Here is a 144,179-nt window from a genome sequence, read left to right on the forward strand (position 1 = left end):
TCTCTAAGAAACCCCAAACTTTCTTTCATCCTACTGTCTTTTAATGATCTCTAAATTATTTCAACCTATGCTGTTACCCAATTCCAAAGATGATTCCACATTTTCAGGAATCTTTATAATGATGTCACACTCCTGGTACTAATTTTCTACATTAGATCATTCCTGCACTGCTATGAAAAAATGCCTGAGACTTGGTAACTTATATTTTTTAAAGTTTTAATTGGCTCATGGTTTTGCAAGCTCTATGGGAAGAGTAGCAGCATCTGCTTCTGGGGAGGCCTCAGGAAGCTTTCAACCATGGCAAAAGGAAAGGGAGAGTAGACATGTCACATGAAAAAAGCAGGAGCAAGAGAGTGAGGAGACACTTCCAAACTCATTCTACAAGGCCAGTATTACACTGATACCCAAAACTGGACAAAAAAAAAAAAAAAAGAAGAAGAAAAGAAAACTAGAGGCCAATCACATATAGAAATATTTATGCAAAAATACTCAACAAAATACTAGCATACCAAATTAAACAATACATTAGAAAGATCATTCATCATGACCAAGTAGGATTTATCCCAGAGCATTTGATAAAATTCAACATCACTGCATGATCAGAAGCTTCAAAAAATGGAGATAGACAAAACACACCTCAACATAATAAAATCCATATAGATCAGACCCACAGTCAGTATCATACAGAATAGAGAAAAACCGAAAGCCTTTCCTCTAAATCTGGAATACAGCAAGGACAGCCACTATTACCACTGTTATTCAACATAGTACCTGAAGTCCTAGGTTGAGCCATCAGACAAGAGAAAGATATACAGGGCATCCAAACTGGAAAGGAAGAAGTCAAATTATCCTTGTTTACAGATGATATGATGTTATATTTGCAAAGAAACTAAAGACTTCACAAGAATATTATTAGAACTGATAAATATAGTAAAGTTGCAGGATACACAATCAACATACAAACATCATTAGCATTTCTACATGCCATCAGTGAACAATATAAAAAATAAATTTAAAAAGTAATCTCATTTACAATAGCCAGACATAAGATTAAATAACTAGGAATTTAAAAAAAGAAGTGAACGATCTATATAATAAAAACTATAAAGCACCGATGAAAGAAATTGAAGAGGACACCACAAAATGGAAAAATATTCCATGTGCATGGATTGGAAGAATCAATATTATTAAAATGTACATACTATTCAAAGAAATCTACAGATTCAATGCAATATCTATCAAAATACCAATGACATTCTCCACAGAAATAGAAAACAGAATCTTAAAATTTATATGGAACCACAAAAGACACAGAATAGTCAAAGCAAAGTATACTTAGTACACAAAGTATACATTGTACACAAAGTATACAAAGCTTCTGCTAAGCAAAAATAATGAAACTGGAGGAATCACATTACCTAACTTCAGATTATACTATAGAGATATAGTAACCAATACAGCATGGTACTGGCATAATACAGAGACATAGATCAATGGAACAGAATAGAAAACCCAGAAACAAATCCACACACCTTCAGTGAACTCATTTTTGACAAATGTACTATGGACATACACTGGAGAACATACAGTCTCTTCAATAAATGGTGCTGGGAAAACTGGATATCTATATGCAGAACAATGAAACCAGACCTCTATCTCTCACCATGTACAAAAATCAAATCAAAATGTATTAAAGACTTAAATCTATGACCTCAAACTATGAAACTACTATAAGAAAACATCAGGGTAATCTCCAGAACATTGGTCTGGGAAAAAATTTCTTCAGCAATATCCCAGGAGCACAGGCAACCAAAACAAATATGGACAAATGGAATCACAACAAGCTAAAAAACTTCTGCAAAGCAAAGGATACAATCGAGAAAGTGAAGAGATAACCCACAGAATGAGATAAAATATTTGCAAACTACACATCTGACAAGGGATTAATAACCAGAATATATTAGGAGCTTAAATAACTCTACAGGAATAAAATGTAATAACCTAATAAAAAATGGACAAAAAATTTAATAGACATTTCTCAAAAGAAGATACATAAATGGCAAAAAGGCATACAAAAAGGTGCCCAAAAATTGATCTTCAAAGAAATGCGAATCAAACCTACAATGAGATATCATCTCACTGCAGTCAAAATGGCTTAAATCCAAAAGGCAGGCAATTACAATTGCTAGCAAAGATGTGAAGAAAAGGAAACCTTTGTACACTGTTGGTGGGAATATAAATTAGTACAATCTCTGTGGTGAACAGTTTGGAGGTTCCTCAAAAAACTAGAAATTTAGTTTACATGTGATTCAGCAATCTCATTGCTGGGTATGTACCACAAAGAAAGGAAATCATTATATCAAAGAGATACCAATGTTTTTTGCAGCCCAGTTTACAATAGCTATGATTTGGAAGCAATGTAAATGTCCATCAAGAAGTGGATGGATTAAAAAAGTGGCAAATACCCACAATGGAGTACTACTTAGTGATAACAAAAGAATGAGATCCAGTCATTTTCAGCAACATGAATGGGACTGGCAATCATTACATTAAGTGAAATAAGCCAGGCACAGAAAGACAAATATCACATGTTCTCAGTCATTTGTGGTATCTAATAATCAAGACAGTTGAACTCAAGGACAGAGAGAGTAAAAAGGATGGTTACCAGAGCATGGTAAGGGTAGTGGGGAGTTGTGTGGTGAAGTGTGAATGGTTAATGGGTCCAAAAATAATTGTAAATAATGAATAATACCTACTATTTGATAGCACAACAGAGTGACTATGGTGAATAAAAACTTAACTGTACATTTTAAAATGACTTAGAGTATAATTGAATTGCTTGAAACTTAAAGGATAAATGCTTGAGGAGATGGATACACCATTCTCCATGATGTGCTTATTTCACATTGCATGCCTATATCAAAATATCTCATATACCCCATAAATATATATACCTACTATGTACCCATGAAAATTAAAAATTAAAATTTACCAGAAATTTGTATTCAAGAGTAGTTATCAGAGTATTTTCCATGAATCTCCTTGAAGAAAAAGCAATTTTGGACTCTGGTTGAATGCAAATACTTCTACATTATAATTAATGTAAAACAATAACTGTCTATGGATGACAATGTCCTTAAAATTGCCACAGTTAAAAATATAATGTGAATTCATTATAATCATGATGTAAATAAAAAGAAAATTTACTTAGTTTTGTGGCATAGAACATTTTAACATAATAACCAAAAGTATCTTTTTTTTTTTTTTTTTGAGACGGAGTCTCGCTCTGCTGCCCAGGCTGGAGTGCAGTGGCCGGATCTCAGCTCACTGCAAGCTCTGCCTCCCGGGTTTACGCCATTCTCCTGCCTCAGCCTCCCGAGTAGCTGGGACTACAGGCGCCCGCCACCTCGCCTGGCTAATTTTTTGTATTTTTTTTTTTAGTAAAGACGGGGTTTCACCATGTTAGCCAGGATAGTCTCGATCTCCTGACCTCGTGATCCACCCGTCTCGGCAAGTATCATTTTTTTATACTGATAGATATAATTAAATAATGATTATACATTAATTATACTGATACATTAGATTTTTAGGAATCTTATGAAATTTTGGGGAAACTCATATCAATAATATAGTCATAAATATAACTTAAGTTTTAGTATTTCTTATTTGACAATGCTTCTCATCTAAAAACCCAGATCCAATAGATGTAACAGAGAGAATAGGGAGAATAGAAAAGCCTCACAGAAAGCCAGGAAGAAGGACCAGTGAGTCAGGGAATAATCCCCATTCAGGAAAAGAGCCAGAAAGAAGAGACTACCAGTCCAAAGAGTCAGGGAATAATGTCAATACAGAACAAGGGCCCAGGTAGAAAAACTTCCAGCCCAGGACATGTTTTTCTAGGGAATCCTAGAACTCTAACCAGGTTTCAGAGAGCACATACTTACCTTAAGAATCAAAATGTGACTTTGCCAGCTTCAACAGTCATTGTTCTGGAACAATAGTTCAGAAGACTGTCTCACCAATTGATCCCCAATCCATCAGAAGTGAAGACTTCATGCTTCCAAGGCATGCACTTAGGGTTCTGGGTGGAAGTCTGAACAATTCAATGATGAATCTGACCCTATCTGAATCATGCCACCATTAATGGTAAAGAAAACAAAAAGGACTCAATGATTCTTGCTAAAGCACTGTAAAAAAAGACCCTTAAAAAGGCCCGAAAATAAATTTAGGGCTATTGTAATAAGTATAGGGACCAATCCAACAGAGTTTTGCAGTGGGGTAGAGAGATTGGGCTCAACTACAAATACAGCATGAGCGAGTGGGAATTCATAGCCAAGGAGCAGTGTGGGGGTCAGTGAATGAAAAAATTTTTTAAAGGAAACCTTTTGTTTTTTGTTTTTGTTTTTGTTTTTGTTTTTTTCCTAGACGGCTGACTAGGGAAACCAGATGTCAGTTCTCCTTAGAAGCAAGCTCAAAGTTACCAGTGAATGGACAAATTCTGAAGAGAGCCAGGACCTGTTGGAATGCCCATAGAAAGAAGCTGCAGTACAGAAAAGAAAAGCAGCGAGAGGCTGGCAGAAATTGACCAAGTATAGATGGGAGTGCTTTTCCGGTCCCATTACCTCTCTGACAATCTGCTGACTGCTAAACTGTTGGAAAGCCCCTCTTCCTTTGTGACTCAGTGCAACACTTTGGGTAGCAATTTGAGGACATCCCAAGGAAGTCCAGGTGAACTGCTTTCACAGGTGTGACTGTACTTCTCTCAGACCTGAACTGAGATGGTGGGCACCATACTGGTTGTGCACCCAAGATGGGTCACTGCCCTACCTAGGGATTATCCACCCTTGAGCCATCACATCACCTGATCTCTCACATACATAGCCGAGAACCTACTCTGACTTTGGCAAGGAAGTCCCAGGGGAGCTGTAAGAACCCTGGAGATATAGTCCTTGGCATGGGACACCCCTAAGGCATGGGGGAGTGCTGCTCACCAAAGCAGCCCTTGGTGCAAAACAAATGTGGGTGTGGCACCAACCACTGAAGCGGGCACCATTTATACCCAGGAATGGATGTGGAGAGGGAGTTACCTCCTGCATTCCCATACACTGTTGCAGGTGCAGCAGTGGTTCTTCCCACTGGGGGACAGACAGCTAGTGCAACTCAAAAAAAGTGTGTTTCGTGCCACTTGCAGTGACTCCACCTCAGCTGAATGTGAATGTGTGCCCACTCAGGCTTTCATGAAGGGTGAGGCCCAACTCCCCATCCCTACACAAAATGACAGTGCCCCAGCAACAGAGGACATACCACAGAGTTGCCTGACCTGGCCTGGGAAAAAAAATGGCTGTGCTCCAAGCCGTATTTTAGTGGTAGCCATCAGAAAAGCTTGTCAGTAGCCCACAGCCTCACTGAGGCTGGGAACCAAATGATGAAGTCTTTATAAACTGAAGGTCATGAGCCCTGAAACAGGGGCACAATAAGGAAGTGGATAATATTCCTGCTGGTTCAGAATGGGGAGCCGGTGCACCTCCTCCCAAGACCTCAGTGCAGTTCATCACAATCTCTTCCTGTAACCCACATCAGGGCAGGTGCATCCACTAATCACCAGCCTACCTGTAGGCTATTACCTTTAATCAACATATACTTGACTGCAGCCTGAAATGCACCACCAAATAAAAAACCTTCAACAAGAAGAACTTAATGCTAGTCCACAAGATAAAACTCCTGATTCTTCCACACCATCGACCCTTCCAGAGATAGTGTGTTGGCCCTTATGTTCAATATACTGCTACAACGAGCAGCAGAAAGCCATCACACAAAATATATCCACAACTAAGGAATTCATACAAAGCATTGGACCATGGAAAACACCCTGAAATTGTGCTAAACAATCATAAACAACATACACCTAGTCATATTTTTAAGGAAAAAAGAAAAAAATAATTTTAAAAGCCCCATCTGAATGATAGCAAATATCGAAATAAGAAGCGACAGCTTCTTCAAGTGAGAAGGAATCAATGCTGAAATTCAGCAATACAAAAAGTCAGTGATTCACACTGTTAAAGGGTCACATTAGCTCTCCAGCAAAGAATCTTAACCACGTCGAAATGTCTGATATAAAAGACTACAATTCAAAATATGGATTGCAAGGAAACTCAACAAGATGCAAGAGAAATTTTTAAATTAAATATAAAGAAAAGAAAAATAATCCAGGATATGAACAATGAGACAGCTACATTAAGGAAAAACCAAATAGAATTTTTGGAAATGTATAATATTTACCACAGAAAATTTAAAATACAGTTGGAAGTTTTAACAACAGATTAGACCAAGGATATGAACACTGAGATAGCTATATTAAGGAAAAACCAAATAGAATGATTTTTTTTTCTTTTTGAAGTGGAGTCTCACTCTGTCTCTAGGCTGGAACGCAGTGGCGCGATTTTGGCTCACTGCAACCTCTGACTCCCAGTTTCAAGTGATTCTCTTGCCTCAGCCTCCCAAGTAGGTGGGACTACAGGTGTGCACCACCACGCCCAGTTAATTTTTTGTATTTTTAGTAGAGACAGAGTTTCATCATGTTGGCCAGGATGGTCTTGATCTCTTGACCTTGTGATCTGCCCACCTTGGCCTTCCAAAGTGCTGGGATTACAGGCTTGAGCCACTGTGCCTGGCCCAAATAGAATTTTTAAAAAATGAACTGAGTCTTATTGAAACATGTAATTGTGTAAAGCAACTGAATCAATGATTTATTGGCACTCCTGAGAAGGAAAAACAAAAGTAAGAAACTTGGAAAACACATTTAAGGAAATAACTCAGGAAAATTTCCCAAATCTTGCTAGAGGGATTGTCATACAGATACAAGAAATTCAGAGAACTCTTACAAGATACTATACAAGACAACCATCCCCAAGACATATAGTCACCTGACTATCTAAGGTCAAAGGAAATGAAAAAAAATCTTAAAGGTGGCCAGAGAAAAGGGCCAAATTAACTATAAAGGGAATCTCATCAAATTAGCAACAAACTTCTCAGAAGAAACCTTATAAGCAAGAAGAGATAGGGGCCTACTTTTGCCATCTTAAAAAAAATCCAGCCAACAATTTTATATAGAGCCAAACTTAGCTTCATAAAGAAACGAAAAAAATATCTAGCCATGATAAGCAAACACTAAATGGTTTCATCACAAACAGACCAGCCTGCAAAAAAATAGTCAAAGAAGTTGTAAATATGGGAACAAACAAAAACAACAACAACAAAAGGTATTTACTATCTTAAAAGCACATGCAAGTACAAGCCTCACAGACCTTATAAAGCAATTACACAATTGAGACTGCAAATAAACTAGTTAACAACACTATGACAGTAAAAAACCTCACATATCAATATTACTTTGAATGTAAATGACCTAAATCCTCCATTTAATAGAAATAGAGTGGCACATTAGATTTTTTAAAAAGGACCCAACTTTCTGCTGCCTTCAAGAGACCCATCTCACATGACACCATTGTTCACAAGAGACAATCTCACATGGTGTAATGACACCCACAGGTTCAAAGTAAAGGGATGGAAAAAGATCTGTCATGCAAATATAAAACAGAAAAGAGCAGAAATTGCTATTCTTGTATCAGACAAAAGTGATTTTAAACCAACAACAGTAAAAAAAATGACAAAGAGGCATTATACAGTGATAAATGGGTCAATTCAAGAATAAGAATTAACTGTACTGAACATATATGCATGCAACATTGGAGCACCAACATTTATAAAACAAATATTACTAGATCTAGGGAAAAAGAGATATATGGACAGGCATTAATATTGGGGGAATTTAACACTCCACTGACAACATTAGAGAGGTCATTGTGGCAGAAAGCTCACAAAGATCCCTGGGCTTACATTCGTTTGTTGACAAAATGGATGTAATAATTATTCCACCCAACAACCACAGAATATGTATTCTTTGCATCCTAGCATGGAACATATTGTAAGACTGACTTCATGTTTGGTCATAAAACAAGTCTCAATAAATTTTAAAAAAATAAAATCATATCAAGCATTTTTTCAGACCACAGTGGAAAAAATTAGAAAACAATACAAAGAGTAAACCAATATTAGATATCAATACAAAGGTCTCGAACCCACACAAATACACAGAAACTAACCAACTTGATTCTGGATTCTTGATTCTTGATTTTGGATAAACAACAAAATGAAGGCAAAATCCAAAAATTATTTGAAACAAATGAAAAGAGACACAACACACCAAAACATCTGTGATACAGCAAAAGCACTGTTTTTTTTCTTTTGCTTTTTTTATTTGAGATGGTGTCTCAATCTGTCACCCAGGCTGGAGTGCAGTGGCACGACATCAGCTCACTGAAACCTCCACCTCCTGATTTCAAGTGATTCTCCTGCCTCAGCCTCCTGAGTAGCTGGAGTTACAGGCATGTGCCACCATGCCCAGCTAATTTTTGTATTTTGGGTAGAGGCGAGGTTTCACCATGTTGGCTAGGCTGGTTGTGAACTCCTGACCTCATGTGATCTGCCCCCCTTGGCCTAAAAGCACTGTTAATAGAAAAGTTCATAGCACTAAATGCCTACATCAAGTAGATAGATTGCAAATTAAAAACCTAACATCATGCCTAAAGAAACTAGAAAAATAAGAACAAACCAAAACCAAAGATAATAAAAGAAAAGAAGTGAATAATACCAGAGTGGAACTAAATGAACCTGAGATTAAAAAGTCATACATAGAATTAACAAAACAAAAAGTTGCTTAGTGGAAAGGAAAACAAGATTGACAGACCACTAGCTAGATCAAGCAAGCAAGAAAGAGAGAAGATCCAAATAAGCACAATCTAAAGTGACAACAGCTACCATAGATGTATAAAAGATTTTCAGAGACTACTATAAACAACTTTGTGCTAACAAACTAGAAAACCTAGATAAGATTAATAAATTCCTGGAAGCATGCAACTTCCCAAGATTGAACCAGGAGGAAACTGAAGTGCTGGAAAGACCAAAAAATGAGTTACAAAATTAAGTCAGTAATAAATAATCTACCAACCAAAAAAGTCAAGGAAAAATGGATTTACAGCTGAATTCTACAAGACATACAAAGAAGAGCTGGTACCAATCCTACTATAACTATTCCAAAAAGTCAAAGAGGAGAGATTCCACTGTAACTCATTCTACAAACCAGTATATCTTGATAACGAAATCTGGCAAGGACAAAACAAAAAATAAAACTACAAGCCAATATCTCTGATGAACATAGACACAAAAATCCTCAGTGAAATGCTAGCAATCTTAATCCAGCAGCACATCAAAAAGATAATTCACCACAATCAAGTGGGCTTTATTACTGGGATACAACGATGGTTCAACATACAGAAGATAATAAATGCGATTCACCACATAAATAGAATTAAAAACAAAAATCATATGATCATGTGAATAGATGCAGAAAAGGTATTCAATAAAATCCAACATCCCTTTATGATAAAAACTCACAACAAATTAGGCATTGAAGGAACATACCTGAAAATAATAAGTGATCTATGACAAACCCACAGCCAACATACTGAATGAGCAAAACTTGTAATCATGCCTGCTAAGAACTGGAACAAGACAAAGATTTCCACTCTCACACCTTTATTAAACATGGTACTGGAAGGCCTAGCCAGAACAAGCAGGCAAGAAAAAGAAATAGAAGGCATGTCAACAGGAAAAGAGGAAGTCACATTATCTCCCCTCACCGATGGCAAAATCCTACACCTAGAAAACCCTACAGATTCCTTCAAAATACACTTAGACCTGATAAATGACTTCAGTAAAGTTTGAGGATTTCAAATCAATATACACAACTAGTAGAATTTCTATATGTCAGTAAAGTTCAAGTTGAGAACCCAATCAAGAATGCAATATCATTTACAACAAAGCACCTACAAATATATTTAGCCAGGGAGTTGAACAATCTCTACAAGAAGAACCAAAAGCACTACTGAAAAGAAATCTTGAATGACACAAACAAATGGAAAAACATTCCTCGCTCGTGAATTGGAAAAATCAATATACCTAAAATAATCATTCAGTTCAAAGCAATCTACAGATTCATGCAACTCCCATCAAATTACCAATGCCATTCTTCACATAATTCTAAAAAATAATTCTCAATATGAAACCAAAAAAGAGCCCAAAGAGCGAAAGCAATCCGAAGCAAAAACAATAAAGTCAGAGACATCTTATTACCTGACTTCAAACTATACTACGAGGCTATAGTAACCAAAATCGAATGGTACAGGTACAAAAACAAATACATAGATAAATAAAACAGAATAAAGAACCCAGAAATAAAGCCACACACCCAGAGCCAACTGATCTTTGACAAAATCCACAAAAACGTACAGTAAGGAAAGGAAACCCTTTTCAAAAAATGGTGCTGGGATAACTAGCTAGCTATATACAGAAGGAAGAAACTGGACCTCTACCTTTCACCATATACAAAAATTAACTCAAGATGGACGAAAGACATAAATATGAGACCACAAACTAAAAATCCTAGAAGAAAGCCTAGGAAAATTCTCGTGGACATTGGTTTAAGCAAATAATTTATGACTAAGACCCCAAATGCAAATGCAACAAAAATAAAATTTAAGAAATGGGACCCACTTAAACTAAAGAGCTCTGCACAGAAAAAGAAACAATGAACAGAGTAATAGATAACCTATAGAATAGGAGGAAATATTTGCAAACTATCTATCTGACATAGGAATAATGCCTAGAATACATGAAGAACTTAAACAAATAAATGCAACAATAAATAACCACATTAAAAAGTGGGCAAAGGACATGGACACTTTTAAAATAAGACATATAAGTAGCCAACAAACAAAAATATGCTCAACATTACGAATGATCAGAAAATGCAAATTAAAACCACAATGAGATACCATCTTCACCAGTCAGAGTGGCTATTACTAAGAAGCCAAGAAATGACAGATGTCGGTGAGGAGGCAGAGAAAAGGGAATGCTTATACACTGTTTGGGGGAATATAAATTAGTTCAGCCCCATGGAAAACACTGTGGAGAATTCTAAGAAAAACTAAAAATAGAATTGCAGTTTGACCCAGCAATCTCACAACTGGGTATCTACCCAAGGAAAAAGAAATCATTCTATCAAAAAGGCACTTGCACTTGCATGTATATTGTAGCACTATTCACAATAGAAAAGTCATGGAATTACCATATGCAACCATCAATGGTGGACTGAATAAAGAAAATGTGGGCCGGGCGCGGTGGCTCAAGCCTGTAATCCCAGCACTTTGGGAGGCCGAGACGGGCGGATCACGAGGTCAGGAGATCGAGACCATCCTGGCTAACACGGTGAAACCCCGTCTCTACTAAAAAAATACAAAAAATTAGCCGGGCGAGGTGGCGGGCTCCTGTAGTCCCAGCTACTGGGAGGCTGAGGCAGGAGAATGGCGTGAACCCAGGAGGCGGAGCTTGCAGTGAGCCGAGATTGCGCCACCGCACTCCAGCCTGGGCGACAGAGCCAGACTCTGTCTCAAAAAAAAAAAAAAAAAAGAAAATGTGGTACCTAAAGAAAATGTGGTACATAAATGCAGTACTATGCAGCCATAACAATAACAAAATCATGTTCTTTGCAGCAACATGGATGCAACTGGAGGCCATTATCTTGAGAGAAATAACACAGAAACGCAAAAATAAAATACCACATGTACTAAGTTATAAATGGGATCTAAATAATGGATACACATGAACACAAAGGTGGAAATAATAGACACTGGGACTCCAAAGTTGGGAAGAAGAGAGTGGGTAAAGGGTTGAAAAACTACCTAGAGGGTACTAAGTTCACTACTTAGGTGGTGGGTTCAGTAGAAGCCTAAACCCTACTATTATGCAATATACCTTCACATGTACTCCCTGAATCAAATATAATAAGCAAAAAAGAAAAAAAAGGAAACATCAGGGGTAAAAGATATACTGGCTAAACTGATCTAACAGGATCCCTGCTGAAGACAGGCCAGAGTGGTAAAACATCACTCGGGGGACAGTGGAGAAAGATGAACCCGATCAGATATCAAGGATGATCAGATATCAACAATAGGGGTTCTTGACTTAGCAGGAATCACCCTTAAAAGTGAATTTTACAGGGAAGTGCTCAGGTGGGCTTAGCAGAAGTTTCAGAAGTCTGACCAAAGCTTGGCCAATCAAATAAATTTTGTCAGTACAAGAAGTTCATTGTGGGATGATGCCTGAGAAAGATACAATGGCAGAGGGAACAGGATTGGGTGGAGAGGGGCTTAGTTCAAAATTCAGATCTGACAGTCTCAGCCTACCCAGAGAGGAACTGAAGAGCTAGATTGCTTGTTAGAGTACCCATGCATTGGGCAGAAGTGCCAGGCCTTAGTAACCCCATGTTGCACAGTCATTGACTGAAGACTGTCCAAGAAGAGCATGGCATCAGCTGGAAAACTGTAGTAGATCTTGAAGGTCGTGCAGCTGGACGCTGTCAGCCAATTGTACCCCTTGAAGCTGAAGAGTGAGTTTTGTTTTGAAATGAGATCTAAACTGCACATATCCCTGGCTTCCATAACTGTGCATTCAACTTTGTATTCATAGTTTTTCTTTTAACTGTACAAGTGTGATAATTTTTTTTGTGGTGCTTCATTATATACTCAACAACCACTTCTATATAGACAAACATCTGGATACCCAGGATGCTCAACTGTTCAGAAGAGCCAATTTAGTACAAATGGAGCAGGAATCACTGTAGAACTTGGCCAGATTCTGTGTCACATTTCAGTTTCATTTTGATAAAAAATGAAGTGTGAATTCCCTGGCAAAGAGTACTATCTTTTATTCTTATTTCTATATTTTCTTTATTTTTGTGAGACAGTCTCACTCTATCAGCCAGGCTGGAGTGCAGTGGCATGACCTCGGCTCACTGCAATCTTTGCTTCATGGGTTCAAGCTATTCGCATGCCTCAGCCTCCCAAGGAGCTGGAATTACAAGCATGTGCCACCATGCTTGGCTAATTTTTGTATTTTTAGTAGAGATGGGGTTTTGCTGTGTTGGCCAGGCTTGCCTTGAACTCCTGGCCTCAAGTGATCTGCCCACCTCGGCCTTGCAAAGTGTTGGGATTATAGGTGTGAGCCACTTTGTCCAGCTATTTATATATTTTCATTGTCATCTCACCCCACACACACAAAATTCAGAGTCTAGCGTAGCACCTGCTGCCAAGGAGGATCACAGTAAATGTATGTAATAGAATGACTAATTATCCAGAGGTTTACCTTTTCCCCCTCACTTCATGTCAATATATAGAGCTTTTGTATCACTTGATTTGCTGATGGATCTGGCTCTGGTTTTGAAATCAATTAATTTGTCTATTTTTTATGAAAGAAAGAATACAGTTCCTATTGGTAAAGGATAATACAAATAAAACAAAATTGAGAAGAAGAAATGTTACCTTAATACAAAAAAATAGATTGAATGACCATTTTCTGGGATTTGCCTCACCAGTGACATCTCCAGAAAGATAACCTGCTTTTCAGCACAACACAGCAAAAGCTGGGAGCAAGATGTCTTACAGATGGATGGAACCAAGTATTTGTGTGTCAAGAAAAGCTAGAAGGAAGGAGGGAAGGAAGGAAGGGAGGAAGGAAAAGAAGGAAGGAGGGAAAAAAGGAGGGAAGGAAGGAATGAGGGAAGGAATGAAGGAAGGAAGGAAGGAAGGAAGGAAGGAAGGAAGGAAGGAAGGAAAGAAGGAAGGAAGGGAGGGAGGGAGGGAGGGAAGGAGGGAGGGAGGGAGGGAGGGGAAAATAATTGTTCACAAAAATATGAGGGCTGGGAAGCCCGCATGTGTAAATTTAATAACTACTTTCACTTGTCAGTCAATTGAGGGTAACTTTATGATTGTGAGAAGCTCGTTTGCAGAATCTGGACACCTAAACAGACCAGGAAGTTCCAGTTGGTAGCTAGAATGAAACATGAATGTCAGAAACCCTTAGCACTTGCAAAGGAAGTACCTGTCCTTTGCAAGCTTTGGAAAAGAGAGGAAATGCTCACTGTCAGTCTGTAGCATGCCCTGGTGGTAACCCAAAGGGTAAGTCTGGCAAGTCAGAAGGCTGAAAGTAAACGTAGAAAGGTGAATAAGAACCAGTTCTTTTATAGGATGTGACTTCATTTGCAAAGCCTTTCACTGATAGATGCCTTTCAGTGCTAGGCGCCAAGCCTCTTAACTCCTGACTTTCGGAAGCTCTCTGGGAGAGCTGCAAATGTAGAAGTTAAAAACAAAGCAGCATGGGGGATTCCTGGAAGGCTCTTTTGTACAACTGATGATGATGTTCTTCTGGATAATTTACTTGTTTCAAGTGCATAATTAATGGAATTATTATTCATAATTAAGAAGTGCCCAGAGAGCAAAGAACGCAAACAATGTTCTGACTGGCTGTCAGTAATTTTCAGGCTCACACTAATAATGCTCAGGAAATTAAAAGGCTCTGGCATTTTCCTTCAATAGTAGTTAGAAATGTCAGTTCTTAACAGCAATTTAATGCTGTGGGCAGTGCATATCCTGTAGATTATGTCACCTCGAAGCGCCATGCCTCATGGCATCCCTCGCAGAGTACTTTTGTAAATGGTATCTGCCTCTTCTCTTGCTCCTCCTCATGTCTTCCTGTAATCACCTGTGCTGGTGGTCCCTTAAGGTGATACACTATGTTGGAGGAACTGAGTTCTATTAGCTACCAGCTTGGCCTCTAATGAAATGTTTTATAAAGCCCGTCAACTAAGTTTTCATGGCATAGCCTCTCTTCTTGTAGTGGTGTGGGAAATGGCTTAGCAGTCTTTTTGAGTTTTTCCATCATTATTTTGTTTTATTTGCTACAACTAAGCACGACACTGTCGTGCTCACCAGCACAGTGTTGCACAGTATGCTCTAGAAAGACCCCAATCAGAGTGAAGACTATTTGTACACGCAGTTGCCTCTCCAGCCTAGTTGGTTTGTTGTTGTTGTTGTCGTTGTTGTTGTCGTTTTCAGAATAGAGCAATCAAAAAGCCTGGGCTTCCCTGTACGAGCGTCCAAACAAATTAAACTGAAATGGGAGAAAGGCAGGTAACAGACCTCAAACACAACTTGCAGTTTGCTTCTCCATTTGTGCGTGTATGCTAGATTTTCCAAAAAGTGTGTGGCCTGGGGTGCTGGGTAAGATGTTTGAGTTGTTTGTGAATCTGGGAGCAGGAAAGGGAGGAGGTGGAAAGCCATGGGTGTTGACCAGTTCAAAGCAAGTTACATGCAAAAAGCTAAATGTGGCAATTTGGGCCACAGGCAGAGCTAGCCCAAACTCTCTGCAAAGCTCACAAAAAAAGTATTATATTTGGTTCTGCCTCAGAGCACCTAAATCTATAGCAGAACTGTATAGTTTCATCTCAAAATGGGTCACTTTTGCTCATGCCAAGCTAAACACAGAATGGAAAGGGATACAGGTTGAGCTAGTCCGTTCCTGTCAGGGCTTTGACCAGAATACATCTGTCCACTCAGGGTATCTAGCCCCTTGCTTGTTGAAGTGTGGTGCATGGCCCAGCATCCCCTAGGAACTTATTAGAAATGCAGAATTTCCATCCCATACCAGATCCATTGAATCAGAATCTACAAGTTAACAAAATAAGGAGGAGATTTGTATAGATGTTACAGTTTAGAAATCCTTTGTTTAGGGCACTTGAAGTTATCTCTGTAGTTTAAATGGGATGAAGAGACATATTTGGCTTCAAATAATCAATCTATTTAGTATGTTAGGACTAGACTTTCTTTTCAGAAAGACTTGATTCCCAAACTTTTGAAAAGAAAGATTGAGAAATACCATGGGAATGACAAGAGTCACATTTTTCCGGCGCTGGGGAATAATTTTAGCTAGCAGTGGTCTATTTTCAGAGAAAACTTTATATTATTAGCCCCGAAGTTACATGAAATATTATAAATGATAGGATTCTATTTCTGTTTTTTTGAGACAGCAAACAGACAAATTCAGGGGTGTTATTCACTTTCTGTCCCAGGATTCTGAAAATTATTTTTATCAAATTAAGGAGAAATAATCTGTAACATAAAGCAGGTTTCCTTTCTAAAAATGAGAGTATGGTTTGTGGGGTTCCATTGGGGGAAACACAAACTCTCCAGGGGTCAAATGTTAAGGAAATGAGCTACTGTGACTTTAGAAAGAAGAGGACTTGATGATTCCAAGTCTTGGGTCCTGGAATTAGATAATTTTCTCTAAATATCTGTTTGGGCTAGTTTTTGATCTCAGAGCCACAGGTGGCCTCTTTGCCCAGAGTCCTCTCTGCACAGTAGGGGCCCATTCCTTCCTGCCACTGAGAAGAAAGTCACAGCTGGCTACAGGAGGAGTGAAATACAAAGAGATTCGAAGAATAGATAAATCTTCCATGCAGAATTCCAAATTATTTATGTAGACACTCCATCCTCAAAGAGGTAGAATGTAACTTTCTATTTCTTAAGTGTGGCTTGCCCCTATTGACTTCCTTTGAAGAGTACAGTATGGGAAGGGGGACAAAAGGGTAACTTTACAGTGAAGAATCCTGACAAATATTACTTCAATCAAGTGATCCAAATTAACTTTAACAATATGATCTAGCAATCACACTACTGGGCATATAACCAAAAGAAATGAAGTCAGCATGTAAAAAAGATATCTGCACTCCCATGTTTATTGCAGCATTGTTCACAATAGCCAAGATATAGAATAAGACTAGGTGTCCATCAATAGATGAACAGATAAAGAAAATGTGGTACATATATTTACAATGGAATACTCTTCAGCCTTAAAAAAGAAGGAATCCTGTCATTCTTGACAACACAGGACATTAAAGGCCAGGTACAGAAAGGTAAATGTTGTATGATTTCACTTACGTATGGAATCGAACAAAGTTGAACTCATGGAAGTAAAGGGTAGATGGTGGTTACTAGGGGCTGGGGTGGAGCAGATTTTGAGATGTTAGTCAAAGTACACAAAATTTCACTTATACAGGAGGCATAGGTTCAAGAGTTCCTTTGTGAAACATGGGGACTGTAGTTGATAACAATGCATTGTATTCTTGAAAATCACTAAGAGGGATCTTAAATGTTCTCACCACAAAATATAGTAAGTATGTGAGGTAATGTATGTGTGACTTAGTTATTTCACAATGTATGCATATTTTAAAATATCATATTATACACAATAAATACATACAATAAAAGAAACAAGGGAAACATAGTAATATCAATAATCATAACAGTTGTTGATCTGATGTGATAAAAATGAAAATTTACCTTTGTGATTTTCCTCTCCCAAACCCATAATTCCAGTCTAATTGTGAGGCAAACAAAACACATTGATATGGTTTAGATTTGTGTCCCCGCCCAAATCTCATGTCAAATTGTAATCCCCAATGTTGGAGGAGGGGCCTGGTAGGAAGTGATTAGATCATGGGAGCAGATTTGCTCTTGTTGTTTTCATGATAATAAAGGAGTTCTCATGAGATCTTGTTGTTTAAAAGTTTGTAGCACCTCCCCTTTCACTCTCTTCCTCCTGCTCCAGACACGCCTTGCTTCCCCTTCACCTGCTGCCATGACTGTATGTTTCCTGAGTCCTCCTCAGCCACGTTCCCCATACAGCCTTTGGAACTGTGAGCCCATTAAACCTCCCTTCTTTATTAATTACCCAGTCTCAGTAGTTCTTTATAGCAATGAGAAAATGGATTGAAACCTACATGTTCCAATTGAGAGGCACATGATATTGGTAATTGTATGAAACACTGGTATGGAAAAAGACATTAGACAAAGAACACTAAAAATGCAAAATAAAAAAACACAATTACAAAATGGACAGAAATATTAACAAATACTTCAACAGGCTTTACATATTCACACTGTTATCTACCACACCGCTCTTTACAGTTTCATAGAAAGGTATACAGTTCAGAATCAGAATATTTATGTATTCATTTTTTGTTGGTTGGCTGGCTTATGTTGGCTTACTTTTTAAGGAGAAAGCATCCGCAAGTCTTTCAGGTCTTTTCTGCTGTGTAGGAATCAGACATCTAATGTCACCAGTGAATTCAGTTGGCATCAAACCATTCAAAAGATTAGGAATCACACATTGGTTGAGGGTAGAAGGTTCTAATATAGTCCTCTCTGTGCATCTGATTATTGAATAAAATATACATAGACTGTCACTTAGTGCATGACCAAGTCAGTTGAATAACCACTGTAGCTACTTTATGAGGCACATCCCAATTTTAACATAACCACTGACTGAAGGATACCTGTGTTTTTTTCACATTTCATCTTTCACGTGAGACCAGAATAGTATACCCATTCTAAGCACTGGAAAGTATCTTATTTTGGAAACTCTTATGAGAAAACTGTCTTTATATTACAGAAAAAGTAATAAATTTTAATTTAGAAAACAGAAATAACCTTCCAAGGTTTGGGGTTTATGTTCCCTGATCTCTATATGCATTAATTCATCTTATATATTTTAGATTCTCCCTCCCCAAGTATGTATTTGTGTTTCTACATAAAATGGCCCTAATCAGAATGTTCTGTATTTGTGAAAAAAATGGCTTTTAAATAGTAATTATGTTTATTTGACAGTAAAGAATGTAATAAAAATAGTTTATTTTTAGCAATTTCAATTTGTTTCCTAAGATAAACAACTGAATAATGTTTACAAGTTAACACCTTTACAATGGAATTAATCCTGCTACAATAAATGAGACATCTAGCCAATGAATATGTTTTTTGTTTTCTTTAATATTCAGGTGTCACATATTGTGTTTATATTTATACTCTTTGTTTGCTTAACAATAGTAAAATAACATCTTCAATTACTCACACTGTGTATCTCAGAGGCATATGTCACTGACATAGTTTTTCAAGAGATAGAATATAATGGTTTACAAATAAAATCAAGTTTCTTTGTAACCTGAGGCATCTCATGCTGAAAATCAGCAGCAAAGTAATATTGTTGAAAAAAAAATATGTCTTACACCAAAATTATGATTCCCATTATTCTTATATGGTAGGTGAAACATGTTTGGGGTGGAGAAAAATAAGACTAAAAATTATTAATTAATCCCACCAAATTGAGGTGACCACAAAGGAATCAAACCTTATTTATGAACCCAGTTTGAGGTGGAGATATGGGTACAATAGTAATATCTGAATAAGGAAAAGTGTAGACAGGTTACCCTATTCATAAAACTTTACAGAAGACTTTAGGAAGGCAATGCAGAGATTTTTCATTTATTAATGAAGTCTGATTGTCCTACTAAAATATATATTTCCTTCTAAAGTGCTAGCAATGTTCAACGTATGGGGTAAGTTCACTCTGCCCTGTTTTTGTAAATAAAATTTTATAAAAACAAATACAGATGATTGTTTCACATAATGTTCATGATTACTTTTGCACTATAATGCAGAGTTAGTTGAATAGTTGCAACAGAGTCCCCATGGCATGCTAAGCCTGAGATATTACCTACCCCCTTTTAATAAAAGGCTACTGTGCCCTGCTGTAAAGTGACAAATGATTACTTATATCTAAAGATATACAGAACATAAAATGTACTTCATTTATTATAGAATGTCACAGATAATAACACTATATTTTAACTAAGAATGCTGAAAACAAACAGGTTGAACATTTTTTAAAAAGTCCTTAAATCTCTAAACTCTGAAATATTAATTATCGTGTATAACATCATGCTTACAACTGAAATTAAATCCCCCACACAACTAACTGTTGTTTAAGGGGAAGTAGTCAGAAAAAAACAAATAATGTGATCTGTAAAATATTTTCTTATGTTCATATGTGCTCTGGACAATTGTAGTTTAAGGGATACTATTAAATTTAAGACATTTTAAATACAAAGAGTAGTATCAGCACCTTGACCCGTGAAACTCTGTGACTGTATATTGGCAGTGCCAATTGTAAAATAACTCCACAGAGAACTTTAAGAGCACAAATGTTGTTTCATGATATTAAAACTGAACATTACCCAATGCTAATATATTGTCAAGCAACTTTTTGATGATAATCAGGATTACTTCACCTATCTCTGGGCCTCAGATCGCTCAGATCGAAAGTGAAGATGGCTGCTGTGAATGCCCAAATGAAAACTGGCACTAAACACCAACAACCATCAGGTTGAGAGCTAAATCAATTATGCAATCTCTTTCACAATAGCCACAAAATAAATAAAATACCTGGAAAAAAAAACTAACCAGGAGATTAATTATCTCTATGATGAGAATTACAAAACATTGCTCAAAAAAATCAGAGTTGACAGAAATGGAATAATATTCCATGCTTATGAATAGGATAATCAATATTTTTAAATGGCCATACTGCCCAAAGAAATTTACAGATTCAGTGCTGTTTCTATAAAACTACTAACGACATTCTACACAGAATTAGAAATAAAATGTTTTAAAATTCATATGGAACCAGAAAAGAGTTTGAATAGACAAGAAATCCTAAGCAAAATGAACAAAATTAGAGGCATTACATTACCCCACCTCAAACTATACCACAAGGCTACAGTAACCAAAAAAGCATGGTACTGGTACAAAAACAGACAACTGGATGAATGGAACAGAATAAAGAGCCCAGAAATAACACTGCACACCTACAACCATCTGATCTTCAACAAAGTCGACAATAACAAGCAACAGGGAAAGGACTCCCTATTCAATAAGTGGTGCTGTGATAATTGGCTAGCCATATATAGAAGATTGAAACTGGACCCCTTACTTACAACATATACAGAAATCAAATCAACATGGGCTAAATACTTAATTATAAAACCTAAAGCTATAAAATCCCTGTAAGATAATCTATGAAATACCATTCTGGACATAAGACCTGGCAAAGATTTCATGATGAAGATGCCAAAAGCAATTTCAAGGAAAACAAAAATTGATAAATGGGAACTAATTAAAGAAACTATCAATAGAGTAAACAGATAACTGACAGAAAGGGAGAAAATATGTGCAAACTACCATCCAACAAATATCTAATATCAAGAATCTATTTTGAAACAGAAACGAATTTGCAAGCAAAAAACAACCCCATTAAAATGTGGGCAAAGGACATTAACAGACATTTTTCAAAGGAAGACATACATGTGGCCAACATGCACATGATAAAATGCCCAACATCACTACTCTTAGAGGAATGTGAATCAAAACCACAATGATATACTATCTCACACTAGTCAGAATGGCTATTACTAAAAAGTAAACAAATAAGAGATGTTGCTGATGTTGTGGAGAAAAGGCAATACTTATACATTCCTGGTGGAAATCAAATTAGCTCAGCCACTGTGGAAAGCATTTTACTAATTTCTCAAAGAACTTAATACAGAATTACAATTTGTCTCTGATATCCCATCATTGAGTATATACACAAAGAAATATAATTTGTTTTTACTATAAAGACCTTTGTACACATATGTTTATTGCAGCACTATTCACAACAGCAAAGACAAGGAATCAACATATATGTCCATCAATGGTAGATTGGGTACAGAAAATGTGGTACATATTCACCATGGAATGCTATGCAGTCATTAAAAAAGAATGACATTGTATCCTCCACAACAACATGGATAGAGCTGGAGGCCATTATCCTGAGCAAACTAACACAGGAACAGAAAACCAAATACTACTTATTCTCACTTACAAGTGGGACTAAACATTGAGCACATATGGACACAAAGAAGGGATAAACAGACACCAGAATCTACTTGAGGGTAGACGGTAGGAAGAAGGTGAGGGTCAAAAAACTATCAGGTACTTTGGGAGGCCAAGGCGGGTGGATCACGAGGTCAGGAGATCGAAACCATCCTGGCTGACACGGTGAAACTCCATCTCTACTAAAAATACAAAAAATTAGCCAGGCATGGTGGCGGGTGCCTGTAGTCCCAGCTACCCTGGAGACTAAGGCAAGAGAATGGCGTGAACCCGGGAGGTGGAGCTTGCAGTGAGCCGAGATAGCGCCACTACACTCCAGCCTGAGCGACAGAGCAAGACTCCATCTCAAAACAAAACAAACAAAACAACAACAACAAAAAACAAAACAACAACAACAACAAAAAACAACTATCAGGTACTCTCCTGACTACCTGGTGATGAAATAATCTGTACACCAAACCCCCATAACTTGCAATTTACCTACATAACAAACCTGCACATACGCTCCTGAACCTAAAATAAAAATGAAACAAACAAGGAATCAATAAAAAAAAGTGAAGACATCGGATAGCATTTTATCTACAGTTTGTCTTTCAGTCATGACTTTTTGTGATTTTATTATTTTTCATTCACCACCAGTGTTTCTTATGTTTAGCAATTCTATCATATAATCACACTGCTGTGTTCAAAGGCAACATTATGGACTACTTTTGTAAGAGAGAATTTCAGTCTTTTTTTTTCCATTCAAAGGGAATAACGGGAATCTTGAACTAACTGCTGACACCATGTCTTATTTTTAAATGCAAAGCAGCTGGATACATTATTTAATATACTAGGACTATGACTAGCATTATTTAAAAATTATAATGTATCCCTTAAACAAAATGGGACTATTTTTTTTTCTTGCTGATTTCTTTGAGTTCCTTGTAGATTCTAGATACTAGTCCTTTGTTGGATGGGTAGTTTGCAAATATTTTCTCCCATTCTGTAGGTTGTCTATTTATTCTGATTATTATTTCTTTTGTTGTGCAAAAGCTTTTTCACTTATCCAGGTCCCATTTACTTATTTTTGTTTTTGTTGCATTTGCTTTTGAAGTTTTATTCATTAATTCTTTGCCGAGGCCAATGTCCAGAAGAGTTGAACAGTTTTTCCTAAGTTATCTTCTAGAATTTTTATGGTTTCAGGTCTGAGATTTAGGTCTTTGATCCATCTTGAGTTGATTTTTGTGTAAGGTGAGAGATAGGGATGCAGTTTTACTCTTCTACATGTGGCTTGCCAGTTTTCCTAGCACCGTTTATTGAATAAGGTACCCTTTCCCCAGTTTGTGTTTTCTTATGGTTTGCCAAAGGCCAGTTGACTGTAAGTATTTGGCTTTATTTCTGGGTTCTCAATTTTGTTCCATTGGTCTAAATGTCTATTTTTGTACCATTACCATGTTGTTATGTAACTATATCCTTGTATTATAACTTGAAGTCTGGTAATCTGATGCATCCAGATTTGTTTTTGCAATTCGTTCTTTTTGCTTAGGATTGCTTTGGCTATTTGGGCTGTATTTTGGTTCCATGTTTTAGGATTGGATTGGTTCCCAATTTTAGGATTGTTTTTTCTAGTTCTGTGAAAAATGATTTTGGTATTTTGGTGAAAATTGCACTGAGTCTCTAGATTGCTTTGGGAAGTATGGCCATTTTCACATTATTAATACTTCCCATACATGACCATGGGATGTGTTTCCTTTGTTTGTGTCATTTATGGTTACTTAATAAAAAATATATTGTAATTACCATTTTTACTAAAATTTAAGAAATAAAACATAAAACAGGTAAGCAAAACAATCAATTAAAAAGTATAATGTTTTCTTATAATGCATAAGAAAACATATCAAAAAACAATCATACATGCTACAGAATGGCAATGAAGAGAACAAATCTTTTCTATTGCTACATTCTACCTCAGCCTTCAAAATTATCCCCTTAACCTTTGTTCAAAATAAGTTAGCCTCTGGCCTCATAGGATAGAAATGAGGCCAGTGTAGTTCTCTAGATTTTCAGTATAGTAGTGTGCGGTGGATATCCCTTGCTAGGTTTCCCTAATTTCCCTGCAGACCTACTAACCCCATTTTATTCTTTCCCCTAAAAGGCCAGGAAGACTTAACATTTATGATGCTTTTTATTGTTCAAAAAATGAACATATGAACTCTTAAGTAAAAATAGTTTTTAAAAGGCTATGAAGAGTCAGATGGTAAAATTTAAAGAAACGTTAATCCTTGCTTACACTTTTCATTTCTGGTGGTTCAATAAATATGTACCATTTGCCACGTAGTTAAATAATGGTGATACTTTAAACCAAAATTACAGAAGGAATGTTATTACTAAAATTCCATTAAAGATATAAATTCTATAGAGAAATGGCTATGGAAAACTCTAGTGACAGGTGATAAACAGATAATAGTGAGCTAATACTTTCTAAGTAGAAAATTGCCTACCCCCACAACCATTACTCTCTTTCATGCTTTGGTCCAAAATATCATTAATGAGAAGTAAACATTTCCATTTCGTACTTAAGAATAACTCAGACACTCTTACAAGACCTAATGCAACACATTGATAAATAATTGAAGTCAAGATATTTCCTAAGAGTAGGTCTAAATAAGAGCACAGTAGGAAAGCAAGACTGTACTTGAATGAGAGGGCCATGAGTTGTGAAAGACATTGGATAGGAATATCACAGACTTCAGCACACAGAGCATTTATTTTTCTATTCCAGAATTTTGTTTAGGATTGCCTGGCTACCAAGAGAAGCTGAGGATATTTCTCAGGTGGATAAAATTAAAAATTGTGACAAAATTTCCCATGAAATTTTCCCCTCAAAACACCAACCCAAATGTAAAAGACTTGTGGTTCATCAGGGCAATGACAATTGGTGGAAAGAGGTATGACTTAAATCCTAAGGAAAGAAAACATTAGGAAGGTTGACTTCCCTATTTCTGTAACTCAAATCTGTATTTCTTCCTTTTTTCTTGACTCATCCCCTTTCCCTGAATATGCAACTCCCAACTTTTCAAGGGAAACCATTCAAAGGTTATCTTAAGGTTTAAAAAATGTTAGCTGGCAAAAATCCTGTCTTTTTCCAAGTTTGTTGATGAATTAGGTAAAGCAATGACTCAGGGAGTACAGATGCAAGGGTCAAGAAATTGAATAAAACTTTTCTATAAGTGGTACTTAAAATATGTGAGCTCACCTATGTAAACAAGTATTGCATGTAATAAAATGTGGAGTCCATTCTGCCAGCAGGCCAAAGCGGGCAAAATCTCTTCCTTTCAAATAAGCTGAATGCTCATCTTGTGAGACCTTTTCTCCTTAAAGGGCATAATTCATGTTTACTAAAGAAAGTCACCATGAAAAGTTATATATGATTAACTTTGGGCCAGATGGCCTACAGGGATATTCCTTCCATCCCTTGAGGTTTTAAAAATACCTCAATGGTAGTATGTGTTGTGGGGGCCCCAAAAAGGCAGAACCTGAGTCAAGTATTTTCTTTGGATATTATTCCCTGGAAACTCATGAGGGGATAGGGAAGTAAGACAAGGAAGGGAGGAAGCCATACATAGTATATTATAAGGTAATTTCTACTTCAAGCAATTGGAGCTGAGCCCCATTAGGGACTTATGGCCTGCCCATTATTGATTGAAAACTGCTTCTTGAGGTACTGACTCTCTTGGCCACTTTGTCCTGCCCACTACAGAGACTGAGCTAGCTCCAGACAAAGCCTTCAGGCAGAGAGTAGCAAGTGCTTGCAGTAAGTGGCCTTTAGTGTGCTAAGGTGAATGCTAAGTGTAGAAGGGCATGGCACCAACAGCATCAGTTAAGAATCCCAGACCAAAGGTAGTTGAGAGCACAAAATTTCCATTTTTCACCGGGGCCAATCCTGAGTGCCATGATAGGAATCTTTGAAAGCCTATGTTCTTCTGCAAGGCCATTCAGCATGCCAATTAGGTCTCCCTGTGGCGAGTATCACATGGAATGGAGACAGAGGTCAAGTATTCTCTTTGGCTGAACGTCCTGACATTTCTACACTGTATGACAGGCATATACCTATTTAGAAAATGTGCTACTTGTTAAGTTTCCCACTGACATCTCTTGATCTCACTGGGAATTTTCAGTTCATGGCAATTTCTGAGCTGTGCACTTAGAAGGTTATTGCTCCATATTATGGTCCACTGCTTAACACAATCTGCCAACAGCCAGAAGAATGGTTTTCTTTCCCACTGAGTCTCTCAGATGAGATACTTTCTCAACATTATTGTTATTGTCTCTGTAAGCTGATTTTCCATCAGAGCTAGAACTTTGGAGAAAACAGGTTTTAGCTTTTTTCTAAGAAATGGATCTCCGTGGTGATATTAACAAGTTCAACTCAGATTAAATGCTTTGTTCTTATTGCTGTAAATATGTTGCAGTATCTGTAAATTCATTTTCTGTGTAGTTTGAAGACTAATTTTTTGAACCACACACATTTTTACAATAGATTTACTGATATTTCAGTTGCTTAAAACATGAATTTAGTTTTAGCATTGTTTTATGAATAAGGAACAGTTAATTATTATGCCATGACAGGAGCACTAATCCTTTATCATTTGCAAATCTTATAAAAGACTAAACTCTGGTGATAATTTTTGCTTATTTGTGTAATTTTAAGACTTTTTAATTGTGTCAGTAAGTATTACCTATTAAAATAAAATATCTCCCACTGCCACTTCCCGCTTGGATTTTCTAAGAATAAGCATATTTTATTGCACAACTATAGGCAGTTATCAACTTCACATAAAAAAACAGACACATAAAAATATTAAATAAATTGTTCAAGGTCACAAAGTTTCTCAACTGCAAAAAGGGGATGATAGTAAAATTTCATAAGTCTGTCAACAATGTTAATGAGTTAATATTTATGAAGCACTGGTAGAGTAAGAGCTCTATAATTTTTTATTCAATAACAAATTTCTAACTGGAACAGATTTGTCCTTCCTTCCTTCCTTCCTTCCTTCCTTCCTTCCTTCCTTCCTTCCTTCCTGCCCTCCTTCCTTCCCTTTTTCTTTTGTTTTTTTCCTCATATTCATTAGAAACAAAAGGAACTACCAATTCTTCCACAAAAATGTTGTATAAGCTAAATAACATTCAATTTTATATAAGCTGTATGCTTTGTGACATCATTAAAACCTCTCTTGGTAACAATTTTGAGGTATTGGATGATGTGTTAAATTGAATTGTCAACATTGCCTTTATCCACATAGCAAGTTATATGAACTGTAGCATTCTAGACTGTGATTTACATTTTCTACCTTTAAACGCAGCCAGGTGCTTTAATGTAAAATAAATGACCTTAAGTTAGTACCATTCATTTATTTCTTAGCTTTGGACATCAAAAATTTCCTTTTCCTGTTAATTTCTGCAAACCTTTAAGAACTCTGTAAAATAACTATTAAGTGAACTGGTAAGTTCACAAAGATCCCTTTTATTTCTAATATTCTAGGCTTAATGTACCTGTTAAGTTTTTGTGTTCATTTTGGTCTCTGTATTAGTCACCTCATGATGCTATAACAAAATACCATAGAGACTTAAGCAACATGGATTTATTTCTCACAGTTCTGGTGGCTAATCTAATATCAAGGTGCCTACAAGGTAGGTTTCATTCTGATGCCTCTTCTCTTGGCTTTTGCTAATAAGACCTCCTTTTTGTTCACTTGGGGAGAGGGAGAAAACTCTCTGGTGTTTCTTCTTATAATGGCACTAATACCACCATGAGGGCCTCACCCTTATGACCTTATCTAACCCTAATTATCTCCCAAAGGCCTTACCTCCAAACATCACATTAAGGGTGAGGGCTTCAACATGAATTTTGCAGGAACGTAAGCATTTAGTACATAACAATCTCTTACATGATTTATTCTGAACCCAGCTTAGAAGCCTCTTCCCCCTTTTCCCCTTTTAAAACTCAGTTCAAATTTATAACTCAATGGACTTGATAGCAGTTGCTTTATTGTGAGTATCTGTGGTCTCTTAGCTACCTGGCATCAAGTTGCTCAGTATTTATAAGGGTTCAGTAGCATGCCAGGAGCCATCTTTTTTTAAATTTTGCTAAAAATAAGAATAACTCTTCATTGTGTAGACCACAGCTTATTCTCAGAGTTCCAGGGCTCTGTTATACAACTCTCCTATTGGGCTTTGCCAGAGACTCCACACAGAATTATTCACATATCAGATATCTCTAGCATTATCAGATCTAAGTCATTTGATTCAAGTGATAGTGCAACATATAACACAAACTAGACATGCTAAAGAGCCCTCTCTCAAAATGAGCTAAACTCAAAGCAAATTCATGAGTCATCAAATACATGGATAGCAGCACTATATGAGTCATCAAATACATGGGTAGTAGGAGTCTCAAGTGCAGTATAGGCACTAAATCAACAGGTGATATATGGTCCTTTGTATTTAACATCTAGAATGCACATAATGTAGGCTATGTCCATTTCACCTTCAGTTTTACTGACCCACTTATGGAATCTTTAGCTGCCACAGATTAAATGTCTTAGGTCTCAGACAGGGAATAACCTGACAGGTGCACATTATGGAACTGAACTGGAAGATGCAAGCACCACTTATCAATTTTGGACTCCTTAAAGGAGTGAGAAAGTAAGCAAAGTGTTACTAGACTGGGAGATGGAATATAATTTGATTATTATGAAAAGCAAGTATGTTGTGGCACAATGGGGGCAGAGGAAAGTTCATCTTTCAGCCAGAGATTCCACTGAGTCATACATTGATGCTTCCTACCTAAGAGATTAGGGTAGGAATGGGCTACCTAATCTTGTTACAAGAATGGGCAATTCTTGTAACACCAGGTTAACAGGGGAAATGCTAAATAGGGATTAAACTCCTAGGGAATGAAGCTCTAGTTCACCCTACCATTCAAAAGACCCATGTGAAACTAAATGTTTGTTTATGATGATGGAAATCAGAAGTTCTGGTAAAATAAAAAATGATGAATATCTATTACAACCTCAAGACCAGTAAAAGCAACAGTTATACAAATATTTAGAACTTTAGGAGATTTCAACTGGCAAAGATTGAATCATCACCTTCAATCTCAGGGTGCAAGTAGATTGGGGGAGTACAATTGGTTAACCCAGTTTATGTACTCCCCTACTCCCCCAGATTCTCTTGTACCTATATGCCTCTCTGTAACCACCTAAAGATTTGACCAGCTTCTTAATGAAGAGACTGATCTCTCTCTCTCTCTCTATATATATATACACACACACATATATATACACACACACACACACACACACATATATATATACGTTTTTGAGATGGAGTCTTGCTCTGTCACCCAGGCTGGAGTGCAGTGGCGTGACACGATCTCGGCTCACTGCAACCTCCACCTCCCAGGTTCAAACGATTCTCCTGCCTCAGCCTCCCGAGTAGCTGGGACTACAGGCATGTGCCACCACACCCAGCTAATTTTTTTCTTATTTTTAGCAGAATCGGGGTTTCACCATGTCAGCCAGAATGGTCTCAATCTCCTGACCTCATGATCCACCCGCCTTGGCCTCCCAAACTCATCCATCATTTTAATGGACACATCTCCTAACACTTCCAGCTCTCTCTGCCTTCAAGGATGATACTGGGCTTCCACATGGTCTGAGAGCAGTAGTCATCACAGCTCAGATACTCAAGTCCTACAACCTACAGAAGCTATTGCAAACCACACCACTTCTTGGTTTAGAAGATGTCTTGTATCATGGATGGGGGATCTAGTGGTTACCTGAAGAAGGTAAGTAACACAACCTAGAGGTTTGGGGAGATAATGTTTTGTGTTCAAGCTAGGACCAGCGTGATGCAGTAAACAAGAAGTTTCTGTTAGATAAATCCTGTTCACTTTCTTCTTTCCACATATTCTTCTGAGGTACAATGACTCCATGTAGCCTCTCAGGGAATGACCAATGTGATGAATTAAGCAGCTACCTTTTCTTATGATAAGCTTGATAGTACTATTTCTTTACATTGACTTTACTTTCCTTCTTGTATTTTTTTCCCTCAGTTCCTTCTCTCTCTAGTCCCTTACTTTCCTGGGATTTCGCACCCACTCTCCTCAATAAAACAGATGTTAAGGTTTGCTGCAAGGTCTGTTTTGTTTTGTTTTTAATGAACTAGTACTAAGATAACGATGTTTAATAATTTTGTGCATGCATGTCGTAGGTTGTCTATATGTGAGAATCCTGAGAAGATGAGGGAAATTTCTTGTCATGAAGATGAACAGGAGGTCAATTATAAGAAAAATCACAGAGAGAAATGAGGTTATGTGAGATGCATAAAACAGAAGATGAAGAAAAGAGAAATGTGAGCAGCATGAAGAAGGGCAATTACTCACCAGAGTTAAGCTTTAAGCTTCCCTTGAGATATTTCTTAGGGGCAAGAAAGGGTAATGAATTTGGAATAATAAATGTAGAGAGTTGTTGACAGAAAGAGAACACATACAGACTCCCAGAAAAGAGTAGGCTGTCAAGAAGCTGTCTTCCTTCTTGCCTTCGTAATTTTTTTATTGATTTTTAGAATTGCATGCAGATATTCATGTCAAGACCAACACGAAACAAAAACATAAGTGTGACCTTGGCCATTTACTTACAAAGTAAACAAGAAGTGAAGACTAGAACGGAAGTCAAAGTATCTTAAAAGAATTGTGCAGGTCTTGTGGTCCTGGCTGAGCTCCCTAAAGGGATTTTCTTTATAAGTCTGTATTGATTCTGGTTCAGGGACAGCAATAGATAGACTGAACTACAAAGTATTATTTAGGGCCTAATCAAACTAAAAAGTTCTCTGGGTCAGATCACAAATATAAATGTCTGTATCTTATATATCAGTGGTTATTAAACTTCAGTATATATCCGAATTATGGGTTTATTAAAACATAGCTTGCTGGACCCCAGATTCAAGGTTTCTAATTTAGTAGTTCTGAGACAGTGTTGAGAATTTGAAATTCTAAAAAGTTTCCAGTAGATACAAATGTTGCCAGGCGACAAAAGGTTGAAGGAGTGATATATCTGAGACAAAGATATAATTTTAAGATCTATGACTACAAGGAAAAAAGTAAAAAAAAAAATCCTGCTACTGAATATTCATAGGAGACTGTTGGAAGAACAAATTTGAAGTGTAGAGTTAGGATGGTCCCATGGAGATGGAAATTGCAGTGCTAAAAATTATTTCTCACTTAGTTTCTTTAACATATGAAAGTTAATTTTTAAAATAGTTGTTTCATAAATAGCTAGCAGTGGCATTATTATTTTGTATGTAAATGAGTCCATTCTATAGCAATTTTTCTGCTACCTGGGCACAAATTAATTTATTCTAGAGAACTATCTGGATGAATTAACTCAGCTATCTTTTGACTTTCTTATATTCTGTAGAAGGGAAAAAGTGCTGAAGCATGTATGTACTTCTTTTTTTTTTTCTTAAGACAAATCTGATGCTGTCAAGCGTTTCTATGAATACTTGTTTTAAAAAATTCAAAAAGTCATTGAAAATTTGTTGTTTGAAATTATCAAATCAAATCAGCAATACCATAGGGTAGAGTTTGTCTTAAAATACAGGCTACAAAGGTTATGGTGTGAACAGTGCTTTTTCTACTTCGTTCAAGGAAGTTGGGTAAAAAGGGACTAGATCAGTGATTTGTGTGTCGGCTTTACATTAGAGCATTTTAATACTCAAATATTCTAGACTCACCCAACATCAATTAATCAATTGAACTGAAGTGTGGTTTTAAAAGCTCTAGTGTGCAGCTTGGATGGAAGTCTGAGGTGGGACTTAGACGTCAGTGTTTCTAAGGCTCCCCAGGTGATTCCTAGAAGCACACAGATTGAGAATCAGTGATCTAAAAAAAAAAAAAAGCCGTTCTGCCACAGATAGTGTTATACAGTCTGTTTCCAGCAGCACCAGAGTGACATTTTGCATGAAGTAAGGTAATCTTTGACCCTTTCTGAAAAGAAAATTTGTTTTCTTAAATTGAAACAGTTTCATTACACTTATAGAGACACTTGAAAATGCTGAATATTTATTTTCATATTCATAATGGCATTGGTGATAGAATAGAATCAAAGACAACAGGCATTTATTTGTCCATTTCAAAATGAAGAATAAATAGATTCAAACATTAATCTTTGCATTTTAAAAGCTGGTAGTCTTAGAGAATGGAAGGTTATGTTTGAGAGATTGGAATTTGAAAATGTTACGAGGATCTGTATTTAGGCTTGTAGAAATTCCTACAGATCAACAGATACGAGCGTAATGGAAGAAAAGTAATAAAAACAAAGAGATCGGTAGAGTCTTAGAGGAGCAGGAAGGCCCTCGAACAGCCTGTCCAGTTAGAAGTGAATGACAGTGCAGCAAATGGCCACAATTTGCACTATTTAATTGCACAGAAATGTCACTGGAGTTGCCATTACCACCCACTGCCCAGCCCTCACTTGCAAGGCACCTTGTATTGCCTGGGCCCTGGCACTGAACAAGCATCTGCGGATGGCTCCCTTTCACATCAGCCATCACTTCGCCCAAAGACTTCCAAATAAAAGTGATTTACATTCATGCCCTCAGCCAAATTCCTTGCTACTGTTACTCTCATACTCCTATTGAAACCTGTCAGAAATATATTATTACCAGGAAGATAAAACTTAACTCATTAAACCGGAAACTGTGGTGATGAAAAAGAGTGCACAGTACCTATACTTCAAAGCCAAGTATGGTGTATGAAGGCAACCTGAGAATCCCCTAAAACCTGGCAAAATCAAAGCACTATTCTTATTACTTACCTTTTGCAACCCCTCCACCTTCCAAAGAAAACAGATCTGAGGTAAATTATTGGTTAGATGCTATATGGGAGATTCCCTGATTGACATGATATAAATTCAAGAATCTTAATTTATGATAAAAGTTAGACTCCCCTGCAGAAAAAGAAGTACAAGGGAAGGTCAGTTTTGAGAGATCCAGGATGGAGACATGGCTGGAGCTGGTGTGGCTGGTGAGGCTGTGTAGATCAAACTGTCGTGCCCTAGGGTTGGTGATGTCGCTGGCTTCCAGAAAGGAATATTGTACCAGAAACAGAGATGTTTAAGTATATAAAGGACACAATTTCCTGGGTGTCCTATGATTTTAGACAGTGTTGAGCTTTTCCTTCTTTTTCTTCATAGCAAAGCCTGATTTCCATGAAGAACTTCATCAGCCATTCGTACTTGATGGATATTGAATCTCAAAATGTTGTTTTTCTAAAGAGTATATGCGTTTCCAAGGCTATCCTAAAATTACAAAAGGAATGCTTCATCCATTTTAAAGCAATATAAATTGCCAGTATGCATTATGAATTAATTTTAAGAGGAGAGAAAAGTTCACAAATTATATCACTTAGGAACTTGTATGCTTTACTTTAAAAGGTACATTATTGTTGTGCAAAGAAGACCCTTAACCCCGAAAGTATATGTAGAAAAGATTTTTAAAAAGATGAAAAAGAGGGCAAATAGAAGAGTAATCCATAAGAATAGGTCGGGTCAATTAAATCAATAATTAATGGAGGCTTGAAAAGAAGGCGAATGACAAAAAGTTCACCCCCGAATTGTATTTGCAATAAGTAACATAAGCAAAGAGAGAGGGTGATGTTATAAAAGGTCACAGAAAGAAAAAAATCCCTCATTGGACGCTATTTAGTTTTCCCCATTCAGTAGAATCATTTTTTAAAAGAAAATTAAAGAACAAACGTATTTGTTACAGAGAAATTCTAGGCTGTAAGTTGGTGAAGTGTTTCAAGAACAGTTCCTAGTTGAGATAATTGTTTTTATAGCTTGATTATATTCTTTTCAAATACAATCTCTTTGATGTGAAGTAAAATCTGGGCAGATAGCCTGCCTTTTTCTCTCCCAGTGTTCTAAGCCAAGCTGTCAGATTTTAAAAGTATATGCGGAAGACAGTGTGGCAATTCTTCAAGGATCTAGAACCAGAAATACTATTTGACCCAGCAATCCCATTACTGGGTATATATCCAAAGGATTATAAATCATTCTACTATAAAGACACATGCACCTGTATGTTTATTGCAGCACTATTCACAATAGCAAAGACTTGGAACTAACCCAAATGCCCATCAATGATAGAGTGGATAAAGAAAATGTGGCACATATATACCATAGAATACTACGCAGCCATAAAAAAGGATGAGTTCATGTCCTTTGCAGATACATGGATGAAGCTGGAAACCATCATTCTCAAAAAACTAACACAGGAACAGAAAACCAAACACCACACATTCTCACTCATAAGTGGGAGTTGAACAATGAGAACACATGGACACAGGGAGGGGAACATGACACTCTGGGGCCTGTCAGGGGGTGAGGGGCTAGGGGAGGGATAGCACTAGGAGAAATACCTAATGTAGATGATGGATTGATGAGTGCAGCAAACCACCATGGCACGTGTATACCTATGTAACAAACCTGCATGTTCTGCACATGTACCCCAGAACTTAAAGTATAATAAGAAAAGTATACATGGATTTGAAAATGTGGGAATTATTTTCAAAATGAAATTTATTTATTAAAAAATTTACCTTGTAGAGTAATAATATATAATGAGGTTATCAAAAATGTTATTAAAAAAACAAAAAGATATGAAAATTTGCCAGTAGGTTGGATATGCATACATACATCTTATATTTTCCATTTTGGAAAGAGAATAAATTATACACTATGCAGTGCCATTATAATGATATCATTAGGAAGCCTGCAATTATTATGGACTATTAATAAGATTTTTAATATTGTACGTTTAAAATGAAATTTAATTATGAGGATCTTGCACAGGTTCACAAAACATAAATTACGAAAAGTCAAATTTATTTGCTTCTTGAAAAAAATAATTAGACTAACACCATGCAGAATATATAACATATCTAGATTTCAAGAAAAATTAGGATGTCCTATTATCCTCCTAGGACAAAAAGAATAAGAAATCTGTAGCTAAATGATCATATACTTAGACGATTTTGTAACTGGCTCACTTATCATAACATAGACGCTGCTTAAAAATGAGTTACATGGCCAAGGTAGAAATGCCATAGGGGCATTTTCACAGGCCACTGTCTTCATCCCTCCCTTCCTTCCTTCCTTCCTTCCTTCCTCCCTCCCTCCCTCCCTCCCTCCCTTCCTTCCTTCCTTTTTTTGATGGATCTCGCTCTCTCTCACACAGGCTGGAGTGCAATGGCACGGTCTCAGCTCACTGCAACCTCTGCCTCCCAGATTCAAGTGATTCTTCCGCCTCAGCCTCCCGAGCAGCTGGAATTACAGGCACCCAAACTCATGAAAGTTTCTTGCTTCTGTGTTATAGATCACAATAATTGGTGTGATATAGACTATATTTGATGGCAGAATAGAAATACAAAAAGACCTTGGTAGTTGGAAAGATGAAATGGGTCTGGTAGAGTCATTTTTAAATTTTTGTTTAATGCTACAGGGAAAGAGGTTATATTCATGACAAGAATTGTGTAAGAATTAATTATACATTTTATGCCTGTATCAAAACATTACATGTATTCCATAAATATGTACAAATATTAGGTATCCATAATAATTCAAACTTTAAAAATAAAACATAGATTTCCAAGGGAAAAATTGTATAAGAATAAAACGAACGGCCCCAAGAAGTAGTGAATTAGTTATCTTGCATTTGTTGGAGTGTCATTTGATTAAACCCAGATAATGGTTACAAAGAAAAGTCAGGGACTAACCATAGGGCTTAAATAATAGACTTTAAGATATCTTCTAACTCTGAGGGTATTCAGTGTTTCTGAAGTGCTTACCAAACTTATTTGGTAGATGATTATTTCTAGCCCTGTAGCCGATTCAAGCTAGCATAGAGCTTTGGCTTTTAAATACCTCCTGATTAAGCTGTTCTATCAACATATCTTGTCAGATCTTATCTTCTACTGACACTTAATACTGACCTTCCTCTTTCATTTTTTTTCCTTCAGCAACTAATCACTACCTAACATACTACTTATACAGTACTATTTTTAATCTTAATTATGTTTCTCCCCCACCAACAGGTAGGCTCCACATTTTTTATCTGTTTTGTTTTTTGCTGCATTCCCAGTGCTTAGAACCGTGCCTGGCACAGAGGTGACAACAAATACATGTTTGTCGAAAAAATGGAAGAAATTATAAAAGTGCATGTATTAGTCTGGTTTCATTCTGCTGATAAAGACATACTCAAGACCGGGTAATGAATAAAGAAAAAGAGGTTTAATGGACTCACAGTTCCACATGGCTGGGGAAGCCTCACAAACATGGTAGAAGGCAAACGGCATGCCATACATGGCGCAGGCAAGAGAGAATGAGAACCAAGCAAAAGGAGCTTCTCCATCAGATCCCTTGAGACTTATTCATTACCATGAGAACAGTATGGGGGAAACTGCCCCCATGATTTAATTATCTCCCACTGGGTCCCTCCCGTAACACATGGGGATGATGGGAGCTATAATTTAAGATTTGGGTAGGAACACCGCCAAACCATGTCACTCCTCTCCAAGTTTTTCAAAGTGTTTGCAAAGAATTATTTATTTTTCTTGAAGTGATAGAATTCACCAGTGCAGACCTCTGGTTAATGACTATTTTTGGTTGGATGTTTTGATTACTGCTTTAACCTTTTACTAGTAATAGTTCTATTCAATTTTTTAATTTCTTCATAATTCTGTGTTGGTAGATTGTGTGTTTCTTAGAATTTGTCCATTTTATCTAAGTTATCCAACATTTCGCATAAAACAGTTAACATTATTGTGTTATAATGCTTTATATTTCTGTAATATTGATAGCTATAGTCCCACTTTTATGTCTGATCTTGGTTACTGGAGTCTAATTTTTAATCATTAGCCAATGTAACTAGAGGTTTCTTAATTTTATTGATGTTATTAAATAACAAATTTTTATTTTCACTGATTTTCTCTATTGTTTTTCTATTCTCTATTTATCTCTACTTTAATCACTATTATTTCTTTTCTTATGCTAGCTTTTCATTCAGATTTCTTTGCTTTTACTAATTCTTTATGGTGTAAGATTAGTTATTGTTTTGAGACCTTTCTTCTATTATGTGTTTATAGCTACATCTTTTCCTACTGGTTTCATTGCATCTCATATTTTTATTGTATGTTGTGTTTTCATTTTCATTTGCCTCAAAGTATTTTCTAACTTCTCTTACTTTTTTAATCAATTGGCTGATTAAGAGTGTGTTGTTAAATTTTCATGTATCTATAAATTTTCCAATTTTCTTTTGGGTCTTCATTTCTAGTTTGATTTTATTGTGATAAGAAAACATGTATTGTATAATTTCATACTTTCAAAATTTGTTGAAGTTAATTTTGTGTCCTAACATATGGTCTGTCCTGGATAATGTCCTATGCCTACTAAGGAAAAATTTGCATTCTATTTTGGAGCAGAGTGGTCTATATATATTAGTCATAAAAGTTTAAACCTTCAAAATTCAAAGTTTTATTTCTGATAACTATTTTTCTCTTGGGTGTCTCTTCTTTCCCTTCTGTATGGTAAATTTCTATGTTATGGTTCTCCTGACCTGTATTCTTAATCTCATAGAATGTTAGACCACATTTCCTCTTACCAAACTCATAAAATGAGGTTTGCATGGTATGGTTTAAAAATATCTGATGGGACTACTTTAGAGCAAGCATAAATTTTTCCTGAGGGTTTTCATCAATGGCAAATCTTTTTTTTTTTTTTTTTTTTTTTTTTGGCATGTAGCTCATTTCTCAGCATTCTGGATGCTAGAGGTTTTTCTCTGTAGCAGCTAAGTGTCATCAGTGAAGACACATGTTTTCACAAAAGTCGAGAAAAAGAACCTTTTTCCATGATGGTTGTCATGATCTTGAGGGAAAAAGGAGCCTACAGTTGAGGTGCAATTAAAACACAACTACAAGGTTTTTCTAGCTCAGTAACTGAAGCAGAAGACTTGTTCTTCTCAGAGTATCAGCTGGCATCACAGTGTCAACCATGCCATGGTATTTCCTAGGTGCATGGATGATGTGATTAGCTGTGCCCTGGCATCTGGGGAAGGGAAATAATAAAAAATATGAACAGCACGATCCTCTGAATTACAGAAGGGGATGTGTTTCATACCGTGTTTATAAATTGAAGTCTAATGAGTTATACATAATTAAACTTCAGCCTTTATAAAGAAAGGAAGTATTGGCTTTCTATCATCAGCAGATGCGTAATTAACCTGCCATGATGAAGTCCCTAATGGCTATTTTTATGTATTTTTTTGATTACTTTTTACTATGGTACTTTTGCCCCATATATAGAATTGCCAACCACATGTTTTTATTTGTAGAACACAGCTGTTTTTTCAGGTAGCCCGTATTTTTTCACACTTAATACAACTAAACTAGTATTTTACTTAGACTTGCGAGGAAAATCTACTAGACATATAAAAAGTAATAGGTCTACAAAGGATTTGGAACATGAGGGAGAAACCAGATATTTGGGAGTCAGTCTGTACTTTGCAGGTGTCTGATCTTGGTAAATTCTTCAGTCTTGGTTAATTTAGGTCCTCCTCTTTAAAATACCAGTTGTAAAATCAACCACATAGAATCTCTATGAATTTATATTAGGAAAATACACATAAAGCATACAACACCGTCCAAAAATTATGCATTTAATAAACTCAGTAATTTTTTTAAATGGTAATTCCTTAATACCACTTCTAAAATAACTGAGACATGGCCTAGAAATTTGCATTTAACAAACTCCCTGAGCAAGTCTAATTATAGATCATAAGTGATACATGTCACTCCACGGGGACAGAAATTAACAACAAAAATAATAATATGGTTCCAAGATGGCCAAATAGGAAGAGCTCCAGTCTACAGTTCCCAGCATGAGCAATGCAGAAGATGCATTTCCAACTGAGGTACCGGGATCATCTCACTGGGCTTGTCAGAGAGTGGGTGCAGGACAGTGGGTGCAGCCCAACCGGCGTGAGCTGAAGTGGGCCAAGGCATCACCTCACCCAGGAAGTGCAAGGGGTCAGGAAACTCCCTTTCCTAGCCAAGGGAAGGTGTGACAGACGGCACCTGGAAAATTGGGTCATTCCCGCCCTAATACTGCACTTTTCCAAGGGTTTTAGCACACCAGGGGATTATGTCCCGCGCCTGGCTCGGAGGGTCCCATGCCCACGAAGCCTCGCTCATTGCTAGCACAGCAGTATGAGAGCAAACTGTAAGGCAGCAGCGAGGCCGGGGGAGGGGTGCCCGCCATTACTGAGGCTGGAGTAGGTAAACAAAATGGCAGGGAAACTCAAACTGGGTGGAGCCCACCTCATCTCAAGGAGGCCTGCCTGCCTCTGTAGATTCCACCTCTGGGGTAAGGGCATAGCCGAACAAAAGGCAGCAGAAACAAAATAAATTTCCAAAACTCCACTCGAACAATCTCACATTGCTTTGAAACATCTGGTGCTCAAACATTATTTAAACATAGGCGTTATAATGATTAGAAAGCAATCTAACCACCCAATGGTCGTTTTAAAATTAAAGAGTATTTACAGTCAGATACGAATTCCCTTTTATGTCTGAAAAATTTATTGTAATTCTTATCCATTCATTTTTCATACTATTCTTTTTCTCACACAGAAGTGGATTCCTCAAGACAGTTTCTTTTCTTTTTTTTTGCCTACACAGGTAAATCCGAACAATCTATTGCACCACCTAGTTGTAACCTCTGTTAGGACTCAGCTTGTAAAAGTCTTATTCACAATTCTACCCCAATAGCAAAAGTGGCATATAGTGGATACTCAATAAATATTATTTGTAATAAATTATCAAATTTTATTAATTCTAAAAATTAAATCCAAGTGCTTTTTCTACTAGTCTGTTTTTGCATTGTTATAAAGGAATACCTGAGACAGGGTAATTAATAAAGAAAAAGATTTAATTGGCTTATGATTCCACAGGCTGTATAGGAAGCATGATGATAGCATATACTTGGCTTCTGGGTAGGCCTCAGGAAACTTACAATCATGGAGGAAAGCAAATGGGGAGTGAGTACTTCACATGGCCAAAGCAGGAGGAAGAGAAAGAGAGGGGAGGTGCCACACAATTTTAAAGAACCAGATCTCACAAGAACTGATTATTGTGACAACAGCACCAAGGGGGATGGTGTTAAACCATGAGAAACAGCTCCTATAATTCAATTATCTCCCACCAGACCTCACCTCTAGCACCAGAAATTACATTTCAACATAAGATTTGGGCAGAGACACAGATCCAAACCATATCATTCCACCCCTGGCACCTATCAAATCTCATGTCCTTCTCACATATCAAAATACTATCATTCCTTCCCAACAGTCCCCCAAAATCTTACCTCATTTCAGCATCAACTAAGAAGTCCACAGTCCAAAGTCTCATCTGAGACAAGGCTGGTCCCTTCCACCTATGAGCCTGGAAAATTTAAAACAAAAACAAAAACAAACAACAAAAAAACAGGTTAGTTACCTCCAAGGTTCAAAAGGTTATAGGCATTGGGTAAATACTCTTGTTTCAAAAGGGAGAAATCAGCCAAAAGAAAGGGGCTACAGGCACTATGCAAATTCAAAATCTAGCTGATCAGTCATTAAATCTTAAAGTTTCAAAGTAATCTCCTTTGACTACATGTCATACATCCAGGGTACCTTGATGCAAGTGGTGGTCTCCCAAAGCCTTGGAGAGCTCTGCTCCTGTGGCTTTCCAGAGTTCAAACCTTGAAGCTGCTGTCATGGGCTGGTGTTCAGTGTTTGTGGCTTTTCCAGGTGCAGAGTGCAAGCTGTTGATGGATCTACCATTCTGGGGTCAGGAGGATGGCGGCCCTCTTCTCACAGCTTCACTAGGCAGTGTCCTAGTGGGGACTCTGTGGAGGGGTTCCAACCCAAATTTTCCCTCTTCTCTGCCCTAGTAGAGGTTCTCAGTGAGGCCTCCACCCCTGCAGCAAGCTTCAGCCTGGACATCCAGGCTTTTCCATACATCCTCTGAAATCTAAGTGAAGGATCCCAAGCCTCAACTCTTGCATTCTGTGCACCCACAGGCTTTAAACCACATGGACGCTACCAAGGCTATGACTTGCATTCTCTGAAGGAATGGCCAGAGCTGTACCTGGGCCCCTTTTAGTCATGGCTGGAACTGGAGCACATGTGATGCAAGGAGCAGTGTCCCAAGGCTGTGCAGTGCTGCAGGGCCCTGAGTCTGGCCCAGGAAATCATTCAGTCTTCCTAGCCCTCTGGGCCTGTGATGGGAAGGGCTGGTGCAAAGGTCTCTGAAATGTCTTTGACTCCTTCTCCTTATAATCTTACCTATTGACACTTGGCTCCTTTTTACTCTTGCAAATTTCTGCAGCCTGTTTGAATTCCTCCTCTGAAATTTGCCTCTTTTTTTCTGCCATATAGACAGGCTGCAAATTTTCTAAACTTTTATGCTCTGTTTCCCTTTTAAACATAAGCTACAGTTTTATGTCATTTCTTTGCTCATACAACATGAGATTTGGACATGGACACAGATCAAAACCATATCACTAGCATTAGGTTTATATTAAAAAGTTAGAACACTATAGATATGGCATAATATTGATACTATGAAGATAACTAGGTAGAAAGTGTCAAGATGATCTAAATATTTTAATTACCTCTACTCCACCTGTGGACTATTATGTCAATTATAAACAATTATCCTTTGCAACTGCATTAAAAAAATCTCTTCACTTTTATCAAAGGCAGGCTTATCTGCATTAACAAATAAAATAACATAACATTAACTTTAGTTTGCTCTGCTCGTTTTACCATAAAACCCAGCTCATCATAACCTGTCAGAGGAAATATTCACTCCCATTTTTTGAAAGTTATTTTATAGTTATGTTTTCATGTTTACTGAGGAGTAATTAAACTTTTAGATACTATAACTACATTACACATTAGAAAACATGAGTTGGGCAAATTATGAGATATACCAATATCATTTTTAAATCCTTAAGGAAATTTTAGTTTTACTATCCCCCTTAAAAACTGTTGTCTTAAATTTAAAAAAAATTATTTCTTAATGATGAACAAAATTTAAATAAATTAAATGCTATTTATTTTCACCAATCGACTCAAGATTTTTCTTGTCAGTTTTTCAGACCACAGCATGTTTATTTGCTAAGTAATATGAACTCATTGGGATTGGAGTCTGAGGCTAACTTTCAAAACCTCCTTATAGGAGACAAGTTCAATCAGTCTAAAAAGCACAACGAGGCATGAAATCATTATGTTGCATTATGCAGTAATAAAATTTTTTTCTTGAAACACCTAAAAATGAATGAGCACATTTTAGAGGCATGCGAACATATATTCTACAGGGTAGGCTGAGATTAATTCAGCATGAAAAAGTTTCAAAATCCTACTGGGATGTATGTTTAGATAGTTTGGGTGTAAAGTTTATGATGACATGGAGGAATAAAGTATACTATGCAGAAGGTAACCAAAACAGAATTCCAAAAGGAAGGAGATGAGAATTAAAATTAATTACCTCTGTTGCACTCTGTCTCTCATATGAGCAGATCAATGAGATTACCATTTTATATTTAATAATCCATATTTTCAAATTGTGGAGAGTTAAAAAATTTGATTTCTTATTCTTCCTGGTTTCCTTACACTACTCTCCAGATCCTTTACTAAAGGAGCAAAAATAAGACAAAGATAATTCACTTTTGGTACTGAAGGGGGCAGAACATATACTATGGAGTGCAGTTTTAGGTCTCAAGGAGATCATGTTGGCATAGATAAAGCTCATTAAAATGAGAAGGAGGGAGAAAAATGGTGATGAGAAGTACCCATTTCAGAAAGCATTGAAAGTGAGCTCTAGTGCCTTGATTTTGTCTAATACAATGTCCTGAGTGTTGGTGTCACCAAGAGGCCCATGGAAGATGTGCAATAAGAAGTAGTAGATTCATACTGTATGTGTTGCTGATTTAAGAATAAACTAGAAATGAGGTAAATACAGCTGAGTGTGATTAGTCTACAACAGCAATTGAAAATGTGTAAATTCAAAGATAGCATGCCAAATCAGTTTCTCCATAGGACATAACACAGAGACTAATGGGATTCATTCCAACTAAAGCCTTTTGAAACATGTCTTGAAGCCAAATCTTATGTCTAAACAAGTTTTACAGTTCTATCTTTCCCTGTGGAAATATTTCCACTAAATTAAAACACAATCATGTTTGATGTTGTGTCAAGATTAAACCACAATTTTAGCCTCTTGCTGGACAGCTGTTTTTATTTCTCACACACTTATTTGAATTGGCAAGTCCAACAAACAACTGAGTTGAAGAGACCTGACTGCAAAATTCATGAGGGAGCCTTCTGAAGTTTGTTCTTCACTTTTCAGTAACAAATCAAATTGTTTTCATGGGAAAATGAGGTTTATTTAGGGCATCAAAATATGCAATAGGAGGGGTTTATATCTTGCCCCAGGGAAAATAGTCAGTTATATCAGATCACCTTATTTGTCCTTATTTCAACCTACTGTCCTGATAATAATCGTTCCTCTGTAAGTTAGAATTACCTTTTACTCTCACAAAGTATTTTTCACAACATTTTAATAGAGGCATTTTAAATCATGTATTCAGGTAGCCTACAGCTTAGGAATTCATAGCATCATTAATGTTTAAAAGTCTAGCATGAGTCTCTTGATGATCCTAAATGATTTTTCTTTGGTTTTCATTCTCTTGCAAAAATAATAAAACCTGCTCAAAATAATAATTTCACCAAATATGAAAATATTAATTAAATATATAGTGAGATAACTTATATGAAAGCATATTATATATATATAAGTATGATATATTTAGTATATATACATGTATGCACACGCTATACATATATATGAAAGCCCCACTATGTGAAAAATCCATTTCTAGGTGTCTTAAATAAAATTAAAACACATGATAAAGGCTGCCTGTTTCTCAAAGAAGTTTAAAATTTACGTCAAATGTACATAAACACTTAAATTGATAATTATGTGCAAGGGCAGTATGAATGTTAACAGTAATATATTAACAGAAGAGTTCACATGCTTTTCTTTATCTACTGTCTTTGCTTATTTCTACTGCCATGAAAATATTGGTAACAAACACCCTTTCCTTAGAGAAATGCAATGCCGTGAATATCTTGTAAGTCATTTCTCATTTTATTTAACAAGAACAAAAAAAGCAAAATAAAATAAAGGCATATTTTATTTTACATCCTAACTAATGTAAAACCTTCTCAATGACCCCATAATTTGGGTAAAAATAGGCAGTCTGCTCCTTTACAGAAGTTTTAATTACTATGGCAAGTCCTAATCTTTATTTTTAAATCTCAAAACTCACAAAGGACTCTCTAAAAAGAGAGAGTCTTGCATCCTGTCAGATGACTTAGTATGTAGGTTTCTATAAACTCCTACAAGAAGTCAGCATGAATGACAAGAGAAGAAACATTTCTTGATGAAGTATGTTGATTCTAAGAAAAGCCAATCATAAAGATGACTGGGGACACAGACTTAGAGGAAAAGAGCCATCCATGAGGGAACAAGTCATTAAGACTGTTCTTATTACTTGGGCAGTTCAGGGATTGTGCATCCAAATTGGCCATCAGGTGGGTGAAGACTTGTTCACTAATTAGACCCTAATTTGTGGGGCATTGATCTGAGGAAGCATAAATGAATCATCAACAAATATTTTTGCCACACTTGTGTGCTTTATCCTCACAAAGAACAGGTAAATTTCCCAAAGTAAAATATAATATTGTTAGAGAAGGGATGAAAAAGGAAATCAAATAGAATAATACCACTCGATATATGTATAGCACACAACATGTAGTTACTTTTGGATGCCTTTTTTTTCCTAAATGAAAAGTTACTCTGAGAACTATCAAACTTATAAAACCAAGGTCTCTAATATACTTTTTTTTCAGAGGAAAATCTAGTTTTCAATTTATTAAAGGGAAAAAAAAGTACTTGTAAGTGGAGAAGGGGATGTAATTGCTGTAAATAAATTGGGAGCTCATTGAGGGAAGGCATACTGAACTGACACTGTCCTGAGTCAACTGGTTGTAGTAAAGGCCAAGGACCAGGAAGAAGAATGTGAGGGCAGGAGGCTGTGGCTGTGTCACCTGGTGTAACCTGATCTGTCTTAACAACAACAGCAACAGCAAAAACAGTGACCAGAAGTAACCACTGAAAGTACAAATTATGGAGGGAATTCAGAATGTACCTTAATCCAATATGACTAATATCTTTATAAACATGAAAGTTTGGAGATAGAGTTGCATAGGGGGAGAAAATCATGCGAAGATAAAGTCAGAGATCAAGATGATACTTTCACATGCCATAGAATTCCAAGTATTGCCAATCAATTACCAGAAGAGAGAAGAGGATGATGGATTAGAAACTTCCTCACAGTCCTCACAACGAACCATTCTTGCCAGAACCTTCACCTCAGACTCTAGCATCCAGGATTGTGAGAAAATAAATTTTGTGGTTTAATCCACCCAGGTTGTGGAAAACTAATAGAGAGCCCTAGACTTTTTGGATCTTTAAATTAAAAAGACTTGCTCCAGTTTCCCACTCATCAAACTCAACTATAGGGTAGGATAGTTTTCCTAAAATACATTTTTATTTTTATATTTCATTTAAACTGTATTGCAAATGAGAGCATTTGTTCAACAAAGATTGATGAGCGCTTTCTAGTGACAGATTCTGTTTCAGGCAATGTTACCAAATATGGTTGGAAATAAGACGGGCAAGTGTTCACACTTTGGAGCTTACAGAATATTTGGAACAAATGAACAAATATGATAAAATAAAGTAAACTAGAAATTAGAGAGCAACAACAGAATGGGAACTATTTCTGTAATTTGTACAGAGAAATTCTTTGTGAGAAGTAGTCATTTGAGAGAACTGAGTGAAACAGGAAGTAAGAAAAGCTACTGTCTAGATGAGCAGAAGGGATAAACACATAACCTCAAGTGTATCATTATCTTGTCTTGGGGAGTGAGTGCATGGTGAGGTGATAGAAAGTGGCTATTGAAAGTATAGTTTTATAAATACTTATCTGGATGAATTAGCACACCAAGAGGTTCTTTTATTCAATTATTGTCTGTAATAGATCAGAGTGCTTGTACTAATCAGAATGAAAGTACAAGGAGGCCTAAAAAAATAAATTGCCTGAATTAAAAGAAAAAAATGTATCATAGATAAATGATGTTATTCAGAGTATTGTCAATATTTTGTAAAGTATTGGAGTTCATTAGAATTTAGACAAAATAGCAGACCTAAACTAGTGAATGCGTAACTAGAAGAAATACATAAAATCCAGAGATGAGCAAGATGAAGGAGCAGGATGCCCCACAATTATATATGGGCCAAAATACTTTTGTGAGAACTCAGTAATCTGTTTAAGAAGTTTTAGTACTCTAGTTGAGCACATAACTAAAATCAGCCACAACTGAGAACAAACATTGGTAAGAATAACAATTTCATTTTACCAGAGCCAGCTCCTCTCGTAACTCTGCACAGTTTAGCACCTAGAGACATTGCCTCAGCCCACAACTTTTCCCTTGGGAGAAAAGAGACAGTTGGTCATGGGTACAACATCTCAGCCTTTTAGTTCACTGTCAGAGGGGTCAGTTTATAGCTTGCCTCATACAGAGCACAGACAGAATTGGCATAGTTTGGATGCTTAGAAGTAGCTAAGAACAAAGAAAATTGAGCTGGTGGTTTCCTGCATCCAGCAAAGTTCCTGAGACTGAGAGAAGACACAGAAGTTCAGGCTTCTCCCTCAGGAGAGAAAAAGTGGAGTGGAACATATCTTTAATGCATCAAACTTCCAGTGTGGTAAGGGACCAGATTTTACTTTGTCTCACTCAGAGGGCTGATGGAATGGGCGTAAATTGTGGGAACAGGTAAGAGCAATGAAAAAGGGGTGGGCACCTTGCTGCAGCCACTATGGCTCAGCAAGAGTGGGAAAAGAGAAATAACTTGATGCTTCTCCACAGAGAAGGGGGTGAAAGGAGAGGCATGTGCTTCCAACATTCCAGAACACCGTACAGAAGTCAGACTCCAGAGGAAGAAGGAGAGTACGGGCTCCTGACAAAAGGAAAACTGAACAATTCATCGAATTAGAAATCTGCATAAAAAATTCCAGAGCTAACACATATGTAGAAAAGGTTTGAGATGCTTCCAGAATCTCTATATAGCTAATGGATGAATTACTTTTCCTGTTAAAATCAGTTTGTAATGACTGAAGGAAGTGGTTGTTTATTCAAATTGACAAACATAAAAGCAAAATTATAAAAACATGGAGAATTGGAAAAACAGAACACAGTAAAAGGTACAAAATAAATCTCCCAAAACAGACTTAAAAAAATAGAGACCTATGAATCGTCTCATGATAAATTCAAAATAATCATCTTAAAGAGGCTCAGTGTGTCACAAGATAACACAGATAACTAAATAAAATCAGAAAAAAAATAAATAAACAAATTCAGAATATTGAGAAAGAGATAGCAACTGTGAAAATACTGAACAAATTATGGAGCTAAAGAATAAAATAACTGAACCAAAAAAAACTCATTAGAAAGCTTTAACAGCAGACTTAATCCAACATAACAAAGGATTAGCAAAGTTGAAGGTAGGTCACTTGAAATTATTTATTAGGAGGAGGAAAATTTTAAAAATAAAGTATTTAAAAGGGTCATGAAATCCTTCTGGACGTATAGGATACTATTAAGTTAACCAGTATAGGCATTATGGGAGTTAAAGAGGAGAAGAGAAAGAGAAAAGGGTAGAAAATTTATATAAAGAAATAATTGCCAAAAAATTTACAAATCTGGAGATAGAAATGGCAATACAGACTCATGAAGCCCAAAGAATCCCAGAAAGAATGAACACAAAGCAGTGTAGACTGAGAAACTTTATAGTCAAATTTTCAAAAGTCAAAAGCAGGCAGAAATATGAAAATTACAAGAGAAAAGTGATCCATCATATACAAGGGAATGATTATAAGACTATTAGTGGATTTCACAACAGAAGCTTTGGAAGCCAGAAAGGACTGAGATGATATATGCAAATAGCTTAAATTTTAAAAATGACAGAACAATTATATACTCTAAAAAAAGTCCTTAAAAATGAGAGATAAGTACTTTCCAAAATGGATGAAAACTAAGAAATTTATAACCTCTATCTCAAAAAATGCTAAAGAGAGCTCTTTAAGTGGAAACAAAAGAATTTAAAAATGCAAGATGAAAGTTAGTGTAATAACTCATGGTAAATGTAAATATATAAACAAATATGGAATACTGCAATACTGTTATGTCTAGTTGTGAAACAGTTTTCATTCTAGTATAAAAGTTAAAACACAAAATGTTAAGGATAAATATAACTGTGAAACATATGTTAACGAATAAACAATATGGAAAGATGTAAAGTATGACATAAATAACATAAAATTAGTGTGGGGGACAAAAGTGTAGTTATATGTGGTTGAAGTTGTTACCATCTTAAAATAGACTTACAACTAAAAGATGCTTTATATAATTGTAATGGTAACTGCAAAGAAAATATCTATAGAAGATACACAAAAAAGAAAGAAATCAAAGCATATTGGAACAAAAAATAAATTACAAACGAAGCACAAGAGAAAAATAGGACAAAGCACTGAAAAGACAAACAGAAAACAATTAACAAAATGAGTTTTTACCTATCAATAAGTTCTTTAAACAGCCCTGTTTACAATGACTAAGATTTGAAAGCAAGCGAAGTATCCTATCCATCAACAGAGGGATGAATAAATAAAATGTGCTTCATGTACACAATGGAGTACTGTTCTGCCATAAAAGGACGAGAGCCAGTCATTTGCAATGACATGGAACTGGACATCGTTATATTAAGTGAAATAAGCCAGGCACAGAAAAACAAACTTCACATGTTCTCTCTCATTTGTAGGATCTAAAAATCAAAACAATTAAACTCATGGACATAGAGAGTAGAAAGATGGTTACCAGAAGCTGGCAAGTATAGTGTGGGGCTGGAGGGGAGGTGGGGATAATTAATGTGTATAAAAGAATACTTGGAAAAAATGAATAAGACCTACTATATGACAGCACAGCAGTGTGACTATAGTTAAAGATAACTGTACATTTTAAAATAACTTAAAGAGTGTAATTAGATTGCAATTGAATGGATAAATGCTTGAGTGGATAGATAACCCATTCTTCATGATGTGCTTACTTCACATTGCACGCCTGTATCAGAATATCTCATGCACACCATGAATGTGTACACCTATTTGTACTATCAACATTTTTTAAAAATTTTTTTAAATAAAAATAAAAACAGATGCATTATTTTAAAAAGGCTAGTCATTCAGTCATCATTCGAGGGGACAAAATTAGGGCCTAGGTTAGAGTAGAGAGAGGACAGGAGGAAGGAATGGATTAAAGTGATTTTTAGATAGAATGTAGTGTACTTGTTGACTGATGGAACATAAGCTATGAGGGAGGAATGACTGAAAGTGTTCCAACATAAGTGTCTAAATAGATGGGGATGTTGTAAATCAGAGCAGAGGCAGAGGGTATGAGCAGGTCTGCAATAAAGTACGTAAGGGAAAATGAGTACTTGGTTGTATTTGTGTTGAATTGGAAGTGACTATGGGCCATATAGGTCATGAGATGGCCTAGTCTTGGTCAGACATATATGATAGTCAGGGCCCAGCAACAGCAATCCTCAAGTAGACTATGGGCCAAGTGGTCTTGAAATATGGGCCTGAAACTCTTGCTGCCTTTTGAAACCCTGCTTTTTTTTTTTTTTTTTTTTGACAGAGTCTTGCTGTGTCACCCAGACTGGAATGCAGTGGCGCAATCTCGGCTCACTGCCACCTGTGCCTCCCGGGGTTCAAGCAGTTCTCCTGCCTCAGTGCCTCAGTTTCCTGAGTAGCTGGGACTACAGGTGTGCACTACCATGTCCGGCTAATTTTTGTATTTTTAGTAGAGGTGGGGTTTCACCATGTTGGCCAGGCTGGTCTTGAACCCCTGACCTCGTGATCTGTCCGTCTCAGCCTCCCAAAGTGCTGGGATTACAGGTGTGAGCCGCTGTGCCTGGCCAAAACCCTGCTTTTATGGGCAAACACATTGAGAGCTAAAACAGCTATATTAGAAATGGAATTTGGGGACATAATATATTTAAAATTTGGGATCAGCCTATATTTGGATTTTTAGTTGACTATTGAAATTGTATTGAGAGTGGTATAAACATGCATTACTTTCAAAACTCATAGTAATTACCATAATAATAATAAGAAAGCCATACTGGATAGATACAGCAAAAAAGGGGGCTTTAGAATTTGCCTCTCTACCTCATTCCTCAATGTCTTCTCTCTCTCTGGATTTTTACCCAAATAAAGAGAATCTCATGCTTATTTCAATATTTTTCCTGTTTGATGCCCATATTCATGGAAGAACAGAAATGTTTTTATATGCCTTGTGTGCAGTGGGATTATCCCCTATGCCCTGAAAATATTTGAACAATGTATTGAGCCAGGAGATCTATACCACCCCTGCTGTATGGGCATGTTTGTGCGCACACACACACACACACACACACGCATACTTGCTTCAGATTCATTAGTCTATCTTTGAATCTTTCACTGTGCTAACCTCCCTCAAACTCTCAAGTCTTTGTCCATGCTTTTTCACTTTCTGGGATTTATTTCCCTTTTCTACCTTCATGCTGATTTTTCTGGCTAATCCTTTGTCTTCCTTCAAGAACCAGCTTGCTTGATGCTCCCCTTCCTCATAACCATTGTCAGAGTCCTCTGGCTAAATCAGGAGATCCTCTGTGTTAACGTCATTACACAGCACTGCAATGACAGATTTTATTCCTCATGTTTTCTTCCCTATACTGAGCATGGTAAAACGCAGGGCTGCTCAGTGCCTGTCCTTAATACCTGTTAAATCTGTGGGTAATCTGGGTGATGTTGGAGAATGAGAAGCCACAGCTGAGGATTAAGGAAAACCTTCACAGTGATCTTGAGATGAAGGAATAGAAAGTCCAAAAGAAAAAAACCAATAGAGAACTAGTGAGTTTGCTTAATATAATCTACTACATTTATACACTTTTCAGGAAAAAAAAAGTTTGATCACACAAGCAAGCATATGCTGATGAAATTGACCCAGATCCAATTTGATTCCTCAGGAGTAGACTATTAAATTTGCTTATGAGAAGAGGGAAAAAACAGCCTTATCTGCTGGTTACATTTATTGATAGATATTTGCAGGGATATTCTGATGACTTACTATTCATCATTTGCTTCTTATGAGCAAGCAATTCTCATTCTGACCAGGCACTAACTGCCTGGTAGCTGGCGATTGAAGATAGATTCACATCTACAGGAACTGAGAAGTAAATGGGCTTTCTCTTTTTCCCCACAATGACCCATGGACATTTGCCACTGTCAGGTGCTGCTGTACCTGTTTTGTGATGGCCAGTAAACAAAGCACTAAAGTCTTGAGTTGAAGATCTTCATTGCACTTACAAATGATTTATTCTATTACAATCATCTGTGGCAAGTCAATGGCAAAATAACAGAACCTCACTGTGAAGGCCACGGGTGACTGCCAAGGAGAAAAACAAGGTTCGCTGGTTAGAGGAGATTATATTCAGAGAGGGGAAAATTGAAAATCGTGGAGCATTTGCAAATGCAGCCTGCATGGTATTTCTTCCTCTAGCAGCACTTCTTGAGGCTGTTTCTATCATACAGGAATCAATCTATCATGTCAACTTCAGCCCTTTATGACCTGGCTCATACACCTGTCATTCGGAGGCTCACTTTCTAGTGTATGATATTATCTTGCAACTACCTCAGCATACTGCACTGCTCAGCATTTTGGAATGTCCTCCTTTTAAACAAATCAAAATGTGATTCTTGTTTTTTTTCCCCCCAACATCAAGATTTATCCCTACATTTTTTAGTGTTATTTAAAAACTACTTTAAAGTTAATGAACGTTTCTCAAGAACATAAACCTGTAAATCTCCATGTTATTTTAACACCAAACTGACATTATATACTGAGAGAGACCTATTATATAAAAAGGAACTTAAATGAATGTTACATAAAATATTATATAAAGTGGAAGAAAGTCTTCCCATGTACCGAGAGAGATGACTTTCTCCTTCCTGTGGAGAATAAGTTAACACAATTTACCTGATGAATGCCTAGATGTAAAATACTATAAGCAAAATACAACCATGTTTTGGAAAAAAAACAAAACAAAACAAACAAACAAAAAAAAAAAAACAAAGAAAAGAGGAGGAGAAAACTGCAGGATCCATGCAGCAATTTTAAACCAAATTTACAGGTGAATCTTCTCTCATAAAAAAAAACCAATTCTAGACAGAAAACTAGGTATTTACAGAAAACAAGGCTGTTTTAAACTTTCTCTTTCAAATAAATGCTATCTGGGTGAAAAATAATTTGGAGAAATGCCATATGATAAAATACGTTAATCCATCCACACATTTTTATCTTGCTCAACTAACATAGGTGTGGCAGCAGGGTCTGGGAGAGACTCTCTTTCAAATTTATTGTGATCCAACAAAATACTTATTATTGACATTCAAAGCGTAAGCCACAGCTCAGTGTATTGCACATTTACTGTAACTGAGGGATCCCAATGGAGACTGACAATCACAGGTTTTCACCTTTTTAGAGACAAAGACAGGATGGACTCTGTGCCATGGAGTCAGAGTTTTTCTCTGGGTCTTGACCTAGACTGAGCCTCTCTTTGATGGCAAAGCTGTGAGGAAAAGAGCTGCCAGGGCCAGGCTGAAGAACACGTGAGGAGGCTGGCTTATGGAAGGCAATGGAGACCACCAAAGAGAAAGACAGTTTGGCAAACAGCATGCCACTCTTCCTGCTGTCTATCAAAGGACATGGTTATAATTGTAAGTTCAAGAAGAAAGAGTGAAAAATAGAGAAATAGTGATGAAATACTGTCGTTGGGATAGAGGATAAAAGGCTAAGTGTAAATATTATTGTTAGGGTTTACACTAGCATTTAATCTTTTTATTGTGGTAAAATATGCATAACATAAAATTTAAAATATTTTCCATTTTTAAGTATACAGTACTGTAGAATTAACTATATGTACATCGTTGTGAAACAGATCTGTAGAACTTTTTCATCTCATGAAACTGAAGTTTTATAGCCATTGAACAATAACTTCCTTTATCCCTGCTTCCTTAAGCCCCTGACAATAACTATTCTGCTCTATGTTTGTAAAAGTTTGCCCATTTTAGATACTTCATGTAAATGGAATTTTGCAGTAATTATTTGTGACTGACTTATTTCACTTAGCATAATGTCCTCAATGTTTATCCATGTGATACCTATATGATAGGATGTCCTTCATCTTTAAGGCTGAATAATGCCCCATTGTATTTTCTTTATCCATTTTTCTTTGGATTAGCATGTAAGTTGCTTTCACCTCTTGCCTATTGCAGATAATGTTGCAATGAACATGGGTGTGAAAATATCTCCTCCCAATCCTGTCTTCAATTATTTTGAATATATAGCTACAGTAGGATTGCTGCATCTTAAGGTATTTATATTTTTAATGTTATTTGAGAAAAGTCCACAGTATTTTCCATAGCAGCTACACCATTTTACATTCCTCACAACAGTATATGAAGGTTCTAATTTCTCCATATCTTTGTCAATATTTGTTATTTTCTGTTTTCTTTTTTTTTAATCTTTTTTATTTTTTATTTTTTTGATAGTGGCTATTCTAACAGATATGAGTGGGTATTTCATTGTAGTTCTTATTTGCATTTTCCTAATAATTAGTGGTGCTAAACATCTTTTAATATGCTTCTTGGCAATTTGTATATCTTCTTTGGAGAAATGCCTATTCAAGTCTTTTGATCATTTTTATATCAGTTTTTTCTTTCTTTGTTGAGTTGTATATTCTAGATATTAATCCTTTGTCAAATGCATAGTTTGCAAATATTTTGTCCCATTCTGTAGGTTTCATTTTCACAGTGTTGACTGTTTCCTTTGCTATGCAAAATTGAAGTTTAATGTAGTCTCATTTGCCTCTTTTTGCTTTTTTTTTTTTTTTTTTTTTGGCCTATGCTTTTGGTGTCATATCCAAGAAATCATTGCCAAATCCAACGTCATGAAGCTTTTCCCCTAGGTTTTATTCTAAAAGGTATACAATTCGGCATGTGGATATTCTGTTTTCAGTCATCATTTATTGAAGAAACTATTGTTTTCCCCTTTGTAGACTTGACACCCTTCTGCTAAGATCATTTGACCATATATGCCAGGGTTGATTTCTAGGCTCTCTATTCTGTTTCATTCATCTATATGTAGGTCTTCATATGAGTACCATACTGTTTTGATTACTGTAGCTTTGCAAAATATTTTGAATCAAGAAGTGTGAGACCTCCAACTTTGTTTTTATTTTCAATATTGTTTTGGCTACTTAAGGCCCTTTGAGATAGCATATGAATTTTAGGATTTTTCTCTATTTTGCAAAAATTGAAATTTTGATAGAGTTTACACTTAATCTATAGGAAATTTTGGGCAATATGGTCATTTTAAGAATATAGTCTTCCAATCCATGAACATGAAAAATCTTCCAATTAATTTATATATTATTTAATTCCTTTCTGCAATGTTTTGTTTGTTCCTTTTCATTCTTTTTTATCTATTCTTATCTGGCTGTCTTATTTTAGAAAGCCAACCTTCAAGCTCTGAGATTCTTTCCTCAGCTTGGTCTATTCTGAAATTAATACTTATGATTGCAATATGAAATTCTTGTAGTGTGTTTTCCAGCACTATTAGATCAGTAACATTCTTTTCTATATGGGCTATTTTGTCTGTTAGCTCCTGCATCTTTTTATCGTGATTCTTAGCTTCTTTGGAGTGGGTTTCAACACACTCTTGAATCTCAAAGATCTTTGTTTTTATCCATATTCTGAATTCTATTTCTGTCATTTAAGCCATCTCAGCTCAGTTCAGAACCACTTCTGGAGAGCTGGTGTGGTCATTTGGAGGAAGGCAGGCACTGGCTTTTTGAGTGTCAGGGTTCTGGTGCTGGTTCTTTCTCATATTTGTGGGTTTTTATTCCTTCAATCTTTGAAGCTACTGACTTTTGGATGAGTTTTTTAAAAAATTATATTTGATAACCTTGAGGGTGTGATTGTGGTAGAAGGTGAATTCAATTGACAGGTTTCATTTCTGGAATAATTTAGGGGGCCAACGCTCACCTTCCAACTCTTGGACTGTGTGCTCTACCTCTGGGGGATTTGTATTGGGCTCCAACTTTGTTCTTTGGCTCCTTGAGGTTAGAAATCCATTGTGCTGGGGAGCCCATGTACTCCCAGACTACTGATCACTACACTCCAAAGCATTTCATAGTCAGGCAGCAGTGGGATTTATCTTTGTTAACAGCTTCCAACAGTAGTGGTAGTGTGGAGGGGTGCACACTTGCCAGCTGTGGCAGGGTGCTAGTGGGTGCTGAGATGTCTGCCTCTGTGCAGGCATTCACCAGAGTGGTTGAGGTAACATGGCTCAGGGAGACAGGGACACCGTGCTGGCAACTACGTGGGCAGTCACGCTGCTGGTGGTGTTGGCATGGGAGTGGGGAGTTGGCAGACATAGGCCTGTGTGCTTTCTCTGTGCACACAGAGCTGTGCTTGCTTGGGAAAAGGGCTATCACAGGTGACATGTAATGGTTTGTTTTTACCTATTTCAATGTGGATTGGATGTTCTTTGATTTACCCTACACTGGTAAGCTGCAGTTTTTAATTGCTTTCTGCAGTTTTCATAAAGCTTCCTGGACTATATAGTTTCGTAGTCAGTGTTTTTTTGGGAAATGAGATCTGAGACTTCATATTCCACCTATCTTTCTGGGGTCACTCCTAAATCTCTGCACACTTTTTATGAAAAGGATTAAGTCACTGAGATAGAGGAATAAGTTTTATATACTTAATAGTCATTTTAGTAACTATTCTGTTTTGACTGCTTACCATGTGCCTGACACACGGTATAGAATGATATTCTCACAGCCCTGTCAATAAGAATTCAAAATGCCACTTCACGTCTCAAGTTTATTAAATAAGAGATATGAAAGAAAAAAATTAAAGAAATAGCCCAAGAGCAACCTTCCAGTAAAGGGTATGAATGGGATTTTCAACAAGGCAATCTAAGTCCATGACCAATGGTTTTAATGAATTGTTTCAAAGTCTTTAGTATTTAAAACTTTAGGACCAGATAAAAGGCAAAATAAACAAAAGATCAAAACACAAGCAGACAGTGATTTAGTTTAGCGAATTAACATTAATTTTATTGCTTAACATCATAGGAAACAAAAAAGTCACAAGTAAGAAAGAATTAAATAAAATATGACAGTAGATACAAAAAATTCATAAGCTCCTAGACTTTAGGGAAGAATGTATTTTTAACTTAATATTTATTTAAATCTGATAGGTGTGCCGTTCAAAGAGAATTGGATTTACTCTGGTTTCTAAATTGAATAATCATTTTGCCTTGTGTAGTAATTCTGGATATTTATTAGGAAAGCCTTGAATAAAGCGTATCAACAAGCCCTAGATGTGTTTAATCAATGGAAACTTGAATGAATGGTCCAGAGACAATTTTCCAAACCCAATCAGATATAGGGAGTTATGGCACATTGTCTCCCCCAAGGAAAACTTTATGTTGAATCCCACAAAACCCAGCAAAACCTTATAAATTGGTTTCCTCCATCCTCTTACCAACATCTAATTCAAGATTAACTTGGTACACAATTGTTTGGGGAGTTTTATCTTTTCCAAGACTCCAGACTCAACTTTGCTGTGTTCTCGAATTATGCAATCATAGGAACAATTTCTAAGGCAGATTATATCAGTAAATTATCTTCAACTACTTTGCTTTTCTTTATTATTTGTCTTGCTGTTGGTTTTGTTGTTTCTGTTGTTGTAGCTTCAGCACCTCCTACAACATGGGGGAGAAGGTTGAGGGGCATTGGACAGATATTTTTATTAGATATCTTTTGTTCTAAACAGCTCATCTAAAGTTACAGTATTTAGAAAATATTCACCTCATTTTTCATGTCTTAGTAATACCAACAAAAAACTAGCAGATAATTCTGGATCAGAATTTTAAAAAATCAGTGCGATGTTTCTTGTTTATAATTTACGACTCTCTTAACTATCACTCACCAAGGACGTAACTGATTGGCAAGTTAGTGGTCTCCAAATGACCCACCCTGACTACAGCCAATTCACTTCCAATAATTTAAATTAAATAGCATCAAGTAAAAGTCATTGCTAAAGGTAAAAATATGAATAAATTAAAATAGGTTCCCTAAAGCACAGTTTATATTAAGACAGATATATATGAGAAAGTAAATTTAAATTAAAAGTATAAATGTAAAAGAAAAAATCAACAGCAGAGCAAAATTTGAATAGGACTTTAGATGAGATTATTCACTATTGATGGGCAGAATCAGGGCTAATTAATTTTGTGGAAAAGTAAGAATATAGATGAGGGAAAATAAAGTTGGTCAATTGCTCTTAGTGCTTCTTATTCCTCAGCAAATATCACCATTTCACTGAACTTAAAAAAAATGAATAAGTATTTTGCACTGGTTCTTGGAAAACTTCCTCTGTGCGTTGAATGCCTTTTAGTTTGACCAAAAATGTTTGTGAAATGCTTTAAGAGTATGTATTGTTCGTTTTTTGTTTTTGTTTTTTTTTTAGACAGGGTCTTGCTCTGTCACCCAGGTTGGAGTGCAGTAGTGCAATCTCAGCTCACTGCAAGCTTCGCCTCCTGGATTCACGCCATTCTCCTGTGTCAGCCTCCCAAGTAGCTGGGACTACAGGCTCTCGCCATCACGCCCGGCTAATTTTTTTTTTTTTTTTTTTTTTAGTAAAGACGAGGTTTCACTGTATTGGCCAGGATGGTCTCGATCTCCTGACCTCATGATCCGCCCACCTTGGCCTCCCAAAGTGTTGGGATTACAGGCGTGAGCCACCGCGCCCAGCCATATTGTTAGTTTTAATAGGACGGTGGCTAAGAAACTTCCCTTCAGGATGCAGAGAGGCTGTGCCCTCAAGGTATTCAAGTCTCATGCCTCCCAAAATATTCACCTGACAATACAAAAATAAAAATTATATTTGTGGATACATTCACATTATACCAAAAATTACAGATTGGTTTAGCCAGAAAAATGACTTGCACATATATGGAATTGTATACTCAAACAAATAGGAACTGACAGATTTTTCATATTTTCATTTTAATTTTGGTGTTGTAAAGATATAGCTGAAAGTGTGATAAAGTCCAAAATAGTAATTAATTCAGAGTTGTCAATTTTAGAAAACACTTGTTGTGTTGATATTCCACGTGAGTTGTCCCTTTTGACCCAAACTTATTAACAAGTTCTGTTTCCTATCATTTATTTATGTTATTTTAATTGTCATCACAGCCAAACATTTCCTATGCGTGAGATACAGCAGAGTATGAAGCGCCACTAATTTCTTTAGATGTAATAATTTTAGAGCAATGTATAGAGAGGAATGAGGAGTTTCATTCATTTCATGGTGATAGTTTTTCTTTTATTGATTGTACATAAATCTAGAAAGAGTATGTATGATGTGGTAAAAAGAGAAATGGCCTGGGTGACAAAAGGAATGGCCCTCGTACCAATTATCCCCATAGCCTTAGTAGACAAGCTTTGAAAAGTCACCTAGGCTCTCAGCCTTAGTCCCCTCAATTTCAGCAGAAGGAAGGGAGGGAGAGAGGGAGGGAAAGAGAGAGAGGAAAGAAGTAAGAATGAAAGAAGGGAAGAAGGAAGGAAGGCAGGAAGGCAGGAAGGCAGGAAGGAAGGAAAAGAGGGAGGGAGGGATTGCAGGAGGGAGGGAGGAAGAAGGGATTGCAAGGGAAGAGATGAAAATGAAGGAGAGAGGAAGGAAGAAAACAATAAATAAGGGAAGGAAAGGACACAACTTGGAAAATATATGTATTATTACATTATGTCCAAATAATTTATTTCTTATCTTCTGCTTCATTTTACCCTTCCACTTGAACTGAGATATTTTCAATATGTTCATTCATTCAAGAACACATATTAAACACCTGCCATTGCTAAATATTACGCTTCAGGCTGGAAATACCACAATAAATATCACATCATACCTGCACTGAATGTTTTCAGAGTGTAGTTAGGGTAACATGTAAAATATACAATGTCAATGCCTGCGCGTCAGTGAATAAAGCCAATCAGAAAGTGGAAGATATTTTCTTCCATAAGAAAGAATTTTTCAAAAATTTTTTTGTTTCTTTCCAGTGCTCTTTGGCTATTACTTCCTTTATGTTTTCTGACTTCTCCACTATTTTTAGGTCTCTCTGGGTGTGGAGCAGATAGCAACAGAAATCAGGAGATAGGCTGTTTTTGACTAAAATGAGATCTTGTTAGTGTCTTGCCAGGATCACCTTTAATTTTGGAATTTCATTTAGCTCTTCCTCTTCTTTAGTCCCCTTAATATTTCTTTTTTTGTTTTGTTTTGAGACGGAGTCTTGCTCTGTTGCCCAGGCTGGAGTGCAGTGGCGCGATCTTGGCTCACTGCAAGCTCCGCCTCCCAGGTTCACGCCATTCTCCTGCTTCAGCCTCCAGAGCAGCTGGGACTGCAGGCACCCGCCACCACACCTGGCTAATTTTTTGTATTTTTTTTTAGTAGAGACGGGGTTTCACCATGTTAGCCAGGATGGTCTCAATCTCCTGACCTCGTGATCCGCCCGCCGACAGAGGCATTTTTTCTAATGGTTCTCACCTGCTTTTTCTGGCGATACAAGCAATGGAGTTCACCACACAGGCTTTTGGACTCTTGTCTGTATATTTCTGGGGATTCACACAAAAAGCCAAGAAGTAATGGTTTCTGCCAATACCTAGGTACACTGCCTTTGGACCTGGTATCATACATCTGTCCCTTATCTGTAAAATAATTAAACTATAAACACATCCTGTTAGTCAACAGACCTTTTAAGCCCAAACTTTCTGCCACCTGTGTTTTTGAGAATTAGAGGCAGATGGTGCTTGGCAGGTATTTATCAATCAGTACATTGATTTCAAATTCTCCACTGAGCAAACATCACGGCTCATTTAGTAGGTTTGGAAGATGTTTCCACTATGGGACTCAGAAACGCTTTGGGAAATACTGTTTTTACAGAGCATCCTGTTAAATCCTCCAACAGACAAATATGCTCGCTTCCTAACTGCCAGGCTATGTTCGAAAGGCAGGACCAGAAGGCAGACCTTTTGCAGGAAGAAAGGTTCAACTACTAGAGGCAAATATTTAGATTAACAAACCCTATGGCCCAGTCAAACTTGGTTCATGTATTAAATTCTTTTTTGGTAAATAAGCAAGTGCAGCCCAAAGGTTTGAGATGGATAAGAGTTGATAGTGTCCCAAAGACTCACTTTCAAGATACAATAAAAGTAGGTTTCAGATCAAATTCCAGTATATGCTCATTTATTAATTATCCATTTTCAAATGTCCATAAAGTAGTTCCAGCAACTTAGGAATGGCGCCTGATAATTATATTTATAAAAAATATCCTGGATGATCCTGAAGTACACAAAAGTGTTAAAACCACACCATCAAGCTGTACAGACATCAAAATTAATGCCTCCCTTAGCAACCTTCTATTTCGTATTTGGGAAACTGGGAAAGAATAATGAAAAGAAGTCCAGGGATGGTAATATTTGGGACAGATTGTGCATTATCCATGCTCTTGAGCTTTATATTTTAAAATATAGAAATTATGTGTGAACATTATTCTTAAATACAGAGAGATAAAACCTACCCCAGACCTGCTGAATCTGCAAACTTACTGTTGGAGAGTCATATGTATTTTGCAGAAACTTGTGGCTGATTCTAAAGCACAGCAGCGTTTATGAATTATTCATATTGAGCTAGCTAGCTGGAAGCCAGTTTTCATTTCTCTCATCCAAGTTCTAGAGCTTCCAGCAACAGAAAAACACTCACTTTTCTGCATCCACAGTTGCTATTAATTAGCACTATGATCTCAGGCAAGTCACTTAACACATAAGATCTCTAATTTTCTCACAGAAAAAAATCATATTAAACATAAGCTAATACAGATATCTTGATAAAATGTTATACCAAGTCCATCCATTCAAAAACAAGTCATTGTTACAAGGGTGGTGGTAAGCAGTATTTTGATAATAACCAAAGCATTTCTTTCTCTTGTAATTTCTGACAATATTGGGCACCGTACTCATTGGCTCAGTGGTGTTCCTTGAATCAGGGGAGGGATAGCTCAGCTGAGAATAAAGAAGTCAAGAGAGTTTACGAGCAGAGTTTTACAAAGACTCACAGAACACACAGGAATTGTGAAAGTCTAGCTTTCCAATAAAGTTGCCTTGAAGCAAGCAGACCTGGAATGTACGCCATATTCAGTTAACTTAAAAAATTGTATAATGATGTGAGAACAGTTTCCTGTTCCTGGCCAAAAAAAGAACCTACATATTAGAGAAGCCAAAATAATTGGAAGATATGATCAAGGGAGTTAAACTGTGGATTAAATTTTCTAGGGCGATTTTTGTGTGATAGAAATTAGATAGGCTTAGTGAAACCCAAACATAAAAAAAGGGTTAGTAAAAGCCTCCTAGAGAGGTCACAAGGCCACTTTAGCACCTTAATTTTAGAGTAGCAAGTTGTGAGTCAATATCCCTCAATATGTATCACTGCTAAATTGTGAAAGTAGCCTACACCCTTCAAAAGGACACAAAATGGCTGAGTGGACTGGAGACTTGAAGAGTCCTCAAAATGACAGAAAAATGAAGACATATATTGATATGCAATAAACTAGGCACCACAGAGCAGAGGGACATGGACATTTGAACAATAGAGGCAGTGGATAGATATTAACCAATAAGATCAATTAAGTTTATACATCTCAGCCAAAGTCAACATGGGTTCTTGTTGATTCAAATATTGTTATACACAAATAAAATCTCTCACTCTCTCTTTTCCAAATGCCAGGTTATTTATAAATCATTGCTACAACATAGATCACCTCCAGGGCAAATAGAAGGAAAGAGAAGACAGAAAATTCCTGAATTAGGAGAATGTTACCCTAAAAAAATAGAGTTTCAGAACAGAATTTACTGAATTTACCTCAATTTAAAACATTGTCCAGACTATAGTAGACAAAAATTGTGACTACCTTACATCAAAGAGCTCATGGTTGGGTAGATAACAGATTATATCACCAGCACCCCTAAATCTGACTTAGGCCAATTTGGTCTTACACAATCCTTAGTTTATTTTTGATAGACCATGCTGTCCTAAAGTTGGGGATGAATAAAAGTATTCTCATAAACTTTTCTGTCAGGTTAAATCAAGTCTTAGAATTAATACTGCCACATATGCAGACATAGATCACTCAAACACTAATCATCAAACAGGCACAAAATAGTTCATGCAACTTGTTCTGTGAACTCCATGCAGTTCAGCTTCCTGTCTGTTCAGGCAGTTTAACTAATTCTTTGCATAAGAGGGCCATCCTATGCTAATAAAAACCACTGCAAAGGCTGGAATCTCCAGCATTTATAAAGTTAGCATTATATATGCTCTCAAACCAGTGATTTCCAACCTTGATTGCATATTGAAATCACCTAGGAAGCTTTAAAAACCACTAATTCCTGGACTCCTCCCCTAAGTATTCTGCTTTAATTGTTACGAGTTGTGACTTGGACATTTGCAGCTTTTAAAAGCAAGTACTTCTAATGTGTACTCAGGTTTAAGAACCATAATCCTAAACACGTAGTGGGCACATGGCTGCGTGGAAGCTTTTCAGCTTAGTAAAGCCTTGGGTTTCATCTAAAAGTGTAAAGTCTACCAACCTCATTAGATTCTTAAAATCTCTGTGCATTGGGTGAACAATATCTCCTATAGTTTGAGCCAGTCCATAAACCTTAACTACTTTTCATTTTGCCTATAAGAGTTCATTAACAAAAAATTATTATTCTGTTTATTGTGACTATTTAACCAATAAAATTTAATTTTCTGGTATTTAATATGTTAATTGGCAAAGTCTAGTCTGTTGACTGAGATACAAGGAACAGAAGCTCTTTCGGGGACTGCCTCTTGAGTTTGGACTTCCTCTTTAAGCACCAGCTAACTTTGTCTAGACTGTGTCCTTTAGTGTAATATTTGATTCCTAGTTAGTGCTTGAATTAAATATTTAATTGTGTGTGTGTGTGTGTGTGGTATTTGAAGTATTTGATAAACATTATAACACTTCTACCTGCTGTAATCCTGGTTGGGTAGATTCTGTAACCTAAATTAAAGATGCCATTTTCAATGCCTTCCGTTGTCCTTCTATCGGGAGTTGATTTTTGTTTCCCACAGTAGACTCTACACCTTTTCAGCATTGGGATCATTTGTCTCTTACTTCAGGAAAGAAACCTTAATCATAAGAACGGTAATACTCAGTCTTAAATGACTTTGAGAAAACAACATAAGAGTGTTGTCCTTGCATCGAAAGTGAAAGTAAAATGGTCTAATTCCAAAACACAAATCTCTGGCCATAGTTTCCTGCCTATAGGAGAATCACAGTTCAGTCTCTTGGCATTAACTGTCTGGCTCCAAATAAAAATTAGAAAGGACAACCCCTACACTGTCCCAGTAACACGGTGACTAGTCCTGAAGACCCTTTGACTTCAGTGACCTCCTAATCCTGCCTCACTTTCCATATCACTGGCCAAGATTTCTTAATGCCTATAGATTATTACAGAATGTTTTGTTTCTGTTTTAATTTACACACACACACACACACACACACACAAAAAATAGTGGTCCAGTGTGAGGTTTTAGTGCACACATCACCTGAGCAGTGTTCATTGTACCCAATATGAAGTTTTTCATTCCCTACCTCTCTCCTGCCCACCTATTTCTGAGTCTCCAAAGTCCATTACACCACTCTGCATGCCTTCATATATCTGTAGCTTAGCTCCTATTTATAATTGAGGACATACAGTATTAGGTGTTTTATTCCTGAGTTACTTCACTTAGAATAATGACCTCTAGCTCCATCCAACTTGCTGCAAAAGACATTACTTCATTCTTTTTTATGGCTGAGTTGTATTCCTCTCTCTCTCTCTCTATATATATATATATATCACATTTTCTTTATTATTGGCTGATGGGCACTTACATTGGCTCCATATCTTTGCAATTGTGAATTGTTATGTGATAATCATATGCATACAGGTATCTTTTCATACAATGACTTCTTTTCTTTTGGGTAGATACCCAGAAGTGAGATTACTGGATCTAATAGTAGATCTACTTTTAGTCCCTTAAGAAATCTCCTTATTGTTTTCCATAGAGGTTGTACTAATTTACATTCCACCAGCAGTGTAAAAGTATTTCCTTTTCACCACATCCATGCAAACATCTGTTGTTTTTTTTTAACTTTTTAATAATGGCCATTCTGGCTAGGATAATGTCGTATTTTATTGTGGTTTTACTTTACACTTCTCTGATGATTAGTGATGTTGAGCATTTTTATATGTTTGTTGGACATTTGTGTTTGTATATCTTCTTTTGAGAAAATGTTTATGTCATTTGCCTAATTTTTGACGTATTTTTTGTTTTTTTCATTCTAATTTTGTTGAGTTCCTTGTAGATTCTAGATATTAGTCCTTTGTTGGAGACATCCTTTGCAAATATTTACTCCCATTTTGTGGGTTGTCTGTTTGTGTTTGCTCTGTTGATTATTTCTTTTGCTGTGTGGAAGCTTTTCAGTTGAATTATTTTAATTTTGTGATTTTTGTTTTTGGAGTCTAAGTCATAAATTCTATACCTAAACCAATGTCCACAGGGCTTTTCCTAGGGTTTCTTCTAGAATTTGTATGGTTTTAGGTTTAAGATTTAAGTCTTTGATCTATCTTGAGTTGATTTTTGCATATGGTGTGAGATACAGATCCAATTTCACTCTTCAACCTGTGACTATCCAGTTTTACAAACACCCTTTATTGAATATCATGTCCTCTCCACAGTTTATGATTTTGTATGATTTCTCAAAGATCAGTTGATTATAAATATTTAATTTAGTTTTGGGGCTCTCTATTCTGTTCTATGGGTCTACTTTTTTACCATTTCCATGGTGTTTTGGTAACTATTGTGTGGTAGTATAATTTGAAGTCTGGTAGTGTGATGCCTCCAGATTTGTACTATTTGCTTAGAATTGCTTTGGTGATTGGGACATCTTTTTGGTTCCATATGAATTTTAGGATTGTTTCTTCTAATTCTGTGAAAAATGTTGTTGGTATTTTGATATGAATTGCATTAAATCTGTAGATTGCTTTGGAAAGTATAACCATTTTCAAGATATTGAGTCTTCCAATCCATGAGCATGGGATGAATTTCCATTTGTTTGTGTCATCTGTAGTTTTTTTAAACTGTTTCGTAGTTCTCTTTGTAGAGATTTTTTAGCTACTTGATTAAGCATATTCCTAGGTATTTTTTTGCAGCTGTTGTAAAAGGGATTGAGTCCTTGATTTTATTCTCAGCATGATTGTTGTTGATGTATAACAGTGCTACTAATTTGTGTACTTTTTTTTTTTCTTTTTGAGACAGAGTCTCGCTCTGTCTCCCAGACTGGAGTGCAGTGGCGCGATCTCCTCTGCTCACTGCAAGCTCCATCGCCTCCCGGGTTCACGCCATTCTCCTGCCTTTGCCTCCCGAGAAGCTGGGACTACAGGCACCCGCCACCACGCCTGGCTAAATTTTGTATTTTTAGTAGAGACGGGGTTTCACCGTGTTCGCTAGGATGGTCTCGATCTCCTGACCTCGTGATCCGCCCGCCTCAGCCTCCCAAAGTGCCGGGATTGTACATATATTTTTTAACCTGAAACTTTACTAAATTCATTTATCAAATCTCGGAGTCTTTTGGAGGAGTCTTTAGGGTTTTTAAGGTGGACAATCATGTCTTCAGTGAACAGAGATAGTTTGACTTCCTCTTCCAATTTGGGTTTCCTTTATTTTTTTCTTACCTAATTGCTCTGATTAGGACTCTGGTTACAATGTTGAATAGAGGTGGTGAAAGTGGGCATTCTTGTCTTGTTCCAGTTCTCAGGGGGATGCTTTTAACTTCTCCTTATTCAATATGATGTTGGCTGTGAATTCATCATATATGTTTTTTATAATTTTGAGGCATGTTCTTTATATCCCTAGTTTGTTTAGAATTGTTATCATAAAGGGATGCTGAATTTTAACAGGTCCTTTTCCTGCATCTGTTGAGCTGATCATATGGTTTTAGTATTTAATTCTGCTTCTGTGATGTTTCACATTTACTGACTTGTATACATTAAACCATCCCTCCGTCCCTGGGATAAAATCCATTTGATAATGGTAAATTACTCTTTTCATGTGGTGTTCGATTCAGTTTGTTAGTACTTTGTTGAGGAATTTTGCATCTATGTTCATCAGGGATATTGGTCTGCAATATTCTTTTTTTATTATGTCCTTTTCAGATTTAGTATCAGGGTGATAGTGGCTTCACAGAATGAGTTAGGAGGAAGGATTGCCTGTTTGTCAATCTTTTGAAAAATTTTCAATAGGAATGGTACCAATTCTTCACTGACTGTCAGGTAGAATTCAGCTGTGACTCCATCTGGCCCTGGGCTTTTTGTGTTGGTATTTTCTTTTTTATTACTGATTCAATATCACTGCTTGTTACTAATAACAAGCAGTGTTACTTCTATTCCTTTCTGATTCAAGCCAGGAGGGTTGCATGCTTCCAGAAGTTTATCCATTTCCTCGAGATTTTATAGTTTGTGTGCATAGATATATTCATAGTCGTCTCAAATAATTTGAAGTCTGGTAGTGTGATGCCTCCAGATTTGTCCTATTTGCTTAGAATTGCTTTGGTAATTGGGACGTCTTTTTGGTTCCATATGAATTTTAAGATTGTTTCTTCTAATTCTGTGAAAAATGTTGTATTTCAGTGGTGTCAGTTGTAATGTCTCCAGTTTCATTTCTAATTGAGCTTATCTGAATCCTCTACTTTTCTGTGTATATGGTAGTGTGTGTATACATATATATGTGCTAGTATATAAACATATGCTAGTATGTATATATATAAATGCTAGTATATCTATGCACTAGGATATATAGGTATATCTGTATAGATATAAGTTAGTGTGTCTATTTATTTATTTGCCTGATGAAATCTTTATTAGCTGACTTTATCTCTTATAATGCTTCCTTGTCTTAACACATTTACAGTGAAGCAGTGTCGTTTTCTGGGGTAAATACCTGAGGTTTGCTGTCTCATGCCAGGGAAATCGAGGACACAGACACACAAGAAGTGAGTTTAAGAGCAGAGGTTTGAAAGGCAAAAGAAAGAGAATAGCTCTGTCTTCCGCAGAGAGAGGCTTCTGAGTGGGTCTTCCGGTTTTGTGGTGAAGTGCACGGGGTTTTGTAGAGGAGCTTGAGGCAGTGGTGTATGATTTACAGAGGGCCCGAGAGACTGGTTGGACCAGATGTGCTGTTTGCATAGCATGCAAAGAAGCTGGCCATCTCACCCTAATCTTTTATTATGCAGATAGGGTCTCTATCTGGCCCGCGCCGTGTTGCCTGCCTTTTTACTGCACACGTGGTGACAAACAAAAGGGAACAGGGAACCTCCATGTTGAACATGCCTGGCCCCCAGGTAGCCTTTTCCTATTGCCACAGCTGCTGGCATTTACCTACATAAGATTCCAGCTTGCTTATTTATGTCTGCAGCTTGATTTTACAGGCTTCTCTTTGTTAGAAAAGAAATGATTTAGGAGTTGTTTTTTGTTAAAAGGGACACCTTACTGAGGACTCTCTTAACCTCAATATCTGCCTAAATAATTTCTCTCTAGCTCTTGTATCAACCGTAAGGCCTATTCATGGGCGTGTGTTCTTGATGTTTTTCCTTTCCCTTTTTCTCTCACTCTGTTCAACACCCACGTGGCTTTCTTCTTGATACCCTGAGGAAGAGATAAGTTCTCGTTTTCCTGAACACTAAAGATTTAGCTCTTTTAGGTCCCAGATTCTCCTTTCTGGGCAAGCTCTAACTTTTGACTTTTGTACCCCTCTTTCTCTCTTTCCCTCATTTTTGCTCAAGCCAGGTAATCTAATCACCCAAAATGAAGAAAACTCAAAGTCTTTTGGGGATGAGAGAGAAGATAAGGTTAATTGTTCTTTACTCTGCTAAGCTCCCTGGATTTTCACTTTAGGGTAAAACTTTGACTTGGAATTTTCCTATAGTTTTGCTTGCTCTTCGACACTTTTAACATGGTTTTAATTTCTTATATTCAAAGTTTTGAGGTGTGTGTGTGTGAGAGAGAGAGAGAAAGAGACAGAGAAAGAGAGAGAGAGAGAGAGAATTTATCTAAATAGCTTACCATTTCCAAAAAGCAAAATTTGACAGAAATAGTACTTTAGCATGGAACTGTTGAGGCTCAGAAAATGATACTCAAAAGTATGATGCTTTGGCATGCTGAATAGTTTAAATTAAAGGAGATTGGAAGGCATCACAATCAACATCTCTCTGACTTTCTCCTGCCACTCTATCTCTTGCCCCTCTTTCTCCACCAAAGTGAGTCACAGAAACAAGAATTTCTTTTCAGCAAACAGCAAACAGCCTGTACAGTCCACAGAACAATGAGCTGATTAAATATATTTTCTTTATAATTTAACCAGCTTTAGATGTTTCTTTATAGCACTGTGAGAATGGGTTAATACAGAAAATTGGTACCAGGGAAGTGGGGCATTGGTATAAAGATACCTGAAAATGTGGAAGCAGCTTTGGAACTGGGTAATGGGCAGAGGTTGGAACAGTTTGGAGGGCTCAGAAAGAGACAGGGAGATGGGAGAAAGTTTGGAACTTCCTAGAGATTTGTTGAATGGTTGTAACCAAAATGCTGATAGTAATATGGACAATGAAATACAGGATGAGGTGGTGTCAGATGAAAATGAGGAACTTATTGGGAACTGGAGTAAAGGTGACTCTTGCTATGCTTTAGCAAAGAGACTGGAGGCGTTGGGTCCCTGCTCTAGAGATTTGTGGAACTTTAAACCTGAGAGAGATGATTTAGGGTATCTGTTGGAAGAAATTTCTAAGCAGCAAAGCATTCAAGCCACGGCCTGTTTCTAACTGTGTATACTCATATGCACAGTCAAAGAGATAACCTGAAACTGGAACATATATTTAAAAGGGAAATTGAGCACAAAATTCTGGAAAATTTGTAGCCCAGCCATGTGGTAGAAAAGAAAAGTCCATTTTCTAGGAAGGAATTCAAGCTGGCTGCAGAAATTTCGTAAGTAAAAAGGAGCTGAATGTTAATAGCCAAGACAATGGGGAAAATGACTTGAAGACATTTCAGGGACCTTCACAGCAGCCCCTCCTGTCACAGGCCCAGAGGCCTAGGAGGGAAGAATAGTTTTGCAGGTCAGGCCTAGGGCCCTGCTGCCCTATACAACCTCCAGACACTGCTCTCTGTGTCCCAGCTGCTCAAGCTCCAACCACGACTAAAAGGGCCCCAGATATGTCTCCGGCTGCTGCTTTAGAGGGTGTAAACCACAAGCTTTGGTGGCCTCCACATGGTGGTAAGCCTGCATGTGCACAGAGGGAAGTAATTGAGGCTTGGGAGCCTCTGCCTAGATTTCAGAGGATGTACGGAAATGTCTGAATGTCTAGGCAGAAGTGTGCTGCAGGCACAGAGCCCTCATGGAGAACTTATACTAGGGCAGTCTGTAGGGGAAATGTGGAATTGGAGCCCCCATGGAGAGTTCTCACTGGGGCATTGCCGAGTGGAGCTCCGAGAAGAGGGTCATCATCTTCCAGACCCCAGAATGGTAGATCCAGCTTGCACTGTGTACTTAGAAAAGCCACAGACACTCAACACCTGGCTGTGAAAGCAGCCACGGAGGCTGCACCCTGCAGAGCCATAGGGATGGGGATGTACAAGGCCTTGGGAGCTCACCCCTTCCATCAGTGCAGCCTAGATGTGAGACATGGAGTCAAAGGAGATTATTTTGGAGCCTTAAGATTTAATGACTTCCCTGCTGGGTTTTTGACTTGTATGGGGCCTGTAGCCCCTTTGCTTTACCTTTTTGTTCCCAAGACTAACCAATTACTCAACGGATGGCTTTGTCTTGATGCCATTAGCCAGGATGATCCTTATGCTCAAAGGGAAAAGCAACGCCGGGTTCGTGATTCAAACTGCAAGGTTTTACATGAACTTTTGTTCAGTGTGAGATATAATCAGGGCACCACAAAACAAAAGTTGGTGTTTGGTTGTCACTTCTTTGATGAGCAAGTCTCCAGAGAACCTTGGAGAAGAACTCGTTAAGAGACTAGGACAAACCAACACACACCAGGACTTGGAGAGAGTTCTCAGCAGGTATTAGTCACCAGTCATAATCTTGAGTTTCTGGTCAGGATGCCAGTATCTAGTAAGGGAAATAGAAAGAGGAAACATATCTCCAAATTGAAGAGGGGACCTTAGAATTTGTAGGTAATTGTTATAGGACGGTGGGGACAAAGTTTAAGACAAAAACCCATGTCCCAGCAGGACAGGTAACTCAATTCTGAACCCTGGTGTATTAAATTTTATTTTCCCCCAGAAGAAGGCAAAATGATTCTACTTTTGTTTTTCTGTCAGCCCTAGCGTACATGTCAAATGGTGGAAGTGAGAATAGGTAACCAAAATAACAAAAATACCAACCTTACTAGCCACAGTCAACATTGGTTTGTACTCATCATTGTAGAAGAAGTAATCTCTGTGTTTTGTTTGCAAATAAATATATTAGCATCATAAATTAAGTTTTTTGCAAACAGCCTTAAAAGGAGAAATTTAAAATTAAAACACTTTCTTATAAACAAATAAATTCATGTCACATATATAGTAGATGCATTAGTAGATATTTAGCAAGGGCAGACATAGATATTAAGCTAAATATCAAAGGGCTATTTTGTACTGTATGATTTGGTAAGTAAATCCAATTTACTGTAAAAATACTGCAACAGGCAACATTTTCTGTAAAAAAGCATGTGCAAATTCCTTGTTGTAATTATAGTCTTTAGGTTAAGGATTATAGTCTCAGGAAATAAAAATAATACTCTGCAAATAAAAACAGTATTACAGGAGAGTCTCTTCCATTTGCAACACATTTGCCTCCAAATCAATTTTATAATGGCAGAATAAAGAATATGTATAGATTTGTTAAATCAGCACATGGCTAATCCTTTTTGTATCTTGTGCCTTTACAGTAACTGATTTATAACTATTTCTCAACTTTCTCTATTTACTTTCAGTAAAGATTATGAAGAGCCGTGTCTCCTGCCTTCACAAAAGCATGTCTATCAAACACAATGATTTCCCCTAAAATTATTTCTCTCAATAATATTGAAATATGTGCCTTATCATTTTATTTTAACCAAAGTGGATCATAATACAGTTACTCTTTGACTTATAGTGGGGTTATGTCCCCCCTACTTGAACCCTCCAATTTACATTGGAGACAAGGTCTCTGAATGTCTAGGCAGAAGTGTGCTGCAGGTGCAGAGCCCTCATGGAGAACCTATACTAGGGCAGTCTGGAGACAAGGTCTCCATTGTAAATTGAAAATGTCATAAGTTGAAAGGTGCATTTTTATACACCTAACTTCCAGAACAAGGTAGCTTGGCCCACTCTACCTTAAACATGCTCAGAACACTTCTGTTATCCTAGAGTTGGGCAAAAACATGTGGCAACATAATACAATGTAGAGTATCAGTTGTTTATCCTCCTGATTGCATATCTGACTAGGAGCTGTGGCTCATTGCTGCTACCCAGCATTGCAAGAGAGTATCTTATCACATAACACTAGCCAAGAAAATATCAAAATTGAAAATACAACGTGCAGTTTTTACTGGATGTGTATTAACTTTGCACCAATATAAATTTGAAAAATCTTAAGTCAAAAACATCATAAATTGGGCACTGTCTGTATTTGGTATGTAAACATTTGCAATTCCACAGGGATATTAGATATATAGGATGTATTTATTTCTATATGTCCAAGGTAATATGCTTAGGTGTTTTAAAAGTATTATTTTATTTGACCTTCCTTAAAACTTTTCAAGCTAGGTGTTCTTATTCTCATGTTACAAATAAAGAATCTGAGGATCAGAATGGAGCTGCATATCTAGCCTGCCCCAGAGCAGGAACTGGAATCCAGACACTTTGTCTGCAAAGCCCTTCCTCAAAGATGTAAGGGAAGGTGATCTAAAACAGTGCAATAGTAGAGATCACAGCCCATTTAGTAGACATACACTCATTACACGGTGTTCCACATGAAGTCCAGGCCTTAGTGGATACTTTTGAAGTCACGTAGCACTGTCTCCTATGTGTAATCCACCAAATCGAACTCAAGTAGACTTTGGAGTTGTTTGGTTAATGTCTGATTTTACAGACAAAAATGTTCCTGGTGCTTTTTGAGTTGACTTACAAACTGCAGGGAACTGATGGCATTGTGTCTTTGTGATGGCTGCTTGTTTTTTGCAGAGATATAGATAGGCCGATTTTTCACAGCAAAAATCCCAGGGTGGTCGGAGGCAGGGACACTTACACTACATAATGAATCATTTGCATTAAATGAATCCTTAGCAATTAAGACAACTTGTAAGCATATTTTTATGACACTGCTCTTTCAAAAATAGTGGTGAAGTTTCTTTTTTTCAGAAATAGATATGTTGTGGACAAATTGTATCCCATTTTTATTGAAATTTGCTATAGTATCAAAGTAATGTTTGTGCCAAAATATGATAATATTCTATTTAAGAATGAAACTCACTTTCATTTATTTAAAGGGAAAAACAATAGTTTGGGGATGACATTTAAATAATACTCTAATTTACCATATGTCATTTTCTTCAGAAATTAATAGGTTACTGTCTGTGCAAAATACAATAGTTCTATTCACTCAAAGAAGAGGAGTACTAAATTATCTTTAAGGGCCCCTTAAAACTTTAATTTTATGATTATATTTTAAAAATATATTGATATATGGGTAACCACAATAGAGTAGGGGAAGGAACACAGGGCTGGGAATCCAAAAATTGATATTCTAATTCCATGATTCGTAAAATAACAGGAATCAAGAGTAAGTCATTACCTCATTTGACTCTCATATTGAATATGAGGATACTGAAGTAAATCATTTATAAGATGACTTTAAGCTGTAAAATCTACAGTTTTAATGCATTTGAATCTCACTGCATTAAGATGATTTTGGATCACTTTGCTCCTGAGTTTGCAGTTTTAAATATCAGATCAATGGTATAAATAAAATATAAAAATAAGCCTCTTTTTTCTTTACAACTTAATGTATCTATACACCTCTTCTGTGAATATAATTCCAGTCTGTATTTCCAGAAAAAATACAAGTTAGGCAGTCAGCAGGATATGAAAGATTCATTTATACAAAAAATAAACTTACAGTACACACAGCCTCGGAGTTATATTTGAATGATGATGTCAATATTGTGAGAAAAAAAGAAAATATTTGATATAAATATAAAGAATATCTTTTGTAATTATAAAAAAATTCCTTTTCCTGCTCTTGAAAGGAAACATCATAAATGGTTAAGAGTTAGCAATATTGGCTGGGCACGGTGGCTCACGCCTGTAATCCCAGCACTTTGGGAGGCCAAGGTGAGTGGATCACAAGGTCAGGAGTTCGAGACCAGCCTGACCAACGTGGTAAAACCGCATCTCTACTAAAAATACAAAAATTAGCCAGGCGTGGTGGTGTATGCCTGTAATCCCAGCTACTCAGGAGGCTGAAGCAGGAGAATCGCTTGAACCCAAGAGGTGGAGGTTGCAGTGAGCTGAGACCGCACCATTGCACTCCAGCTTGGGTGACAGAGTGATACTCCATCTCAAAAAACAAATAAATAAATAAATAAGTTAGCAATATTACTGAATGTGCAAAGAAGTACTGAATACCTCAACTAGTGCTCTGCACACACCATTTGATGTCATAACCAAGAGCGAGCAGTTTTAGATACATTAGAAGTCTCACAAATTAGAGTACGTACATTTATCAATGCCAATTTTTATAACATTCCCCAATATCTTGCCATCATGAGCCACTAACATTTTCAGAGTTTTCCTTGATCATCTTGAGGGCAACTCATGACACCCTGGAATTAACAGCATCATTTGAATGAACAACATTACGAAGTGGCCAAGAACACTACCTTGCCTCTTTAGGCTAAGTATGACGTCCTTTGAGCATGATCTCAACATAAGCTTTTTTATGTCTCACTTAACTCAAGCAGAAATCAAGTAGGATTAGACCCTGACTGTAGAAATACAAGTTTTAAAATATGTTTTCATGAAATATTTACGGAATCATTTAATCTGTTGTTGGCTGGATTAACCAAATTTCCCCCCACACACCTTCTGCATGAAATACCCTTATCCTCATTTTGTCTATCTGAAAAATTCCTCTTTACTATTCCATGCAAGATCAAATATTGTCTCTTACAGGAAGTCTCCCCACACGCCCAAAAAGAATCAATCATGTCCTTTCCTGTAGTCTCATAGCATGTTGCATACAGCTTCTTTAGAGTACTCACAGGCTGCAGTAGAGATAATTGTTTATGTTTGTGCTTCTTATTGCTTAGAATTTGGTAGAGGAGTGGTTCATCATGGCATATTCCTGGACAATGAGAAAGTGATAAAGCACCACTAAAATAAATTGAAATTGGATTGCTAATAAAATTCAAACATTCCCAAAGCTGGCTGCACAAATTTATGGTATATAAACCAATATAGATTGTACCCCAGAGTAGAGATTTAAAAAGAAAGAAGGAAAGGAAGAAATAAAGAAAGAGTAAAGGATAGAGGCGGGTAGGAAGAGAGGAAAGAAGAAAGAAGAGAAGAACGAAGGAAAGAAGGAAATCCTTTGTCAGTTTTCATTCCTATATTTGGTATCATTCATGTATTATTTCGTGGTGTAGTTACATGCCATTTCACCAACCCTGATACAGTAAGCTAGTGATTGTAGTAGTTAATAGGTTGCTTTCACTAAGAACAAAATTATTCTACATGGATATAGTAGCAAAATCTTGCTAAAAAATGCCTAAAACTTTTTTGTCGTGATTTTCAATTTGAAAATATATTTCTGAGTTTACTATACGTTTTCTGATCTCCAATTTTCCATTTTTCTTTTAATTTTTCAGTTTTATATTCTGGTTTTCTGAAATAGACATCTTAAAAACACATGATGAACTTTTAAATACTATAATAATCTTAAATCTCTCATTCACAGAACAAGACATAATTTTGTAATACGTGATTTCAGAATTTCAGATTTCAAATGTACTTCTGATGAGCATTCCTTCACAGGAAGTTGAATATTATATGGATTCAATGGAGCATGAGATTTGTATGGGATTAGATTATGATAATGGGACAAAAAACAAAGAAAACTATAGTTCGCAATTTATATATACTGAACAACTAAAACAATTTATGAAGCTGTAAATATTAATTTGTACAAAACAGACAGATTTTCAAGGTAATCCTGTCATTAATCTTCCCATGGGAAGTTAGTTCTTTCTGTTTCATTGTCATATGGATCATTTTTTCATTCTGCTGAGTAGCCTGCGTGGTGTCTTCTCCCCGCAATGACTTTTAGGTTAACTTTCACACTTTCTGGCTTCATGATATATCTTAGACATATTAAGACAAGGGTCATGTAATATTTTTATCAATGTATCCTCTATTATAGATTTATTTCTCTGATAATGCTGATAATGAGGGCTTTGAAAGGCGATCTCATAACTCGTCTGATTATTTTTCTCTAGCTTTTATTCATTTCTTATTGCATTACATTAATCTTTGATGTAAATATTGCTGTGAACATCAAATTACTCTGCTTTATTTTCCTGAATTGAACTGCTTTCTTCCTGCAAACAAACTCTCAGATGTTGGCTTTGTTGCTGAGTATCACTGATATTGAAGCTGACATTCACATAAACTATCATCATTGGCAATATCTACCTGATTTAATTTAAGCAATGTGTGGCAATTTCAATATTTCACGCGAAAACAAGCATCTCTTAGAGGACAAAGAGGATTGTTCTTACCCAGATAGTAAACATTAATGTTACCACCTTCCATTAGAATAAACAATACTGTGCATTATCTGTTTATGAAGAGGTACTAACCTGTTTCATCATATCAGATTTCATTGTTGACATTTGGTTTAAGATTACAGCTGTTGGCTTCATGGCAGTGTTTCAGAATGCAGATGTGACTAGACAGGCTAAACAAGTTGCTCTGGCTTTTCAGGTGACTGGGTGCCATCAGGGATGTTTATAGCAAAGGCCCTTCTAAACAAAGCCTTTGCTGTTTTTCATCTAAATTAAGAACTAAAGTGGAAGCCAAAGCACAACAAATACAGGTCAAGAGGTCAGGGGACCAGTTCTGCCCTGCTTGCTGCTTCTGATGGACATCATTTCTGATGCCCTGTGGCCACTGAGGTGACAATGGCATGGTTATGGGGCCTGGATAGCATGTTAGTTGCATGACTCCTGTGATGTTAAATAAGTCACCCAACCTCTCAGGACTCCAAATTCATCATCTGTAAAATATGACCTAAAAGCCCTGCCTTTTGACAAGAGTGTTGTGAAAATTATATAAAATAATTATGCAAACATTTTGGAAGCAGGAAAATGCTATAAAATACCATTTATTGTCATTCATTCATTCATTCCTCCACCTATTCAATACCTATTGAGCATCTTCCTTGCATCTTTGGACCTTTCCTTTTGTCTCTTGGGTCGCTGACAATCCGCCGCTCCCTGTCTAGCCATATCCACACCTGCCACCCTACACGCCTGTGTCTTAACCTTCCTTGAAGCATAAATGCTTCAAGACTCTGGTTAAGTGATACCTTTACTTTTCCTTTCCAATGCATGCCCCTCTCAGCAGTTAATTATTCCCTCTTTAGGCTAACGTTCTACCAAGTACATAAGTAGGATTTTATGTTTTATTAGAATTGTTTTGGCCCCTCTTGTTTTTGTAAGGCTTTGCTCTCAAAAAGTACAACATGTTCATCTTTGTACTGTTAATGCTGACCAGAGGATGCTGCGAGACTGAGGAGGTATGATGGAGGAACAGTGTGGAAAGAGGCTGGTAGGTGTGGTCTATATTATTTCAGCTTCAATGCGTACTCTGCAGAGGTGGCAGGGAAGGCTTAAACTTATGCTTTGTATACTGCAGGACTTATGTCTGTCCAGACAGTCTAAAGAACTAGTCACGTGAACCAACAAAGTCCTGTTTACAAGAAGGTCTTGAGAAATTTCTCAGAGATAATAGTTCTTAAAAGATTCCTTAATCAATAAGGCATGTTTAGCCTTAATCTGTTAGCAGAGGAATAATTCTTATTCCAGAGTAGGGTGATATTCAGATGACTCTAAACAGTGTCCTTTTATGAACTCATGTCTTAGCTTGAGGGGAATAAACGTAAGATATCAAAGAGCTAATTTCAGTAAAACACCTCTTTATGAAATAAAAACAGAATTCAGTGGTGCCTTGTTGTCTCCCAACTTCCATCCAACATAGTAGATAACACAGAAGGGAAGAGAAATTCTCCCTCAGTTCTCAACAGAATAGAGCTTTGGTACCTCAGGGTCATGGGATATCAGCGGTGATAGCCAGCAGAAGAAGCCTGGGTTTCAATTAAAGCCACAGTGTCCAGAAGAAGGAAAAAAAAATGCCAATCAGAAGTGTCAAGCATCATGTGGCAGCATTGTTCACCTTTCCACAAAGCCTCACCTGAAGACAGGTGAGAACAGGATGATGATTAAGTGGCCCAAGACTCTGTTCCTAAGCAGTCACTTATTTGATCTTAGACATCCCCTACCCCTTCATTTTTCCCAGCCAATGTCACTCTCCGTTTCACATAATCCCCTCATCCCATAATTTAGTGACATCTTTTATCCCTTGATGCTATTGTGTAAATTCTTTTAGCTTGATTCCTCCCTCTGCCAGGAAAACACTATCAGCACCTTTGTGACCCCCAAGCACCTGTACGATTCTCTCCTCTCTTTCTTCTAGACCCAATTCAAGTGACTCTTTAGTGATGATCTAGGATTGCAGGGAGCTTGTCCTCCATCCTCTGGGCCAGGAACTGGGAATGTGGGTTCTTGAGACAGAGTGCCCTGGTTTTAATGCGAATTCCACAATTTATCTGCTCTTTAACAAATTCCTCACTCTAAGCCTCAATTTCCTTATCTGTAAAACGAGACCACGGATCATATCCACACATGGTCTATTAGCTGGATTCACTGAGTTCATGCAGAAAACAGTTAACACAGTAAGTAGCATGTTGAAACTTCAATAAAAATTAGCTACGCTTATTATTCATTTACCCACTCCATTTTGTGAACCCACAATTATTTTTCCAGATAGACTGGGAACTCTTGGGGAGGAGAGACGAGTTTCTGTATTTCTTTCATCTTTATATCACCATTACTTAGTGCAATGCCCTGGCTTGGCTTTTAATACACACGCAATAAATAATTGCTAAGATGTATGCATTATTGACTAATTAACTGAATGTAGAATGTGGTAATAACATGTGGACTTTTTATATTTGTTCAGCAGGTGCTGTCTTCAAGGATGACAAGTAGGCAGAGGAAATAATGCCACTAAAGGAGAGTTGAAGGAAATCAAGTCTGTAGTGTTAATTCTGGGATTATATGGTTGGTTCCTTCAAGAAGTCATTTGTCCAGCATGACCTTTTCCAGTCAGTAGAATGTGGTTAACCAAGAATTTGATGTCTCTCTATTGTTTTATTTGTTATTCCATTAGTTGCTTACCCTTTAACCTTTAAAAAAAAATTCTTATATACTTTTACTTCCTTTTTTCTTAGTTCTGGAAAGTTTAACTTGTTAAAAGCATTATAATTTTTTTAGCCATTGAAAGGTTTTATTCTATTGAAAACGATTAAAGCCATGCTCTCATGCCTGTAATCCCAGCACTTTGTGAGGCCGGGTCAGGCAGATCACGAGGTCAACAGATTGAGACAATCCTGGATAACACAGTGAAATCCCACCTCTACTAAAAATACAAAAAAATTAGCTGGGCATGGTGGCAAGCACCTGTAGTCCTAGCTACTCGGGAGGCTGAGGCAGAAGAATCACTTGAACCTGGGAGGCGGAGGTTGCAGTGAGCCAAGATCGCACCACTGCACTCCAGCCTGGCCGAAAGAGCAAGACTCCATCTCAAAAAAAACAAAAAAACAAAACAAGCCCTGCTCAATATGACATCGTTTGTTAAAATATCCCATGTTTCTCCAAAGTGTACATTGTTTTGTTTTCTCTTGTAGTTTCTTACATTTATTTGTTTGCTCATTTTGAACTTAAGTTTCCTTTCTCTGGGTGCCAGTTTTCTGGGGACAGTCTCATACTGTCCTTTTTTATTTTAATTAAACTTAAAAGTTTGAGATTATTATAGGTTCACATGCAGTTGTAAGAAGTGACACACAGAGAGTCTACATAGCTTTTACCCAGTTGGTTCCAATGGTAACAGCTTGCAAAGCTATAGTACAATATCACAATCAGAATATTGACCTCTATCCTTGTGATGATGGAAATGTTCCTTTAACCTTTTTTTTTAAACTCACATGTTGCTTTTTTCTTTTAAATGAACAGTGAACCATTGACTAGAAGTAAAATATATAAAGGAGAACTAGGAAATATGTATACGTCTTGGAGATAGCAGGTATTTTCAGTATTTAAAAAAAAACAAGTTCTTTCGAAGGCTACATAGGAAGAGTCTTTTAGTTGAATGAGACAAATATCGGTATGTGCAGACTTCCACAAGTCTCACATCTCTTTGTTTTGTTCTGTTCTTCTTGTGCTTTGTTAGCCAGGTTTTCGTCTATTTTCTTTTACTTTTTCTAGGCAAAGTTTTTACAGAAGTATAACAGAGATTCAGACGTGTAACAGGTTATAGGTGGACAACTTGAGTTTTTAGAAAATGAACATACTTGTGAAGCCAGCACCCACATCAAGAAACGGAATATGACTACCCTGTCCAAAACTCCTTCCTCATATGACCCTTCAGTCACTACCCAGCAGGAGCCTCAAATTTTACTTCTTTTATGAAATATTTTAAACACAGAATAAAGAATACTCTCATGAACCTCTATGTACCCACAAACCTGCATTGTCAAAACTTAGTATGATACCACATTTCACATCTGCTGCAGCTCTTTTTTGTTTCTTTTTTTTTTTTTGGAAGAAAAACTCTAAATGTACTTCAGACATCTCAGGTAAATGGAAGTTTTAATGAACAACATTCACGGTACATCCATAAATATCTTTAAAGCATCTACTATGTGCCAGGTCATTTCACATGGATGTCCTCTCTTTATTTTTAAATAATGCATGTACATAATTATGAAATGTAAATGATTCAAAAATTATGCCAGAAAAATAAATCTCCTTTGCCTGTGAGAATGTAAAATGCTGCGGCCTCTGTGAAAAAGTGTGCTGGTTCCTCAAAGTTAAACATAGAATTGCCATATGACCCAGCAATTTCACCCCTAATAATATATCCCAAATATTTTCAAAAAGAGACTCAGATACTTGTATACCATTGTTCATAGCAGCATTATTCACATTAGTCAAATGTAGAAACAAAGTGCCCAGCAACAGATAAATGGATAAGCAAAATGTGATACATACCTAGAGTGGAAAAGTATTCAGACATAAAAAGAAAAGAAGTTCTGATACTGCTACAATATGGATTAAACTTGAAGCATTATGCTAAGCGAAATAAGACAGACACACAAAAAAGACAAATATGTATGATTAGACATGTATAAAATATCTAGAATAGGCAAAATCATACAGACAAACAGTAAATTAGAGGACACCAGGGGCTTGAGGTAGGGAAAAAATTGAGGAGCTGTTGTTTAGTGGGTACAGACTTTCTTTTTGGAGTGATGAAAAGTTTTGAAAAGAGATAGTGGTGATGGCTGCACAGTGCTATATATATAATAATTGTTACTAAATTGTACACTTCAATAGTAATTACAATGGCAAATTTGTTATGTATATTTTATCACAATGAAAAAAGCAAAAAAGGCCAGATGTGGTGGCTCATGCCTGTAATCCCAACGCTTTGGGAAGCTGAGGTGGGAGGATCACTTGAGCCCAGGAGTTTGAGACCAGCCTGGGCAATGTAGTGGAACCTCGTTTCTACAAAAAAGTAAGCCAGGTGTGGTGGCACACTCCTGTAGTCCCAGCTGCTCTTGAGGCTGAGGTGGGAAGATGACTGGAGCTCAGGAGGTTGAGGCTGCAGTGAGTCATGATCTTGCCACTGCACTCCAGCCTGAGTGACAAAGAGAGACCCTGTCACAAAAAAAAAGAAAAGAAGGAAGGAAGGAAGGAAGGAAGGAAGGAAGGAAGGAAGGAAGGAAGGAAGGAAGGAAGGAAGGAAGGAAGGAAAAGAAAGAAAGAAAGAAAAAGAAAGAAAAAGAAAGAAAGAAAGAAAGAAAGAAAGAAAGAAAGAAAGAAAGAAAGAAAGAAAGAAAGAAAGAAAGAAAGAAAGAAAGAAAGAAAGAAAAGAGACAGAGAGAGAGGAAGGAAGGAAGGAAGGAAGGAAGGAAATGGAAAAAATCCGTAGATAGACAATAATTGCAGCCAGAAAGCAACAGGATAATATACGTATGTAGAGAAATAATAAGTTCAAACCTAAAACTCTATACTCAAATAAACAATCACTTACAAATACAGGGCCAACGAAAGCCTTTCGTATGAACAAAAGACACACTGGGAGAAGATTTTTTAATTCAAATAAATGATAAAATATTAGTATCTAGAATACATTTTTTGAAAGCTTATAAATCATCATGAATAAGACAAATCAAGAGAGAAATGGACAAAGTATCTGAAACAGCAATTCACAAATAAAGGAAACATTAGCGATCGATAAACACAGGAAAAATTGTTTAACCTCATCCTCCTGCCTCAGCCTCCTGAGTAGCTTAGCCTCATTAGGAATTAGAAACACGCAGAGTAAAACATCATTTATACCCATCACATCAGGGAAAAAACTAAAGTTGGATAATATGAAATTTGGCAAAGTTTCAGTGAGAAAAGCACTATTATACTTTACTAATGAATAGGATCATATACCGTGAAAGGCAAGATGTTAATACGCATATCCTGAATTTAGCAATTACACTTCTGAGTATCTACCAAAAAGAAATAGTCCACATGTAAACAAGGAAACAAGCACAAGAATGTTCATTATAGCATTATGTTAATAGAAAAATTTTAGAAACCACACTTTGGATATTAAAATGGCTAAATAGGATTTAGTATATCGTAGAATATAATATTCTACAGCATACAAAATGAATTAATTGGCTCTCTACATTCATCAACAAGTACACATTAATCCATAAAATTTAGAGAAGAAAGCAAATTTCACACGAATTACATGCATAATTCTACCATTTATATAGAAAAACACAAAACAGTGTTTTATATTTTCTTGTACATATATGGATGCAAAATTAAGGTTATTTATTAGGTCTAAATATCTTTCTGAGGAGTCTGGAAGAGATCAGAATTGAGGATAGTCAACGGAGACTTTCACTTTACCAGTACTCGTCTATTTCTTTTAAGTGTATGTACGTATATTGCACATGCATTTTTTAAAAAATTGGGAAAAAATCTTTCTGAGAAGAAATGTAGTAAATTAATAGTGGTTACCTCTGGAAAGGAGCGTAGAAAAATATTAGGTGGTCAATGGAAAACTTTTTCTCTAATTTTCTGATTTTTTTCTATCTTCACATTTTTTTCTCTCAAATCTGCATTTTACTCAATATGTAGTCACATATTACATGTTTTTAAATGTTGAGTTGCTTCATCACTTTGTAGTAGGGGCTCAGATGTTGCTAGTATTATGCATGGGAAATGTGATTATGGATGTAACTTTGATTCTTTATTAGAATATTCTGAAACTCTTCTTTCATTAGACAAAATTATTAATCCTTTATACAAAAATGGCTAATTTTACCCAGCTGGGTCAAGGAAGGAAATAATTACAGCAAAATCAATAGAAAGCTTGTATTATTACTCGTTTAAAAAGGTAAGTAGATTTTCATGTGAAAAAAAAAAAATGAATCTTTTTCCCACTGCTGATCCCCAGTTTCTTGGCTTCTCTCCCAAGAGGTAAAGATAATTATCACTTTATAGTGCAACCTACAAGTTTCTCTAGATAGATATAGATATACAGTTATATACATTCAAATAGATGCTCAGAGATGTAGACAAATAAATAAATGTATATGGATATATGTGTATATGTGCATGTATAGGAAAAAAGATTAGAATAGATAGATGAGATGCCTAAATATTATTAAGATATCTAACAGCTTTTAAATTGAGAAACTTAATTTTGTGAATTAGATGGGTGGGAATAAAGGCAGCAGGCTAAATAATGCTTGAGAAATCCATCCCTTATAAGCAGACTCTGTAACTAGAGCCAACCATAACATGTATGTTTTTAATGGGTGAAGCTTGTTAATATCCAGACATTTTTTCATCCTCTTAACCAAAGGCATTTTTATTTTTATGGTTTTTTAAAATTTATTTTAATAGTTTTTGGGGTATAGGTGGTTTTTGGTTACATGGGTAACTTCTTTAGTGGCGATTTCTGAGAATTTAGTGAACCTATCACTCAAGCAGTATGTACACTGTACCCAATTCATAGTCTTTTATCTCTCACTCCCTCCCATCCTTCCCTCACAGTCCCCAACATCCATTATATCACTCTAATGCCTTTGTGTCCTCATGGCTTAGTTCCCACTTATAAGTGAGAACATATGATATTTGATTTCCCATTTCTGAGTTACTTCACTTAGATTATTGTCCCCCAGCTCCATCCAAGTTGCTGCAAAAGATATTATTTCATTCCTTTTTATGGCTGAGTAGTATTCCATGATGTATATATACCACATTTTCTTTATCTACTCATTGGTCAATGGGCACTTAGGTTGGTTCCATATCTTTATAATTGTGAAGTTTGCTGCTATAAACATGTGTGCATGTGTCTTTTTATGTATTATAATGACTTCTTTTCCTTGGGGTAGATATCCAGCACTGGGATTGCTGCATCAAATGTTAGTTCTCTTTTAGTTCTTTAGGAAATCTCCATCCTGTTTTCCATAGAGGTTGTACAAATTTACACCACCAGGAGGGTAAAAGTGTTCCCTTTTTACCACATCCACATCATCATCTATTGTATTTTGACTTTTTAATTATGGCCATTCTTGCAGAAGGAAGGTGGTATCTTATTGTGATTATAATTTGCATTTCCCTGATTATTAGTGATGATGAGCATTTTTTCATATGTTTTTTGACTGTTTGTGTATTTTCTTTTGAGAAATGCCCATTCATATTCCTTGGCCACTTTTTGGTGAGATTGTTTGTTTTATTTTCTTCCTGATTTGTTTGAGTTTCTTGTAAGTTCTGGATACTAGTCCTTTATCGGATGCAGAGTTTGTGAATATTTTCTCCCACTTCTGGGTTGTCTGTTTAATCTGCTAACTATTTTGCTGTGCAGAAGCTTTTTAGTTTAATTAGGTCTGATTTATTTATTTTCATTTTGTTGTATTTGCTTTTGGCATCTTCATCATAAATCCTTTCCCTAAGCCAATGTCTGGAAGAGTTTTTCTGATGTTATCTTATAGAATTTCTATGGTTTCAGGTCTTAGATTTAAGTCTTTGATTCATCTTGAATTGATTTTTGTATAAAGTGAGAGAAGGGGATCTAGTTTCATTCTTCTACATATGGCTAGTCAGTTTTCCCAGCACCATTTATTGCATAGGGTGTCCTTTCCCCAATTTATGTTTGTGTATTCTTTGTCAAAGTTCAGTTTGCTGTAACTATTTGGCTTTATTTCTGGGTTTTCTATTTTGTCCCATTGGTCTACATGCTGATTTTTGTGTCAGTACTATGCTGTTTGGTAACTATATCTGATATGGTTTTGCTGTGTCCCAACCCAAATCTCATCTTGAATTGTAGTTGGGAGGGATCCAGTGGCAGGTTATTGAACCATGGGGGAAGTTACCCCCAGGCTGCTGTTTTCATGATAGAGACTGAGTTCTCACAAGATCTGATAGTTTTATAAGGAGTGTTTCCCCTTTTTGCTTAGCACTTCTCTTTTTTACCACCATGTGAAGAAGGATGTATTTGCCTCCCCTTCCACCATGATTGTAAGTTTCCTGAGGTCTCCCCAGCAGTTCTAACTGTGAGGCAATTAAATCTCTTTCCTTCACAAATTATCCAGTCTCAGGTATGTCTTCATTAGCAGCGTGAGAACAGACTAATACCGTAAATCAGTATCAGGTAGTAGGATGCTGCTATAAAGATACCCACAAATGTGGAAGTGAGTTTGGAACTGGGTAACAGACAGAGGTTGGAACTGGTTGGAGGGCTCAGAAAAAAAAAAAGAAAAGAAAAGAAAAAAAAACAAAACAGGAAAATGTGGGAAAGTTTGGAACTTCCTAGAGACTTGCTGAATGAATAGCTTTGACCAAAATGATGACAGCGATATGCATAATGAAGTCCAGGCTGAGGTGGTCTCAGATGGTATATTAGTCTGTTTTCATGCAACTGATAAAGACATGCCTGAGACTGGGCAATTTACAAAATAAAGAGATTTAATGGACTAACAGTTCCACGTGGCTGGGGAGGCCTCACAATCATGGTGGAAGGTGAAAGGCACATCTCACATGGTGGCACACAAGAAAAGAGAATTGGTGCAGGGAAACTCCCCTTTATAAAACCATCAGATCTCATCAGACTTATTCACTATGAGGAGAATAGCATGGCAAAGACCTGCCCCCATGATTAAATTACCTCTCACTGGGTCCCTCCCACAACACATGGAAATTGTGGGAGCTACAATTCAAGATGAGATTTAGGTGGGGACACAGCCAAACCATATTATTCTACCCTTGGCCTCTCCAAAATCTCATGTCCTCACATTTCAAAACACAATCATGCTTTCCAAACAGTCTCCCAAAGTCTTAACTCACTCCAGCATTAACCCAAAAGTCCAAGTCCAAAGTCTCATCTGAGACCAGGCAAGATTCTTCCATCTGTGAGCCTGTAAAATCAAAAGCAAGCTAGTTACTTCCTAGATACAATGCGGGTACAGGCATTGGGTAAATACATCTATTCCAAATGGAAGAAATAGGCCAAAATGAAGGGGCTACAGGCCCCATGTAAGTCCAAAATTTAGCATGGCAGTCAAATCTTAAAATTCCAAAATGATCTCCTTTGACTCACTGTCTCATATTTGGATCACACTGATGCAAGAGGTGGGTTCCCATGGTCTTGGGCAGCCCCACCTTGTGGTTTTGCCAGGTATAGCCTCCCCCTGGCTTCTTTCACAGGCTGGCATTGAGTGTCTGCTGCCTTTCCAGGTATACAGTGCAAGCTGTCAGTGGATCTACCATTGTGGGGTCTGGAGAATGGTGGCCCTCTTCTCACAGCTCCACTAGGCAGTGTCCCAGTAGGGACTCTCTGTGAGGGCACCCACCCCACATTTTTTCCTTCTGTACTAACCTAGCAGAGGTTCTCCATGTGCACCCTGCCCCTACAGCAAGTTTCCATCAGGAGATCCAGGTGTGTATGTTTCCATACATCCTCTGAAATCTAGGTGGAGGTTCCCAGACCTCAATTCTTGACTTCTGTGCACCTGCAGGATAAACACCACATGGAAGTTGCCAAGGCTTGGGGCTTGCACCCTCTGAAGCTATGGCCTGAGCTGTACCTTGGCCCCTTTTAGTCACAGCTGGAGCAGCTGGGATACAAGGCACCAAATCCCTAGACTGCACACAGCAGAGGGACCCTGGGTCCGGCCCACAACACCATTTTTTCCTACTAGACCTTCAGGCCTGTGATGAGAGGGGCTGCTGCAAAGGTCTCTAACATGCCCTGGAGACATTTTACTCATTGCCTTGGTGATTAACATTCTGCTCCCCATTACTTATGCAAATTTCTGCAGCTGGCTTGAATTTCTCTTCAGAAAATGGGATTTTCTTTTCTATCACCTTCTCAGATTGAAAATTTTCTGAACTCTTAGGCTCTGTTTCCCTTATAAAACTGAATGACTTTAACAGCACCCAAGTCACATCTTGAATTCTTTACTGCTTAGAAATTTCTTCTGCCAGATACCCTAAATCATCTCTCTCAAGTTTAAAGTTCCCCAAATCTCTAGGGAAGGGGCAAAATGCTGCCAGCCTCTTTGCTAAAATATAACAAGAGTCACCTTTGCTCCAGTTCCCAACAAGTTCCTCATCTTCATCTGAGACCACCTCAGCCTGGATTTCATTGTTTATATCATTATCAGCATTTTGGTCAAAGCTATTCAACAAGTCTCTAAGGAGATCCAAATTTCTCACATTTTCCTGTCTTCTTCTGAGCCCTCCAAACTCTTCCAACTTCTGCCTGTTACCCAGTTCAAAAGTCACTTCCACATTTTTGGGTATCTGTTCAGCAGTGCCCCCACTGTACTGGTACAAATTTACTGTATTTTTCTGTTTTCATGCTGCTAATAAGGACATACCTAAGACTGGATAATTTACAAAAAAACAAAAAAAAAGGTTTAATGGATTCACAGTTCCATGTGGCTAGGGAGGCCTAACAATCATGGTGGAAGGTGAAAGGCACCTCTCACATGGCAGCAGACAAGAGAAGAGAACTTGTGCAGGAAAACTCCCCTTTATAAAACCGTCAAATCTCATCAGACTTATTCACTATCATGAGAATAGCAGGGGAAATACCCACCGCCATGATTCAGTTATCTCCAACTGGGTCCCTCCCACAACTTGTGAGGATTGGGTGGGGACACAGCCAAACCATATCATATGGAGATGGGTAACCTGTTGGGAACTGAAATAAAGGTCAGTGTTGGTATGCAAAGACACTGGTGGCATTTTGCCCCTGCCCTAGAGATCTGTGGAACTTTGAACTTGAGAGAGATGATTTAGAGTATGTGGCAGAAGAAATTTCTAAGTGTCAAAGCATTCAAGAGGAAGCAGAACATAAAAGTTTGGAAAATTTGTGGGCTGACTAAACAATAGAAAAGAAAAACATTTTCTGGAGAGAAATTCAAGCCAGCTGCAGAAATTTGCACAAGTAACAAGGAGCCAAATGTTAATCACCAAAATATGGGAAAAATGTCTCCAGGGTATGTCAGAGACCTTCATGGCAGCCCCTCCCATCACAGGCCCTGAGGCCTAGGAGTTAAAAATGAGGCTGGCCCAGGCCCCCACCCCTGCTGTATCCAGCCTAGGGACTTGGTGCCCTGCATCCCATCCACTCCAGCCATGGCTAAAAGGAGCCAAGGTACAATTCTGACTGTGGCTTCAAAAGGTGCCAGCCTCAAGCCCTGGCAGCTCCCACGTGATGTGGAGCCTGTGGGTAGACAGAAGTCAAGAACTGAGGTTTGGGAACCTCTGTCTAGATTTCAGAGGATGTATGGAAATGCCTGGTTGTCCAGGCAGAAGATTGCTGCAGGCAAAGAGCCTTCATGAGGTACCTCTGCTAGGGCACTGTGGAAGGGAAATGTGGAGTGGAAGCTCCCAAAAAAAGTCTCTACTTGGGCACTGCTTAGTGGATCTGTGAGACAGGGCCACCATCCTCCAGATCCCAGAATAGTAGATCTACTGACAGCTTGCACTGTGTGCCTGGAAAAACCACAGACACTCAATGCCAGCCTCTGAAAGCAGCTTGGAGGGGGGACTGTACTCTGCAAAAGCACAGGGGTGGCACTCCCCAAGGCAATGAGCGTCCACCTCTTCCATCAACATGATGTGGATATGAGTCATGAAGTCAAAGATCTTTTTGGAACTTTAAGATTTTACTAACCCACCGGATTTCAGGCTTGCATGGAGACTGTAATCCCTTCCTTTGGGCCAATTTCTCCCATTGGGAATGGTGTATTTACCCAATGCCTGTACCCGCATTGTATCTAGGAAGTAACTAACTTGCTTTTGATTTTACAGGTTCATAGATGGAAAAGTCTTGCCTTGTCTCAGATGAGACTTTGGACTTGGACTTTTGGGTTAATGCTGGAGTGAGTCAAGACTTTGGGAGACTGTTTGGAAAGCATGATTGTGTTTTGAAATGTGAGGACATGAGATTTGGGAGAGGTCAGGACTGGAATGATATGGTTTGTCCACGTCTCCACCTAAATCTCATCTTGAATTGTAGTTCCCATAATCCCCCTGTGTCTTGGGAGTGACCTGGTGGGAGGAGGGGTGGTTACCCTTGTGCTGCTGTTATTGTGATCCTAAGTGAGTTCTCATGAGATCCGATACTTTTATTAGGGCTTTTCCCTCTTTTGCTTGGCAGTTCTCCTTCCTGCCACCATGTGAAGAAGGACGTGTTTGCTTCCCCTTCTGCCATGATTGTAAGTTTCCTGAAGCCTCCCCAGCCATGCTGAACTGTGTGTCAATTAAACTTCTTTCCTTTATAAATTACCCAGTCTCAATTATGTCTTCATTAGCAGCATGAGAATGAAATAATACACATGCCAAGCCTGACAGCCAATCTGGAATGGGGATGTTGTTTACATGGGAATTGCATTGAATCTGTAGATTGCTTTGGGCAATATGAATACCCAGATTTTAATGAGGTCCTTGATAGTCCTGGAGCAGGAAGCATACCCTGGAGGATCCTTGATCATCCTGCTGTCTCCCATTCATGTAGGATTAATAGAATATATTTTTGGGTATTCAATTCTTTTGTAAAGAAAATTTGAGGTTGTCACTAATTTATATATTTTAATTCTCTTTTGTAGGATATTATCCTACACATTGCTTGAAATTTTAACAAGAGGTTTGTAGTCAAAGTTTTTTTCCTATGTTGTCCCCACCCATATACTCTCAGTCACCAAGGACAGCAAATGTCGTCAGTTTCTTCTAGAGTTATACTCATTATATGTGTGTGTGTGTGTGTGTGTGTATATATGTATGTATATATTTCATATAGAGTATATCCATCTACTACCCCATTTTTCTTGCATTTACTTTACTTTTTAACTCAAAACAACTTGAAGATTCCTTCTTATCAGTGTATGATTACTTTGTTCATTTTTCAATATTTTCTTCTGTGAATGCAGAGTAATTTAGAGAGCCTGTCCCCTACTAATGAACATTTGTTTCCAGATTACTATTACAAATTTTCCTACAAGAATAATCTTATATTTATGTCATTTTACAAGAATGTATGCAAGTATAACTTCAGAATAAATTCTTAAATGTGGAATTACTGATTCCAAGGATAGGAGCATTTGCAATTTTGATGTGTTTAATAAAATTTATATTCCCTTCAGTAATTATGAACTTGCTTTAACCCATTACATACTCACAGAAACATTAACTAATTTATCCTTAACCAATATATTCCATTTGATTTTTACTTCCACTTCAGAAGTGTAAATATCTAATTGGCATTGATGTAATGTTGATTTATTTTTTAACATATGAGATTCAATAATAAACATATTGCAAGGGTGCATTTATATATAGTTTATTTGTAATGTCAACAAGACTAGTTTAAAATGGAAACAAAATTCAGTAGAACGATCTTTAACAATGAAGGAAGACATCTGAGAACTGTTTCTTTCCAAACTGATTGATTTAATAAAAAATGATTTTGTTTCCTATTAAAGTATCTAAAAAGTTTTGTAGAGTCCAAAATATTTACTTGATTAAACTAAAAGTTATTACCCCTTACTTTTATTAAATCAATCCTTTCTTTGTCTGAAGTTGTTTTTACTTCTGTAAATATACATATTTATATATACATGTAAATATATATGTATATATAAAATGTATAAATATGTAATTGTATATATACACACATTTACATATAAATGTAAATATATATAAAAGTATACATATGTAAATATATACAAAAATATTTGTGATATGTGGTACCTTCTGGCTAAGCAATCTGAATTTGAATCCTGTATGTTGGCAAACTTTTAAAATTAATTGAATCACTAATTAAATTGTTACTAAGAGGCTTTGTTTTTTGTTTTATTTTTGCTTTAACAATGAAGGAAGACATCTGAGAACTGTTTTTGCTTTAAATTTAGCATCTAAACATTTTCCCTATGGGGGATCAGGGGAACTCCCTTCTTCAAGACTCTTACCTGGTTCCAGGTGAGCAGAGCCCCCTGCCTTGGTGGATATGAAGCAGGAGTTGGACTGCCTGATAAAATACAGAATGCCCAGTTCAATTGGAATTCAGGTAAACATGCAATTTCAAATATTACATGACACATACTTCCACTAAAACAAAATTATTTTTTCTCTGAAATTCAAATGTAACTGAGCACCCTATTTTCATTTGCTAAATCTGGACATCTATTTTCTAGCACCCTATTTTCATTTGCTAAATCTGTGAATGTGATATGAACCTTTATTAAGGAAGATTTGGAGGTTATTTATTACCACAATGGAATGTCACCTTCCTGGCTGCTACAGTCCGCTTGCTTAGATGATTATCAGAATTGCAGTGACTAACAGCAAGTTATTCCTTCCATGAACAAGGAGTGTCCCAGGCTGTTAATAAGCCCAAGAATGTATCTTTATCCTCAGCACCCATAGCAGCCTTGGAAGGCAGCAAGTTAGGCAAGTCTGGATGTCTACATAGCACTTACCTACATTTATGTCCAGCTGCTAAGGTCAAATAACAATGTTCTTTTTTTTTTTTTTTTTTTTTTTTGAGACGGAGTCTCGCTCTGTCACCCAGGCTGGAGTGCGGTGGCGCAATCTCAGCTCACTGCAAGCTCCGCCTCCCAGGTTCATGCCATTCTCCTGCCTCAGCCTCCCGTGTGGCTGGGACTACAGGCGCCCGCCACCGCGCCCGGCTAATTTTTGTATTTTTAGTAGAGACGGGGTTTCACTGTGTTAGTCAGGATGGTCTCGATCTCCTGACCTCGTGATCCGCCCATCTCGGCCTCCCAAAGTGCTGGGATTACAGGCGTGAGCCACCGCGCCCGGCCAACAATGTTCTTTCATTACTTAGCAGGAAAAGAAAAAGCTACGGGGAGTAGGACATTCTTAATGTTAGTACTTGTCTCATGATTTTTACCTAAATCTTTGGTGCTTGGCAATGCAAGAATCACTTAGAAGATGAAGTGTGGTTTGCTTGGCAATGCAAGAATCACTTAGATGATGAAGTGTGGTTTAGCACAACATGATATATATTGTCATTCTATGTTTAATATATTATCAGTATTTCATGGTGTCTGCAAAGAAGCCCTGGAATAGTGTTTAAATTAGAAAGTGCTTTTATATCTACTGTGTAATGAGCCTTCTCCTTAATACTGATGATGGCCACACTTAATGTAAAATGCTTTTTAAAGCCACCAGAATTGCTTCTGACAATCAACCAGCTTAGGCGGATTAGCAGAAACTGTGGCAAAACTAAAGGCACTAAAGTCATTGATTTGCAAGTGAACGTTAAAGACAGGTGACAGTTGGAGGTTTAAGGGCAGTGTTCTTAAACATACAATGACGCTGATGTATGTTTGATGATGTATGTATGATGCCCATGCATGTTTCGAAGATCTACTCCATCAAGCCACGTGCAGCAATTTTCATGCCTGAGAAGCATACCGATGACTAAAATGTGAGAACATCTCATGTAATGTGTGGTAGAAATTGTTTAAGATGTAATGCCCAGACAGCAGGCACAGAGGAACAAACACCACCCTGCAGAACGTAGCTGCATTACGCAGTGCTGCCAGTTGTGTTTTGTCTTGAAGCTGTCAATAGAAAAACCTGGTTTGTAGAGGCTCCCACAGTTCCTCCCTCCCCAGCCTTCTTTAGTCAAGGACAGACTGCATCAGACTAGAAGGCAGTAACTGGGTTGACATCTTCCAGAGGATGTAGCAAAGCAAATGAGATGCTTTTAAAATAACTTAATCCAGGATCTAACATGCGGACAAAGTTGCAGACTTGCCAACTTCCTCCATTCTTTTTGAAAACTTGCATCAGATTTGGATATCCAGACATTATATGGAAATGTGGATCTTTAGAAAAGAGATCACACCAGAGACTTTAAATCTTCCACCTCTTCACTTCCCATGCTAGCCTCAGAAGCCCTAAAGCACAATCTCCACCCACAAAGCTGAGGACTATTATTGCCTGACTGACCTGCCCCCAAGGAGCTTACAATCCACCCTAAAGGAAGAGATGAATACACAAGGGATGGCAGAACGATTACCACCCAAAGAGCATCACTGAATGGTGGGTTGCATGTGGGAGGATAAACCCTGCAGGCAGTTAGCAATCAGAGGAATCGATGAGACCGACACAGGCAGATGAGGCTTTAGGAAGGAGGAAAGGCTTTATTTGGACCTTGGATGAGGCCAATGACTGGCAGAGGCAGAGAAGAGAAGAGAGGGTGAACCAGGTGACAATTCACAAAGCCACCAGGTGGTGAGAGTGAGTCCCTGAAGCAGTAGTGGGATATCCACTGTCACGAAGCCAAGGAGAATGGAATCTTAGACTTGAAGGAACTGAGCCATTCATGTTAATCAAACACTTGTAAAAATAGCAGCAGCTCTTACGTGTAGAGCGCATACTGTGTGCCAGGTACCTTGCTAAATGCTCTGCAGTTTCTAACCTAATCCTGTGATGTGATCTTGGGTGTGCCCAACCAGTATCTACCAAATTATTGAGCCTGGTACTTTACCCTTCCTGCAGATTCCATGCTATCTTTCTAAAAAACTTTTTTTCCTGCCTAAGTGAGCCATAGTTGTCACTTGTTTTGTTCCAAGTGAAAATCTTGACCAAACTCAGTAGTAAACAGGCATGCATTTAATTGTTGATTTATGATTGTTTGAATTGGTCAAACTTATATGATGAGTGGCTTATAAGCAGATATTGACTACCAAAATGTTATCAATAAAAGGCATTACAGATAATACAATACAAAACTTGTATGTTAACAAGAGCTTGTAGTCCATATTGAAAGGGAAGTGTTTCAAAGTTTTATTGTAGTGTCATTTCATACCAATGTACACTGTAAAGACACTGACAACTTCAAAACTTCACACTTTAAGTCTGACATAAGCAGTATAACTTTTGAGCAATTTTGAAAACATTTGAGAGAGGATTTCTGGAATTTTTATATCTTTTAGTTCCTTTAGAGTACAGTTGTGTCTGGCTCCATGGAACTTTATTCCCCATCTAAGTATTCAAGTATGCTCAAGATGAAAGAACTACAGGGGGGAAAAAAGTTATACCGGTCATTTAGGTACTTGAGAGTAGGTATTATCTCCAAGGGGAATACGTTTGAAGGAATATGTTATTTTCCATGATTTGCATTTGGAAATATTAACTTAGTTTTTCTTTCAACTGAAGAAACTAAAACAGAAATTAAAAGCAACAGTATCGCATCTCTGTAGCAAAGAATAATAAGCATTTTCTGTTTCACAAACTGAAGCCTATGAGCATTATTCCCTGAGAAAGGTATTTATCGATCATTATATTTCAGGGGAATTCATAGAATGTATGTATCTATAATAATGTAATTGCCTAAAAGACAGAAAAAAAAACTTACAACAGTGACTTAAACACCCAGACCTGCATTTTTATTACCTAACCTTTAAAGAGGTATTCTGTGTAGTAGGATGTTCTCAGGGAATCTTGGCTCCTTCCCTCTTCCCACTCCATTATTCTTCACTTGAATTTCAAACATAAAGAAAGAAGGGCCAAAAGCTTTCTCCTTCCAAAGCTTGTTTATTGATTTTTTGAAGGACTTTTACATCCATTTACTTACTTAATTACTGTTCATCTGGCCATTCTGGCTGCAAGGAATGCTGAGCCACTGCTAATTATCTGTCTACTCTGCAGTGGAGAAAGGCAGGAGAAACAGGATTTTAAAGAACTTTCGAGTAGCCAATGAACATATTCCCCCACTGTATGTTTCCCTGTTAGAGCAAGTTTAAAGCACTTTTAATGAATTGAAACAACTAATCAAACTTGCTTTTTGCTTCCATATTTGATGGTAGGTTTATCTGAAAGGACCCAATCAATTGGTTGTTTTGTTGACACTTGAATAAATATGTTGAGAAGGACTAGTGCCTTTGGGAAAATTACACAATACCAAAATTTTTAAAAATATACTTGGCCAAGGAAATATTCTCATGTGATTTTGCTTGTGAAGCAGAAGCATGAAAAAGTTATCTAAGAGTACAGTTTCTGCCTGGAAAGCGTGTATTTGTTTCCTAAATAACCATGAGTGCAGACCAAGTCCTATAATGCCACTTTCTTCAAAGAAGCAAAGGTAGGTCATTTGAAATTTGAAGGTCATTTAAAACTCTGCCCTAGACAAATAGAGTCTGATTTTGTCAAATACCTTCATGCTTTTGGGATATGGTACCTTTGAAAGAAAAACCTACATTAAATGTCATATATTACTTTAGATATTAAATAAAAATGAACTCTAAGTACAGTTTTCTAAGAATCTATAGTTTCCTTTATTCTATTCAATTTCATTTTTTCAGAAAGATGTTCCTTTTTTGTCAATTTAATTTTACTTGCTGGTGCAGACTGTGATGTGATATGATATGCTGGTTTTGTCTCTCTTCTCATGTTATATGATGTCACCCAATAGGGGTCTGCATTGCTGAATTATACTTCCCTTTGGATATGTCAAACCTGTGGCTCTAAATTACTTTTTGTCAATTATGACTTTGACAGCAAATGAACCTATGTGCGGAAGACACATGTACATGCTGCCTCAACCCCTACACCTCCACACACATAGATGTATTTGCAGAAACTCAAAGAAAGTGAGTAATTACAAAGCATTTGATGTAACATTTTCACAAATCGGTCTTCATAACTTGTTGTGCATTCCACTTGCTCAACTTTTTCTTAAAAAAACACACAATATATAATAAATAGGTGAATGGGGACAAGCTGTTCCTTACAGTATAATTCCAATTAATACATGAAAAAGGAATGATGAAAAATGAAAATTTTATTTAGTCAAACACTAGAGAACCATCATTGGATGCTAAAATTAGTAGGTAAAGTATGACCAGCAACAGAATACTTACCTCGTCTCAAAGTATCTCCCCACAAAATACAGATTAATATAAAGTGAAAAATGGTTAACTTTACAGTGGAGGAACGTGGCAGACAGCAACTTACCCACCTGAATAAAGTTCACATTGCCAGTATGAGACAGTCTTTTTTCACCTCTTTCCTAACAGGATCCAGAGAATGGCACAGCATCACCTGACATCCTGATGGCTCTGCAGGCTCTGCTCAGAATACTGGGCTCCTTCACATCTCTTTTTACTAAGGTGACCTCCAAGCTCATATTTCAACCTTATAGGTATATCTTGCCTCAAGGCCAAGGAATTCTCAATTTCTCCAGGAAATGTCCGTGAATATTTTCTATATAGAAGGCTGAGTTAGTGTAATAGGGGATATAAACCAAATAAAACACACTGTTCAGCCTCCCCAAGTTCGAAGGATGCATAAATCTGAGTATGCAAATATAAGAAAAATGTAACCAAGTTCTATGATGCAGGTAGAAGCAGTGTCACCAGCACTGGTGAGCTGGACCTGGACATAATGAGCACTGGTTACTATGTTTAGACTCTTCCATGGTTCACTCTTCTAGGGAAGACATGCATCCTCACTTAAGAACCATAAAACCACAAGACAGTATGTACGAAAAAAGGCAAAGCAGAAAATTTGGATGTACCTGTTCAAACCTATGCTAGACTCTCATTCTGACATGATACCAAATATTCTCTTCCTTTTACTTCTCTTCATTCCTTTTATCCCTCAAATTGCCCTTCCATGTTCTCTCTCCCCATCTCAAATGCATTCTTTCTATTCTTCTGCTTTCAGTGTGGCAACAAAAATTTCACAAAATTTCATAATTATATTGATATCCATGACCTCTTATTTGTAAGTCAATTTAGACTTCACAACTATACTTTTTGATCTTTAGAATTGATAATCACTAAAAATTGTACATATATATGAATAAATCTTGAACAAATAAACAAATAAAGATATCCTTACTCTTTGGTCCATAAACGTTAAATTACCACATGTGTTTGGAACTGATTTAAACATTTTCTTGACTGAAGGTCAAAATATCATCAAGAAGGATCTTTGAAGTACATTCTAATTTTGTATCGTCTTCCCTTTCAAGGCACTTCAGCAAAAGATCGCCTTGCACTTATACATAGCCATGAATACTGGTATCACCTGTCATTGAATAGCAGACTGTTTCTGGAGATACTGTGTAACAATTGTATTGTGCAGATAGTATTTGAAAATGGAGGACCAAAGAAAGTCATTCAGCAGTGAAAACAATAAGTTACAGAAGTTAGGTTATCATTACCTTACTGGTGGGGGAAATACCTGGAAGAACAGGTTAAAGATTAGCAAAAAGAAATGAGTATAGTACACAAAGAAAGTCATCAATTTCCCTGTGAGGAAAGGAGACAGTAATACAAAAATTACAAAATGTACTATTGCTGTGTAAATTAAATTCCTTCATTTTCCCTGGGAGGACTAGGTTTGTACTCTGTTTTATAATAAAATGTAATGTACCTCATAAATATATACAACTACTATGTATCCACATAAATTAAAAATATAAAACATTATAATAAAATGTAATAAAACTTTAATCCTGTTTTATAATGAAATTTAAAATAAATTATAATTGGTATATGTGTGGTGTTTACCTTGCACAAATAGGTTTCTCTCACACAATCTTATGTGTTTTTCACAATAGTCCTGTGAGATTGGCATGGAAAATATTTTCACTTTATACTTGAAAGAGCTGAATCTCAGTAAGGGTTGATACTTTGTCCAAGTTAAATTGGTCTAACACACAGCAAATTGAGTTCTCAACACCACACTTCCTGTTCCAAGGGCCGTGCTCTTCACATATCACTCAGCTCATCAGAAATCTGCTAGAGAAATAAGCTGCCAATGGTTGTTTTCTGATAAGTTATTGATCTAGACTCTTTGTTTAAATTCCTTGACTTTTAAGCAACCCAAAAAGAAATAATGGGGAACTTATATTATGACCTAAGAAAATATAGCTTTGAAGGTGTTCCAAAAGAAGAAATTAAGAATCAATTGGAGCTATGTATTGTGAAGCCAAAGGCCTTTTCTCTATCATAAAAGTTTCAGGGAGAGTGACTACCTTTTTTTCCTTCCATTTACTCCCCTCCGCTCCCTGCTTAGCACCAATTATGGATGTCATTGTCATCTTACAGAATCCCAGGGAGATGGCGGACACTAACAAATATGTCATTCTTCCCCCAACCTGCTTATTAGTCAATCAAACACCTAATTTATATATTGAGTCTGTCTTGCAGAATGGTTTATAGATATTTCCTTTTATAATATTCTTCAAGAAGATAGAATTCAACGCAGACAGTTCGATAGATTGTTTTTACAAAGCTGTCATATCTTCAAAACATTACTAAAATGTGCTGCATCCTTGAGAGACAGCCAGAAACAATGCAACACAGTGAAAAAAGAAACCACTTCACTTAAGTGAATTAAGTACACTGTAAAATAATGATGAAAATGTACAGTATAATAAATACAAAATGAGTAACATTTATTATGTTTATCAAATATTATGTACTGTGCATAATTATATGTGCTAGACTTTTATACAACTGGTAGCACAGTACATTTGTTGATGCCAGCATCACCACAAACATGTGAGTAATGCATTGCATGATGAAGGCTAAGATGTCTTAGGCAATAGGAATTTTTCAGCTTCGTTATTATCTACGGGACCGTCGTTGTACATGTGGTCTGTCATAGATCCAAATGTCATTATGAGGTAAATGACTGTGTAAAATCAAGTCATCTGCAAACAGATACAATTTAACTTCTTCCTTCCTGATTTGAAGGCATTGTATTTCTTTTTCTTGCCTTATTGCTTTTAAGCAGAAAGACTAAGAGTGGAAATATCGGAAGGTTGTGTGACTTTAGTAGTAATCAAGACGAAACAAATGAGAAAATGAAGGGGTGACTTTCTACTGGCTCAGTGATACACCTTTCTAACTAGTATTTTCTATATGCTTAGGTCCTCATTTGTTTTATTTGATTTTTATATACACATGTATGTATTATAGTTTTAAATTAGAGGTCCTCACCTTTCCCAATCCAACCTTACCATTCTCACTACCATTCTTAAGGGCCACATGTAAAATAAGTGAAACTACGTCATTTTAACTGCTTTTTTCAAAGCCATCACTAATTCCACTGGAATTCCTCTGTCAGGCCTTGGTTAGTAAATTATACATGCTGACCCCATGTTGAATCTCACTGAAGAGTGGGAAAAATTCATCACTGTTGGGTAAAAAATGGCTTATAGAAGCTGAGGAAATATTTTAGTTTTTCTTTGTGATTGAATCATGTGATCAAAGTCAACAGCCTGCAAACATGACTTACATCAATAGATTTGTTCTGTTTTTTTTAAGAATGGGTTTTTTTTCTCACCATGGGTTGTGTAGAACTCTAGTTTGGTCAAGATAATAAATATTCCATTAGCTACAATCCCCAGGGAAACTGCAATTGCTTTTTTAAAATTTTGTCTTTATTTTATTGAGGATTTTGGGGAGAGTAGCCACTTTCTTTTTATCCAGTCTCTTCATCTTCCTTTTCAGAATTGCAAGTAATAAGTTTAATTTAATTAACTTTTTGCTTGAAATTTTAAAACACAAAAATCATTGTGTTTGGTATCATTTTATATCATCATCTTTACGCCCACATAATATTTTAAAATGTATCAACCACATACCTATATTATTTTCCTATGATATGGATTCATAAGCTACTTGGGTCAAATATCATCTGCTAAAATTAAATTGTATGTAGTAAATGCATATATACATATATATATATATATATGTGTGTGTATTTTACTCTAAAATAAAGTATATTACTATTAGTTCTTGAGCCTAACCTCAAGGTCATATATCAACACTGCACAAACTTTGTTCTTGGAAATACCATTTTTACTTCAGAAATTTTCTTAGAAAATTTGGCAAACAATTCCTTAGTATCTAAACTTAAAAGAGTGTGAGGCTTTTTATAGTCTTTATTTATCATAGAGTGAAACTTTTTCTGGAAAACTATAGAAATGTTGTGTTTGATTTGCTGCTGGCATAATTATGTAAGATATGAGCTTTCCACCTCATTATCTTTCTGAAATCTGAAATATTTTCATTTCCAAATCAAATCTGACAAAAAAGGTTCATGTAAGAGACTGTGGACCACACACACACATGCAAGTGAGTGCATTTTGTGGGACATAAGTTTAAAAAAATTGTAGGTGAAATAAAGACAAAAAGGGTCTCTTTTATTTCTTAGGTCTTTTACTTTGCTCATTTCCTTTGACTTTCCAAGAAGCGATGCAGTATGCAGTGTTTTCAGAAAATTTGAATGAGTAACCACTTTATCAAGAAATTTCTCATATGCCCAGTCTTCAGCAAACCTTTTTTAGAAAACCACGTAAGTCGAGAAAGACTAATTGTCCTGAATTTGGACAGCTGCACCATTATTTCATTTCCATCACTCACAGGAACTTTACATGCAAGGTCATCAATTCTGTCTGCATTGCCAAACTAAATAGCCATTATTCAGTTCTCATCTTTCCTCTCATAGCATTTTACAGTGTTGATCGCCTCCTTCTTGAAACTGTAGTTGGCATCCAGGACACCACAAACACCACAGAGTCTCTTTTTTTCGCTACCTCATTTGCTGCTACTTGGGTCTCCTTGGTCAGAACAGTAACCTCTTTTAAATCTCTAAAGATTGAAGTGCCTCAGAATTCAAGTCTCAGATCTGTTCTTTTCTCTATCTTTCTTTACCCTCTATGCAATCTAATTCCCATCTATATTTTGAAACATATCATGAAATGCCCATCTATATCTGAAAACCCTCCATAGTGAGCATGAACCCTGAATCTCTCTACAAATAACCAACTTCCTTTACTTTGGTGGAGTCTCAATTGATTTTACTTTTCTTTTGTGATTATCTTTATGCAGAGATAACATTTTATTATATGTACAGATGTAGTCTTCATCCAAGGTAATTTTATTTAAACAATGGACTTTCCCCATGTAAACCAGACCTTGATATGCATACTTCAGGGAAGATAGGATAAGTTAATTCATGGCTTTTAAGCTTGAAATTCTGAAGTTTTCAACAATAGATTTGAGATTATTCTTGAGTATGCCTGTGCATTATTTCCTGTCTGAAGCCTTGGAATATGGTGGTTATTATCTGCTTCCTCTCTTCCCAGATCTGTTATCTGCCTTTCTCTTCTCTGTTCTTTGGCCCAAGAGGCCGATCACTGTAAAATTGATTATTGAAGATCCCTGGATCTCCCACTTACTGTTGTGTTCAGTCAACGCGATTCACCATCAGGAGGAAGGAAAAGGGAGAAGTCAAGGTATTTATACCTCTTGCTTCCGACTAGCTTCAGTGAAGTTCTGGAAGTGGCTGTCTCCCGCAGTGACTATACCCTTTTTAGTTTTCCCCTTTATAATGAATGGATCCAGGCCCTAACCAAAGCTCCACTAACACTATTTCTTTCCCTTACCATCCCTTCTCACCTGGAGTTGGGGAACAGCTTCCTGCTTTACTAGTCCTTAGGTGCCTCAGTACCTCTTGTGGAGGCACTCATGGTAACCTCTTCTATTCTACTATTTCAGCATGCTGGTGAAAGGGAACTTTTCAAGGCTGTGTATCAATCTGTTTCCTGGACAGAAACCAACAGCACGCTCAGAAAATATAATAAAATAACTATTGGCACAGATGTGGGCAAAGTTTTGAGAGAGATCAAGGTGAGTTGTACATTAAGTATCTTCACAGAGATCTGATTGAAGGCTTTGGATCTGAAATTATCATAGAGCACGACACAGATATATCATAGTATCTGCTTTATTTCTTCCTTGTTTTGCTAGATTTACATGCATCCTGCCTGAGAATTTTACTGCATAATTTTCAATTTCCATTATTATAAAAGAGGGAGAATATAGATGAAAATAAGTGCTCAATGAATAGTTGAAACTAAGTTTCAAAATTTTATTCTGACCCCAAAATATATCCTGTTCCTATAAAAAAATGTAAAATAACAGACATATTTATAGATGCATTTCACTGAGGCTCAGTAGTTGTGTATATATGAAGAAAGAAAACATGCAAAAAATCAGCAGAACGGAACAGAAGGATATAGAGCAAAAGCACAGAACCAGATTTTACATCACTATTTCATCTATTTTAATCCTACAACTAACAACATTCAGTGAACAAAAAGAGTGTGCAGAAGAACTGAAATTTTAGAAAGTAATGAAATACCCTCTAGTAAAAGATTCTAAACTCAAAGATTATCAAATAAATAAAACCATGAAAACTTATATGTCTTTATTTTCTACATAATTAGGAAAGAAGAGGGTACTTGGATATTTGCTTTAGATACTAGAAAAAAATTAAGTTGGAATTATGGGAGAAAAAATATCTGATCTGTCTACAGCAAGGAATATTTCTAAGAACAAGAGAGGACAATAAAGCAAGAGGATAGATATAGGTACAGACAGAAAGATATTTAGATAAATACATAAATCTAGAAATAGGTAAAGATGCGTTGGAGAAATGTAAGACTATGGAAAGTTATACATTATAGTAGAAAACAAGCTATTAAATGTAGAAAGAAAAGGAAAAAATTATTATTTGGTAGCCATGATAAAAATTAATTCAGGTAAACAATCATCAATGAATGCTAAAACTAGTGGGTTGAAAGTCTACAGAGCAGTAAGATTTGTACAAAGTTTCAAGGAATTTCCCCCAAAAGAAAAACAAAAGCATTGACTTTATAATGGAGAATCCTGACCGATATTATCTTAACCAAGAAGTCAAACATAACATCACTAGAAGTAAGACCAGTAGACATTATGTGCTTCCAGATGTGATGCACTGAAGAGAATACACATCCCTATTGTAATCTTCCTGAGGGGAAAAAGGCTATCATGATCTAATGATGAGGAAACAAAACAAAAATCCCAGAGTGAGAGATACTCTACAAAACAACTGTGCAGTATTTTCCAAAATTATCAATGTCATAAAGCAAGTCACAAACTCTTTTTTGAAATGTGCGTGGTTTACTGCATAGGGCATAGTCTTATATCAGAACTCTATGAATTTGTATTGTGAGTCTTCCCTCGGGTCTTGCCAGAAACTCTGCATGGTGTCCTTTGTCACCTCTGGCATTTGTAATAACATAAGATCTGCCAGAGTATATGAACCAAGCAGAGTATATGAACCAAGGAGTATATGAACCAAGCAGAACCACTTGTGTTGCAGCCTGTTCCTTTCTGCTCTGGGCTCCACTCAAAGCAAGACCATTTTGTGTCACTCAATATGTGGGCTGGAACAGTATCGCCAAGGATTATGCTTTGTCCAAGACCCAAAAGGTCTTCTCAGTAATTATGCTTTTTTGTTTGTGGATGAATATGTGAGATACAATAATATGCTCTTTACTTTGGAGGAGATATGCTGCCACATCCCAGATCATTAGACCATTAATATGTTTACCAATGTACTGGACCACTTTTTTCAGAATGCAAGCTTCTTACTAGGACTCTTAACATACTTGCCACTTTTCACTGGTAGTGTTAGAGATACATATAGTCAATATCTTGGGAAATTCTGACATTTTTCAGAATGTCCAGACAGTTCAGGTGTCTTCAGAATATATTACATCAGAGGGCAAGAGAGCTAACATAAACCTGGCACAAGATTGTAAACATATATTGTTATCTGCCCTTAGTAAATGCAAACCTTTCATGGTCTTCTCTTCTAGTAGAAACAAAGAAATGCATTGCCCGGGCCAATGATGGCTTAGCATGTACTTGTGACTGTGTTAATCTACTCTAGCAGAAACACCATTTCTGGCACAGTAGCTGCAATTAGAGCTATTAAATGTTTGAGTGTGCAGTAGTACTAATCCAGAATGTGTCTGGATTCTGCAAGAACTATACTGATGAATTAAATGAAGGTATGATAGAGATAAACCATCTGTCATTCTTTGGCTACTGCTGCTCTCAGAAGGTAAGATTGTTTTTATTTACTATCTTGGTGGAGTGCTGGGGCGGTTTCAAAAGTTTCCACTTTTTGTCTTTTCCACTATGGTATCTCTTAACCCTACTGGCCAAGGAACCAGTGTGGGATTCTGTCAACTACCGAAGTTATCTATTTTAATTGCCTATTTCGTGCTATATACCCGATGGATTAACTGCTAGATAGACCTAGGCCAGGATTCTATTAATTAGCTGGTCATTACAAAGCAGGTTCACTGTGCACCAGCATCAATCCTAGGGGAGGACTCAAACCCCTTACCCGCTGCATGTTAGAATGTGCCAATTTCTATCACTTGCATGAGTCCTGTGAGACAGAACACTAGCACAGAATAGGTTACAGGGAGCAGGCTTATTGCTTACAGGTGCGCAACAAGAAAAAGCAAAAGTTTAAGATTTGTGGTAAGCTGGTCTCCTAAGGTTCAAGAAAGCTGCACAATGGTGGATGAAGTCTCATCTCCACGTGCCCCACTTGCACCACACCTGAGGGACCCTGGAAAGCTCTCCACTCTGGATTTTATACTTTGGGAGAAACATAAGTTGCTGGACTAAAGCATTGTAGAAGATCCTGCTCTAGGAGGGACAGGAACAGAGCCTGTGCTGTTCTGGCTAATTCCTTCTTATCCCAGGATGCTGCATTTCGAGCACCTTCTACAGTTATTCTTGAGAACTACAAACAAGAAAGGGGGAAAAACCGAGTCAGTCCAAGGCCGCTAAGGAAACTGTTCTGCAGTCATTACATGTTCTAAATCTAATGGGTGTTCATATTGATGCTTTAAGTTGCTGGAAGGTCTAATTGGGAGAGCACTGGGAGAATCATTATTGTGCATACTCATCATTGATTTGAAGAGCCCTTCTTGGAGACCAGGCCTCTCTTTTACTCCAAGAGTTAAGTGTCTAAAAACTGATTCAGTTCTGGAAACTGAATAAGGGTGGTGTCTTATTTTGGGTCACTTCTTTCAGTATCTTCATAATCCATCTTTGATTTCTTTCTATTGTATCGATTGAACAGAGCACTCCTCAGCTCCATCTATTTGACTCCTAGAGATGTCATGTTCGAATAACCATCTCTATAACCTTCCCCATGTCAGAATTCCCTAGCTGCCACTTTGTCTTTTTCCACTCAATACAATAATTACAGCCATCTGACTTACAGTTACATACTGCCACCTGTCTATTGTTTTAAGTTTCTACCACCTCCATTGCTATCATGAGCCCAATTCTGTAATGGTATCTCTTCCCATCATCCCTGACCTACAGATGAGAGTAACTACTGAAATATTTAGTGGTCTGGTGGCCCCTAACACTAGCATATTTCTTACCATTTTGCATAAGATACACCCTGTGGGCCATACTTTGAAGCATATGTATCTGATAGGTTTTCCAATATCGCAGAGTACAGTAGTCTTCCCTTATCTGCAAGGAATACATTCTGAAACATTAAGTGGGTGCCTGTAATCATGGATAGCACTGAAGCCTATATGTACTAAGCTTTTTTCCTATCCGTACATACTTATGATAAAGTTTAATTTAATTTAATTAATCTGGCACAGCACATTGATGTCCATCAAAACACCTTTTCTGTCTATGCCTTCCACCTACAACTTTAATGTCTTCTCCATCTTAAATAAGCACTTATATTGCGCTGTGGCTGCAACTTTTGCAGTTTGAGGTATACGGCATAACTAGTACAAATGTATTTCTCCTTCTTCACAATTTCATGGAAAAGAGATTCGTTTTTACCGTAGATCTTAGCAACCTCAGCATACATAATTTTTTCCTTCCCTTGTTGAAAACTTTTACCTTTTTCAGTTAATGGAGCAATTTATGGCTTCCCTTTAGCATATCTGGATTGCCTGCATTGCTGCTCTTACACATTGGAGCCATTATTAAGTAAAATAAAGGTTACTTGACCACAGTGCTGAGATACTATGATAGTCAGTCTGATAACTGAGACATCTACTAAGTGGGTAACAGGTAGGTAGCATAAACAGCTTGATTCTTCTGGACAAAGGGATGATTCATATTCCAGGCAATGTGGAGCAGAATAACATGAGATTTCATCATGCTTCTCAGAACAGCACACAATTTAATATTTATGGTTTATTTGTTTCTGAAATTTTCCGTTTAATAATTTTGGACTGGGGTTGACCATGGGTAACTGAAACCATGGAAAATGGAGGACTACTATACAGCAAATCCACTCTAGCATGCTCACTATTATGAAAACTTTAGTATCTTACTCCACAGTCTGCAGTGTGATGTGTGAGGTTTCCATCTCAATAATGAAAGTTATCGCTTTTTCCACACCTCATTATGTCTGCAGGATACAGTGTTCTTGCCAAGGTAATAAAGCCTGTGTCCTAAAAGGGTACTAACAAATCAATTAGCTTTCTATTTTCTATTTTCTCTTTATCCACACTTGATCCAGCATCCCTTATCTTCAGTCCTATATTGACTTTTAAGGTTTCTGGTGGTATATGTTAGCTAGGTCCTTTAGATTTTTTTATAATATGGTTCCTTTTCTTCTTCATCAAATGTTCTATATCTTTGAATGGGTTGTGTTGTAAATTAAACCTAGTGAAGTCTTAGTATCCAAGAGAGAAGATAAGAGCAGATCCTGAGGTGCAATATGAGTGCATGTTGCTGTAGAGGGGAAACTTGCACATCATCTTCAAAGAAGGGTGGTGCTAGCCATTAACAGGTAGGAGTGGGCCACTTCTTCAGGCTCAGATAATTCAGGGAAATTTAGAAATATAAGAATTTTTAGATGTATTAACACAAATGTCTCCAGGTTAAAAGTTTTTACTCGTAATATTTAATGTTTTGTGTTGGATTACTGCCTGCATCACTACTCTTACACGTTGGAGCCACTACTAAGCAAAATAAAGGCTACTTAATAATATTAAACCCACTTATGCCTAGTGTTCCATCATTGGAACACTCAGCATGTGGGAATTATTTATATCTTACTGCTCAAGGTCATCGGCAAGGTCTGATTGCAAAAATTCAAAAAATTGCAACCTCAGGCATAAATAGGTTAAGTCAGTCATAACAGACTGGTCAATATTATTGGCCAGTAATAACAGACTGACCAATATTCATTCTTGTTGAAATGCCTTTTTCATTTTTGGCACCAAGGTTCTAACGCACTAATAAAAGATTGGAAAACTTCCCCTCTTTTGTATAGTATCACTGTTAATATTTTTCCTTAGATCTTTGGTAGAATTCAGGAATAAAACCATCTGGGGCTCGATAATATTGTTGTGGTAGCTGGGGCGATTTTAAATTACTGATGAGATTTTAATTACAGATTCAATCTTTTTAAAAGGTACAGATTTGGGAGGTTTCTATTTATTCTTGTATAAGCTTTGGTAATTTGTTTTTCTCTATGATTTTTAAATTTGGTCTAAATTTTCAAATGCATTTCTAAAAAGAAGCTACTCACAATGTCTTTTTATATGTTTCACTGTCTTCAAGGTTTGTAGTGATGTACTTGTTTATTTATGACATAGGTAATTTTACCTGCTTTCTCTTTATGATTATTAAATATGCTTAGGGTTTATTAATTTGTATCAGACTTTCCATAAGACCGACTTGTTTTATATTGTATGCTTGCTTTCTATTTAATCAGATTCTATCTCTTTAGTAATTCTGAAATAACAATTTTTCATTACTCTCCAATGTCTATTAAATAATACAATATTTGAGATAGAGTCCTACCTAGTTTGTAATATATTTAAACAACTGTGATAATGTAAGTTTTAATCTATAGTTCATGTATTTTCAGGTATTCTAATTCTCTGTCTATGCAAGTGAGCAATCGTAGAAGAGTAAGCATCTATCATAAAGTCAGAAAATCTTCAGTTTGGGCTCCAGCTGAATTTTTAGTAGCTATATTAATACCGACAAATTAACGTATTTTAACCTCAGTTTTCTTGCCTGTGAAATGGAAATACAATATATTCATGTTAGGATTTTTGAGATAGTTAAGTGAGAGAATACATCTCAACTCAGACTTTTCTGGGTTCTTGGCAAATATTGGTTCCAGTACATTATTTCTTGTTTTCTATTGTAGACATGAAAATTGAAGTGAAGTGAATGGTTCCTACAAGGTAATATTTAAGTCAATAATTAAATGAAAGTAGAATTCAGATTTTCGAACTCATTTTTAGCTAAAATATTCTTACTGAACTGTTACTTATGAAAGAAGAAAAAAGCAATTAGTAATTTTCTGGTTTTTCTCTGAATTTATCACATAGATGCTAGTTTTCACCTTTATATACTTCTTATAAAACATACATACATTTTTCCTATTTATACATCATTATCTTTCCCATGGGCTTGACGTTTTACATTGCAGTGACATCTTAATATTTACTTCTTGATTTCAGTTATAAAATTATGATTTGTGAAGATCCATACCTTTACGCAAAACTTGGCTGCCCTGCCAAAAAAATTAAATAATAGTCTCTGATATATAAATATCATCCAAACCAAGTTACAATTTTCTTTGGAAAAACGTAATATTTCCATTTTCTATATTAGTATGCCTCTCTCTTGGTTGCTAGGCATTGTTTTTTTTTTTTTTTTTTTTTTTTTTTTGAGACGGAGTCTCACTGTGTCTCCCAGGCTGGAGTGCAGTGGCGTGATCTCCGCTCACTGCAAGCTCCGCCTCCTGGGTTCACGCCATTCTCCCGCCTCAGCCTCCCAAGTAGCTGAGACTACAGGCGCCCGCCACCACGCCCGGCTAGTTTTTTTGTATTTTTAGTAGAGACGGGGTTTCACCATGTTAGCCAGGATAGTCTCGATCTCCTGACCTCGTGATCCACCCGCCTCGGCCTCCCAAAGTGCTGGGATTGCCTCTCTCTTGGTTGCTAGGCATTGTTTTAACAAGGAACCATTGTGATCCTGAGATAAATTAGAAAGATAGGGAAGGCATAATATCAGCCCTTTGCCAACTGGATTCTACATTTTGTGTTATGAATTCTATAAATGTCTAATTAAATTTTAAATTTCAACCAACACAATATTAAAATATGTAAAAGTGGTAACAGACACAAAATATGTTAACTCAAATTTTTATAATTAAATCGTAGTGTATTAGATCCTATTAAATCTTATGCTGACATATTAATTCTCCTTTTATATAACTATTATTTTATAACTGTTTTGACTATGATTTTTGAATTGGTAGTTTATTTTAATATAAAAAGGAAAGAATGCAAGAAAGAAAAGAAGAAAGGAAGGAAAGAAGGCAGGCAGGCAGGCAGGCAGGCAGATAGTCCAGAGAAAAGCAAAGTAGCATGATTATATGGAACAGGATAGTCCCTTAAAGGAAAATAGAAAAGCACCAACCAGAAGAAGTAGGAATGGATGCTGAATATGGAAACATCGCTTACAGCTACTACACACGAGTAACACAGAAAAAAAATGGACTTGGGGCTATATACGTGGCTTCACAATCACTTTGGTCATCAATAAACCAGGACATTAAGAAGTATTTGGAAAGATAATACACTTTGAGCAGTAGAGAAGGGGCAACTTTTCAAAATATTTTGCTTTGTGTTATCATCTTCATTATATATGCACTGCCTAAAAAGAGAGATATTAAATATCAGAAGTTGATCTAGAAGAGCATTTCTGAAGAATTCTCAATATATCAGTGCCTAATAAGCCCTATTAAGAGACACAGTGCTGGGGTCACATTACACACCAAATGGGAGGGGAGAGTTGGAGAATCACAAAAGCTTGGTGCCAGAGAAAGACATTGAAGCAAAAACTGCACAGATCTGCCTTCACTCCCTCAGCCTGGAATACATTTTTCATTTATCAATGAAAAAACTAAATTAAACCTATCTATAAAATTGTTAAGCTTCTGATGTAACCTTTATGTTATCATCTATTTTAATCAGTAATAGAGAAGATTATAGTGTTCTACTCTTTAAGGAGATACTTCATCACCAAATAAATGCCTTATATCACCTATTAGAGGTAATAGGGCAATAAAAGAACATACTTAAAGATTAGAATCTAATATCCATAAAGGAGCTAGGGAAATCCTACATTATATTTGAGTTTATGACAACTTTTCAAAATCTTTCACTTCGTGTTATCATCTTTATTATATATGCATTGCCTAAAAAGAGAGATTTTAGGTCGGGCAGGGTGGCTCATGCCTGTAATCCCAGCACTTTGGGAGGCCAAGGCGGGTGGATCACGAGGTCGGGAGATCGAGACTATCCTGCCTAATACGGTGAAACCCCTTCTCCACTAAAAATACAAAATGTTACCCGGACGTGGTGGCACGCGGGAGACTGAGGCAAGAGAATCACTTGAAACCAGGAGGCAGAGGTTGCAGTGAGCTGAGATCGGGCCACTGCACGCCAGCCTGGGGGACAGAGCAAGACTCCGACTCAAAAAAAAAGAGAGAGAGAGAGAGAGAGATCTTAAATATCAGAAGTTGATCTAGAATAGCATTTCTGAAGAATTCTCAATATATCAGTGATTGTATTTAGCAACAAAGGATATAGTTTCATAAGATTAGAGTTGTTCTCAAAATAATTTTACCCAACCCATTCAAATGAGTTGATAGAGATCCTGAGAGATAAAATGTCTTGGCCAAGGTCGTCCAAACAGCTTATCTCAGAGTTAGAAGGATAACCCACTGCTTTCCTCACACTTTAATGTCTCTGGTGTGTAAGTTTTCTACCTACATGTTTCAGGTTTCCTTACACACATGCACACACTCACACACACACACACACATCAGGAACAAAGGAACTAGCAAAACGAAGACGTGTATATAATTGAAATCATTTACTTTGAATGATATAATTATTCGTATGAGTATATGACCATGAGCACATTAAGTTGACGTGGAGTTATAGCTATAAAAACAGATAGTACTAATAGGAGATGATATTAGATTTATAAGATGTAATTGCTCTAAAATCTTTATTGTTAGTACTAAGGACTGACAAATCAAGGAGAGTGTATAGATGTTTAATACCTTATTTTCATCAAAACCTATAATTAAATCTGATGACTGCATCATGGACAATGTGGAAAAGGTGCTGACAGGAAGAATAACACATCCAGATAACCTACAGACTAAGCAGCCAGATTCCCCAAATCACTGGACCCATCTCAATCTGGAGGAATGGGAATTGTTCATTCAACTGCATTCACAAGTACTGCATATCCTTAAAATAGTTTTTAAAAGACAGCTTGATTCATAGTTACAAGAAAAATTACAGGAAAGATATTTGTCAATAATTATCAAGGTTCTGAGATTTTACCCTACTTGCAAGCTAACAAGTTGGCCTACCACATTTTCATGGATTTTGGCAGAGATACAATATCCCTGGGTTAGAGACAAAGATCTTTATTATACACAGCGCAGCAGGCAGCATGAGCTTCATACTTACATTTGTTCTTCTTATCCTGCAAGTCCCATAGAATTGATATGGAGAGGTCCAGTCAATGCTGCTGCACATGTGGTGGGCCTGTGTCACAGCTGAGGAGCCTTGCACTTGAAAAACCTGAATCCTTCACAGGGTACTGCTGATAAACATGCCCAATTTTTGCCTCAAGGGAGACGTTATCTTTGTAATCCTGGAGAGCTAACAAATTTATCTTCTGATCAAGGACTGAGAAACTATCTTTATCACACAAGTCTGTTCCTTCACACAGACATCCTTGAAAAGATAGTCCAGAACAAAAGCTCGCAGCACCTCTACTCAAAAGCCATGCAAAAATGTGAGAGATCAGTGGGAAATTATTTCTCAACAGCTGGTTGTATTATCAGCCATTCATGAACTTGCACAAATTGCTCCAAAAGTAATTTCCTCTAATTGAACACCTAACAAACTTTACTGGGACAGCAAATACAATGTGGCAGCTGGCACTTGCTTTCAGGGGCAAGCATCTAAAAACCCAGAAAAGTTCAATTCTACCTGTTATCTCAAAATCCCACACAAATTTCCTTACAAACCATAAAAAACCTATGTGTCTTATATCTAAAAATTCCTCATTCTGCACTGGTAAGAAAAAGAAAACGAAGAAAAAGAAAAAAAAATTGTGATATAGTCATTTTATGAACTTCTGTTTGCTTTTATGAACTTCCTTCCAGAACTTTTTCTGGCTTCAGTGATGAAGCTGGGATGTGCCACATGAGCTCACACATTGGGCAACTTTCGGGAGGAGGGAGGTATGTTGTTAACCCATTCTGCATGAGAGATCAGGCGGCACAGGGTCTGAAACCACTATACCAAATACCAATCTCATCAACCACTGTTACTTTTTACTGGGTTGCACCTTGGGTTTACCTAGTTAGAGTTTTTCCCAAGTTCATTTGAAGAAGGTGGTACAGGCAGTAACCTGATGGGCACAGAGCCTTCTCCAAATTGCAAAGAAATCAGACCCCAACCCTGTCAACAACAACCATATCTGCCTCAGTAAGACATTCAACAAATCCACAGTTGGAAGCAAATTCAGAGTTGGAAGTAAGTCTAAATATCCTTATGATAGTAGTTAATAAAGGAATATACAACCTATTTTCTGATTTCTTATGCAAAGGTTAGAATTCTTTTTTTTTTTTTTTTTTTTTTTTGAGGCGGAGTCTCCCTCTGTCGCCCAGGCTGGAGTGCAGTGGCCGGATCTCAGCTCACTGCAAGCTCCGCCTCCCGGGTTTACGCCATTCTCCAGCCTCAGCCTCCCGAGTAGCTGGGACTACAGGCGCCTGCCACCTCGCCCGGCTAGATTTTTGTATTTTTTAGTAGAGACGGGGTTTCACCGTGTTAGCCAGGATGGTCTTGATCTCCTGACCTTGTGATCCGCCCATCTCGGCCTCCCAAAGTGCTGGGATTACAGGCTTGAGCCACCGCGCCCGGCCTAGAATTCTTAATTATTTGCCCTTTATCTAAGGGGCAATTAGAATGTTTGACTCTGTCACTTTCCTACTTATTTATAGAGAATTCATACACAAAAAAGGCCATTTAATATTTGATGATATTTTTAACTCTTAAAAACTCTGTTACTATTATATTAACAAACAAGAAACGATAAATAGCGAGCAGGAATTTTCAAGCTTTTTTCTTTTACAGGTACATGCTTTGACTTCATATTTGTATATGTAGTCTTCAGAATCACAGTGACCTGTTTGCGAGAAATGAATGTTCTTCCTAAATCAAACCATCTTGCTTATAATGTTTTACACATGAAGATGGACTGTATATCATAGTTGCTGAGGAAAGACTAGAGCTAAACTTCATTCAATTTCGTTATGAACTTTCAGAATTTATGTGAATTCTTTGAAGCCTATGTCTTAACTCATTTGAAATTATTCATCTTTCAAATAAGTATTAACTCTTTCCCATGCTTTGTATTACCAATGTGTTGCGGAAGACAGAAATGGAGAAAGTTGGGAACTATGCTGTAAGTCTTTAGTCAAATGATAACATACTCAGGAATAGATTATTGGACTGAAGCATATTTCCTGCTTGATTCCGAACAACTTTTTTGTCTGTTTATTGCCCCTACTTACCAGGATAATCCAAGCTGCCAAATTGGATTTGGGCATGTGGCTTGGATTGACCAATGTCTTGTTGCCAACCCTAGATCTAAATATGCAACTCTAATGGGTTCTTTGCTGCATGCACACAAACAAGTCAATGCACCCAGACAACGGTTGCAGCAGAGAAAGAGGTTTAATCACAGAATCACTGAATGAGAAGATGGGAGGAAACCTCAAATCCATGTCCCTGAGGAGTTTGGCGCTAAGGTGTTTAAGGGTTTTGTAATGGGCTAAAGTGTGGTGATCACTGATTGGTTGAAGAGTACAGGGTGAAGTCATGGGTCAAGGGAAATGAAGAAGTTGTATTCTCATGCTGATCCGGTTCCTCTGTGGGGCTCTTCAAACTGGTTGTGAGAATTCTAGGCCTAATAAACATCTTAAGCAATCTTTAAACAAAAGCCTTATGATTCTAATGTCAGAGATTCTATCTCTAGGAACAATGGGGATGCAAATCAATTCTCCAAGCCTTATGACCCCAATGTCAGGAATCCTATCTATAGGAATAAATGTAAATGGTCCACATCTAGTGCTGCAGGACTTTTAGCAACAAGGAAGTGGACCAAACTGCAGCCTGATTAATGTTTAATTATAACTATTTTTCTGTCCAGAACCCAGCATGCAATTCTTGTCCACCCAGTAGGAACAGTTCCAAATACATTTTGCAGCTAAACACATCGATGATTTTCTCTATGTGAAAAAGATAAGGAAGTCTCTACGAAAGGGGACAAAGTCCTTTAGGGTAGCAATTAATGGACTCCTCAAAGTCTGTGTTAGAAATCCTGATTTATGGATACTCATAATTTATGGAAATGTCAACCTACTTTCCAAAAGATAACATGAGATAAATGCAAATTAAACTCAAATTCAAACTTCAATGACAACCTATTTGGAAAATTCTTGTGTGATAAACAAGTGTTTTGTTTTGTTTTGTTTTGCTTGTTTCTTCTGTCTTTTGTTGGAATGTATAACTTTAATAGCTGAACTAGTTTAAACTGGGATAGAAACGTGTTCACTCACCTTAGTAGAATTCAGTGCAAATGACTGATATTAGCTGTATTTTCTGTGCCAATAGACAAGTTTACCACCATAATGTCTATCATTTAGTACTCTTTTTCTGAATATCCCTTTGTTATCACCTCAATTAAAAAGGAGAAAACGGGAAGTGCCATTTATCCATACAAAAGCTTGCTTAAAAAACTTTTTGAGGCATTTTGTTAGTGAGTTGATGATTTGCCCAATGTATCATGATTATTCCATGTAAGAATCTGGATCCTCTCATAGGTAAGGCTGCCTCTAAATCCTGTTCTCTTTCTGCTGTCCTCATATGCCAAACTTTTCTATCTTATTACATAAATTGTCTCTTCCCTTATTATGCTCAGCTGTGGTTTTTTTCTCAAAAAAGAAAAAGTCAAAAGAATATCTTTAAGACACATTGCTTTTGTGTTTGTCTTAAGCCATTTTGTGCTGCTATAGCAAAATATCTGAGAGTATATAATTCATCATGAACAAAAATTTATTTGAGACTTATGGTCCTGGAGGCTGCGGAGTACAGTATCAAAGTACTGGCATGTGGTGAGGGCCTTTATGCTGAGTCATCCCATGGCAGAAGGCGGGAGGTGGAAAAACAAGAGAGGGTGAGAGAGAGAGAGGGTGTTTAAACTCACAACCTGTAGCCTTTTTATAATCTGCATTAATTCATTTATGAGGGTGGAGGCCTCATGATCTAAATGCCCCCCATTAGAATACACTACCCAACACCTTTGTTTTGGGGATTGTGTTAGTGTGTCTGTATTGCTATTAGGTTGGTGCAAAAGTAATTGCGGTTTTTGCCATTAAAAGTAACAACAAAAACCGCAATTACTTTTGCACAAACCTAATATAAAGACGTACTCAAGGCTGAGAGTAAGTTATTTAATTAAAAAAAGAGGTTTAACTGGCTAAGGGTTATGCAGGCTGTATAAAACAGATGGCACTGGTCTGGGCACAGTAGCTCATGCCTGCAATCCCTGCACTTTGGGAGGCTGGGGCTGGCAGATCACCTGAGGTCAGGAGTTCAAGACCAGCTTGGCCCACTCTACTAAAAATACAAAAATTAGCTGGGCATGCTGGTGGGTGCCTATAATCCCAGCTACCTGGGAGGCTGAGGCAGGAGAATCGCTTGAGCCCAGGAGGCGGAGGTTGCAGTGAGCCAAGACCACGCCATTGCACTTCAGCTTGAGTGACTAGGGCAAAACACTGTCTAAAAAAAAAAAAAAAAAAAAGCAGGGGTGATAGCACTGGCATCTGCTACTAGTGAGTCTTCCTCAGGAAGCTTACAATCATGGTGGAAGGTGAAGTGACAGCAAGTGATGTCACATGGTGAGAGAGTGAGCAAGAGAGAGAGGGAGGAAGTGCCACACTCTTTTAAGAAACCAGATCTCACGTGAACACAGAGCAAGAACTTATTACTGTGAGGAAGGCACCAAAATATTCATAAGGGATCTGCCCCAATGACTCAAATACCTCCTATCAGGCCCGAACTCCAACATTAGGGATTACATTTCAACATGATATTTAGAGGAAATAAACATCCAAAGCATATCAGGGGTTAAATTTCCAACATATGCTTTTTGTGGGACACATTCAAACCGTGGCCGCATTTTTAATTAATTATTTGACATATTTACATCAGCTCTTTACCCTATATCTTTTCTTCAAATTTATCTAGGATGTATAGTTTCAAACCTCAATGTGCTCAAGTGATAAAAATGAAATGAAGCACTTATTGACTCTTTCCGAATATCAAAAATGTAAAACTAAATGCATTTACTTAAAACAGTGCACTAAAATGCTACAGCATAGGGGCAATAACCGGCCTGATGTCAGCAGAGAAAAAAATGGAAAGGTATGATTTCTTTCAAGTTCAACTTTGATCTCCATTTATCAGCCCACCTTGCTGTACTCTATGCTTGTCTGTCAAATCAAGGGAGCAGAGGAGACATTAGGGAGAATCAATAGGTGTTACAGGGTGTTCCACACAGCACTTGGTGCTTAATTTACTGCAAAGTGAAATATTGACTGCAGGGCCAGAGGAGGATGGCAATATGTGCTTTAAATTAGATTCAAACACTTTTTAGTCCTCAGAATACTATTAATCAGGCTAATATTGAGTAAATATTTATTAAGCACCTACTGAGAAGAGGCCCTAGATGGTTACTGAGTTGACAAGATTAGTCCTCACCCTTGAAGATCTAATGATCTAGCAGAAGAGTAGCCAGAATAATAGGTATAAACACTGATGAGTCTTGTGATGAAAGCTTCTTTCTTTGTGCCCTGGGCTCACACAGTTGAGTTTTATAGATATACCAAGCAAAAAGGGGCAAATCCACGTTAGGAAAATAGTCACTAAATTTGGGGGGGAAATAAGAGTGGCTAATGTAGTCTCCTAAAGAGTTTTCCCTGAGTGTGGAACAGTTCTGATTTCCCTGATTGCCACTTTTATTCTAAAGCTGTGTGTTTCCTAAATTTGCTGCTAACCTAACAGTCACTTTTTACCCATCCCGATCCACTGGATCAGAATCTGTATGAAATGCATCTGGGAAGCTCCATTATTACCAGGTGACTTTGGTGGTTTTATTGGGATGTTTACAAAACACTGCCGTAGCTCCTCCCTGCAACCCTGCCATTTGAGCTTATCTCTTTCATTGAGCAGCAGGTCTCAAAGTTTCGCTTGCAAAAAATCACCTGAATCTCTACTATTTCTACTTCAAGCCCCTTTAGTTTAATCGATCTCACAGTTTAGAGGCATTCATGTTAACAGTGTTAAGGTTCTTGAGTCCTGTCTTCACAGGCATTAATTGAGTGGGCCTGCGGTGAAGCCCATTAATCCGTATTTTGACAGGCATGGTGGGGTAAGAGATTCTGATGAAGATGATCCTTAGAAGGTACTTTGAGAAATATTGGCTCAAATAGTCTTCACTCCTCTTGAAAAGAAACACATTACACTCTTGTAATGTGTGCAAAAGTAGTATTTAAGAATTGGATTTAATTCCAGGTTATAAATCTAGCAGAATAAAAACTATAGTGAGGACAGGAGTGTTTTTTTTTTTCTGTTCTGTTCAATGATGTGTGCCCAATACCTAAGAGAGTGGCTTTTACATAACAGATGCCCCCAAACTAGTTGTTGACTTGATGAATCAACTCAAGGCATAAGGACATTATGTCTGTTACTTTTGCATGCTCCCCATATCCTCTAATGAAGTGTTACAGACAGAAGGAATTTACAAACAAATTTGCAAATAGAGAGCAGGGTGGCAGTGATAGGAGTAGAAGTACCAACTCTGAAACACATTGGACCTTCAGGAAGAACAAAAGAGGGTCAATAAAGGAAAGCAACCACGGATAGCATCACTCCCAACTCCCACTCTGCCGACCTTACTGGTTGTCTAAGGCTATCCTACCCTTGGTCACTGTATTGGTTTCCTAGGGATGCTGTAACAAAGTATCACAAACTGGGTGGCTTAAACAACACAATTATAGTGTCTTACAGTCAGGTAGGCTAGAACCGAGATTAAGGAGTTGGCAGGATTGCTTTCTTGTCGGAGTTATGAGGAAGAATCTGTTCTGTGCCTCTCTCTCTCTTGGCTTCTGGTGGTTTGCTGGCAATCTGCGGCATTCCTTAGCTTGTAGATTCATCACCCCAATCTCTGCCTTCATCTTTACATGGATTCTTCCTGTGTCTGTCTCTCTGTCTGATTTTCCTTTTTAAAAAAAATAAGGATGGTTGGGTGCGGTGGCTCACGCCTGTAATCCCAGCAATTTGTGAGGCCAAGGTGGGTGGATCACCTGAGGTCAGGAGTTCGAGACCAGCCTTGCCAACATGGCAAAATCCCATCTCTACTGAAAATACAAAAAATTAGCCTAGCGTGGTGGTGCTCACCTGTAATCCTGGCTACTTGGAAGGCTGAGACAGGCAGGAGAATCGCTTGAACATGGAACGGGGATGTTGCAGTGAGCCGAGATGGAGCCACTACACTCCAGCCTGGGCGACAGAGCAAGACTCCAACTCAAAAAAAAAAAAAAAAGGACACAATTATGTCAGATTAGAGTACACCTTAATGACTTCATGTTAACTTGAACATCTGCAAAGGCCCGATTTCCAAATAAGGCCACATTCACAGGCATTTATTACTGATTTGCCCCCGAGGCTTTGTGTTGTCCACTTTGATGAGAGATTACAGTTTTAAAGCTACAGCATGGGAATGCCACAGGGTGAAGTGAGGTGAAGTGCTGATGAGGAAATAAACATAAATCAAGACTAGCTTTCTCCTTGCCTTGCTTTATTTTCTGAACTTTCCTTATGCAGGTGTAGATACATAATTTCATTTTGTCTTTCAACAGAAACGGGGGAGGTGGGGCGAACAGTGGCATCAAATGTGTTGGGGTCACTATCGCCGTCGCCTCTCAGTTCTTTTTTGGCTTTGCCTGGGATTCTGTGTCCCTTCATTCAGCGCTCCTGTGTTAGTGAAAGACAGACGCTGGATGTTAATGAAAAAAAAGTCATCCTGTGGTATGCAGCTCTTATGCATTCTGTAAGGGCTGCTGACTTCAAATGTTTCCAAGGCATTAGAAGTGTTTGCTGTGGAGACACCCACCATCTGTTCCTGCCTTCACTCCTGAGTGTGAGAATTGTTATGAGGACAACACAATGGCTCCTCCCAGCTGTTCCTGGATCTTGGTCTAAGTCCTCTGGGAGCTGATATTTTCAGGAACTAGGGTATAGAGATTGTTGAAATAGGATTTTGGTGGAATAAATGAAATACATAGCAATGTGTGTTACAATCACAAGAAATATCTTCCCCAATTATTAGGTGCCACGTGAGAGATGAGAGAGATTAACGGAATGCTATATATTAAACGACTCAGGCTCATGTAACTTTATTTTGATGCTTTCTGAATGTATTTGCTCTAAGATTGAACTGGTGTTGCTTCTAGTGGATTTTCCACAACAGTTGCTCTTGGAATATGTAGGATGCCAACATATTTCCCTTTTTAGAAGATGAGTTCTGCACTGTGTGTGTGCCTCTTCAGGAAATAAAGAGCCTCCTGTCAAAACTTACTACAGCATTTCTTTTACATACATGAAAGGATGATTTTGGTGAAACTAGATTTGTAGGTGGCAAAAGGAACAAAGGTAGCTCCAGTTTTAAGAAAACATGCTTGGTCTGCTGTTATTTCACTTTTGATAGCTCCCTTGGGGACACCTCCTTATTTCAGAGCAGTTACACCATTTGTAGAGCACTTGATAATTTACCAGGCACCTTTACACATATGTTCTATTTTGAGCCACATAATAAACTTGAGACCCTGGATTTATTTTCTTCTTTTAAGCAAGCAAAAAGAGGCTTAAAGATTTTAAAGAAATTTTCTAAGACAACACTGCCAGCAAGTGGCAAAGCAGATGCCAAATATATCTTCCAAATCCTGTACTTTTCTTCCCATAAAAGTTTATGATTCTCACAATGAAAGGGGAATAACATCTTGCTTACTCTGCCATTTGGATCCCTAGATGAATCAGGAAGTGTCTCAGGTTGTTTGATTTAAAGGCAGTGGTTTTCAAGCTTGAGTCCTGAAAGCAGAAGCAGCAGCAACATCACCTGGGAGCTTGTTAGAAATGCAGCCTCTCAGGCCCACCTTAAACCTACTAAACCAGAAGACATTGGGGCAAGTTCCGGAAATCTCTTTTCACCTGTCCTCCAGGTGATTTTGATGGATAATATTGCTTGATAAGCTCTGACTTAGAGGAGACAGTCTCACACAGGTCCTGCATTCCCCCCTCCCATTAGCCCGGAAGGCAGCATTTAGTTTGAAAACAGTTTCTGATGATAGGTAAGAAGCATTTTCTTGTCATTTAGTTGATTAAGAGGGTTTTTCTCTATGACAGAGAAACAGGGATAAATGCAATGAGTGAGTGGATGGGTGAGAAGAGTGAAGGGAAAATTATTATAGGCTGTGAGACTGTGTTATTTGGGGAGATTGTTGAGGACCTCACATCATGGGACTTCTATGTTGAGAAGATAGAGCAGGGAAGGAAATGCAGAAAGAACTGAATTCTAAATTTCCACTTCCTAATTATGTCCAAGACTAATTCTCTGACAATCATTTTTCCTGAAATGCCACTGGCTTTTAGAATTGATAATTCCATCCTATTGATTCAACCAATCAATCGATATATTCTGCCAAAAATTACAAAGAATAGAAAAAATAGAGAGTAAGTCTTATAGTAGAAATCATAAATTTCAAGGAACCAGATCCCTGCTTTAACTCTGGAAGGCACCTGGCTAAAGTGGAAGTAAGACGTGCTTGCTGGATCTGAAGGCTACTGAGTGTGTCCAGGCCAGTTCCTAAGAGGTCTGCCAATGTAGAATTCAAAGAGACTGTGGGTTTGGAGTAACTAATAACAGAGTACAAAGCCAAAGTTAATTGCTCCCCATAAAACCCAAGGTACTCAGAGTGAACCTTCTTCATGGATGTTTTCCAGTCATCAGCATATTTCATTAGTATTTGCCATACAATGTAGTGGTAACCAAAACACTTACTGGGTAGAAATCATCAGGATCATCAATTCTGTTCATTTAAAAAATTAATAGAGAAATGCAATGTTTCTACACAGCAGTGAAAGTCCTTTTGCTGTTATTTTGGTCCACATTTTGATCAAAGTTGAAGTTTAGCTGCCAGGAAACTTTTCATCATATAACAAAGAACTCAAGCAAATTTACAAGAAAAAAAACAACCCCATCAAAAAGTGGGCAAAGGATATGAACAGACACTTCTCAAAAGAAGACATTTATGCAGCCAACAGACACATGAAAAAATGATCATCATCACTGGCCATCAGAGAAATGCAAATCAAAACCACAATGAGATCCCATCTCACACCAGTTAGAATGGGAATCATTAAAAAGTCAGGAAACAACAGGTGCTGGAGAGGATGTGGAGAAATAGGAACACTTTTACACTGTTGGTGGGACTGTAAACTCGTTCAACCATTGTGGAAGACAGTGTGGCGATTCCTCAAGGATGAGAACTAGAAATACCCTTTGACCCAGCCATCCCATTACTGGGTATATACCCAAAGGATTACAAATCATGCTGCTATAAAGACACACGCACACGTATGTTTATTGTGGCACTATTCACAATAGCAAAGACTTGGAACCAACCCAAATGTCCATCAGTGACAGACTGGATTAAGAAAATGTGGCACATATACACCATGGAATACTATGCAGCCATAAAAAAGGATGAGTTTGTGTCCTTTGTAGGGACATGGATGCAGCTGGAAACCATCATTCTGAGCAAACTATTGCAAGGACAGAAAACCAAACACCACATGTTCTCACTCATAGGTGGGAATTGAACAATGAGAACACTTGGACACAGGGTGGGGAACATCACACACCAGGGCCTGTCATGGGGTAGGGGGAGAGGGGAGGGATAGCATTAGGAGATATATCTAATGTAAATGACGAGTTAATGGGTGCAGCACACCAACATGGCACATATATACATATGTAACAAACCTGCACGTTGTACACATATAACCTAGAACTTCAAGTATAATAAAAAAATTTTAAAAATAATTTAGCCAAATTGAAGTTGATATTTATAACTCATACATTTTCCTGCCATAGTAAAACACAATGCTTTCTTTTCAAATCTCTTGCAAAGATACATCAAGATTAGTATCAACTAATGTAATTTCCTAACATATTCTGGGATTCTCTCTCTGAAAAGTACTGATGATTTATTGCATATTTAGTAAACAATAAACCTTATGTCTGTCATGTTGTTGCTAAAACTATTTCCCCCCTGATAATTGTGTGAGAGGATAGAAGTATGATTACACTTCTTGTCAGAATTTCCTTGAAAAATGTTTTATGCAAAGGCAACCAAGCTCTTCAGCATAATTTATTCACAGGCCCACAGCCAATGTAGTGCTTAGGGGTATTGCTGGATGCCATTGTGCACTTAACCTCCCTGAAGATGAAAACCCCCTATGGTTGCTCACTCTCAAGACTCCAAGAGCCTCTCTCAGTTTGGAATAATGGCTCTCTGGTATTAAGTTTGTGTGTTTTGAGCTGTTCACATCTTACCTGTGCTTTGAGGTAATATCTTTCCCCTGGAGGCAATGCTGCTTTAATAGTGGAGTCATTCAGAAGAGTAAAGACGTATCCTTTTGTCCCAAGGCTTCCATTATTCATCATATTAAATGGAGAGCACAGAAGTATTCCTATTATATTTGACTACATGTGATAGTGGAATATCAGTTCAAACTCATCTCTACCATCTGCAAGAAATTGAGAGAATTAATTATAAGTAGTCATAATTTAAAGAACAGTTTGGACGTTCCTCAAAAAACTAAAGATTGAGCTACCGTATGATCCAGCCATCCAACTGCTGGGTATATACCCAAAAGAAAGGAAATCAGTACGTTGAAGACGTATCTGCACTCCTACATCAACAATTAATTACTGAGCACATCTTGCATACATTTGATTTTTCTAGAAACTAAAACTTGGTGACACTTCAGTCAAAGAGGAGATATAGTTAAAGGCACTTCAAAGCAATTAAAGAATAATCTAGGATAGAAAATGCAGCTGCACTGCAAATCTTACATAATCAATTTAATGGGTAGAAAAGTGCAGCTCCTTTGTTTTCTTTATTTTGTGACTAATCTGGGTCCAAGCCCCACCACCTGCTTCTTCTGTGGTGGAACACACACATGCACACACACACACACACACACGTACATAAACACATTTATTGTATATATGTGTGTATGTGTGTGTATGTATATATGTGTACACATAATTTGTTTTAAACCTATCTGATTTAAGTAAGTTATGCAGTCATTTTAGGTAATACTGTAAGCCCCATTTGAGTTAAACTATTTCAGTCTTTCAGCTCCTTCTGCGCCTGGATTTTCTCCTTAAAACGGAATCCTGCCTAAGCATCTTCACAGAGGCAGAGTGGGTGTATTTTTGCGGTAATGCCCTCTTCCTCTCCTGATATATGGTGCAATACCCACTTGGCAACAGCCCTTGGTGGAGATCAAGGAAGACATTGAAATGAATTCAAGGTGCAATTTTCATTAATTACATTAGCATGGAGGATGAATTTAGAAGCACATTTGCTGAACTAGAAAAAGCCAAAGATGGTACCCAAAAATGCTATGAACCTAATTCCAGGATTCCAGGCTACAATGACCAGAATAATACGTCTCTTTTCCCTACAACAAAAGAACCAAACCATGAACTAAACAGCGTTCTCTCTTCTCCTATCTTCTTTCATCTTCTCTCTGTTCTAAATGTATTCAAAGGTTACACCTCCTGACCTCCAATTCAAAAATAGATAGCGGGAAACTAGAAGAGATGGTTTGCATCCAAATATGTTTGATTGCCTAAGAAACAGCAGCGTGAACAGGTACAGACTTTTTTTCTTTTTTTAAAAAAAAGGCATTGGATGTAGTGCACACTGCAGAGTGTAATATTTCATGTACTTCACTCTTCAAAAAAAGAATTGCATCTGCATTACTTTCTACTGTATAGGAACCTGAAATTTAAAGCAGGAGATGAGCCAGACTCTCTTGAGCATAGTCTCACTAAGTGTCTTATTTCTCTCACCAAGTATGCCACTTCTGAACAGTCCACATTGACCCTGGTGGCATGCATCTCAACCTGATGTTCAGGTTTAAGGTCTCAGAAAGCTTACATTATGAACATCAGCATTCAGTTCACTTTGACTGAGTGTGAAGTTGTGGGAACCTGTCTTAAATATTGATGAAAAGGACATTCAAGGAGAAAAACTCAGAGTTCCAAAAACCAAATAAATATAGATTATAATGGGAAAGTTGTAATAAAAATAAAGATTAAGCCTGAAAAGAGTTGGCTAAACTGTAAAAGTATGGAACAGGTATAAGTTAAATCAATTTTCATATATTGATTATTTCAGAATTTAAAGGAGAAATAAAACCATGTAAAATACATGTTTTATTTTTCTTAATTTCCATTTATCTAAAAAATAGAATGATAAATAATATTTCTCTGATAATAAATACATTGAGTTTATATTATAAGATACTGAAGGAATTTCTTATCTTAACTGCACATCTACGCATGTATGGAAATTTTATACTAGAATATACTGTAAGTGAAATAAAGTTCTAGTTTCTAGTTGGATGCTGTGGTTAGCTATATGTATTACTTTAATCAAGTTGCTTTTCCCCTCTGAGCTAGCTCTAGTGTGGTCATGTGGGAATGGGCTAGCTGTCATTACAAATCTCCAATGAGATGGCTTTACTTCTTCATATATGTGAATGATTCTTGTAGTATATATTTTTTCTCAAGTATATGAAAGAAGTTCCTATAGACTTCAAAAGGGCAATCGGGAAATTAAAAGTTGGCAGTCTGCATCCTAAAATTTTATTTAAAGGGAATTTCTGGACAAGAATCACAGTTCTGAAAAGGTAGGACAATTGTTAGCAAGCCATGAATCTTTCCATTATCTTTATATCTTTCTTATGAGTAGTTATTTAATTGAATTAGGGTAGAGTATATACACAGTAAAATGTTCTAATATGAAATGTAGAGCCCAGCCTCATGTTTTTGATATTCACCCTTATTGTTACTAAGAACTGAAAAAACAGAAAAACAGAAAAACCTCCTAGCATGTAATTATCCAACCAAACTTTGGCACTAAGAGACTTGACAAGGTCTAGCATGGCTTCTAGCAGCCTACGACTGCGTCCCTAGGATGACCTTTGTCCCCCTTAAATACCTGCCTGATAAAAATCAATGCTGCCAGGAGAATTTAGGTCTTTTCAGTCAAAATAATTATGAAAGTTCAGAAGACACTGGGTTCTGTCCCCTATTGCCATAGTTATTACTGAATAAAATTTGTCTTTACTGCTTTCCCTAGTATCCAGCTTTGTTTATCTTTGACGTTATATAAAGCAATATTTTTATGTTGCCGAATAGAATTTCACAGGCCTCTCAACTCCTCTTAGAGCAGTTTCTTTAGAAAGCTTGCATTTAGTTTGAGACCAGCCTGACCAACGGGGAGAAACCCCGTCTCTACTGAAAATACCCCCCAAAAAATTAAAACATAGCTGGGCATGGTGGCGCATGCCTGTAATCCCAGCTACTCGGGAGGCTGAAGCAGGAGAATAGCTTGAACCCGGGAGGCGGAGGTTGCAGTGAGCCAAGATTACGCCATTGCACTCCATCCTGGGCAACAAAAGTGAAACTCCGTCTCAAAAAACAAACAAAAAGAAAGAAAGAAAGAAAGAAAGAAAGGAAGGAAGGAAGGAAGGAAGGAAGGAAGGGAGGGAGGAAGGGAGGGAGGGAGGGAGGGAAAAAAAGAAACCTTGCATTTATAAATTCTTTCTCTGACCCTTTGAGATATGAATCTTTCAGTGTCCAATACTATCCCCTCAAAAGCTGAAAGCTGTCTTTTTGAAAGGCAAACCTTCAAGGAGACAACTCTGTCACTCTTGATAACAGTTCTCATGGGAGGATAAGGTCCTAACTTTAGTGGGTGCCTTACTCCAATTTGTATTACTGCCTCCTGTCATCCAAATAGGAGAAACTTGTTTCTCTTCCAGAGAAGCACCAATTAGCACACCAGGACCATAGCTTAGTCACAAGGACCAAACTCCACCTTAACACCCTTCAATGCTTTTCTTTTAGTACACTCCTGCCTTTTGTTTCAGTAGAGTTCAGGTGACACTGGGTTCTGTCCCCTATTGCCATAGTAATTACTGAATAAAATATGTCTTTACTGCTTTCCCTAGTATCCAGCTTTGTTTATCTTTGACATTATGTAAAGCAATATTTTTATATTGCTTAATAGAATGTCATTAAAATAATATGCCACCCTTTATTCATTCCACTTTTAATTAGCTTTTAACTAAACCTCTTTATAAAACAGTTTTATACTGGACTAAGGCAATGTAGTTATGCACAACTATTAGATTGCTTTGGTAAATATTGGTAACAGCCAATAGTTAGCTATAGAATAAGCTGTCTAACTCCTCCCCCCGGGACCTCAGAACCAAATGGTATGTTACAAGTCATGGATAATATTCTGCTCCACGTGCCACATTCATAGAAATGTTGGCATAATTTTGTTCTTCTATGCATTTCAATAAATGTTTTGCCTGAAATCTCTATGTAAGGCAAATGTGACACTATTTCAGAATCCTCAAAAAGTGACTGAACACATGAATCAGACATAATCCTGTACTTAGGGTACCACTCTAAACGGTACAGAATCTGGGTTTCTCCAGTCCCCCTGTCCTGATTCGTGCAAAGGCAGAAATATAGACAATATTCTGGCAAATCCACACGTAATTAACAGCAGTCTAGTAAGCAATTACAATTATTCCTTACATTATACTAATTAGCAAACCATCTGGAGATGATCAAAAATAAAGTTAGTTGAAGGACACTTCTGGAGCCTGAATTTCAGAATAAACACTCTGGATGTTAACTAAGTAGGCCCTTTTGTGTATACTCTTGATTAGCGACCTCAAATGTCCACTAATGATATTCAGAGGGTAGACTGAAAAACAGCACACACATATCATATATATATATATCCCAATCCATATTTTAAAGAAAATTGTATATAATATTAAGAATTTTATTTCAAACACTCAAGTCCAGCTTGCTCAAACAGAACTAATCCCTATGTTAAAGAGTTAGCCTAAGGAGGCTGCTCTCCTTGACAGATTGGAGGATACCCATGGCTGTTCATTTGACTGACTCTGTCCTAGCTTCTCAGCCCTGGGCCATCTGTGAGGTTTAACTCTCTTTAAAGAATCAAAATTTGGGGGAAAGAGAGCAAAATTTCATCGCTTATTATAGCATACCGTTGAACTCAAGCCCCTGACAGTTAACTGAAAAGAACGAGAACGTTTCTTTTACTCATTAGCTATTGTCACAAGACATATTGTCAAAAAATTTTTATTTCACCAAATCTGAAGTTGGATAGTGCCGTTCACACACCTGGAGGTCAGATGATCTAGGCTGGGCTTGGCTGACTCAACTGTATGCCACATGCCTCATTTGGGACTGAGGCTGAATGTGCAACACCTGGTGAAAACTCTTCTCATAGTGACGCCTGAGGTGGAAAAGGGCAAGCAGAAAAATGTGGGGCCTTTAAGGCCTAGAATTGGAACTCAGCTCTTGGTCAATTTTACCGACAGGCAATAGACCAAAGCAACTCAGCGGGCCAAGCCAAAGTCAAGGGCCTTGGAGAGGCAGTGGGCCCTTGATGAAGCCACTGCAGGGAGGTAGATGAATGGAGGGCTGCAGCACTTAAGCCTGTCATTCAGCATATCAGGCTCCCCACAAACCAAAACATAGTCATACCCCTCACTGAATTAAATATTTCCCTTGTCATTATACCTATCAAAGCAGTATTCACAAAATGATACTAACTCCATGTAGTTAGTGTCAGAATTGTATTGCAGTACATCCACTTGGGGGTCTAAAGAGCACAGGGGATTTACAGCTTTATCCTGGATATAGACAATGAAAAAAGTCTATATTATTATGCAAAATTTATGTATGTAAATAACTCCATTAGCATTAGCAACATCACATGTATAGTAAGATTTATATACTTTTCTGTCTCATATTCAGGAGCAGGGCTACTTTTTATTTATTTATTTTTTATTATTGTACTTGAAGTTCTAGGGTACATGTGCACAACATGCAGGTTTGTTACATATGTATATATGTGCCATGTTGGTGTGCTGCACCCATTAACTCGTCATTTACCTTAGGTATATCTCCTAATGCTATCCCTCCCCCTTACCCCTACCCCATGACAGGCCCCGGTGTGTGATGGTCCCCACCCTGTGTCCAAGTGTTCTCATTGTTCCAATCCCACCTATGAGTGAGAACATGTGGTGTTTGGTTTTCTGTCCTTGCAATAGTTTGCTCAGAATGATGGTTTCTAGCTTCATCTATGTCCCTACAGAGGACATGAACTCATCCTTTTTTATGGCTGCATAGTATTCCATGATGTGTATGTACCACATTTTCTTAATCCAGTCTGTCATTGATGGACCTTTGGGTTGGTTCCAAGTCTTTGCTATTGTGAATAGTGCCACAATAAATATACGTGTGTATGTGTCTTTATAGCAGCATGATTTATAATCCTTTGGGTATATCCCCAGTAATGGAATGGCTGGGTCAAATGGTATTTCTAGTTCTAGATCCTTGAGGAATCGTCACACTGTCTTCCACAATGGTTGAACTAGTTTACAGTCCCACCAACAGTGTAAAAGTGTTCCTATTTCTCCACATCCTCTCCAGCACCTGTTGTTTCCTGATTTTTTAATGATCACCATTCTAACTGGTATGAGATGGGATCTCATTATGGTTTTGATTTGCATTTCTCTGATGGCCAGTGATGATGAGCATTTTTTCATGTGTCTGTTGGCTGCATAAATGACTTCTTGAAGCACATCCCTTTCTTCCTATTAGGAAACTAAAATTCCTTTGACAAAATTTCCAAAGAAACTCACTTTCCACCTCAATTCTATGTAGTAGCTGATGGCTATAGTTCTTGAGTGCTCAGACATTTCATGCTTAGATGCTAATTTGTTCCATCATAAATCAATTTAAGGTAGACACAGTTAATAAGGAAAACTAGTAAACCTTTCAAACATCTGTCAAGACTCTACTACCTGATACGTGTGGCCTCCAGCTAGTTGAGCATCGCCACATTATCAAGGACAGCATCATGAAGTGAAGATGTAGATAAGGTACCTAGTGAAAAAACGCTGATGAGATAAAAGCTTATGGGTTTGATGTCTTCAGTAGTCTGTATTAGGGGCCACTTGTGGGCCTAATGAATTGTACTACATTAAACAAATCATGAAGTTTTACCAATCTTGAAAAGCGATTTTTACGTGATTTATAAGAAATGAAAGCAAAGCTGTACCAAAAGGAGTGTGCTACTGATGAAACTCAAAACAGCAACTTTTGATGAACTTAACATAGTTAAGTCTATCCCTGTAATAGAACATGGCTTGTTTCAGGTAAAAGGATACACATCATCCTGGGAGTTTTGCCAAATACAGAGAAATTTTCCTATTTGGCAAACAAAGATTTTCAAAGTGTTCTTGCTTTTTAAAGAAACATTTCCTAAACCAATTTTCCTAAGAATGTCTTCTAAGAGAGTATGAAAAAAAAAAATACTCCGTGTCTTTATAGACTCTGGGGTGTCAGAAAGTGGAACAGGTGATAGAGATCCATGTAATCTCAGCATTCTTAAAGTTGAAGAAAATGAAATAGAATTTGAATAACCTGATTAACGTCATCATTAACTTGGTGGCAGAGTCAGAAGCAACAGCTGAAACAGGGGATATTCATTCACTGAGCCCTTACTTACTATGTGCTGGCTGTGACCCTATGTGTTTCACATGTATTAACTTCTATAGATGACAAAAACCCTATAAGACAGGTATTATAATTACCCATAGTATAAATGAGGAAACAGAAGCAGAGTAGTTTGCCAAAGTTTACATTACATGTGAGTGCCACAGCCAAGTTTCACACCAGACAGTTTGGTTCTAGATCTTATGCTCTGAAAAATTACAACATCCTGCCAGCTCGTTTTATTTCCTACTTTTATTTGTGGAGTTGGTACATTAATTTTTAATCAGAGGTATTGAGATATAATCTGCATACAATGAAATACACCATTTTGTTAACTTTTAAGTTCAGGGGTCCATGTGCAGGATATATGCAGGTTTATTACATAGGTAAATGTGTGTCATGGGGATTTGTTGTACAGATTATTTCATCACCCAAGTATTAAGCCTAGTATCCAGTAGCCATTTTTCCTGCTCCTCTCCCTCCTCTCACCTTCTACCCTCTGATAAGACCCAGTGTACGTCATTCCCCTCTATGTGTCCATGTGTTCTCATCATTTAGCTACCACTTATAAGTGAGAACACACCATATTTGGTTTTCTGTTTCTGCATTAGTTTGCTAAGGATAATAACCTCTAGTTCATCCGTGTCCCTGAAAAGGACATGATCTCATTCTTTTTTTATGGCTGCATAGTATGCCATAGTGTTTATGTACCACATTTTCTTTATCCAGTCTATCATTGTTGGATATTTAAGTTGATTCCTTGTTTTTGCTATTGTAAATCCTGCTGCAATGAACATATGCGTGCATGTGTCTTTATAACAGAACAACTTATATTCTTTTCGGTATATACCCAGTAATGGGATTGCTGGCTTGAATGGTATTTCTTTCTTTAGGTCTTTCAGGAATTGTCACACTGTCTTCCTCAATGGTTGAACTAATTTACATTCCTACCAACAGCGTACAAGTGTTCGCTTTTCCCCACAACCTCACTAGTATCTGTTATTCTTTGACTTTTTAATAATAGCCATTCTGACAAGTGTGAGATAGTATCCCATTGTGCTTTTGATTTGCATTTCTGTAATGATCAGTGATGTGGAGTTATTTTTTAATATGATTGTTGGCTGCACGAATGTCTTCTTTTGAGAAGTGTCTGTTCATGTCCTTTGCCCACTTTTTAATGAGGTTGTTTGCTTTTTCTTTTAAATTAGTTTAAGTCCCTTATAGATGCTGGATATTAGACCTTTGTCCGATACACAGTTTGCAAATATTTTCTCCCATTCTGTAGCCTGTCTGTTTACTCTGTTAATAGTTTATTTTTCTGTGTAGAAGCTCTTTAGCTATTAGATTCCACTTGTCAGTTTTTGCTTTTGTTGCGATTTCTTTTCTCATTTTCATCATGAAATCTTTGTCTCTGCCTACATCCTGAATGCTATTGCTTAGGTCGTCTTTCAGGGTTCTATTAGGTTTGGGTTTTACATTTAAGTCTAAAGACAAAAACCACATGACTATCCCAACACATTCAGAAAAGGTTTCAATAAAATTCAACATCCCTTCGTCTTTAAAACTCTCAATAAGGTAGGTGTTGAAGGAACATACCTCAAAATAATAAGAACCATATATGACCAATTCACAGCCAACATCATACTGAATAGGCAAATGCTGGAACCATTCCCCTTGAAAGCTAGCGTAAGACAAAGATACCCTCTCTCACCATTCCTATTCAACATAGTATTGGAGGTTCTGGCTGGGGCAATCAGGCAAGAGAAAGAAATAAAAGGCATTCAGATAGGAAGACAGGAAATCAAACTGTCCCTATTTGCAGATGACATGATGCTATATCTAGAAACCCCATTGTCTCAGCTCAAAAGATTGTTAAACTGATAAGCAACTTCAGCAAAGTCTCAGGATACAAAATTGATGTGCAAAAATCTCTAGCGTTCCTATACACCAACAATAGTCAAGCTGAAAGCAAAACCACTAATGAACTCTCATTCACAATTGCCACAAAAAGAATAAAATACCCAGGACAACAGCTAACAAAGGAAGTGAAAGATTTCTACAAGGAGATCTACAAACCACTGCTCAAAGAAATAAGAAATGACGCAAACAAATGGAAAAATATTGCATCCTCATGGATAAGTGGAATCAATATCATGAAAATGGCTATACTGTCCAAAGCAATTTACAGATTCAATGCTATTCCCAACAAACGACCATTGACATTTTTCACAGAACTAGAGAGAACTACTTCAAAATTCATGCAGAACTAAAAAAAATAGTCCAAATAGCTAAGGCAATCCTAAGCAAAAAGACTAAGGCTGGTGGCATCGTGTTAACTGTCTTCAAACTATACTACAAGGCTACAGTAATCAAAGCAGCATGGTACTGGTACAAGTACAGACACAGACCAGTGGAACAGAGTAGAGAACCCAGAAATAAGACCACACACCTACAACTATCTGATCTTCAACAAACCTGACAAAAACAAGCATGGGGAAAGGCTTACCTTTTCAATAAATGGTCATGAGATAACTGACTAGCTTTATGCAGAAAATTGAAACTGGACCCCTTCCTTTCACCATATACAATAATTAACTCAAGATGTATTAAAAACTTCAATGTAAAACCTCAAACTATGTAAACATCAAATTTAAATGTGCAATTCTAATAATTTTTACAAATATAATACAGTAGTTGTGTAATTACCACCACAATGAAGACAATAAACATTATTATTACTCCCCCCAAGTTATTTTGTGCCTCATCTCAGTCAATCCCCTCACTCTATCCTGGCCACTGGTAATTGATGATTTGTTATTTGTGTGTTTGCATTTCTAAGCATTTTATGTAAACAAAATAATAAATTATATATTTATTTGGGTCTGTCTTCTTTTGATTAATATAATGTTTTCAAGATCCATCCATGTTGTATCAGTAGTACCCTGCCTGTTATTGCTTAGTAGTATACCTTTGTATAGATGAGTCACAATTTTTTTATTCATTTGCCAGTTTTTGGGCATTTGAGTTGTTACTAGGTTTTTACTATTAGGAATAAAGCTGTTATGAATACTTGTGTAAAATTTTTGCATGAACATGTGTTTCCCTTTCTCTTACAGAAATACCTACAAGTCAGATTGTTGAGTTACTTGATAAGTATATTCTTTACTTTCTAAGACAGTGCCAAAGTGTTTTGAAAATAGCTATGCCATTTTGTATTTGCAGCAAAAACATACAGAAGTTTCTATTGCTGACAGGTGGTACTTAAATTTTAGCCATTCTGGTGGATATGTAGTGGCATCTACTATGATTTAAATGTGCATTTCATTAATGATCAATTACATTGAGCATCTTTTCATGTACTTATTGAAATTTTGTATCTTTTGTTTTATGAGATACCTGTTGAAATTTTTATTCACTTTTGAATCAGGATGCTTGTCTTTCAATTATTGAGTGCTTTTGAAAACAAATCAATTTCAGGAAAACTATTTTCAAGTAATATTTTTTTCTGAGTAGGCGTTTGTTGTTGTTGTTGTTGTTGTTGCTGTTGAGACGGAGTCTAGCTTTGTCGCCCAGGCTGGAGTGCAGTGGCGCGATCTCGGCTCACTGCAAGCTCCACCTCCCAGGTTCACGTCATTCTCCTGCCTCAGTCTCCGGAGTAGCTGGGACTACAGGTGCCCGCAACCACACCCGGCTAATTTTTTGTATTTTTAGTAGAGACTGGGTTTCACCATGTTAGCTAAAATGGTCCATCTCCTGACCTCGTGATCCGCCCCCCTCGGCCTCCCAAAGTGCTGGGATTACAGGCGTGAGCCACCGTGCCTGGCCTCTGAGTAGGTTTTTAGTAGATGCCCACTATCAGTTTGAGGAAGTTCTCTTCTACTCTGCTTTGCAGAATTTTTTTAAATCATGAGTCACTGTTATACTTCTGTCAATCTTTTCTGTATCTATTTAGAAAATCATATATTTTACTTATACCCTGTTAGTATGTCAAAATGTCAGAATCCTTTGATTGATTTTCAAATGTTAAAACAACATTGAATTTCTAATATATACCTCACTTCATCATGATTTATTATTACTTTTGTATCTTCCTGGACTCACTAGATTTTTGCATAAATGTTCATGAGGCAAATTGATTTTTGGTTTAGTTTTTTTTCCTTTAATATATTTGTCTTGTTCTGGGATCAGAGAAATGCTTTCTTCATAAAGTGAGTAAAGAAGGCTTTGCTTATGTTCTATTTTCTAGAATTTATGCAGAATTGTTATTACTTTTATCTTAAATGTTCAGTAGAATTTACCAGTGAAGCTATCTGGGCCTGCAGTTTGCTTTTCAGAGTTTACTATGAATCCAATTTTTTTTTTTTTTGAAAATGTAATAATTAATTTTGCAGCTTTGACTTAAATATTCCTTTATAAATCAGAAAATCATATATCAAATGAGAAAATCAGAGGTATACAACCAGGTCAGAATATGAGTCATTTCAGACAAATCTATTAATGAAAAAGACAAGAATGCTGATGGAACACAAAGTTTCTCATTTAACCTAAATGTAAAGCTTCTATTTCAGCTATTTTATAACATTAACTTGTTGTAAAGAAAATTGTTCATTAAATAGAAGTGTCTGATTTTTCTATTGTTATATGTTAGTTTTTTAAAAATAAACTTCATTGGTTATAATTTGCATGCCGTAAAAAGAACTCATTTTAACTATACAGTTTGGTGATTTTTGACAAATGTACATACCCATTTAACCACTATAACAATCAAGATATATAATATTTCCATTACCCCAAAAGTTCATCCATGATCCCTTTGTAGTTAATCTACAAACTTTGGCCTCATGTAACTCTAATCTACTTTCTGTCAATATTGTTTAGTTTTTTCTCTTCCAAAATTTCACTGTAACTTCCATTTATGTGAAATTTTGGAAGAGAATCCAATATTTTAATATATGAAGTCCTTTTCAAATCATCTATTTCTTCTGGAGTGAGCTTCGGTAGATGGGTCTTTCAAGGAATTTTTCCATTTCAGTCATGTTTACAAATCTTTAGACATGAAGTTGTTTATAATATCCTATTTTTATTCTTTTAATGACTACAGTATCTGGAGTGATCATCTCGCTTTATCGTTGACACCGGTAATTTTTTCTTCTCTTTATATTTGGGTCAATTTAGCATGATATTTTAATCAATTTATAAAGGTTTTCAAATATCATATTTTGTTTTCATTAATCTTTCTGTATTATATGTTACTTTTCTGTTTTGTTTGTTTCAGCTCCTCCTTTTATCATTCTTTTCTTCTCCTTATTTTCATTTTATACTGCTCATCTTTCCCAGTCTTTTAAGGTGGAAACCTAGATAATTGAATCAAGCCCCTTTTTTCTAGTATAAATATTTAAAATTATAATTTCCCTCTAAGCATGTCTTTCACTGTAACCCACAAATTTCAATATGTGGTGTATTCACTTTCATCTTTTCAAAATATCGTTTCATTTTTATTGTGATTTATTCTTTTGCAAATGGGTAATTTAGAACTGTAGCATTTAATTTATAATTATTTGTGGATTTCCTATGTATCTTTCTGCTACTGATTTTTTGTATAACTTTTTTGGTAAGATAACATACTTTGTATTATTTCAATCCTTTTACAATCATTAAGATTTGTTTTATTGCATAGCATGTGGTCTAACTTTGTTGTGCTGTGATTGGATAGAGTGTTCTGTATCTGTCAATTTGGTCAAGTTAGTTGGCCATTTTATTCAAGTCTTATACATCCTGCACTATTAGCTATTGTACCATCAACTGCCAGGAATGTTATAGTCTTCAACTATTACCATAGATTTCCCAATTTCCCTTTTCATTTCTATTAGTTTTCGTTTCATGTGTTTTGAAGCTCTCCAATCAGGTGCATAAATATTTAAGATTGTTATATCTTAATAAAATGACTTGATTTTTAATATAATACCTATCTTCACCCCTGGTAATCTGTGTTCTAAAGTCAATTTGGTCTTACAATCACATAGCCACTGCAACTTCCTTTTGATGCTGATACAGCTTCCTATTTTCATGTTTTTCATACTTTTACATTTAACCTGTCTTTACTACGATTTAATGTTCAGAAGCACAATAAGACAACTATAATTAACAATAACACTGTACATTTCGAAATAACTGAAAGACTGAAATTAGAATGTTCATAAGAGAAATAAATAATAAATGCTTGAGGTAATAGGAAAATACAAGGGTTTTTTTAGACAGCATATAGTTGGTGAAATATATTGTTAAAATTTCTGCTATAATCATTCAGTTATATTTTAAATAGACTAAAATGAGAAAACAATCTTTTATGTTAACCACATTTACCATTTCTGATGTTCTCCTTTACTTCGTTTAGAACCAAATTACTATCAGTTATTTTTTCCTTTAGAAGCATTTGTTTTAATAATTTTCATAGCTCTAGCCTGGTGGTAAAAAGTGTCTCAGCTTTTGTGTAAAAATGTATTTATTATATGTTTGTTTTCAAAAGACATTTTTATTGGATAAATATTCCTATATTGACTTTTTTTTTCTTTCTTCAGTACTTCTGAGGTGCATAGTTAATGGAAAGTATGCTCTCATACTTATCTTTGTTTCTCTGTACATAATGTGAATTTCTCCTCTACCTTTAACTTTTTTCGTTTATACTGAGTCAACAATATGATTGTAATGTGGAGTAGTGTAAGTGTGTATATGCACATTTGTATGTGTGTGTTTTCAGTTTATTCTGCTTGAGATTTATTGATCTTGGAAATATGGTTTTATTGTTTACATTAAATTTCAAAAATTTTGGCCATTATTTTTTCAGATATCCTTTCCCCTCTTTTCGGGATATCAATTTCAGGGACATTCATTTTCCATTACTTATTATTCAGTCTTAATTCTCTCTGTATTTTATTTTTGATTGTTTGTATTGCTAAGTATTTAAATTAACATCCCTTTTCTTCTCTAGCATCTAAAATGTAGTTAGTTCCATACATTTATTTTTCTTTTTCATATATTGTACTATCATCACTGATAGTTCTGTCTGTGTCATATGAATCTTCCACTTTTCTCCTCATCAGGTTCAGGTTTTTGTCTATATTGTTGAGCATACAGTACATAATTATATTAAGGTCCTTTTTGGTCAATTCCATCATCTCCGTAATTCATGGGTCTATTCTTTATTGAATGATTATTTCTTCTGGCTATAGGTAATATTTTTTTATCCTTTCCTGGCAATTTTTGATTGAATGCTAGCCTTTGTTAATTTTACTCTGTTGTGTTCTGGATATTGTATTTCTTTAAATAGTATTGAATTTGTTCTGTCACAGTGAAATTTGGATTCAACTTAATCCTTTCAAGGGCTGATATTAAGCTTTGTTAAGGCAAGTTCAGAAAAATATTTATTTTAAGGATATTTAGCATTACTATTATGGTGATAATTTTCTGAAAACTCCATTGGATACTCCATGGATTATGAACTCTCTATTCTGGCCAGAGGGATGCAAACTATCCATAGCCTTCTGTGAGATCCTATAATTTTTTGGGTTACTGCTTTCCAATGATTCTGTCTTCATCCTTCTGGAAATTCTCCCTACATATACACAGATCAGCATTCCACCAAATATTCAAGGGGAACTCTGCAAAGTTCAAGGGATGAGTTAACCACCATAGAAAACATGGTTTTGCTTCTTCATCTTTGGTAGTCTGCTACTGAAATTCTAGCCAGCTCAGCCCCTCTGAACTCACATTTCTGTCTTCTTAACTCAGTGAGATCACTGGAGCCTATTTTAGACCTCTCACTTGTCCATCACATCACCTATAAACTTCCTATAGGCTAGTTGAAGAAGTCATAGAGCTCACTTTATTTCTATCTTTCTCTCATAGATCCCAATTTTGTACTGCCCATTGACCAATATCTGAAAACACTTGTTTGATATATTTTCTCTAGCTTTCCAGCAATTTAGACTGGGATGACAGTTTCCATAATAATTAATCCACTCATCAGATAATTCTAGTAGCAATGTTCCATATGTTATGTTGTAAACTATGTTTATTTTAATTCCTTACTTACTGTATCACTTTGAAGAGAATGCTAAACTTTAATAAGCCATTTCTGGGACTAGCCATTGGAATAGCAGGGAAGTTCATCCTTATTAAACTGTATAGAATTTTGTTAATATTTGAAGTTCCCAATAAAATATTGAGTCTAAATCCTGGGTCTTCAGCAAGTTAATAATTATATTTACTCTTAAGTTTCTCATTTTTGAAATAGGCATAAAAATAATGCTTACTTTATAGAACTATTGTGAAAACTAAATAAGATAATATATATAGAGAACTTAACTCAATGCCTAGAATGTTTGGTGCTCAATAAAGAATAGCTTTAGTTTCTATTTGTGTAATTTAATGAAATGGATACACAGTAGCTTAGTATGTATAGAGAATATTATAAGAAGAAACATTTAAAGTTTATCATACTGACTCATAATTTTTGGTTATATTATTTCTTGTAGTATGCAACCTAACTATGAGTAAGTCTATTGTTTTATTCCCATGAGGATACCTTTCAACAAACATTTATTCAAAACTTACTATATATGAAACACACTAGTAGGCACGTGGGATAGGCAAATACTGATAATAAATAGGCCATGACATTAAATACCTTACAATCTAACAGTCAACCCTACAATAAAAGTCCTCCTTCATTCACACGAGCATCTAAACTACCTTAAACTGGTCTGGAATAGATCTCTAATATAATTATTCTTTAAAATATTTAAAATTGTATGGTGTTTTTATTTTCACCTGAATTGTTATTTCTCCTTTTCTACTATCTTTGGATTTGTTTCTCTCCAGGACTATTGTGGCATCCAAAAAGAGGGCTCTATCCTTCCTGCCTATGCGTCTTTGTGCATATTCAAGCTGCCCCTTGCCTCATAGCCTACAGTTTGCCCGTCCCCATTATATAGTGAATATATATTTTACTATAATTTTAAAGAATCTCTGTTATTTTCATTTGAATTCCTAAATTAAGTTTGTTGCCAATTCCTGCCAAAATTCATTAAAAGAAAAATATCTGAGGAACTCTGTGACAGCTCAAATAGCATATGGTATAGTGACCTAGCTTTTGGTAATAACCCACCCTTATGAGGTGGTGCTTAAAACCCATGATGGAGGGAGAAGAGCTAAATAGGCACCATGTTTCTACAGAACAGAAACATGAGCCACTAAACACTGAAGCTGAAGACAAAACACATGTGAAAGCAAACAGGATGAGCACATTATGCTTCTAGTTGACCAAGAACCAATTCCCCAGAGAAACTTCTTACAAAAGTTAAGAGAGTGCTTTGTCCGTGTGCTGATTTCCTCTGTCATGCATTCAAGTCCATCCACACTCAGTCCCAGTTCCCTGAGGTTTGCAAGCTGTTACAGAGGAATTCCTATGTCTTAACATGTAACAGTATTAATGCATTTGTGTGATGTATTTGTGTGTTTTTCTATGTCTAAAAGGACGTGTCGACCATAACATAACACATGTTGGGAACTAATATGGTGCTTCTGATGTTTAATCACACTTTGACTGCAATTACATATTTTACATATTTGCTCCTGTTTTCACTGAATTTGGTCTTACTTTGTCATGCTTTCCTGTACATGGAGCCTGCTCATGAGGCATAGTTCTTCCGTTTTATTCCTTATGACCTAGTGTTCAATGTAATCCTGAAAACTCCACCCTCTGTGACTCCTCACAACATATTCTGACTTCTACACAGACCCCCTGGATACCTTGCATGTTATACACCTTTGGCTTTTATGAATTCGAAATTGCACTGATGCTGTTCTTATAAGAGTATCCCTCTCTGTGTGTTATTTTACCACAGATTTATTCTTTGTAGTCCTGGCTCACAAGATCTTGCATGTCCCTTTCTTCCTAGTTAAACTATTTGTCTATACATTCATAAGAAGACATGCTTAGCATCGAAGATCACCTGCCACTTATAAAATAAAATCCTGACATTCAGTGTAATTATAACATGATTTATTTATGGCAGCAGGTTATTGTCGTCTACTAGCACTATAATGCTATTGCTATACTACTTCTATCTTAGTGTGCTCAAAACTGAATGATTGTTTTGAACGTGTCCATAGACTTCCTCGTCTCTGCTTTCCTTTGCTTCAAATGCCCAACCCAGACATCTCTTCATTTACAAAAATGAACCTCATTTATTTCAGTTTTTGCTGTCTCCCTATTCTGGTCCAGGGCACTCTATGGTTTTTAAAATCATGAATACATATATTATTCAAGAAATTAAGGTACAAAGACTGAAACAAAAATAGAATTTCATAGTGTCCTGTATTTCATTTTTAGCATCACTGCCTATAAACACCGAGATATTTCTCATAGTGTGTACCAGTGAAACCATCCTCACAGGGTTAACAAGAATTCTGGACAGAAGCATAGTTATAATTAAGCAGTAATCAAGCTACACTTTGACCCGCTTTCTTGTTGCTAAAAGTTACATAGCACTAGATACTGACCATTTGCATCCTTATTGTTCCTATAGATAAGATTTCTGACATTAGGAGTATGAGAGTGTTTAAGAAGTAATTTGCATTCCCATTGTTTCTATAGACAGGATCTCTGACATTAGAATCATAAGGCTTTTGCTTAAGAATTGCTTAAGATTTTATTCAAGATCCTGAAACAGTTGATGCCAACCAGTTTGAAGTTCCTCACCAAAGAACAGAATCAGCATGAGTATAATTTCTTTATCTCCCTGTTTCATGACTTTACCCTGCACTCTTCAACCAGTCAAGGATTTCCACATTTTGGCACACTCCAAAACTCTAATAACCCTAGCTCCAAACTCTTCAAGAAAATGGCTTTGTGGATTCCTTCCATTTCTTCGTTCAGTGGTCTTAAAATAAACCTCTTTCTCTGTAGCAACCCAGTGTCTCAGAGCATTGATGTGCTGTAGACATCAGGCAACGGACCTATTATAGTTACACCAGCTTTTACCTAAAGAAGGAAGTCTTATATTTTCCAGACAATCCTGAATCCCTGATATGTCATTGCTCAGTCATTTATAAGTGGCATGACATTAAATGAAGTACCCTGCTTTACAGCGTACACTGTCCCTAGAAAGATGTATTTGAGGGATAATCACTGTCATTACTTTGCCTGGGACAAAAATTGGGGGCCAATATATGAAACAAGAGGGCACATCTCTCCCACATCTATTTTTGGAGACACACAACTTAAAAGAACAACCAAATGGAATTCTTAAACTTTTTAAACCAGAAGATTTATTATTATCATTCATTTTCCCTTAGAGAAGATACGCAATATGTCTTCTGAGGAAAGGGCTCTGTGATTTGTCCTACTTTGCTTATGTAAGGCAGAAAAAATATCTTTTCCTCACTCATCCCAGGTTTATGTTTGAGGCCTCTGTAAGAAAAGACATATTGGCCCAGCGCTGTGGCTCATGCCCGTAATCCCAGCAGTTTGGGAGGCCGAGGCAGGCAGATTGCTTGAGCCCAGGAGTTTAAGACCAGTCCGGGCAACATGCCTATACCCCATCTCTAGAAAAAATACAAAAAATTAACCGGTGATGGTGGTACTTGCTTGTGGTTCCAGCTATTTGGGAGGGTGGAGTGGGAGAATCACCTGAGTCCAGGAAGTGGAGGTTGCAGTGAGCTGTGATCACGCCACTGCACTACAGCCTGGGCAACAGAGTGAGACTCTGTCTCAAAAAAAAAAAACAAAAAAACCAAAAAAAAAACAGATTAACAGGAGAAAAGCAACAATATTATTTCACACAAGTTTTACATGATACAGGAACCTTCATAAGGAAAGGAAAATCCATAGAAATGGTTAAATTTGTTTATCTTTAAAAAGATTGAACAGTCATGGACAAATAGGATTAGACAAGGGTATGATCTAATGATAATAAACTGGGGAAAACTTGGCAAATAAGGCTTGTTTTCTCAGATTGTCCTTGGTGTGTCTGTGTCTTTGGCTCCTTTCCTTCAGGTACAGGTAGAGCACTTCCCAAATGAAAGTTTTATTATCTTTTTCAGGGTAAAACAGCAGAGAAAGGTGCGAGTGACCTTTCTTCTGCCATTTTTTTTTAAATGCCAAGGGTCATATTTTGGGGTAAAAGGTCCTGAACCTCATCATTTAACATTCAGGACATGTTTTCAGGAAAAGGGAAAAATTTAACATACTATTGGGTATAGGTTTTAGGATTCATTTGGGACTTTCTGCAGGATTGCTTATGACACCATTCATTTAGATCGTGGTTAAATGCCATGTTCTTCTCAAAGCTCTTCTTATTACTTAATAGAGAAGTGATACCACCCTTATTTCAACTCGTATCAAAAGGGTTCTTGTAGTACATGACATTCTGTAATGTTCACTCCTTGAGGACAAAACATGTTGCTTATTTCATTGTCACTCCAGTATCAGCCAAAACAATGATTTAAACATATTAAGTACTTAAAATTGTGACTTTGGAGTTACAAAATCCTGACTCTGAAACCTGACTGTATTATTTATTATCAGGATACCTATTGTTTCCTCCCCCAACAAGTATTAATGCAGCATCATGCAATGTCAAATTAAAAAGATTAAATGAAATAATGTGAGTGGTTCATAGTCTAGCATATATTAAATGCCTAGCAAAAGTCAGTTTTTTTCTTTCTCAGTATTTACCGAAAAATTATATCAGCTGATAGCATTTTAATCAGAAGCATTGAATTAATTTACTGTCCCTTTGTTAAAAAGGAACCCAAATACTATTCCCTTCTCTTTGTCCTCCTAAAAGAAAGACCTGTTTTTAGCCACAGTGAACATTTACATATGGGCATTGTGACATTTCATTATTAAAAAGGGAGTCTCCAAGATTTTAGTATGTCAATGCATACATTAAAAAAGAAGAAGTATCTTAAATTAATAAACTACCTTTATACAGTAAGAACCTACAAAAAGAAGAACAAGCTAATTTTTAGTATTGTGAGAGTACAGTCGGTATGAACAGAAACCCATGTCTTCAATTCTGACGTGCTAGAGCTAAGTACCAGCCTCTAAGAACACAAAGAAGTTTATTGAATCACGAAACACTTTCACCTTCTTTTGTGTCAGACTCTCATTCATCCTTCAATAAGTAGCCCTTTCTTCCTAAAAGCCTCCTGTGTTGGTTATTCTTTTTGCTATGCACTAATCCCTAACCCCACCCCACTTTGGCCAATTCTCCACCCTTCTGCCCTGCTCTGGGTCCTGGTTAGCCAACCCACTGAGATTGAATAACCTGGGCTCCCTTGCCTCAAGGGTTTGGCCAATGAAATAAAGTCAGAGGAAAAAGGGAACAGGATGTTTCCTCTCAAGCTCCCTTCCTGCTCTGGGTAATATCTAGTGAATACCTTCTAACTCCAACTTTTACTACAATTAGTAACACTGTTTTCCCTCTTTTTCCTTTCAGACACAAGGGTGGGGGATAATAGTCTCCTGTTCTCTATAGTATCTGCAGTATTTATTGATTCCCTTAATCCCACCTACATCTCTGTAAATGATCCCTTTCTTCAAGGTTTTTATGCCACCTGAGTTGTATTTTATTTCTTGCTAATATTTTGACTGTACACCTTCCCTAAGTTTTTAGATTAGGTTAGTTGCTCCTACTGTGAACCTACATCTCACCCTGTACTTCTACATTGCAGCATTTATGATATATTATTGCAGTTATTAATTTAAACTCTTGATCTTTTCTTCCAGACCTTGTGAAGAGAGGTACACATTCTATATTACGCACTATTTTGTTAGCCAGTTCTCCCCACAAAGTTTAGCATCAGAAAGTAGAAACTGAGAGTTAACAGATGAGTAATTAGTAGGTGGCATAAT

The sequence above is a fragment of the Theropithecus gelada genome, chromosome X (genome assembly GCF_003255815.1).
Source record: "Theropithecus gelada isolate Dixy chromosome X, Tgel_1.0, whole genome shotgun sequence".
NCBI classification, from domain to species: Eukaryota; Metazoa; Chordata; class Mammalia; order Primates; family Cercopithecidae; genus Theropithecus; species Theropithecus gelada.